Below are 142,658 nucleotides of genomic sequence, written 5' to 3' on the forward strand. Positions count from 1 at the left end.
GGATGATATGAGCGTCAATTAGTATGAGGATACTTTGGTGTATCCTTGGATTTCTCTGTTTATTCAGGTAGTGTTTGGTTGAAGGTTTATTTTGGGATTGATGGGAAAGTATAAGTGAATATTGAAAAATATCACGTTTAGTTCAGGTTTTTTCAAAAAATACTAGGCAAATAGAATAGATGAGAAAATGACTTTTGTGTTGATTTTTAGATGAAATTCACTGTTACAGAATACCACTTGAGATGTGGTATTTTGAGATAACTGAGGAAGTGAAAAAACAGATGCAAAGTTTCTCCCGAACATAAATTTTGCATATTTAAATAAATTTCTCTGGTAATATTTCGGTCAACCAAACAATTTTTTTTACATTTTCCTACCAAACTCACTTTCCAACCATTTCCCTAGTAAAAAACAATTTCTTCCGAACCAAGCACTACATCATAGTATTCTGTCTCTTGTATAGTACAAAAGAACAAAAATTTGAAAGAAAAGGCATAAAAAACATCCAATCCCAAAATGATCATATATTTCATTATCAATAAACTCCCTCTGCGAATCATTATGATCCCGATCAATAAAAAAGGGTGGAAAAGCTGCCTAATATAGGTAGCACAAGGACCACAACGTCAGCGTAAAACTCAGTATAGAAAGCTATAAACCTATAAATTGTTCGAGCCTATCTTCATCGTGTAGTCGTTCTCCATCGCCATCAATTGTCAAAAACAGAACTAGAATTCAACATACATTAACTTATATGACGTTTCAAATAGTTATTATGAAGATGAATAATTCTTCTACTTTTTCCTTTCAAATAACCATAACCCAATCTTGCAACGCCCCTAATTAATATTCACTAATCAACACCAACTATTAAAATTTTATATAATTTAATTATGTGAAATTTTTGTGTCTATCTATTTCTTCCTTAATAATAATTGACCCCACTTATTTAATCCACTCCCGGACTATAGACAGCTCAAACAAACTACAGTAATTAATCACATTGAAAAATCTTTAAAATATATATATAAATTTTTTTAAAAGAAGAAAATTACATTTTTAAACCTAACCTACGTGTACCTGTCTTTACGCATGCCACATTGTAGCTAGTGAAGCACGCCAAAATTCTTTGCTTAACCCAAACGAAAAGAGCATAAAAACCAAAAGAACGTGTGTGACAGTGGCGGTAAGAGTAAAAAAACTTCTCCACCGCCATGGATTCGCAGCATCGAACTCCTCCGTCTCCACAAGCCGGTGATTCAACCGCCATCAATCTCACGGCCTTCCTCTTATTCGTTGTCATTGCCGCTGCGGTAACTATGTCTCTCTCTCTCTCTCTGATTATTGCGATTCGAAGTTCCTGCATTGATGCATTTGTCTCTTTCCGAACCTGGCAAAATATTTTCAATCTTGATTTCGTTTCTCGTTTGTCTATAATCGACAATGCGTGAGTTTAACTTTCAGCATTATCGTTTCATTTCATGCCTTATATGAAAAAGCCATGGTTAGTTGCTCTTGATCTCGTAGAACAACGATGTTACGCTGAATCTCATTCGTAGAATCCATTATCAATTCATTATCTTGAGTTACCTGATTTGGTTATTTGGTTTTCCTTTCTTTTATAAGATTATTTTCCAGTTGATTTTGATGTTTTTCTTAACTTGTATCAATATGTTTCGTATATTTGTACAAAAAAATTTCCAGTCATTTTCATTTTATGTGCTATTGCAAAAAAATGTAGCAATCTTTCCTTTCATGGTTTGAATTTAATGGAACAAGCAAGTTGATGACGGTGGAGTTTTATCAGCTGTTACGCGAAATGTGATATGCTAAATGTTTTGTTTGATCACACCTTAGGATATATTTATTCTATGCCTCACATTTTCGTAATGACGTAGTAATCATGTCGAAGTGAATGTAATCACTCCATAGGGTAAAAGCTTTACTCAGGTATAACATCTGCATTGGTGAGATAACCTTGTTTCGTATTAAATATGATCCGATATAAACAGAGGACACTCAGGACAGGACTTACATGGGATGAATGCACGAGACATTAACACTTACTTATCTGCTTAATCTTTTGCCCACCTTTACACTTGTTAGATTGAGGAATGGCAAGAAGTTCTAAATTACTGATGCTAAATGATAATGAATAGGCTATTTGTCTTAATTTGTTGTTGTTTTGGCATTAGTTTATTTTATTTTTTAGTAGGCTTTGGCATTAATTCTTGCTTACAATGTTTTTGGGAAGGAGATCAGTTCAAAGAATGAAGATGTTCTGCTTATAATTTTCAATTGCGACTTGTTAATCAATGTCAGCTAGGTTGGAAATTTTGCTGAATTGAATAAGCTATCTGAAATTTTAGTTTTTATAGAGCATATTGTATCATTTGATCCATGTAGCCGATCCCACCTAATGGGATAAGGTTTAGTTATTGTTGTTATTGTACTATTAGTATTTATTAGAATTGCAAAAATAATTAAATTGACCCTGCTCAATATCTGAAGCTTAAAACATGTGAAATACACAATATATCAAGTTTAAAACATGTGATATTATCTACAGGTTTTGGTCCCTTCAGTGTCCTTAACCATTCTGCACCAAGTCCCTGAAGGCCATGTGGGGGTATATTGGAGAGGAGGTGCCCTTCTGAAAACAATCACAGAGCCAGGTGCTATATACTCCTTTATTCTTCTTCTTCTTTTTTCAATGTTTTTTTCTTCAATATGTGCTTGCACAAAAGTTTGCTACATGTTCATGCTATTAATTTTTTCAGGTTTCCATTTAAAGATGCCTTTCTTAACTCTGTATGAGCCAGTTCAAGTGACACTTCAGACAGACCAGGTAAATTGATTAGAACAGATTCGGGAATTGGGGTTTCTTTTGGGTCTATAATTTGGATTTTGGAATTATGGTGACTATTGCAGGTGACAGATATACCATGCGGTACTAAAGGAGGTGTTATGATCAATTTTGGGAAGATCGAGGTAATCTTATGTAATATTTGATTGACTAGTTGTCTACTTTTTTACATCTTTAATCTTATATGCAGTGATGTATATTCTTCTTTTAGGTTGTTAACCGACTCCGTAAGGAATTTGTCTTTGAGACATTGCTCAACTATGGTGTCCAGTATGATAAGACGTGGATATATGACAAGATTCATCATGAGATTAATCAGTTCTGCAGCTCTCATAGTCTTCAACAAGTCTATATTGATGTGTTTGATCAGGCGAGATTTAATGTTTTAGAAGTGTAATTTTACAGTCATAGTTTATTTTATCCTGGTAAGTTCCATTTTATACTTTAATTGTTAAGCAAAATATGAAGGGCTGACTTAATATGAAACATTTTGATGTGTGTGTATAATTTGTAGCTTCTATTGTCATCCACTGAAAAGGAGTTTATGCAAGTCTTAAGTTTTATTGTTCCAGACCTTGTTATTCTTTTGCTTAATTGCGTCAAATGAGTTCCCCCAATATATATTGTTTGCCTTCTGGTTTTTCCCATTTCTTGTTATCTTATTAAATATGTTAACAAGGAAAACATTGGGGCCCTTTCAGATTGATGAAAAGATGAAAGATGCTCTTCAAGTTGACTGCACCCGCTATGCTCCAGGCATTGAGATCATCAGTGTCCGTGTCACAAAGCCAACTATTCCAGAGAGCATAAGACGCAACTTCGAACAAATGGAAGAGGAGCGTACTAAGGTATATTTTCACTAAAATGAGCTGTGTCATTTTACTGTGAATATGTCTGGAGCTGGATGCATCTGCATGCAAGTGCTTTTTTTATTCCCCTTATGGTTGATTTGTGCTGTCATTTTTCCAAGATGTGTGTCTTGTTTAGTCTTGTAAATGCTTCTACCTGGTTTTTTGTATGCTAGATATTCCATCATTCTATTTAGTTTTTAGTTTTTCTCTCTTCTAAATAATATCACGGGTTCAAATATGGAAAACAGCCTCTTTGCAATTATGCAAGGGTAAGGCTACGTACAAGGATTGTCCTCGTCCGACCCTTGCTAGTCGGGGTTTAATGAGAAGTGGTTTAATGTACTTTGGATGTTATTGGATAGGTCTTAATTGCTATTGAGAAACAGAAAGTATCTGAGAAGGAGGCAGAGACAACGAAGAAGATGGCTATTAGTGAGGCTGAGAAGAATGCCAATGTTAGCAAGATCCTTATGGAACAAAAATTGTTGGAGAAGGATAGTGCTAGGAGACAGGAAGAGATTGAGAATCAAATGTACCTGGCACGAGAAAAGAGCCTGGCAGATGCAGATTTCTACCGGTGAGATTTTCCTATTTCTAATGCATTTGATTTTTATTTTTTTTGGATATGATATTGTAATTCATGGTCTTGGATAAAAGAAATGTTTTTTTGTTTTTGCAATGTCAAGTGTAATAAAGGAAGCTGAAGCAAACAGGTTGAAGCTTACCCCTGAATTTCTTCAGCTTAAATTTATTCAGGCCATTGCTAATAATACAAAGATTTTCTTTGGGGACAAGGTATTCCTCTCCTCTCCCAGCTATTTCCATCTCTGTCTGTTCTTTGCATAGGCTTGACCTTTTGGGTTTACTCTCCAGGTTCCAAATATGATTTTGGATCAGAGGCTGCTTGGAAACTTCCTTCAAGAAGTTTCTAGAGGGTCAGCTACAAAGGCAAAAGCAGATATCTGAATTCTTAGCCATCGGTGCACAGGTGACTCATAAGGATTACCAACATTTTGGAAGGGATTGTTATATCCTCACAGTTATCTTTTACACAAGAAGGAAACTATTATATTACAAGGTTTTTTCGGGGGGGTTTTGTGTGTGTGAATTCTTAGCCGTCAGTGCACAGGTGACTCATAAGGAGTACCAACATTTTGAAAGGGAGTGTTATATCTTCACAGTTGTCTTTTACAAAAGAAGGAAACTATTACTTTACAAGGTTTTTTCGGGGTTTTGTGTGTGTGTGTGTGATGTAGATTGTGTGTTAGATGTAGATACTGTGGAACTGGAAAATTCATATACTAGCAGAGATCTTATCAATTGTTACAAATCGGGCATAGAGGACAATTATATCACGTTGTTCAGTTGTCATTACATTTTCTCATTTGAATGAGCTGGTGGTATGAAGTGTTTAGATTGAGGCCATGCATTCAGACAAAACGCTATGCATTGAAAACATAATTACCATCAGATCAAAATTATGACTTATTAAAGAAAATGGGATCGTTTAAGGTGAGCTAATGTAACACCCGTTTTAGAACCGGTTTGTTAACATCGCATTATGATATTAAGCGCAGTTACAATCACATTGGCTCAATTAAAAATCCGGATAAATTTTTCTTTTTAAAACGATGCCGAATTTAAAATATCCAATTGCGTGATCATAACCATATTACCTTGCGGAATCAAATAAATCAAGCTTAACATCATGTTCTTATTCTATTTTTAAACCATTAATTTACTTCTTATTTATTTCACAACTTCTACTATACTGTAGATCTCTTCGTTAGTTACGCGTGGGTTCAAATCGCGCTCAAATCAGAGCACTGTAGCCCAAGTTATGAGTTTTCTACGAAACGCGTGCGCGAAACCTGTTGATCCCGGCGCGACTGGCGCTAGCTGTGGTGCGGAGGGCGCCAACGAAACATAAGCTCCCTATCGCAATGGCGCTGTATGCGCCAAGGTTGGCGCCAGGTGCGCCAGCTGGTGATCCCGGCGCGATTTGCGCCAACACCGGCGCGATGTGCGCCACGAAACAGAAGCTTTCGAGCACAATGGCGCGATGTGCGCCATGGTTGGCGCCAAGTGCGCCAGAGTTCTGAAGGTTTCACCAAGTCTTAGTATTTTACCTCTAACTAGAGTTGTACTTGTCCAATTTACACAATATTGGTCTCTATGGAAAGCTAAGAAAAATATCTACAACTTCCATACATACACCACGGTCCAAATCTATCATATAAATTCATCTCCATAAATGGTTCTTAGTTCTTGCATAATACAAATACATCTAAAGGGACATGCATGCCCTTTTCCTCATGGCTTGTACCAAAATTTGGGCAGCATAACCTTTGTTTCCTCAACCATTCCCAATTTAGAACTAGGTACCTAATATGATTTCTCAGCCCAACCAATTCAATAACTCAATACATAAAAGCATGCATATATTGAATGTCAAGTACGCATCATTTACAGTGCATATTCATTACAAATCATGGAACTTAGCTTACAAACACTATGATCATTCCATTGGCTCCCATCAACAAAAGAGATGACCAAAGGCATGAGCATAGGCTAAGTCCATTCCAATATACCAATCATAAATCTATCATTGCCTATAATTACAATTCTATACATGTGAGCTACAAAACAACATGTATAATCTCAAAAAAATGCAACACTTCATGCATATGCTAATCCAGATATGGCCACTTGCCACCAGAGGCTCCTGCAGCATCCTTACCTGAAAGGGGGTCCCCACAACACGGGGTGAGATATATGAATATATCCAGTAAACCAGGGGTCCGTGGAGCATCTCTCCACCCCACAGTTTCATATCAGTGTAATAGCAATAACAATAATAATGCAGTAAATACATATCTATGCAAAATGCAATAACATCTCCAGGAGAAATCCCTCGAGCTCTCAAGCTGTCATAAGGAAACTTAGATGCAAATAGTCCTACTGGCCAGCTAACTACCAAGTATTATTTACGCATCGTCATGCAACATACCAACATAGGGAAACATCATCCTATGCCACACCAAATGCATACACATACGTATAACAAAGCATTACACTATTTTATTGCATTTATATACACTATAATCACCACTGCCCTTTCAGGGCTTGGTGGAACAATCAAGGGAATTACACCCAAGGTCCGAAGGCTTACCTCAAGCTTCAATTCGACCTTTGTTCACCACCCACGGATTCTACAGTTAGTCAATTACAATCCTCCACTTCTCAAACAAAACCTACACAAGGTTTAATGCAATTAACACATATTGCATCCAATAACATCTCATAGCTATCAACGAAGCTATACAATCCATACCAAACATAAGCATGAACTTACCTATCCAATGGAGCTAATCAAGCTCCATAGCTTACTCCAATGGTTGGTCACTCAATGTTGGTCCAATTGCCTCAATCCTAGACAACTCCAAGGCATAATCAACAACCAACCAAACCAAACCATTTATTAACAATGCAAGAAATCCAATATCTAAGTGTCATATTCTTGCCATTTTCCAAATATATTCATTTAGCTATCTAAGCTCATTTTCACCGATTAAATGTCGTTCCTAGCATTTTTCACAACATACACTAAGCTCCATACTTTCTAGAACATAGTTAATTTAACAACATTTCATCACAAACCCCAATTTACTATTCATTGAACCCCTAACTCATGCAATTTTCCATGAAAATAAGGTTCAAGGGGTAGAATCTTACCACCAATGGTTGCACAACCAAGGATTGATGGCTCCTCAAGCTTTAATGGAGGTTGAAGCTCTCAAACACCTCAATTTTTCCAAAGGGCCGAATTTTTTAGGGGCAATATATCTCTCCACGATGCTCCCCACTCAAAACTAAGCATAGATTATGAAAGAGGAGAAGATTTAAAGTGGTTTAGGCTTTTGAATCACCTAAAACGGTTGGGATTTGCTCTCCCTCTATCTTCCTCCCTCCTTTCCCTTCTTCTTCTTTCTCCTTCTTTGCTTCTGTTTCTGTCGACGGAAAAATGGGGAAAAGGGGCTCTTTTTGGTGTCTCATGCCACTTAACCTTATGTTAAGTGGTTTAAAGTGGATATCGGTTCGTCTATCTATTCAACTCCATTAATTACCAAATTTTACCCAAAAGTCTGAAATATTATTCTAGGAATATTACTATTTTTATTTTTATATTTTGGGTACTTTTGCCTACACTCATTTATACCCCTTAATTTTCACTGAGTACACTTTTTAACTCCAAAGTGACTCAGATTCATTTAATTAAGCCTTATACTTAATTTTACTCACTAAAACATGTTTAATTATTTAATTACATATAATTTGCTAATTAATTAAGTTAGGGCTATTATAGTTAATGTTTTCAATTGTTGAGATCATAATATTTTTCAATCTCAATCTCATTAATGTGTTAGAGCCTGCAGCTATAATAGACGTTCACTCTTTTCTACATTTTAACACAAACCGCCGATCGCCAGTCTCTTCGGCACTAATGGTTTTCTTTGCTTCATTACCTTGCTACAGTTTCGACACTGAAACTCCATACATCCGTGCATAACTCCAACACAAACCACTAAAAAATAAAACATGACATTATAACAAAATAGTTGATAAACAGAATAAATAAAAAAAGACCACCCATCACCTGTCGTAGCGCAAATGGATTGCCAATTAGCCCCAAACGCTTGTGCTGGTAGGAAATGGGCTCATAAAGGCACTGGCAGCATGCGACTACCCTACATCTATAGCCTTCTTTTATCACTAGATTCCAAATGCCAAAAATAATATCAAAACAAATAATTTAAAAACCTGTCATCCGCAGGGATCAAGGTCAGAGACCCATATTCTTTGATACCGGTGTCAAATTTTAATTTTGACACCTCATCTAAGAGCAGTTAGATCAAAAAATATCAATGGTGTGACATGCTTGCAAATCAAAGTCGTTAATCTTTTTTGATCTAACGGCACTCAGATGAGGTGTCAAAATTGAAATGTTACACCAGTGTCAAATTTGAATTTTGACACCTCATCTGAGAGTCATTAGATCAAAAAAGATTAATGACTCTGATTTGTAAGCATGTGACACCATTGATCTTTTTTATTTAATGGCTCCTAGATGAGGTGTCAAAATTCAAATTTGACACTGGTGTCAAAGGATCCTACCTCATATATATATATATATATATATATATATATATATATATATATATATATATATATATAGGGACAAGATATTCTTACACCGGTGTAAGAGTTAGAAGTCTTATCCATTGATCCACTTGTATCCAATGACTCACATTACTAAAAAATTAGAGCCTTTAAATATAAGTGAGATCAATGGACAAGTTTGAGAGTGTAACTTACACTGGTGTAAAATGATCTTGACCCATATATATAGAAAAAATGTTTATCCTTTTAAATGATACAACTTATATCTTTTCACTCTCACAAAGAGGTGGGACCCACACCTTTTTTTTGTCAACTCTCTCTCCTCCTTTATCTATCTCTTTCTATCTCTTAAAATGACACGACTTTACACTTTAAAATGACACATTTTTCCCTATATATATAAATAAGAGGTTTATTGTTTATCCTGTGACAAGATATAGTATTTTGTTTTGTCGCCCCCTTATAAATATGTGCTCATTGAGGACATAGTTATAATATTTAAATTTTTCTTTCTTTCCCTTCATAAACGACTGATGTGTAGAGAAAAAAAAAATATCTTTAAAATTATAACTATGGGAAAAGTATTTCTCCGGTCGCCGAAAATAAAGTTATCTCCAGTGAGCTCAAAACGACATCGTTCAGAGATTATAAGATTAAAAAATTATAATGATAAAGATTAATATAACCCTGTAATATATTATAATTACAAAAATATCTTGACTTTCATCCCAAAATAACATCATTTTGTGCTCACTGGAATTATCTTCATTGACCAGATAAATCCTTTACCCTATAACTATATATTTCCTAAAATACATAATTAAAAGGGATGATAAAAAAATTATTATATCATATACGGGTCATAAAGGGATTCTGTATATGCAACATATCACCTCTAAGTGCTAAGATTGAAACATGCAACACCCACCACCTATTACTAATTTTTAGACGCTAGGCTTACATTGTTATAATTATTAGACTCTTGTTAGCTGTTCAACTATGATTAAACCGTTAAATTGTAAATTGATTTTTTCACTGGTTTAATGATCAATTTATTTTTTTAAATATTAATTTGCGTAATCGTTTTTGGACCTTCCAGAATGATCACAAATATCCAATATTCCTCTACAATGATCATAAAGGACAATATGAACAAGGATATAAAACTTGACAACTGAAAAAACAGAAAGAAACCTCTCTTTCAAAAAGACAAATTAAGAACTTGTTGAAATTGTCCTTGCACCAAATGTACAAGTCGCTTCATTTCTCTATAAATACCAGATTCTTGAAGGAGAAAACAACGAGAAAGAAAGAATATTGAAGATTGTTATTGACCCAAATTCAATTTAACATTGTTATTAATAGTTTCCTATTATACTAGTGATTTGAATAAATATTATACAAATACAAGGCCTAAAATTAAAGCCTTCACAATGAAGCAAAGCTCTTAGTCCACAAAGGCTGCAAAGCCCATCTCTCCAAGCTGCACAATATTTATGACTGACAGCAAAGACACCTCTATAGCAGCAAGCTCATGACAGCCATCAAGTTGCACAATATTAATGGCCTTATCTCATTAAGCTCCTCAACATTAAACATGGCAGCACTATTACTTTGCCTCCAAGACAAAGCAAACATGATCACTAATTAACATCTCCCAAGCTGCTCATCACTTTACTATAAATACATATGTATTAACCACAAGGTACATTATCTTCTTCTACATAATTAAACCTACTTGAATCAAATATGACTTGAGCGTCGGAGTGTCTTGAAGGTACACCTCCCATCGCGTTCCATTGAAGACCCATGGGATAAAGTGGCCCAACAACAAGATGCTCTGATCCAAGACGATTCCAGGCTGTGTAGAGGAAGATCACATGATCGGCTCAGTTGTAAAAACTTGTTCTGATCAACTAGTATATATGAAACATATGTATGAGATATGTTAGATACGTAAAAGATTTATGAAAGATATAAAAGCAATGGCGGATTCAGGAAATTAATGAAGGGTGGGCACTCAATAAGTTTAAGTATATATAGATTTAGGCCTGGTCTGGAACCGACTTGCAAGCAGGTACCGGCTGACTAGGTCTGGTTTAGATCTAGATCTGGACGGATTGCGACGCAACTGGAGGGTCTAAAGTAGAGCTCTCTACTGTTAGGCTTGGATAATGAATGCGGAGGAAAAAAAACTCACGGAAAAATAAAATAGAAAGAGGAAAATTAAATGGGCAGGATATCCTAACAACCAATTAGGGTTACTACTAATGTTACTACCAATCAATTTTATCGTTAGATCGATTATGTTTATCCAACAGTTATATTTATTTCCATCTTTGTATGGTTATGATCCCCAAAAAGCATTAAGTATGAAAAATCATAACTATACAAAGGTGAAAATAAATTAAAATATTAAATATGAGGAATTATAACCATACAAAAATGAAAATAAATATAACCGTTAGATCAACATAGTCGATCTAATGGTGAAATTAATTGGTAGTAATATTGATAGTAACCCTAATTGGTTGTTACAATATCCTACCCAGAATTAAATTGGAAAATTTTGAATTTTAAGAGAAGAATATTTTCAAATTTTTGCATCATATTTTAAGGGGGGGTGGGCACTTACCCCACTTCTCACTAACCTGATCCGCCTCTGTATAAAAGGTATGTGAAAGACTTCAAAGATATATAAGAGATTTGTTTTTAGTTGGAAACTAGGAAAATTGTGTAAGAGTGGTTGCTTATAGTGATAGAAATATTATACCCTGGATTATGTATATGATTATAAAATACCTAAATAATATGAAATCAAAGTTGAGATTGTGTGTACCTTATTGGATCGTCACAAAGTCGAAAGAGAAAAGGGACTACATGCCAGATCTTCCTCTCTATCACCTATTTCGATAAAGGCAGCCTCAGCGATGGGAGCATGATGGCTTATGGAGCTTAACTCTAATATATATAGGCCAGAGAGGGGACCTAGCTAATAACCCAGACAAGAGTCTGTGTCCACTGGGTCCACCCATCATGGAAAACCAGGGTCACACTAAAGCCTACACTGCTGCCCAACTAGGCCCAAGAACAATAGATGCCTTAAGCCCATTTCAATGTGATCACAATGGGCTAGTTACAATAATAATATTAGAATATTCATTAACCCGATTAATTTTAAATACAAAACTAATTAACTAATATTGCCCATAAAATAATATTTCTAACATTCTCCCACTTGGGCTATATTAATTAATTTAATATTATTTTGAAAATCATTTTATTTCGAAAACGACTCTATCGGGTTAATAACTAAAAATAATTTTATGTGGCCACAATTTTGAAAAACAATATTCCAATTCTAGCATCTCAACACAATTCAATCCAACATGACCTCATCATAGGAATATGGCGATCCATATACCGAAAATATCATAGCATATGACCTTCCATACTCACATACAATGAGTATTATATCTTCATGAATCAAGGCCTAGTAGTGAAGTAAGAATTAGTGCCAAAATGTGATCAACAATGTGACACACTAATTCTTATCGGTCCTCAATGTAATTTCTCAACAACATGAAATTACATTAGTGCAATTTCCAAGCAACATGAAATTACACTCTGTAATGCAACTTTTCAACAACATGAAATTGCATTACCACAATTTCTAAACAACATGAAATTGCACTTCTTGATACGATTTCTCAACAATATGAAATCGCATCACCACAATTTCTAAACAACATGAAATTGCTTTGCTTAAATAAGCCAGTATGTCACAGTACAACATGAGATCTCAAAATTTGTGACATCCAATCACCTTTAAGCTCACAACATGCTTAAAGATATTATTCCATACATATATTTCTCAGTTCGACAGGAGAAATAATAATAACGATGATCATCAAAATTATGAAAATTCAAACAAATATCGCAAAATAATTATCAGTTTGCATCGAAAAGTGATCAAAAAACAAACAAACTGAATATGACTCCCACTAACCAAAGGAATCAAAAGAATATAAAATATTCAAAAGCAAGCCTTGAGTATTACTCCCACTAATTAATAAAATAAAAGAATTTAAACTCATATTCTACACACGAAGGAAGCTATTCTAAGGTCTTTCTTATCGAGGCTTTTAGATAAGAGACTCTTGTTTTATTCAATAAATCAACATCTTACTAGCAAATAAAATGTCATCTACATAAAGTACTAAGAAAATATATTTACTCCCACTTACTTTCATGTAGATGAATGAATTAATGAGCATACAGTGGCTTCAGAGATCTGTCCCCTTTGGGCAGATAGATCACCTAGACCAATGCACCTCCAATAATTTTATTACAGTTAAGCTTCTAATTAAAACACACAATAACCCCATTTGGGCAGGAAATTGCATGAGATAACTAGAAGCATTCCTTATAATATATATTTTTTATTTAAACAGTTTAGCGGAAGCGTACAATTCAATAAAAAAACATTACAGCATGCAACACAGGCTGAAAGTACAAAATCATACAACAATATCAATTGAGAGCTAATTTTTCAATACATTGTGCACCAAAATATACCCAAAAATAAAATAAAATTCATAACTGATAGAATTTAACACAAGTTAATTTTTATCACCAAAAGTTATACACATAATGTAATAAATTAATCATGAGCAATAACAAAAATAATTAAATATCATAGACTCCCCTTTGGGCAGAGTATATAATATATAATTATTTTTCATCACATGAAGATTTAACAACGGAGAGAATTATATATAATTGTCTAAAATTTATCCCCTTTGGACAGATAAATTTTATAAATTATATATCTCCTTAATTCTAACATAAAAGCATCATATGTAATTTTCAAAAAAATTATCTCCTTTGGGCAGATAAATAATTTTCAATTACATATTCCCATCAATAATATTTATCTTCATGTAATTTATTATTATATATTAAAAACCTCTTTTGGGCAGGTAATTAACATATAATAATTACTAAACAACAATAACAACTCATGAACCAAACATGCTCAAACAACATGAAACACTTTTCCAACATGTGTTTCTAAAAATTATTACATTTTTCAATTAAGAAGAATTCCACTCATTGTCAACATATTAAAAATGTGGATATTCTTTCCACGAAAAATCATTCTCCAGTATTTAATTTATTTTTGTTTGCATGATAGTTTCAAATGAAGTAAAAATTAGACCGCATTAATTACAAGAATTTTCTCAAAACATGGCACCCTTCCACATAGTACATTCTAGCAGCAATAACACTAAGTACTAATCAAGAGCAACAAAACTTTGCAAGCAATGTGACATGGTATTATCCAATAACTCTCAGTGAACATGACATATAATCCTCACTTTCCCATTCAGAGAAAAGACGAATCAAAACTAGGCACAAATATGGCTCTTGATGCAGTAATACAAGAAAATCAAGGCTACTTCAAGTAATCAAAAATTAAGGGCAAATTGCTCAGCCAAATTCAACAAGTGACCAAACTAATTTATGCATCATATCTTGACATAAAAATATGACAAAATTCACACCACATAAAAGGATATCAGTAAATCAGATAATCCAAAACCATAAGCATTAATATAAGAAGTATAGTAAAAGAAATAAGCACAATTATTAAAACTGTGCATAAAAAATAATACCTTTTCTTAAGCGGGAAAGTCTTTGTTGCACCAATGACCAAAAAAAAAAAAAAAAACTTAATATCACACTAAATAATATATCAAAAGCAAATTTCGTAATATTACATTAAGAATAAATAATCTCCCAGAGATCATAAAAAAAACGTTCTTTTAGAAATTAAATTTCTTGCAAGTTCACATACATAGAATGCTTTAGGTGAACATAAAAGCAAGAAAAAATCTTATAATCCAACAAATATATAAACGCAACAATAATATATCTAATAGAATTCAGCCAAAAAATAAAAAATAAAATGAAATCAGATGCAAGATGCAGACAAGACGTGATTTAAAAAAAAATCAACAATAATGCATTTTTTTTTTTAACTATATAATGCATATCTTTTAGTTTAAAAACTAAAAGCATAACAGTCAAAGATATTTAATTATATATTTCTCATATAAACCGAAACAGTAATGGACTCCAGCACATGTTGAATTTAAAAAATAAAATTAAGTCCAAAAGATGTTTTATTAGAAACTAGAACCGTATATTGATTAAATAAATAATAAATAAAACTAAAATTGAAAATGCCAACAAACGATTCATATGTGTACAAAGCAATGATGAAACGATACACATAACATTAGCGGCCACTTTTTGGGACCAATAACATAAATCAGAATTTATCATCATGAATATAATTTTAATTAAAAATTAATAAGAATATATTCTTTTAAAAATTCATAACAATACTTCAAGGCCTATATAACCTTTGTGGTATATTTGAATATTACAACACAAAACCAAAGTTACATATTCACGAGTTTCATGTCCACACAAATCAAAAGGGAATGGACGATATGTATACAAGCTAAGTATTATATCAATACATCTTGGTGGTAAAATAAAATTTTCCAAGCACAATGCCGAAGTGATGCATCTATATAAAACAAGAAGACCACAATTTGCACACTAAATTCCTTGTTGGGCCCTCAAGTGTAGTAAATACATCCAACAAAAAACAACAACTATGATGTAACAAACCATATTATGAAATAGAATATATCTACATATATCTATTAAACAACCATATAATAAAGGAAGGTTAAAAAAAAAAACGGAACTGATAACAAGTAGACAGAACAAGTAAACAACTAAAAACACAGAACTGATATATGTGTTACTTGAATAATAAATATGTAACTGATATCTTACAAAAAAATGGGAACTGATAGATATATAACTGAATAATAAATATGTTACTTGAATAATAATAAATCGTGCCTTATTGGATCAGTTATAAATTAATTTGGTATCCATAACTAAACCGTTTTAAAATGTGGTAAAAGGGCCCCGTTACAATCTCTCAACACCGTGATCTCATGATCTCCATTAAAGTTCTAGACCCTTCCACATATCAAAATTTCTCGATTATCCAGCCTTAAAAAAAAACGACAAAAAAGGAACAAACAATCAAAATGCATGCTTCTAGATTTCAAGGACTTAACCGACCCAAACAAACAATAAAAATAATAACAAACAAACGGTGACAGCAAAACTTCCGTGGACTTATTTAATCATTTTAAAAAAAAAAAAAACATTGCTAGCAGTTGCACTATAATAGTGCACGATTCATGAAACAGACTATTCACAAAACAGTAAAGCAATAGCATATCTATTAGTTGGCACATTTTACGGAAACAACATTTAGATGAAAGAAATTCAAATAACTTATATCAAAACAATAGAAATTTCCTAAACACAAAGTCAATCCGGATTAAAAAGAATAAAAAAAAGTTGAGGGCTCTCACAAGCGTACTGTTAACCGTATCATGTATGTCTTGAAATCGATGTCAAACAAAGAAACACCTCTAAAGAGAAAATGTGCAGAATACCAAGACAAGATAATAGAACAACCCTGTCCCACATAAAGATGGAGTTCCCTTCAAAATCCTGGCAATCCTTTCCAGCCAAAGGCACCAAAGAACAGCAAAGACAGAGTCACTGCCACATTATCTTAGCTTCTTTACGAAAGCCAAAATCTCCAAATTTATAAGGAGAAATTGACGGAGATCATTACATTCACCAGAGAAAATTTAAATTGCACATATAAAAAAAAATCATGAATATGATTGCCAAATAAAAAATTCAAAAATTTGTAAATATACATAACTCCTTCCAACGTCAATAGATAGAAGCCATATTAATTCAATTATCTTACACAACCAAATAAGAAAAGTATGCAATGAATAAAGTCAAATCAAAGCATCAGACGACAGTACATCTAAGAATAGTTTATTATGTACGGAAATAGCCACATAAAAGAAAACGAGAAAGCACTCCTAATTTGTCCATAATATAAAAAACTAGAAGCACTACTAATCTAAAATCCCAGAAAGAAATCGCAAGAAATACATAGCACATTAAAAATTTCGAGTAAATGCACCGATGGAGCAACCAACTCCATACAAAATCCAAATAATACACGTATAATTCTTGCATAAAAACTTCACGTTTGACCTTCATGGCATTCATAACAAAAATAAAATTCAGATATACAGATAAGATAAAAACTGTGGAATGTTACAAAAAAAAATATTATTATTATTATTATTTGTAAATGATGAACCCTAAAATTTGAGAATACAAATTCTCCCTCAATGTATCATGAAACCAACATATCATATATCAATAGAAATATTTTGACGTGTAGAACAGAATAGATATCTTTCTATTGAAATAATATAATAATGATTCTGTTGATAAAAAATCGTGCCTTGAATATCAGAATTGACAAAAAACGGAATTGTATATTGTAACAAACAAATTTTCAAAGCATAACTTCCCTGGATTTATTCAATTTTTTTTTTAATTTCAAATATAGTTGATAATTGCAATATAATAGACAAAATCAACTTTCATTTAACAACGCGCTAACAGTATCAACCTTTATTTGACAGATGCAAAAAAAATGCTAACAGTCTCAAAATAAATAAACGAAGTGACACCAGCGCAAATCAGTAACAATCTAAAATATCGGAACAGTAAAGCCACTACAAACAAAACGCTGATGGTTATGTTCCACGGAATATTAAGTCAAGTAACTGATATCGTGCAACAAATATCAACAGTTATAGCCACACGTTTTACGAAAACAATACTTTCAATTATTGTGAAACATTAACTAGAATAGTACAATAAAAAAAATGCGCAACAGTAACTTGAAATTCTAGTCTTGGAAAATACTAATCACAATAAGGGATGTAGATCAAAAGAAATCCTAATAAAAATGCTGGAAAGAAGTGCACGAGAAACAATGATTATGAAGATATATAAGATTGTCCATAGAAATCGAATACCAAAAAATACCCTTTTAATTAAGGTAGAACTTAATTCCTGTTCACCGAATTCTATAATTGAAGACAAAATATCCTTTTAATCCTAAAATTCAACAGTTAAATATATTTGCAAACATCGATTGAAGTATACTTGGGAAAAATCAAAACTTTCTTATCATAAACCTTAAAACTTCAAGTTTAAAATTTTTCCAAAAATTTCAACGAAAACACATATATAATACATGTTTGGAAAGCTCTTGACATCTAGAACAAAAGCACTACGGTTTCTCATTCAATAAAAAATAAAGGTAAACCAAAATTTCTTTGATTCAAGAACATGGATTTTATAATCATATACATATGGCTCTGATACCAAATGATAGAAATATTATACCCTGGATCATGTATATGATTATAAAATACCTAAATAATATGAAATCAAAGTTTGTGTGTACCTTATTGGATCGTCACAAAGTCGAAAGAGAAAAGGGACTACATGCCAGATCTTCCTCTCTATCACCTATTTCGATAAAGGCAGCCTCAGCGATGGGAGCATGATGGCTTATGGAGCTTAACTCCAATATATATAGGCTAGAGAGGGGACCTAGCTAATAACCCAGACAAGAGTCTGTGTCCACTGGGTCCACCCATCATGGAAAACCAGGGTCACACTAAAGCCTACACTGCTGCCCAACTAGGCCCAAGAACAATAGATGCCTTAAGCCCATTTCAATGTGATCACAATGGGCTAGTTACAATAATAATATTAGAATATTCATTAACCCGATTAATTTTAAATACAAAACTAATTAACTACATATAGATGTTTGTATTGCGAAATGTAAGGGTTGTGACTTGAAAGAAAGCTTGCAGGCTATACTTGTTTTCATAGTATTTTTTTTTTTTAAGAAAGTTTTCATAGTATATTTGACTCTTTTCATATGTGAATGTAGGCATATTAAAACGAATCAAGCTAAATTGCGTGTGATTTCTTTAAAAATTACGAACCAAGAAAAGTGTAACATCCCTTTATATTAACGTTTATAAGGAATATTACATGTTTTCTTATATATATGTTTTCGCTTTATGCATCGTCAGTGAGAAATAAGATGGAAAGGAGTTAATGTTATTAATTAATACATATTGATGATAATAACAGCAAAGAAAATTATATAAATATCTGCCAACATTACTTTATAGATAATGTTACGTTAGATACAAAATGAAGTTATTTTACATAGGTCCTACAGTCTACTAAATATTACATCATTTCAGACTAAATATTACATCATTTCAGTTTATATTTTACATACCGTCATCACATAATAATACAAAAGTCTTATCCTAATCTAATCTATATGTGTAGGTCTCCACACTCTCAGCATAGAATATTGAAGTTGCTCCTTGATTTTCTACTACAATATAAAACTCCATGCGGTCCTCGTAAGAGTAAATATTGATACTCCATCCTTCTCCTGTTAAGCGTAGACTAGGCATTATGATTTTCTGGAAAGGTTAGCACAAAACAAACACACGTGAAAAAATTCTCAGAAATATTAAGGTTTTCTAACTATAACCATTTCCAACCGTAATAACGGAAAATACCATTCTCTCAAATAATTTAATATAATAAATAATACATTGCGTAATATTTAACTGAAGTTAAATAATTTCCCAACTTTGTGGTCTTCTGCATATGAAAGGTTTATTGTGGAGGAGCTCAAACGACGATAAGGCGTCCCTTACCCTATAATCGTCTGAACCTAAACTTTGTGGTTCAGTTCATAGTAGTCTTCCTCAGTTAAATTTACACATTCTCTTTGTAATTATTTGGTACCAATTAATTACTCCAATATGTAATCAGTAGGTGAAAATAAATAAAATTTAAAAGGAAACTAATATACTGCAAAAGAATAAAATCAAAGAATAAACTTAAACAGAAAAATATAAAGAACAGAGTTTGGTAAGAAACAGAAGAATATATAAAGAAAAGAGTTCGGTAAGATGACAAAGGTATTAAACTTAAACATCGTTTTCCCAAAATGATTGCAAAGAATACGAGGGAATGTTTTTAAACCTCTCAATATTACCTTCTGCTTTGTTACTGACTCGTCGCTTTCCTTCTTTCTTTCTCTGTTGATTTCTCTCTCTCTTTCTTTTCGCTGATCTCTCTCTTTTCTTTTTTTTCTTTCTTCTCATTGTTCTCTCTTTCTTCTTATGCACAACGATGTATATATATATACATATACAAAGAAAATTGCTTACGGTTACATTTCGTTAGATTCGAACGTAACTAGTAACTAAGTAATCATTACTATTCAGATAACTAACCACGTATTACGTTTCTAGAAAGATTCTCTTAAACGTTTATCAGATGGCTCCACGTTACCTGTTTACGTTTTATTTACCTTATGCAATATATTTATACATATTCTTATTTTTATCAATTATTATATTATTATTAGTATTATTTATTTTATTATTAATATATTATATATTACATACATTTATCTAAATTTTTAATTCCTTATTTTTTTATTATTATTATTATTTTACATATACGTAAACATATATTTATTCGTTCACGCTCTTCGCGTAAACATTGACGCAAACGGCGTCTGATACATATCCTCGTCTGATACATATCGACTCCCTTCGCGTAAGAATTGGCACGACTGGCGCCAATTTTGGCACTCTTGGACGCTAAAGCGCCATTTTGGCGCTACTGGCGTCGCTCTTTTTTTTTTTTTCTTTGGTCACTTGGCGCCAAAGGCGCCAATTTGGGCGCTGATAGCGTCAAATTTTTATTTTTTTTATTTTTTTTTATTTTTTTGAATATTACAAAAAGGATGTGGTGTTCCGAGATAAGATTGAAGGGATATGATATTCTTCAAAAAAAAATTAAAAAATTTAGGGTTGAGGATTTAATTGAGAAGTTTTATTATGTTATTGTGAAACCCTGAGAGGATGAGATATTCTAGTTGGAAAAGACTAGTGTTGAAGAAAAATTCTAATTAAGAGATGCTATGGTTAAAGAAATTACTCAATTTTTAGCTTGGAGAGGCTAGAGACAGAGAAAATTTTCCAGCTTCCATTGTTAATTATGATTTTTAGAGTTTACATTGTCAACCAAGCACTATATCTTCACTTCCAACACCTTATGTAAACTACTAAGATTAGCAAAAAAAAATGGTGGGAATTACAATATAGGGATACTTACATTGAATTATGGAATTAAACTTCTTGAATGAATCTGCAAAATAAGCTTGTAATTCTTTTAAACTGGACACAGTTGAGCCACTCTTTAAACATACATTTGATGGGTCTACTCAAATTCCAAGTATGCTGTCTTGCTAAAAGTGTAAGCAACAATGATGATTCACTACATTCTTACCATCTTTTGATGGAATAAATTTTTACTGCAATCAATGCAATGGGGGTATTTTAACTATGTGCTCCGGGAGAATATAATTATAGTATTAAAAAAAAAAATTCTCCAAGTTAGCCGAGCTCTAGAGGTGATCTAAAACTAGTACTTTTTCTAGACTGGTCTATAATAGTCCTACTGCTAGCAAAAAGGATATATTATTCATTTTTATATACTAAAAAACCATAAGATTGTTTTTGTTTTTTAGGTTTTGGTTGCTACGTACTCCCCAAAGTATATAGTTATAATACCACCGTTGCACTGAGTACTCAATGCAAATGTTACATTAAAAATTTGTTCTGTTTGACGGAATCAAAACATATCATTTTTTCAATTAACTATATTCTGCTATGTTTTTAAAATACATTAACGAAAAAATAGAATTCGTGTGTTATGTTCTGTTCCGCTCTAATATGTTTAACAAATCCTACCTTATTATTATGCACATACGGGATGTTTAAAGAGAGGGACGAGGACTAAATTATGACGAGTTCAGAAATTTTGTAACATTTCATAGTGGCAAAATGGAATTGCAATTATTCCAAACGAGGTAATAGTTCAAATTTCAAATTGTGAAAATAACTATTTACTCGTGCAAAGCAACAATGAACCAATGCTATTACAATTGGATAGGTTGGGTAGATAAAAAGCAACCACCACAAACCCACATCTAGGATGTTCAAAATATCCAAAAGAACTAAATCAATTCATAACCAAATTGCTCCACATTTAAAAAATTGATTTTTTTAAAAAAATTGATTTCATATAAAACTGTATTTTATTTTATAAATTGATTATTTACCAAATCATAAAAATAATTGGTTATTCATGATTATCCATAACCAAACTGCTCTACTTCATTTATAAATAATTAATTATTTAGCACCATTATTTAACTTTCTTTGTGCCTCAATGATATTTAGTAAAGAAGATTGTTTTTTAGTTTGAGAAGTACGCATCTTGCTCCTCTGATTTATAAAAGTTACATACTTTTTTTTTTTTTTTCGAAAGAAACTCATAAAGTAGACAAAAATAAACATTTCCAACTTGCAGTTTCTCATGGAAAGCTTGGCTCTTAATATTAAAGTGGAATACCCGAATGGAACTGTTTTAAATTAGTCCAGTAATTATAATCCATGTGTTTTTTTTACTTGTTAAGCATATTCGAGTTTTACATAGGCAATACTCATGGCCTGGAATTGTTTTAGTAATTGATTATATCCAAAAAAAAAAATACTTTTGGCAATCTGACTAACTTGCTCTTGTTTCATAACGGTTTTATAACAGTAATTATGGCATCTTTAACCAAAATACGATTTTGAACTTGATAATCAGTTTATGATTCATAACCGATTTTGAATTAAAGCTGGTTTTGAATTAAAACCCGCTTAATACCGATTTTAACGATTTTAAATCAAAACTGGTTATGAAAATAATAGGCAACCAATTCTAGCTACATTCTGAAATAACATGTATCAATATCATGGAACAACTTTTCATCAAACCGGATTTGTCCATAACTCATCAAAAATCAGTTTTGAATTTTTACAGGAAAAAATATATTATAAAATCGATTTTAAACTTGATAACCGGTTTATAGTTCATAACCGGTTTTGATTTAAAACCGGTTTTAAATCAAAATCGGTTATGAATCACAAACCGGTTTTGCAACTGGTTTCAAACCGATTTTTTTAAAAAAGTAATTCGGTTTAAAAATCAAACTGTTTAAAACTGGTTCGGTTCGATTTTTGTCACCAAACAGCTCCATGCACACCCCTACTCACATCACATCTATAGAAAAAGTCACAAGAGAATTCGCCATTCTTAAGTTTTCACTAAAAGCAGATACTTTATAAAAATATTTATCTAACCAGTCACCACTTAATCGACTCCATTAAAGAAGAAGAAAACTATATGGAAAAAGCACAATAAGTCTGTCTACAATACCTTAACCCCTGATGACAAAAACAGTCTTGGAAAGTTGGAATATCCTCTAAATATACAAGTCATTATTAATTGATGATATTTTCACACATTGCACTCAATTACAAATTAATGAGCCAAACCACTAAGCATTGAATGATAAGTCTAATCATTTTTTTGGCATAGTAATGCTGAATCTCATGGTTTTAAAAAGAATGCGGAACATCAAGTAAATTTCTTCAACCTCGAGGATGTGGTTATCACTTATCATCACAATTGAGTATTCGCCAGTAACTAGTGAAAATTGGGACAAGAAGGTGATGGATATTTTTCGAGATGATTTAGCATAGATATAGAATATTGAACTAGTGCAAGGAGCTGAGCATGATTGTGGCAAAGTCAGAAATAGCAAAACCCATTGTTTAGGCATAATGAAAAAGAAAGCACTTCACTTGTAATGGAGGAGCACGTGTCTCAAGTTAAAATCCATTGTGGCAAAGTCAGAAATAGCAAAACCCATTGTTTAGCCCGTGGGAAGTATTTTATCGCCCCTAATCATGCCCGATTCGAATCGGATTAGCCCAATAATCAAATCCGGTAAAGAAATCAAAAATAATAATAATAATAATAATAAGAGAAAAGTTATACTTACAACTTATTTTTGTTTACAATCTTTTACAACTATAATCTTAACTGCTGATTTCCGTCAATCAACAGTTATTATTTTCGTAAATTAAATTTCTCCGGTAATAATAGTAATAAGAAGCAGCACACAGCAATTTAGTTAAATTGGAATGCTTGTTTTCCCATGTGTGAGGATGTGAATTGAGTGGAAGAACGTTTGCGTTTTTTATCAGGGTATCTATTTTCCTCCTAACCTATCACGATCAAGAATTTTGGAAAAGATAAAAGAGTAGTAGTTCACAATACAGTGATTTGAAATGAAGTGAATAGGTAAAATAATATATATTTTGGATGTTTTGGATAGTCTTACATTTATTGTTAAGACGTCGACATAAATAGTAGTAGAGGAAATTACAAATTTACATTCTAATACCATTCTTTTCTTCTTCTTTTTGTACATATAATACTATCCTTTTAATCTAACAACTATATGAAAAAAAATGTCTTCAAATTTCTGAATTAATCATGATATATTGATTACAAGTCAGGATGGGTTAAAGTTGAACAAATAATGCTAGCCTAAAAATTCAATAAACGGCTGCAATGACAAATCCCATGATGAATATGACCGAGTTAGCTCTATCCTATTCCTAAGAAGGAATTGGCTCAATTCCTTTAGCTCAGCAACAATGCCCATTTCTTCTTATGTAGGGTAAGAAAAATTTGTGAGAAATTACAAATCTATTATCTTGCATTCTGAGGGCAATCATCGAGGCCATTAACAATGTAAAATTGACATTAATACAACATCCGCCTGATAAATATAAATCAAGGGTAGTTTTTGAATAAGTAAAAGGGGTAAGAACGTTTCAACCTGGAAAAAAAAGGGGTAAGAACTACACATCTAGTAGACTAGTATTCTCTCTATATAAATTGACTTTAACTTGTAATAAACAAACGACAAGGAACATAGGAAAAAGATTTTAATAAATGATATAATTGTGTCCAATTCCAAAACAATTATTCCAGAAAATTAGATACAAAACGTAACAAAATTGGAAGATATCAAAAAAGACAGAAAAGGAGGGAGAGGGGTATGGGGAATCACTTTGTTTAAACAAAGAACTAGGAAGTAAAAGGATCATAACAGCTAAAAAGGAAAAATTATCTAATCCAAATGCAAACCAATTTCCCTAGATGCCGCTCTACCTATAAGAAAATTCCGCTGTAGCTCAATTACCAACAAAAGGAAGAAGTTTATTAAACTTTAACTGGTTGACGAGTGACTTTTCCTCCATTCTGATAACTCCTTGGCATAGTTTCTCCATTGCTGGTACGCCCAGTATTATTGCCACCTCGAGGTCGGCCAGAGAAATCACTTCGCTTCTCAAAATCATTCCTACTAGCATAGCCACCACGACTGCCACCAAAGTTGCCACGGCCCCTGAAGTTATCATTTCTGTCATTTCGGTATCCACTTCGTCCAGATGAATATTTGACACGATCATTATTGGCTGCAACAAACAAGAATACACGTGATATTGAGTGACATTATTCAAAAAATTTACATAACACAATGTTAAGAGCACCATGAGCAGGCATTATGTCCCTGCAATATCACAAAGGAACCTGAAAGCACACAAATCAATGGCCAGGCAATTTTACCTTATATTTCAATATATTTTAGTGAAGTTGTATAGGAAGCCAGTAACGATTACACAGCATATTTAGAGCATAATTTAGTCAAAGACATAGACATCATGGAAAATAATCAACAAAATCTGCCAACTAAATTCAAAAATGTGGATGAGAGGAACAAAGCTCACTTACCTCGCCTTTCTTCGATAGAAAGTCTACGGTTGTCCAATGTAACAGGAGGAGAAGCCTGAAATAGTTCATACAAATTTTAGCTGTAATCGCTTACAAAAGGTACCATACTCTTCCACACTTATAGAATGCTCTCACCCAAGACAACAATAAAGTTATGAGAGTTGAGAAGATCAAGCACACGGCATATTTTCCAACACAACATGCAAGAAACCAATATAGTTAACCATCACAAATTTACATATAACTACGCATTTCAAAAAATAATCACAATCTTTAGTAGGTTTCCCTCTTCCCATTATTCACAAATTATTCCTTAGGAAACAATGCTGTCCAACATATGCCACAAAACCCTAATAACCCACCAACAGGCACTTGTTCAATAGATATATTATCTATTTCTCTATAATTAATTGAGCAGAGTTCATCAAAACCTAGAACCACAACAATATAACATCTATGCAAAAACACAACTGAAGAATACCAAAAGTGGAAAAAGTTTACAAAACACCAAATAGTTTGGCATCATATGCAATTATCATCCACATCACCTTAGCGTGGATAAACAGAGCATGTAAAAAAAAAAAACTATCATCAAGAAACTCAAGCAAATCAACAGAAAGGATACACAATCTAATTAGAAACACTAGCTACTAAAGAGGGACATATCGGGCATATCAATACCTCAAGTGCGCTTTGCATTGAAGTAACAGATTCAAATTCCACAAAACCAAAACAAGATCCCTGTTGCTGGAAAGGAGGACAAAATATTACATCAATATTTACAGTTGCTGAAGTGCATTCAGTAAATTACATCACAGAAAGTCTTTTAACAGACTAACCTTATTACTTCTAACTTGAATACCATCACGTTTAATGGGCCCAAATTTCTTGAACACCCGGTCCAGTTGTTCTACTGTTGCATTCATAGGCAAATTCGCAACAAATATTGCATAAGCCTTACCTGTGGAATGTAAATTACGTAAGTTACAAAAGAAAATCCTGCTCCAATGAGACAATTTTGAATAAACTACATTCATAATTAACCACACTAGTCAAAGAATGGGAAAACCACCTCCATTCTCATTATTCTTTTCTGATGGACTGTCAGTGCTAGGAGCTGGTGCTTCAGATGCAGGCACACTAGTTACACGTGGTTGTTCTACAGGTTTCACCGGGGAAGTCCTCACATGGAAGGGAGCAGCATTATCTTTCAATGCATTAACCTGAATCAAATAATTCCAGAAAAGTCACATATGGTCGGATACTACACAAGAATAGAAAGGAAGAGATAAATATATAAATAAATAAAGAAAACTTACAATGGATGCAAAAGACTTCTTTGGAGCATCCTCCTGTGTATTAGAAGCAGCTTTCTCAGTGCTAGAGTTATGTTCCTGATGACTTGACTCTTTAACATGATTAACAGGAACCACATTTTCAGTAACTGATACGTTTCCATTCTCCAGTGGTTGACTCACTTCTTTGCTGACGTTAGTGTCAGTATCAACAATAGCAGGTTGACTAGGGGGAATGTCTTCAGGAACTTGATTGGGCTCTATATTCACAATTACAAGCAAAATTTCAAACCCAAACTTTTAACAAGATAAGTAAAAAAGATAGATGAAAAAAGTGACAATCAACAGGAATAGAACATATATTTATTAACCAGAAGATATAAATAGAAGAATTACCGGGCTCTGAGGTAAAAGCATCTGTTGGAACACTCTCCTCAGCATCATTTGCTGGCACAGAATCAATATCAACTGACTTATACTCATCAACATATCTAAAAACATCATTAAAGACAAAGAAGCCTTTGTCCTGTGGAGCTAGGAAAAATGACTGAGTAAACTTCCTTTTCAAATTGTCTCTTCCAGTTAAGCAGCCAGTCACTACAACCATTACCCCATCCTTATATGATGGCTGAGCATCAGCACTCAGAATCTCTACCCTAAAGCTTGTGTAATCCAGAGAGAGTATCTTCCTATTAATTTCCTGTCCCAAAACAAAGTAAGATCGTTTATATCAGCAGATGTTAAATTATTTGTTCCAATACAGCATAGTCAAAGTAATAAAAAACAAAATTAAAAAACAAAAAAACACTTAGATTTGTCCACCCATAAAAGAGAATCAGTTAAACATGAGCTCGGGAAGTAAAAAAAGATTGCCAGTAGCATGAAATCCATAAATGTCAATTATGATTATCTTCTCATAGACCAATTGTTCAACAGGACGGTAACAATGAATTCATTCGGAACATAAGATATATAATACAAATATTTGATTTCACACAGGAAAGAGTGAACATATGTGATCACTGAGAAGTAGCAAAAAATAAATGATTTAGTATATACAAAAGCATTACACAACATTTTAATAAAGTAATTCTACAGATAAGATAATGATCAATAATGTTTACACTTCTTAGATGGTCCACCCCCCCAAATCTGACCACTGATCCTCATCAATTTCTTATCTTATTGATATGGCAATAGTCTAATTACCACCAAAAACAAAGAATAAAGCACAAAATTGGAAGAATATGAATGATAATTATTCATCGTAGACGCAACTAATTTCAAATGCTTCAAAAAATGTTACCAACTGACTGATTGTGTATGCAATTAACATAAAAGATACCTACTAAGGATTTTCAAATGATATGCCATCTCCTCACTTCTCTTGAAAAGCACATAATCCTCATTAAGCTGCTTTCCATAGAATTTTTTAATGAGTCATGTTTGAACAACTGACCACTAATTTTTAATTAAAAAATGCGACGCTAATACAGCATTAGCAGCCCAGGACAAGAAAAATTATACAAATAGTTTAGAATATATACAACTTTAACATAAGCAAAATCTTCAATTATATAGTTCAGCGAGTGAATGTATTTCTTATAATTTTAAAAAACATTAAAGATTACTGATTTAGTCCCATTGCTTGCACTTACAGCAGTAGTAGTAACGGTAGTCATGGTACCATCTTCTTCCGGTCGACTTAGGACACTATCTTCTTGGTAAAATCTGTGAACTTGGTCTGGCCCTTGATGCAGTATAGAGTAATACTGCTCCACAAAAGCATTGCCAACCATCTGAGGGGTTGGGGCTGCATCAGATGCTGCCATCTCTACAACACCACACACACACATATTCAAGTAACGGTAAATACTAAGTCATTCTCAAAACCCGAATAAAGACAATAACAATAAACAACAGTTCAAGAAAATACGACCAAAATGCAACTAGCCGTAGCCCTCCACTAATAAAACAAACAGCTTGATTTCAGAAAAAGTAACATAAAGACAATACATATGAATACGCCATGTGTCATGAATGCATTAGAACATGAAATCTTCGCCTTTGAGATAAACCAGGGAATATTAATATATATTCAAAAATTGATAAAAAAAACTACGAATTAAACCTTTTAATTTCAAAACCCTAAATACCGGAATAGCGAATTAACAACCAAACCCTAATCAATCATCAAAAAGCAATATCACCTAACAATAAAGCACTGAACTGTTTTCACTTAAAACAATAGAGAGAGAGAAAACCGATCAAATCAGAATAAATATCACGACATCGAACATTACTTTAAAAAAAGGGGAGAAAAAGAGAAGAGTCAACCTCCGATCGGAGAGATCGAAATCACGTAGACGGAGAGGGAGATTTCGAGGGAGAGGGAGAGGGAGAGAATAATAGGTGGCGGCGAGGAGAGTGAGATCTCTCTCGAAGTGAAAGGGCAAAAATATTAAATATATATATATAGGCGATTTTTCTTTATTCCTTTCTTGGAGAAGGGTTTGGTTTTGTTTGGTTTGGTAGCTGACACAACAACCCTATTTATTGACACTTGTGGACCTGGCCCAACATTTTTGGTCCTTTTGACGCTATGGAGGGAAAGTGTTTTTTTTTTTTAATTTTCGTGTCGTGTCGTTGCGCCTTTTGTTTGAAGATGAGGGAGGTGGAACCAGCTTGAAGAAATTGCTGTGCCCATCAATTTTAAAATGCACGTTTATTCAGTGACGTGACATGATTCGAACCCAATCCTTTCCACATTTAACTGGTCCTTGATGATTTGTTGAGTTTGTAACTGGTCCTTGACATTCGTCTAATCAAATGAATTACAATAGAAATTCTTGCTTGCACAAAATATATAAATTATATATGGAAGCCTATAAAAAGTATAGTAGTGTAATTATATATATATATACAGGGATAATATCTCATGTTGTAAAAATTTAAAATTCTCCTATAAATTATATATTCTAGGAATACATAATAATATTGAAAGAAAAATTATATTTCTTATAATTATATACTCCAAAAATGTAATATCTCAGAAAAATAATAGTAATTTATAACAATAATAAATTATAAATTAGTAGTAATAATATATATATATATATATATATTTGATGGTGATAGATAACAAATTATAATATAAACTTTACCTTTGATAAAATTATTTTGTGCGATATGAGTACTATTGAAAATTGATTTTGATACTCTGTAATACTCCAGATTATTAATAATATATATATATGTATTAGATGATGAATTGTAATTAATTGAATTATTAATTGATTGATTACTTATGCTTTAATGTTTGATTATTTGATTAGTAATGTTTGATTGGATTAGGATGGGTCAACAAACATAATTTGATTAGATATGATGAGTCAACATTGACTCAATAATGAGTCAGTAATGAGTTACTGATATTCTGAGCCATAAGAAATCAAGAATAAAAAAAATAGTATATGAAGCCAATATCTGAGTCAGATACATCAATGAAGAATAAGAAAATAAAGTGCACGAAACTCATATCTGAACCCAAAATTTCAACTATAAATAGAAGTATATATATTGCTCTTTAAATTGTTTATATGCTATCTTTAGTAACATATTTTATATTAATAAGAGTAATTAGATTTCTTTAAGATTTTTAGTTGTCCTTGAATTGGTTAAAATTTTCTAGCAAATGAAAGATTATATAAAAATATATATATAAAAGTTGTATTGTCTAAAATTCATAAATGTTATGTTATTTTGTTTGCTTGGTTATGCATTACTCTTGGTTGTTTGCTAACTTTTGTTTTAAGGGGCTTAAACTTTTCAATTTCGAGGACGAAACTTCTTTTAAGGAGGGTAGAATGTAATATCCCAGAAAAATAATAGTAATTTATAATAATAATAAATTAATAATAATAATAATAATAATAAACTATAAATTAGTAGTAATAATATATATATAATTATATATATTTGATGGTGATAGATAACAAATTATAATATAAATTTTACCTTTGATAAAATTATTTTGTGCGATATATGTGCGATATGAGTGCTATTAGAAATTGATTTTGATACTTTGTAATACTCTAGATTATTAATAATAAAATAATATATATATATACATATATATATATATATATATATATATATATATATATTAGATGATGAATTGTAATTAATTGAATTATTAATTGATTGATCATTTATGTAATATTATGATTAATGTTGTGCTGAATATGTTAGTTGATAATTATCCTTACTAAATACACTAAACGAACTTAATAAAGATAAATATTATATGATGGAATTGATATTAATTTGATTATTATTGATATTTGATTTGATTAACGTGGAATTGATATTGATTTGATTATATATATTGATATTTGATTTAATCATTATTAATTACATTAATTGTATTTTGATTGGGATTACCAGCTTTGTTGACTTTTGTGTTTATTTGACTGCAATGATCCTACGGGAGCAGAGTTTCATTGAATCAGGTTACAAAGGATGGGCAAGCAATGGGCAGTAAGAATAACGACTAAGGATTTTTAATTAGTCATAAATATTATGTATAAGAATGTAGTTTAGATTTTATTTGAATGTAATAGAGTTAGCCTTGCACTTGTCCCTGTACAGGTGCAGCGGTAGCATTACCCCAAAAAAAAGTTTTAGATTAACTTCCACAATATTTCTATTACCATAAATGTATAAAACATGAATTTTGACAATTTATTTATTATAAGAATGTTTTTTAAATTGTTAAGAAATTTGGGGGTGTTACCAAAAAATACATAATTATAATATTAAAAATTATTATTTTTATATTATAACTATGTGTTATCTGAAATATATAGTTTGCAGAACAATTCCAAATTCTTGGAACATAAGAAAAAAAGGACTCATATATATATATATATATATATATATATATATATATATATATATATATATATATATATATATATATATTTATATATATATGGGAAATAATACTCTCATACCACATGAGATACTCCCATTTTCCTACACAAATTCGTTTTCCGTGCCAAATAATTTTTCTTTTCTTTTTTAATATAAAATATGAGACCCACATTTAACTTCTCTCTACTTTTTTTCTCTCCTACAATCCTACAACATAAGAAAAGTTAAACCCTATATATATATATATATATATATGGTTAAGTGTCTCTTTTGATAGACGAGATAATTTTGTGATTCTAAAAGGATGTAATTTTGAGATTGGAGAAAAAAAGTTATATAAGATTAATATTATCCAAAAATAAAGTATAATTACCAAAAATAATTCAATCCTAAAATGATATTATTGTAGGACCATAGGAGATCATTTTATCTCATATAAGAGAATAAATACTTAATCTATATATAAATTAGCAATGCTTGTGTAATATATTAAGTTAATTAAAATTAAAAACACATGAGGAATAATGTAAGTAATAAAAAAATTTAAATTTAGTTGTCAATAAAAATTTAAACTCAAGACAAAATGGTGAAATAATCTTAGGAAGGAAAACTATGCAATAAAAAAACAAATAAAGCCAAAATTGAAAATTAAAAAAGTTACTACTTACTAATAATAAAACTAAATCAAATCATTTTCATAGGAAGCAGTTAATAATATTTTCAAGTATGTAATGGTGATAAAAGAATGGCATAAATTTTTTCATAGTGGGTTTGTTTTAATTTTGAAAAAAAAATGGTTTAAATATTTTGAGTCCGTATAAATATATTATGTTTTAGTTTTGGTTCCTCTTTAATCTTCATTTAGCTTCTAGTTCCTCTTTGTTTTAAAATTGGCACACTTAATTCCTTTTGTTAAGTTGATTATGTTAATTAATTGATGGTGAGGCTAACAAAAAAGTACCATAATAAGCATCATATGTCCTAATTACATGACGCAATGAGTCCAGGTGCCAAGTGGGATCAAGTTAGTTAGAATGTTTGTCTCAAATTTACTTATCCAAACTTATGGCATATACAAATCATGAAGAAGATAGAGTTGACATGGATTGTCATTGAGGAAGAGCGAGCACAAAAAAACCATCTTGTGGTGCATGTGGAGTTGGAGACTGAGACAATGGAGGTATGTGGATTTCTATACTTTTGTTTTCATTTATATATGAATGTGTGGTAGGAATGAGTTTGAATTGTGGTGCTTTTATATTCACTAGTATAGGAAAGAGTTTTTCACTAATAATCTATCGTAAGGGAGCATTTGTGAAAGAACATAATCTTATATAGGGTTGGCAAAATGGGCCAACCCGGCTCGACCCGACCCAACCCGTATTCAACCCGTAAAAAACGGGTCGGGTTAGGGTTAGCCCGAAAAAATAAATGAGCCAGAAAATCCAACCCAGCCCGACCGAGCCGGGTTAGGGTTGGCTCGATAATCAGCTCGCGAGTTGGCTCGGAATAAAGCTTGTGGGTTGGCTCAAAAAAAGCTCGCGGGTTAGCTGGAAATGATGCCAGTGGGTTGGCTCGCGGGTTGGTTAGCTCAAAATATTGGCTCGCGGGTTGGCTCTAAACAATTGATTTTTGTGGAACTAGTCTTATTTGTTCTCCAACATTGTTAAAATTATCAATACTGCCAAAAGGTTCCAACTTTGATCTCTTCAAAGGTACCCAGATTGGTAAAAGAAAAAAGATTGAAGTAACAAATCTTATAATGTCAACAACATAGAAGAAGAACAATGAATCCATTTTCATATATATATATATATATATATATATATATTGGGGAAAAATAAAAAAGAAAGATGAGAAATATAGAGAAAAAGGTATTGCACCTTGGGAGTAGTGGATTGCGTTTGTCGAGAGAATAGGCCAATAGACCCGAAGATGCAAGGTTAATGGTAACAGGGTGAACAAACTATCCAAGGGGGCAGATGAATCTTAGGGTTAAGGAAAGTGACGAGTGACCACGATGTGAGTGTACGACAGTTTTGGAGTTTTCATATTATTTTTTATTTTTATTTTTAAATACAATCATATTATTATTTTTTTGAATTAAAAAAAAATACCCAACCCGCGAGCTGGCCCATTTGACCTGCGGGCTGACTCATTTGGGTCTGGGTTGTATCGGGTCGGGTTGAGTCAGGTTGGCAGCTCATTTAGGCCAACCCAACCCGACTCATTTAGGACGGGTTTTTGCCAACCCTAATCTTATCTACGAAGAGAGAGATGTCCATATGCATATCTGAACATAACTTCTCTACTACAAGACTTCCTAACCGAATAAAAATACAAATTTATTGAATAATACTTTTACCTTCAACCCACAACATTTATTTTACGATTTGTCCTCTAAATATGGAAATACACACTTATAAGATATTTATCCCACAAAAGATAACAATTAAAAAGGATTTTCGCTGAAGTGTGATATTTCCATTGATAACTTAGTATGAAAAATTCTTCACGGTTTTAATAAAAAAATGTTAAAATCATAATACACTAAAATAAGCTAGCATCACAAATATATAACCCTTTTCTACCAAAACATTTCATAAACTTGCACTTTTATATGAATTAGAGTTTTGTATTTTATAAGGGCATTCCCCTCCCTCGTCTTGTCTATTTGACCCAAGAAATCAGTTTTCTCACCATGTATTTGCATTACCTTCTATAAGTAATTAATTCCATAAACTTTTTAAGCAAACAAACATATACGGAAATACCTCCAAAAGGATTTTGTAAACTTTTTCAAAAAATTATAATTCATAGCATATCATTGATTAAATTTGACATTGCCATAAAGTAAAAAAAGAAATTACATCACTACAGTAAATCTTGAAAGATATAAGTTATATAAAATTTTAACCGTATGAAATTTATCATGTAAAATTTATTGTGTTAATTTTTATAAAATAAAAAATTAAATGCATAACACATCAATAAAAAAACAAAAATATAAATCAATGATTAAATATATACATTTACGATATTTATCACATATCTAACACTATTTACGTATATGTTACTATACACAAATAGAGTAATTATAAATTGAAGAATTTTAATCTTGCTTAAATATAAATGAGAATATATATATATATATATATATATATATATATATATATATATATATATATATGCAAAAATATAAATTTCAAAAAAGAAAATTACTGAAATATAAATTGTTGAGTTATAAATCAGTAAATATATATTTACGTATATACTTATAAAGTGTGGTTTTTTTATCCTTTTATCCCTCGTTAATTATTTAATAATCATTTTGTTCCTTACTCAGAACTATCTACCAATCTGTCCCTCTTTAATCAATTAAGCCAAAAATTTAATCGATTAAATGGTCAAAATAGACAAAAATCATTGACTTGAAGATTTAATCGATTAAATTTCCCTATTTAATCGATTAAACCTCCCATACATAATGTTGTTCTTCTGATAAAAAGGAAGATTTAATCGATTAAGTTGAAGATTTAATCGATTAAATCTTCATTTGACAATTTAATCGATTAAATCTTCAATTCAATCGATTAAAGAGGGGCTGATTGGTAGATAGTTTTCAATAAGGGATAAAATAATTATTAAATAATTAATGAGGGGCAAAAGGGTGAAAAAGCCTATAAAGTGTGGTAATATAAACAACTGAAATGTAAATTCAACATTTACGATTTTCTCCTGCATCTTGCATGTATATTTTGCAATAGCTGTTGGACTAGAAACTCTGAAAGGATTTTTCATTATTGTATCTTGGGAAAAATTGAACTTCCACAAAAAACCATTAGAATTATTGAATATTGATGGTTTCTATGATGGTTTGATATTTTTTCTGAATCATGCTATGGAACAAATATTCATATCTCATGCGAAATGTCATCTTATAGCCAGGGGCGGATCCAGTAGAGGGATAGGGTGGGCCCCCGCCCCCTCTAAAATTTGGGAATATTTTTTTTATAATATATGTAGAAAAATGTGATAGTGAAATTATCGTGTTGTACACGTTTTTTTCTTCAGTTCCCCATGTTTCTGCCCACACTCTTATCCATATTTTTCCTTGAGAACATCATATCATCTTCTCTCTCCTTTCCGTGTTTTGTCCATTACCAACCTCTTCTTTAGCCTTTCGATTTTGGCTGTGTATTAAGAAAAAATAAAAAATGCTAGAGCTAGGTAAAATCAACTTCCACCTTCCTAAGATCATTGCATCTATATATAGTCATAGACTATCTTTGATTACATACATTAAAAAAAAATTATTTTGAATTTTAGCACGGATTCAATTATATATGAGTTTAATAATATGAAAATACGTAGAGCAAGAGTAAATGAAGTGATATTAATTTCTGTAATAGATTTTTTTCAATTTTTTGTATATTAAATTTGTATTGTATTTCAAGTACTTTTATTTATAATATAATATTTTTCATTTTTGCCCATCTTATTAAAATTTCTGCGTCCGCTACTCTTATTGTTGAACCTATTGCAATATCATGTACCAACCTATTCCATTAACGAGTCAAGTGGTCAAACACACCAAAGACAAAAGCAAGAGGAAATAGTAAAATAGTGATCTCCGACTATAACTTTCTTTATTTTTATACGAGAGATTCAAATATCTGATTTTGATTATGATCGGTCATAATTTCAAACTCAATATTGTGCAGATGAATGAGCAGAGGGTTATTATTCTGGCCCTTGATACACATCCAAATTAGATGTATATTTTATATTTTGAGTTTCTTATGTGTCTATAGAATTTGACCCTTTCTTTTTTTACTTTTGGAATTCTTGACTAAATTGGTTCATTCTATCGAGTCATGATCAATTAGAATTTTTTTTAACAATAATTCATTTTAGCTAAATCAAAATTTGAGGATCATTTTTTCAGGAGGAGAAAATGTGAATTCCCAAAACAATAATAATAATAATAAAAAGTTAAAAGAAAAACAAAAATATATAGTAATGAATATTGCATGTAAAGTCTATTATTTTGTGTTTATGTTAATTGTCTTTTAATGATCATGCTTAGGTCCCTCTTGGAACACATAATGCATAAACATGTGAACTTATTGGTTTCAAATATAAAATTCCAATATATCCACATGAAAATGTTTGTTAATAATTATTGTGTAAATAATATTTTACTATTATATTTACCATTTTCATTTTCCCTATAAATAAAGGTCAGGGGAAACATTATTCATTACTTTAAAATTTAGAGAAAATCAAAGAGTAAAAGGGAGAGAGTTTTGGAGGAAACTCTACTTGAGGAGAGGAAGAGAAAATTCTTTTTGGGGAGAGGGAGAGAAAGAAAAAAAAATTGAGAGAAATTCAATTTGTCAACAAAACAATAAAAGATAAAAGTGAATAATAAGGTGAGGGTAATTCTCTTCTTCTTTTAAAGTATAAATCTCAACAATAAATATTTTAGAATATAATAAGATTAAAGGTTCATATAGAAAAATACAAAATATTCAAGTATACAATATTTTCCATGTATATTATAAATAAAAAATTGTTTGATAAAGTCTTTTTTTAAAAAAATTTAAAAAAATTGTAACTTTTTTTTTGTTATTAGAATCAAATTTAGAGAATATACCCAAGTTGTTTTTATTTCATGTTTTGACTTTTAATTTTTAAAACCAAAAAAATACAGAAAACATTTATTTCCATAACTATTCTACAAAATAATTTTAAAAATAAAAAAAATTAGAACAGGATCAAACAATTCTCACATTATAAAATTTTTACAAAAAAAAATAAAAATATCCGCTTATGGGAATGTCAGCGTTTAGGTATAATGCTTTATTGACATTTATTAGTGTTTTTGTTAGTAACAAAAAAGCTCCAAAAATTTAAAATGTAATTGTAGTTTTTAAAGATTAAAACGTAGCTTATAATTTTGTAATATGCCAAAATGCTTCTACCGTTTAATATACAATAATATAAGGGAAAAAATATATTTTTTCAGTTAGTGAAAATAAAATTATCTCTAGTAAGCTCCAAATGACATTATTTGTAAAATTATAAGATAAAAAAATTATAATAACAAAAATTAATATAATCCGCAATGTATTCGAATTATAAATATACTTTAATTTTCGCATCAAATATAGATATTTCCCCAAGAATGCTCTGTTTTTATAGGGATAATAATTTATCCGATTGGCTTCAGAATGTACTTTTCATAAAATATTTTGATATTGACATTAAATACGTGCTAGGTCTAGCTAGAAATTAAATTTTTTCAATGTGTGTGTAAGCAAGCTCCCGGCGAGAATCGAACTCGCGACCTTTCGCTTACGAAACGAACGCACTACCACTATGCTACGGAAGCCTTAGCTGACGGTTAAAATCATAAATAATTAGAATAAATAAAGATATGACCACCAAGCAAACCCAGCAATCAAAACCCTAATAAAACCTCGGTGTTGCTGGCAATGGCATAATCTTAGTTGCAGAGAGGGAGATGTGTGGAATTGCGTTGATTGTCTCAGGCATTCGAATTGACATCTCATCTTTGCTATTCGATTCAACACGCTCACCTCGTCAAACTGAGAGAGTAAGCGCAAACTCTCACTCTTAACACTTCACAATGGCCGAAACTCCTATTATTTAATTCAATTGATCTTTTTTCTTCTTTCTTCTTTACTGTTCCATTTGCTACAGTTGTTGTTCTCTTTAGATGATCTGAAAGCAGCTCTGCGAAGAAGGGGTCCTGATAGCTTAGGTGCCAAGAAAGTTTTCCTGAAATTCAATGTCTCAGGGAAAAACCAAATCTCATCCTTCATTGAAGATGATGATGATGTGTTATGTTCTGGAAACAAAGTCAATACTGGAGAATGCGACAACATAGATGGCGATGCGAAACTTCATTTCATTGGTTCAACTTTGCAGCTCAGAGGAATTACTTCACTTGTTCAGCCCCTGGTGGATCCATCTGGAAATATTCTCGTGTATAACGGTATTCCGTTGGGTTAAATTTAATATACTATTTTTCAACATTTGTAGTATTGGTTCATCATGAGCGGTTAATATTACTTTATGATATTTAAATTCAATATTTTTAGATTTTAATTTCTGTTGTGCTCTTTTTTAGGTGAGATTTTTGGAGGACTTCACCTTGCTAGTGATTGCAACGATGCTGAATTTCTCATGCAGACTCTAGGGAAGTGTTGCTCCTGTGGTTCTTGTTTAACTGATCGATGTGTTAAAAGCGGGGAAAGTTCTATTCCAGATGTTCTTTCTACAATTAAAGGACCATGGGCTATCATCTATTGGCAGGTAACTCCAAGTGGTAAGTTTCTACGTGTACCGAGTTTTTTGCGGTATCTTTTTGATTCTACATGGTGTTAGAGGTGGTGTTTTGTCTTTGTCTTTTGTAGGATAGTTCAAGGACCCTTTGGTTTGGCCGAGATGCGTTTGGTAGGAGGAGCCTACTTGTTCACTGGCCTACAGAAGATGACTCAACCTTTCTGCTTTCTTCTGTATCGCCCGTTTCTCCGATTCAGCAGGCTTCTGGTATATATTACATGGAACAGCTGTAATTATCTTGCTGTAATGGTTCATTTATGTGAAGTAGAGTGATTTGAATAGAATCTATTGCCATGTGGTAAAGTTCCTACAATTATTGTAATTTAGTGCTGGGGGGAATGCACTGTATGGTCATGACATAACTGGATATTGCGTTATGAAAAACACAAAAAAATATTATGGCTGTTTTAGCCTAAAACACGAAGTCTCCTAAAACTTTTAGGATATTTCGTGTTTCCTTATTTACTGCTGCTTGAATGACTCCTGCATCTTGTTCTTTCTATATGAATAAATACTGGTATTAAACAGATAGGAAATGAAGGTAAAATACTTACAGAAAGAGATTAACTATGATCTGATAGTAGGAAAAAAAGAAGAAGAAATGCAGCAGAAGTGCACACTCTACGGAAGAGCTCAGAGATGACTCCTTTTTCCACACTATTTCTGCCTCTGCTTCTCCTCCCTTACCCTCCTCCTTTACCCCACGTACCTTTACATATCTCCAGAATCTTTTCCTCCTCTTCTAGGACCTGCTGTCCAATTTGTTACATTCCAATTCTTTCTTATTGATGACCTCCTCTTTTGGCATTTTTGGCGTTCACTCTTAGACGAAATTCCCTCGCTTCCCTCTCTGGTGTTTTTACCATCCATTCGCATATTGGGCCTTTCTCTCCTTTATAGACTTGTGATATTTGAGGCCTATCAGAATATAAGCAAATCATTTGTGTTCAAGCTGTCAATCTTTGCAGCTTGAAATTTAATTAAGCTACCCTTTTTTTTTTGGGTTAAACCCAGCATTCCTATTTGATAACTTTTGGAAATCTAATGAATTTTTTATTGAAAATTGGGAAACATAAGATAAAAGGCTTGGTAATGGCAGAATTTTTCTATGGGACAAAAATGCTGTTATTTCAAGATTAGAGATATTTACATGTAGCCTAAACCCTTTTTCTCTGATTTTCCCTGTTTCCTTTTCCATCTACTTTCATGTCACATTGATTTTATTGCTTTGATATGTAAACTAGAAATACTATAAATTAACATACTTCGCACTAGTTATGCTGAGCTATCTGTTTTGCTTATGTTCATGGACACTGTTGATTAATTGATGTATGTGTCCTTCAAGAAATGTCAAATACCACTTCTTTTATATGTTTCCCCCCCACTTTCTAACCTATGTTCTTAGTTGTCAAGGAGGAACTCTCCTAAAACCTTAAGCTATTAATTGAAAGCTCATAGTTGATTTTATATCTTGAACACACCCCCTTAAGCAAGTCCTTTGGGTTAGAAGTGTGGACAATGCATAGACCCACTTCACCTGATACTGAAATCAGACTTTATTTACAAGCATGGGGTGGCAAGGATCCAACTCATGACCACTTGGTTGCAAACACTCCGATACTATATTATGGACTAACTCTTCTAAAAGTTTAAGCTGTTAGGTGAAAGTGCAAGATTGATTTTGTATCTCTAATATTAGTTAATAGAGTTGCCTTATGTTCCCCGGACATTACATAGTTGTAAACCTGGAATAGTGGGAAAATTGATTAGGGGGCTAGGTCACTGGTTTGATTGCTGGTGTGGCTAAAAACAGCCAGCTTGACAAAAAAATAATTGAAAAAGAAGAAAACCATGAAAACCAAGCTGATTGTCCTGGTTTGATAGAAAAACCGGTTGGTTTTCCTGGTTTTTACCCATTCAAATCAGCTGATCTGGTCTGGGTTTTAAAACTATGGTTAGTTATATGATTATGTTAGTTCTTGAATTTTGTAAATTAAAGTTTGTAACGATTGTACTTATTGATGTTAATCTGCTGCAGAGTGTGAAGCACATAATGGAATAGGATGTCTTAGTTACTGGGAAGAGCTACCATGTGGAATATATAGTGTGCATGTAGATGCTTCAAATACGAATGGATATCTGGTTGGTGAAGTCAAGATACATGAATATACAAACTCAATGTTAAATGAACTTATCAAGTGGGAGAGAATTTCCATTGAACCCAACCCTGAAGACCTGCAGGCATCCTGTCATAAGTTTTCTGGGAGGCAACATGATCTGCATTCAACTTCTTTAGAGGAAGTTTCATGCGAAACAGGTGATTAACATTTAACAGTGCCAAAATGCTCCATTTAGTTATTCAATACTTCAGTTGCTATTCCCATACATTCTAGTGCCGTTAGCAGTATTTGGCAATTCTGTTGTAGCTTTTATGTCTTACTAGGCTCTGACAGATCTTTGTCTTGATTAAGCAGGCTCAACTCAATCTGCAATGCCAATGCCAGCTCATATTTTGCTAAATGCTTTAAAGGAATCTGTGTTACGGCGTACTTCATTGTATACTATCTATCAGGTTTGTAATTGAATTGAAGCTTGATTACAAGTTTTTTATTTGTATGCCGCTGATAAGATGTATGCCTTTGTATAGTTTTTGGCTAAGTTCAAGGGTAATAAGTATGTGTTCTTATTAGTTTGTATGTTGCTGATATGATATTTTCAGCTGTGGGGATGTCTGATAGCTTTTTGATGAATGAATTGGAGTCTTACGTTATATATTTTTTTGTCAAATTCACTCCCGGGTTATGACTACACCAGATGATTGACTTATCTGATAAGAGCTTTTAGGCTTTGTCTTACTGTAATTGACACGAGGGACTTTATACCTTGTTTCCTGAATGGTTTCTTCATATTGAAGTGCTACCAGCTTGATTACACCCCGTGCTGCAGTAAGAATCAAAGCGCTTTACTGAGCCGGACTGATAGCCATTAACATTTAGCAGTAAATCAAAATCAATCTTACCCCATTGCATAACTTTTTATTATATGATTGTCTCAAAATCTACTTTGGTGTAAATTCCTATCATAATATCATGTAGATCATACCCATGAAATTTCGAAATCCAAAATTATTTTGTACTTTTATCCAAATACGAGGATGAATCAATTGACACCGTAAAATCAAAAAGATCTTACACCATTAAATGACATTTTATTATATGCTTTTCTAACAAAATCTATTGTTGGATAGAATGTTCTTATCATGTAGATCATACCTACAAAATGTTGTATCAATCCAAAATTGTTTAATACTCCATTGATATATTATTATTTATATCAATATTCAATGTATTATATACATTTCAAATATATGAAAATATGAACTATTCAATTTTTATTTCATATTTCTTTCTTTCTCTTTTTTTGGGATAAAATAAACTTTTCAATATTTTACATGAAAATTTGAAACGGTTGATAGTTATTCAAAACACTTGGATCTATAAAAATTACAAGTCTGCCACAATATTAGGTTCTGAAACAAACTATCCTAACTTTCATGTGTTCCCTAATGCAAATTGCAACTACTCCATGTCTCCACCAACTTCTGATTGACATCTTTTGAAATTCTCATGACTGGAAAATACTCCAAAGATTGAATCTGGATTTCTAGTATGTGTTTTGAATATTTTGGCATATCCATTTGCTTCTTGATGTCTTTTGTAAATTTTTGATTTCCAAATAATTCGTACTCTTGGATGCCATCACCTTGGACAAACTTTGAGTTTATTCTTGAGCTATCCTTGTTTTAATTCTGTTAATATTATTTATATTTGTCATGTTTCATGATGGAACTATTTGGATTTGATTGCATAGGCGGTGGTATCTGGTATCAGGCAAGAGAAATTTGTTCCTGTGGCAGTCCTTTTCTCTGGTGGCCTGGATTCTATGATACTTGCAGCATTATTGGATCAGTGCCTGGATCCAATTTGTGAGTGCTTCTAAATAAGATTAATTTACCTTCTTCTATGCTAATTATATGATAAAATCTCAATTATTTCCTTGGTTGGTGTTGAAACACACAGAGTTGGACAACTAATTAAGTTCATTGAGTTGACATCTTTTATTTTAGGAATCTTCTGCTTAAGCTGATTGTCTAACCTTTTTCGAATTGGCAGATGAAATCGATCTACTTAATATAAGCTTTGATGGTCAGTTAGCTCCTGATAGAAAATCTGCAAAGGCAGGGTTGAAAGAACTAAAAAGAGTTGCACCTTCCAGAAGGTATGCAATCGATGGGCCTGTTTTACTTTCTACTTTTCTGATTGCTTGGTTAAAAAAACTTCAAAGTTGACTGTTTTTACTTTTTTCAATAATAAATTGTGCTCGATTCATAAATTTAAGTCTGTTCTGCAAGTATATATTGAGTAATTTTTAAATTTATGCTGTATGATATTGAATTTTACCCTTTTTATTTTGGATGAAAATTTTGACTAAGTATCTTTTATAATATCTGTCATGTTTAGGTAAAATTGCATTGTAACTGCAGGTGGAAACTTGTGGAGATTGATGCTGACTTGTCAGACTTGGTGTTCGAAACTAGTCATGTTATGTCACTCATAAATCCTGCCAACACCTATATGGTACTAATTAATCATATGGATCAGTAATTTATAATTTTTATTCTGTCAAATGCATGAACATTTCTAATTAATTTAAGTTGATTCGAATAACCAACAGAAAATGTCAGCCTGTCAGAAAGGCATATCATACAGTATGCTTATGCCTGTCTTCTTTTCTCAGTATCATCTTTAAATGTTAAATTGTTAATTTTACATTAGCTTTTAGAAAAATAAAAAGATAAAATTAGAGAGAAAGCATGTCCTCTTTAAGATTCTGAACACGTTTTTCCTTTATTCAGATGTTGAGTTAGGGTGTGTTTAATGACATGACACTGTATATTATAGCACTGAACTTTTAGTGTTTGAAAATCAGTGTTTAAATATCCGGTTCAACAGAAGAACCATACTGGAGAGTAGTTCAAGGTTGAACCAGTTTTAGTAGTTTAACCAGTGACTGGATAACGTGATAAATATATTTAAAGATTAAATAAAATATATTATCCTAAAATTTATAATAATAATCAAATAGTTTTAATGTTTTAACAATAGATAATTAGATTATATTATAAAATATTTTACTAACAATGAAATAAATTAAATCTTAATTATTGTATATATTTATTTTTAGATTATATGTTATCACTTGAAAAGCATTAAAAACATAAATTTGAACGCAATGAACTTAACTGAATGCATAAAAAAATAGAAAAGAAAAAAGGTTTAATTGCACTTTTGGATCCTTTAGTATGACTAATGTGCAACTGTATTAAAAAAAAAATGTGCAACTTTGGTCCTGCAATAATTTGCAGCAATGAAATCCATTAATTTTTCAAATTAAAAAAACCATTGACTTGGCTAACAATTTATATATATGGCACGGAATGCTTTACTGAGTAAATCATTTTAATGGACCCAGTGGTGACTTTAATCTATTTAAAAATCATTTTTTAATATTTAATATATCATTTCATATTTAATCTATTTATATTAGGGATTAAATTAGATTTAAGTCACCTATAGTTCCATAAGATGCCTACTCGGTAAATTATCCCACCGTGTATGTAAATTGTTAGTCATGCCACTAGCTTAAGTAATTAGAGACGATAGACTAGAAGAGGGACTTGATTTTTTCAATTTGATTAGGGGATATGATTGTTGTAAAAAATTATTGGGGAACCAAAATCGTACATTGGTTATAGTAGTGGGATTAAAAGTGCAATTAAGCCATAAGAAATATAAAATCGTACACTCATTTATGTCTTAAAAAAGATTAACTGTTATTTGGTAAATTTCTCATGGAAAGAAGAGACAAACAAACGATGCATACAAGGTGGAAAAGGAAAGTAAAAGACAATTATATACAGTTTGAGTAGGGGGCAATGTTTTCAGCACAATTGTCATCTAGAAAGTTATTAAAGTTGGGGCCACTGACTACAACCTGCATTCTGCTTCTGAATCAGTAGCCCGCTTTTTGCTGAATGGGTTCAGCATTTTTTTAACTAAACTTTATTTTCAGTTTAAATCTCCCAACAGATGGAATGGAAATTTCAGACTGAAAACCTTGTAGCTATGTTTTCAAAATACCTTTTGCACATATCTTTTCAGGATCTTAATATCGGAATTGCTTTATGGCTCGCATCTGGTGGTGATGGATGGGTGTCTGATGCAAATACAGATGATAATGATGACAATCATGCACGGATTAAGTACAAGTCCAATGCAAGGATTCTCCTTGTTGGTTCTGGTGCTGATGAACAGTGTGCTGGGTACGGGAGACATAAAACAAGTTATAGACGAGGAAGGTACTACTATGGTAATGGTAAATCATGTTTTAGTATTATACATATCTTTTCAACTCAAATGAGAATATTCCGTTGATTCTTTGTTGTAGTTAGTAAAACTCTTTTTCCCTCTCTTTTTATTAGCTTGGATTTTAAATTGGTATGCATCTGTCATTAATATTGACCCTAATTTCCTCCGTATATAAAAGCATCATTACTTTTGTCTCAATTTTTTTTTATCATCAGTTTAGTCTCAATTATTCAAAGTGTCATCAATTTGGTCTTTCTTTGTTGGATTGAGAGAAATGAGTGTAATGGAACCCAAATTCAGGAACTGATTTGATGACATTATGCATGAATTTTAGGGACTAAAGTGATGTCAAAAGTCTTTGGAGGACCATAGTGATGAGTTTGATGACGCTTTGCATCATTGGGGGTTAAATTGATGGAAAAAATATATTTGAAGGACCAAAGTGATGACACTTGTATCTTTGGATGATGAAAATAGGGTTCACTCTAAAATATTTATCTAAGAGCACTTGATTGATTATTTGTTTGGGAGATTCATCTTGAATTTTTATGTGGTAGTTTAATATACTTCTACTTAGAGGAACAATATTATTTAAATTCGTGGGTTATCTGAGTGTTACGTTTTGTGAATTGTAGAATGTTCATGCAGACTTACATTCTGACGGTGTAATATTTATTAATCAGTTGGCTGGGGCTACATGAGGAAATGAGACTCGATATGCAAAGAATTTGGAAAAGAAATTTAGGAAGAGATGATAGATGTATTGCTGATAATGGAAAGGAGGTAATGTTCAGATCATGTCAAAAGTCAATATTGATCTTGAATTTGCTAATTTACCAGTTACTTATCTATGTCTTTTTCTATTTTTTTTTTGTTTCTATTATTTTAGGCTAGGTTTCCATTCTTGGATGAGGATGTTATAAGTGTTTTGCTCAAAATTCCATTGTGGGAGATTGCCAACCTTGATCAACCTAGTGGCGTTGGTGATAAAAAGATTTTAAGAGAGGTATTGCTGTTGCTTTCCTTATTTTCGACTGTTATGCAGATAGTGATGTATGAATTTACAGCTAGTCAGACCATTTAATGGCCGACTGAGAGCCAACATTCTCTAAAGACCATTTTCAATCACTTTGACTCAGCTGAATCAAACTAGTGATTGACTGAACTGAATCCACACCGAGAGTGGAAAAACTAAAAGATAGGATTAAAAGCTTCTGGTCTGAACTGAATAGATCTGGAAGGAAATTTATTTTCCCTTGAATATGTTGGACACCAATTTCCATAAACTCTAGATTCTTAACCTCATGCTGGTCATAAGTAGTCGGGTCCACATTTACTCATAAGTATCTATTTGGCATATAATATACTGATTTTGGCTCATTACAGATAACCATGTGAGTTTGAAGTTCCACCTGAAAAGGCTATTTTTTAAGACATGCATTTCTTTTGTTTTTCCAGATTAAATTTTTTTCTGTTTGACATCCCCAAAAAAGAAAAGGGATTCCTAAACTCGAATCTCGTGGTTACTTTATTTCTTGAAGGTTGCAGAATTGCTTGGTTTATATGAAGCAGCAGTTCTGCCAAAACGAGCAATCCAGGTGTGCATATCTGAAACTTTACACTTCTAAATTTTACTTTATGTAAAATGAACTGTGTGGTTCTAAAGCTACGCAAAACCATTTAGGGAAATAATTTATGCTTATTGAGTGTTTGCAATTTTTTTAATATGGATTGAAGTTTCTTGGTTTATGTAAATGATAGATTTGATGATATATTAGTTTTACTCCGTTCTTTTTTGGCATACAATCGGTCCATCCGTTTCTACCATATTTTTAGTTTTTACTGTTTTTTCGTTAGTCTCATGTTAGATGTCAACAGTGCTTTGTTTGTGTTTGGCTACGTTGAAGTACTAAAGTGCTTATTTGATTTGCTGAAAAAGGGATAAGACAGCACAAAAAAATAGTACTTTGTTTGATTGTTAAAAGAGGAAGGCTATTTACGACTTGGATCAAAATTAAATTAACGGTTTGTTAAAATAGTATAAATACTCAGCAATAAGCAATTCAAGGGACAACATAAATCTTTAAACTTTTATTACCAAATGAGAAAAATACCAATACCCGGTACCCCTTCATTATCCCAATTTTATTGTGCGCAAATCAATGCTCAACACAATAGGCATTATAATAAATTTTACATTATTCTATTCATGAATATTAAAAAAAATTTAGTAATCGCATTGACTTAGCCATTTTGTCCTATGCTGTTCTGCTTGTACTGTTCCTTAGAATGCATCAAACACAACCAAAATGTCAATAGAGCTTTATGAGTATAGTGAAAACTGATTATGTTTTTCTTACAAGCTTGTGTATAAGGAAATAAAATAAAGTGGATGCAGAGCCCCTGGAAGGCAATGACTATAATTTGTTTAAAAGAGGCACATGTTTATTTAGCTTGCCTAATTACCACTCTTTTGCATAGTGATTTATTTGTCTTTCTATTATCTATATATTGGTGTAGTTTGGTTCTAGAATCGCAAGGGAATCAAATCGGAAGAATTTTGGAAGTAATCGAGCAGCAAATCAGGCTTCTGCAGGCAGTGCAAGGATTTATAGGAAATCCAATTTTAGTTGATTGTTATTTATTTATTGGCATGTTGGACGCAGTTTGTTTCTAATCCAGATCATTGAATAGACCTAGTTGTGGTAATTTGACATTTTTTTGGCCTTTATACATGGTTGACTATTTGTTCGAAAGCGACTGTGCCTATATTCAATATATAAACTGGTTGCATCTTGAAACTACTCGACATATTATGCATGGTGTATGTTAATTATGTTCACTGCTTGATTAACTTATGATATGCATGGTGGTTGTTGACATATTACATATGGAAATAAGTTTCGCATCATGACATTTAACCAAATTTTCAGTGATTGTCATGTCTTTTTTAGCATGTAGACACGCCTATATATTTAGAGAGAGAAAAAACACTGCTCTTGCTCTTCCAAACCCTATATGGAAATATTTTCAGTTTTGTCACTAACTTTTGAGATGAAGTATGTTACATAGAACCGTTTTTTTTTATTGTTATTATTTTAAATTTTTTTAAGGGTATACAAGCAAACCTCATCAAATTAAGGATTTCAAGCTTCGGCTACCAGGCTTGTCAAATCAAATAAAAAATCTTGAAGCAGGTCCACCAAACTTATCAAATCAAGAATCTCAGCACAAAGTTGCATGTATTATTAAATGAATTGAAGAATCGCGACTCAAGTTGCCAAAAATTTCAAATCAAATCAAGGACCTCAACACAGGGTCACCGGCTCTTAAATTTTCTTCTTAGTTTTAGATTTTATAGGTTATGCATTTCACTATTAAGTAAATAGATCAATTGGCATATGATTATTCGAAGTTGCAACTTAGTTATCTTAATAAAATTAATTAATTAATTGATGAATCAGTAAAGAGATTAAAAAAAAATTATCGGAATAAAATAGGCATTTCATCTTTATTTGTCTCTTATTTGAGCAAACAAGTTTTTACGGTTATATATTTATAATATTGGACTTAACTCGGATAATGTGAGAAAGAGCTTTGTGAGTATTACAAAATTTATTGGTATTACAAAATTTTGAATATTTTAGAATAAAATTTCGAAAGATATAACTTTTGATTTAGGTGTCCAAATCAGTTTTTTTTTTTATTTCACATGATTTTTCGAGAGCTACATGTTGAAAAATTCTAGTGAAAAATTTGGTCTTATTTACTTAAGTACATGACTCATATACTCGTATATTGCATGGAACAACAAATACTCATGACACTTGATTTACTTGAGTATGAAAGCCACATACTCAAGTATGAAGGCCAGCCAATGGTCAAACATAGGCAGATTAGTGTTATGTTTAGGAAAAATGTCATATTTTTGAAATAGTTTAAAAATAATATTTTTTTATGTAATTAAGAACACTATGGTCAAAAAGTCACGTTGACAGCCTCCCTAACGAGCCCATTTAATATGCTCCGAGAGCAGAAGCTCCCATTCCAAAAATAGTAAAAAAAATGGATTGAGATGAAATTTTGAAAATAGAAAAGAGTATAAATGGAATTTTTTTTCTTTTTTTAGTAAAGGACCATGGAATAATATTGTAGCCCTGCATCACATTAGAAAAATCACTCCCTAACTACCTAACAACTCAACTATCGTAGCTGTAGTCCTCCAGTGGCGCTGGCTTACCCCTTGCCCTTGTAGCCTTCTCCTGATAACTATTGCTGCGTCTTATGCATCAACTTATCTGATTAGCAAAACTAATTCATTGATAATTTGCAAGGAACAATTGCATTAATTTAAATGATATTGGACCCTAGGCTGATTCGTTGTTTCTCAATCTTTTACCTAGTATTTTTTTTTTATTTGTTTCTTAGTCTTGTTTCCTTTTCGAATTTGCACCTATATTATTATTTTATTAGTTTGATAAAGATAAAGGAGTGATTGGTTAGTATTTAGTTCATAATTAGAACAATATCCGTATTTGAATATCTCAACTACGCATAAAGAATAAATTGTAAATATATATTATTATTCATTTAAAGATTATAAGATAAATGTGATATTGATAATTAACTAAATACTTATCATTTTTTAATTATAATAATTTTCAAACACTTATTATTGATTTTTTTCTAAACAAAAAATTAAAATACAATCATTGACAACCACATTATAGTTCAATTCGTTAGTATTTTAATTTATTGCTTGATTTCGCTCATCGACACATGTTACTTTTTTTTTGAACACTTCTTCATTCTTGGTTGATTATATTTTATTTACTTAATTTTGGGTCTCCAATTCCAATAGAATAATCTTGATTAATTTTACTAACATTATCATTCACGAATTATATTTTATTTACTTGTTTTTGACTTGTGTATTTTTTGTTTTGTTTCTCCTTGATAGATTATCTTAATAGGGACTAAAGAATCAGTATTTATTTTATAACAATCCAAATTAATTGAATGTCAAAATTAGTTTGGTTTAGCCCAAATATTAATAAATTTTATCATTGGGCATATTAAACACTTCTTACATGTGGGTTTTGGTGTTAGACCTTGTGTATGAGTTTATCATAATTAATAAATGGATTTAAGTATTTAACCCATTTGAAATCTCAAGGTGTTAACAATATATATGGTACTCTCTGAATTAACTTCTGAAATAATTTGGGTGTGATTTTGACATTATTGAGATTATTTTAATTTGTATAATTTTATACTTGCTTTGTTTATTTATATTTTGGTTAGCAAATTGTTAGAAAGCTGAAACGATTTTGGTGTTATTTTTTGCATGCAACATTGTAAAATAAACTATGCCCCAGTTACAACTTTATAATAAAAAGAAACCAAATATGTTCACACTTAGGTATATTTCAAGTTATAATATAAAAACACATGTGCGTACATGTGTGTAAAAACAAAGTGAATATTTATGACAAATCCATAATAGTTATAGAAAAGGAGAGAGTACATTTTATTGCGGTAAAATTGTAGTAAATCTGCTAAGAAAGAATAGTGAAAAGTACAAAAATGTAATGAAATTTCTAAAGGGATTGATCAAAACATAAGATCAATCCTCCAAGACCCCTATGTTATTCTTCACTTTTCCCCTGTATAATAATAAAATCACATACTCAGAATTCGAAAGTTTTGCTGGATCCCATCTTCACGAAGTGGTCACAGGGAGAAAGGTAGTAATATAGAAAACGTAACAAAAGCTTCACTTAATGGTATGGTTCTGGCTTTGGCAATTCCTTGACATGGCCACAAAGCAAAGCAGTTTCTGGAATATTGTACTCATCCCTAAGAGAACGTTCAGGGGTTGGAACGCTAATGTAAAGTTGTTGTCCCAAGTAACGATTCTCAGCAATCTCCGACCTCAAATTCCACACTCCAACATTGTCGAATGTTAGCATTATTGCTGCCCATGATTTCGGGAACACTTGAATGGTGTATCTGCTCACTGCATCAAGAAGGTTATAGCTCTTCCTCTTCTCTGGGGTCCACGTGCCAGGCTCTATGCTGTAATTCATTCAATCAAACAAAAAATTATGAAAAATTAATTAATATCCATTCATTGAAATTCTTACCAAACTCACCTGGTTGGTTGGTATAGAACATAACAAATTAACATCATGTACAAATATTTATATGAGTTTAGACATGATTTATTATTATATAAGTTAAGAAGTACTGAATGAACAAATATATATATATATATATATATACTCACGCGACAAAGAAGAATGAGTAACCATTCAAATGGTAGGATTGGATGCTTTTCTCATGGTTCTCAAAGATGATCTCAATGTAGGTTCGGTAGGTGAATTTAAGAACATTGGGTGCTAAGGTGACAGGGCTTGAAACAACACTCTGGGGTGGGTTATCAACAATGGTGTCGTATTTGAAAATCTTTTCAGGGACACCAAAGTACTCAGCGAGCTTAAAAGGGGTTTCAGACTCAACATGAGAAACACCATTAAGAGCATAACGAAGCTTTCCATTGTCCCTGCTCACAGAGTTAATAAGCTTCACAGTTCTTGTAATATTAATCTGACCATAATGGTAAGAGCCTTGAGGGTTAGGCCTTGCAGCACTAGCAGTTAGGTTCCAACGGAATGACCTGAATTGGTTCAAAGACCAAGCCCAACCAACTGGTGCCTCAGAAATTTCAGGTGATGCAGGACCCTTACCATTGGTGTAACGAATGATACCTTTACCATGAAGAACAGTTTTTGTGAACCTTGTTGTTGCCACCATGTAGTAATCTTTTGGTTCCTTATCAGCAGTTACAAGTACACCAAAGCATTGTCCCAAATGAACATCAAGCGAGTCATAACTGTTTTGCACTGTGTGTGACCCTTCCAACTCAACAAGCTTCATTGGATGGTCTTGGATCCTGAAGTTGAGTGAGTTTTTGAGACCAACATTGCAGATTCTGTATTTGTATGTCTTCCCTGGCTTCATTGTGAAGAGTGGTTGATCATTTCCATCACCTTTTGCTGTTTTTCCATTGATGAGAACACCTTGTGGCCTACCAAGAGAACGACCACTGTCTAATAAGCTTCTTAGAGTAGAGTGGCTCTTGGTGTACCAATCACCAATGAGAACGGTGTAATCATCCTCTGGATCAGCATAAGGAACAGGAATGAGCAACCTGCTATTCACTCTGAGCCCACCAAATCCACCACCTGCTTTCTGCATTCCAATGCTTGGGTAGTAAAAGTAGCTTCCAATCTGATCCTTTACCTGAAATTTGTAAGTATAGTTTGTTCCTGGAAGAATGGGACAGTTTGTTCCAGGTAAACCATCTTGCCATGAATTCTTCCTTTGTTGTATTCCAGACCTGCATTGTATGGTATTTTGTATATACAATTATATATGTAAAAAGAGGAAATTAAGACTAATAATTACAACAATGAGAGAGATTTGATTATTCATATATATATATATATATATATATATATACCAATGGAAAAGAAGAGGTTCATCAAGGTTGTTGAAGACATTAACAACAAGGTTATTGTTGCTAGTGGAGTTGATATTGGGACCAGGGAATTCGTCATTGATGAGAATAACTTGTTGAGGGACACCCAATGGAGAGAGGGTGCCATAGGTAACATTCCATGTGAAATAGAAGTAAGGATCTTCACAATGAACAGATGAGATTATTGTCCCAGCCAAGAGGCATAGGAAGAGGGAAAGCATTTTCGCGTTCATTTCTTCACTCTCTTGAAAGTTGTTTTTGTAGCTAATTTCTATATTAGTGTGAAAGGAATTAGAGCACTATGTTTAACATCTCGTGTTTGTGTTTATTATATACATAACAGAAGGTGTTTCTTAACCATTCATATCATCCGAAAACATCTCTCACTAACCCTTTGCTTGTGGTCCTTGGAATGCGTACTTCCTCTTACATATAACCATTCCTTGTCAAAGCCGTTCACTGTGCCTATATTTAGAATGTTGAAATTTTGAACCAAACTAGCCAAGTAGTTATCCACTTGCCTCTAGATCCCCCTCACAACCACTCGCTATGCATGCATTTATCACAAGTTTTAATTAACTCCATCAATATTTTGAAAAACAAAAATATAAAATAAAGAGAAATGCAATTTGTAATTTGAAAGTATTTCCACATGTACTTAAATTTACGTGTATCAATTTTAAATGAAAAAAGGGTTAAGTCCATATATATCTTAACAAAACTAATATGCTTCAATTATTGATGGATACCACATTAGTCATGTTTCCACTTAAGAAATGTTAGATTCATCTAAAATTAGCGAGGTGTGGTTTATTGATTTTTTTTTTTTTTTAGTTCAAGGTAGACTGATTTAAAATACATAATTAAGTTAGTTATCTTCGCTCACGATCGAGGTATTTAATATTATATATATGGTTATAAGTTTGTTATTTATCAGTCGAATATTGGTAACACATTTAAATTAGTTCATTTTGATTTTAAAAAACAATCAAAATATGTCAAAGAATTCTTTAAATTGATTATTTCTAAATTTTAAAAAAAATTAATTCAAACATACTTTCAAACCTATATAAAGTGTAATAGAAAGGCTCATATTTTAAAATTTAATAATTATATGACTCATTGTAATAATATTTCAATAAAATTTTCATATATATAAAAGAAGAAATTGATTATATCGGTGTAAGACTTAATATTCTTATATCATTTAATAATTTTATATAAAATATAATTTTTGTCGATCCAATCCTTAAATTTTAATTATCTATTACCGTCATTATTTATTTCATATTTTATAAAAATTAAACATAAACAAGAACAAAATAAAATGATTCTGAACTTTATATATTTTAAAATTATATATCACGTTAGTTGTGATCTAAATAAATAAAGTATATAATTATTTTATTTTATTTTGAAATTTTTTATGGCATAATTTTAATTACTTATTTATTTTATTAATAATATTATACTCAATTTTAATTGTAAAATTGATACTTACTAATATATATTTTATGTTTAATTGTGTCTTTACATTCAATAAATAAATTTTAATAATTACTTATTTATTTTAATATTAATAATATGTGGATAGATATTTTATTATTTTAATACTTGAAATCGGATAACAAGTGCCTTTAGATATTACTTAAGGAATAAAAAAATATTGAAAATAATACCTTTAATATATTGAAATGCATATATCATTTTATTCTTTAAGTTGTTGGAAGCATTTAATAGATGTATTATATAATATCTGTAACGTGTTATTTATGAAATTGCATGTATGAATAATTGGGTTTAATTAAAATAATTAAAGCTACTTTTGGACAAAAAAGTGCAGTCAGTGAGAGTTTTGAAATAAAAATGTGTGTAAGCAAAATTTATCCGAAACTTGAAACTAAATTGGTAAATATTATTGCAAAAATATTTTGAGCCAATAGGACAAGTTTAGAAGAGAATTAAGATAACTGGATAGATAAATTTATACCCAGTTGAAAGTTACCTACCTAAAAGTTAAAACTTAACTTAAGGCATTTTGAAACCATTTTCTTCATCTCCTTTGTGGTTCCTCCCAGCAAGATCAAAACCCCATTGGAGAAAAGCTCCATTTTGTAACTTCTTCATCTCTCAACCAAATCTCTTGGTTCTTGAACCAATATTGCTTAGAATTGTAAAGAAAACACAACTCCTAATCCATAATCTGTCAAGAAGGCTTGCATTGAGAGAAAAAGAGAGAGCAAAGTGGCACCCTAGCTTGAAGAATGAGACTTAGAGTGGCTCATTAGTTGATTTAAAGCTTGGAATCAACTCCTTGGGTGATTATAAGAACATCTATAGTAAGAAGTTTCACTTTCATTGAGTTTTATGATGGTGGATATGTTAGAGTTTCATTTCATGAATATGCATGTATGGTGGGGTAGTTTAGAGGCTAATTGAGGCTTAAGCCCTTCGAAAAATTTGTTTAGATGATGATTTAATCGGTGGAAATGAGTTTAGATCGTCATTTGGGTATAATATGATATTTTTGAAAATTTATGCTTGGATTTGTGAGTTCTCTTGCATTCCAAGAAATTGATTGATTGGATGATTGATTGTGTCCATGTGATTGCAATGATTGAGGTAAGTGGACCTACATTGAGTGATCAAGCATTGGAGGAAGCATTTGAGACTTGATTAATCCATTTGAATTGGTAAGTTCCTCACCTTGAATGTGGTGTTGGATTGCTTTGATTGTTTATGAATATTGATAGAGTAAATATCCTTTTTGGTCCCTAATAAAAAACACGGTCCCCACTTTAGTCCCTTACAAAAATAAATTAGTCAGTTAGTCCCTAACAAATTCAAAGTGGACCCATTTAGTTGAAATCGTGGTCCCTCACAAATTCAAAAAAGACTCATATTAGTCCCTCAAAAGGACTAAAATGGGTCCACTTTGAATTTGTTAGGGACTAACTGACTAATTTATTTTTGTAAGGGACTAAAGTGGAGACCATGTTTTTTGTTAGGGACCCAAAAGGATATTTACTTATATTGATATATTCATGGATGCAAGTGATTGATTTATGGAACCTTTGTGTAGGTGTTTAGGTGGTAAGATTGTAGTGTGAATATAAAGTTTGGTTGTTTATAAACTTGTTGGTGAACAAAGGTTGGATTGAAAGCAATTGAGGTAAGCCTTCAGACCTTGAGATTTATCTCATTATTGTTCCACCAAGCCCTGATGGGGTAATGGTTATTATTGGCTTAGGTAATTGCAACAGAGTAGTTTAATGTATTGACATATGTATGTGCATGCACTGGGTGTGGCATAGGATGTTGTTTCCCTATGTTTTGTATGTTGCATGACGATACGTAATTCATACTTGGTAGTTTAGCTAGCCAGTAGGACTATTTACATATAAGAATCCTTAGGATGACGAGAGAGCCCGAGAGATGTCTTATGGATATGTTTTACACACTGCATATATATATATATATATATATATATATATATATATATATTGCATTATTTACGGTTATTGCTTTTACACTGTAGTGAACTCTGGGGTGGAGAGATCCTCCAAGGACCCCTAGTTTACTAAGATATTTATCTCACCCTAGTGTTGTGGGGATCCCTTTTCAGGTACTGATAGTGCAGGAGTTTTTGCTGGCAGGAAGCCACATTAGATATAGATTGATGCATACTGCTGCTGTTGTCATTTTGGAGTGCATGTCATTTAGTATCGTCGTATGTATATGTAAATTTTGAGGCCATATGATGTATGTTTTGGGACTTAGCTCATGATCATTGTGATGTTAATGGTTACATGTTGTATATAGTCAATGACTTTGATCATGTGCGCAGTAGCTAATTTCTTTTGGAATGTATTGATGTATTTTAGATATTGAGACAATTGATGTTATCTGATAATCATGTTATTGCTCATTATAAACTTGTACACGGATTTATGTAAGAGATAAATTGATGAATATGATGGGATGTGAGTACCACAGTGTTTGTTGGGCATGTGGTAGTCATTTAAGTCTATTAGGTATCAAGGAAATTGGAGAAATGAGATTTGACATCCCTAGTTCATTAATGTTGCAGTTTAAACCCGTTTCTGTCTGTTGGAGCACGCTAAAGCGTCCATTGCTAAAGCGCGCTAAGTGGCTTAAAAATGCCATTTGTCCCGGCCAGGGTGCGCTAAAGCGTGCTGTCCGGAATCAGCACGGATATGGGTTTAATAAAATTGGCATAACTCGAGCTATAGAGCTTCAAATTGAGTGAAGTTTGGACCTATGTGAAGCTAACACGTAAAGCTAAAACTTATTCAAATTTTAGAACCATTGGTTGAGTATATAAATACCAGTTTAGGATTGAAGTTGATGTTATAATTCTGAAAGTTCAATTTCGTCAGCTATCTTGTGAGTTTATAAATCCTGCTATACTTAACCAAATGATTAATATTTTACCTTTCCAGAAAGCCCTAGATGTCTAGTTTCACATACTAAAAGATTAGAGTTAATAGTTAAGGAGATTAGTCGTAGTATTAGAAAACGTGAAGCATATTCAGTGGTAAGCATGAAGAAAGATAAGTTTTGTGCCATGTTAGTTTATGGGAACATCATGGTTATAAGTTACAAGGAATGTATGGCGTATTTAAGTAAAGTATAAGTCTTCTGCATCATGTATTAGTTACAATTATTGTTTTGGGTATTTTAAATATGGTATTGTTTCAAGGAATTGAACTGTTTTAAAAGAAAAAGTTTATTTGTATTTTTAATTGAACCAACATGATTATAACTGTGCTTAATATCATATGTAATGTTAATGAACTTGTTCTAGAATGAGGCGTTACATATTAATTACTCCTTAAATAATACTTTAGGATGAAAAATATTTACATACTTTGAGAAACATCTAATTTTAATTGATAAATAAAAATCTCTTTAACACTCTTTAATTTTTAAATGTAATTTATATTTAAATAAATTAGTGTGTTTTGACCATGAAATTTTTACTTAATTATTGAATATTAAAAATTTGCATCGAAATCCCAAGTTTTAGGATAATAAAACTTAACCTTATTTTAACAAATATAGTTTATCTCAAAAATAAAGAAACAAACAATATATGTAGGGATAATAACTTGTTCTGTTGTAGAAAAAGTTATTATCCTTCCAGAAAAGACATCAAATGATGGGCCCCAGCTCATTTTTATTTCTCTCACCTCTTCCATTTTTGTCTCCCTTGATTATTGTGTCCGGAGAAGATAATAACTTCTCGAGAAGTTATTATCCTACATATATATATATATATATATATATATATATATATATGTATGTATGTATGTATGTATATGTGTGTGTCCAAAAATTTAATACTAATTAATTATTTTATCATTTTATTAAAAAATTAAAATATTCAATAACAATTTAGGAATTGTTAGGATTAAAATTAGCTAGGAAGAATCTCAAAAAACAAAAAGGCTTTTCAGGGAATTGAAAACCTTTACCATAATATATTAAGTAGATTTTTTTTATTTTTAAATTTTGAAAATATTTTTAAAATGTTAGCTCTTTCTGTAATCTTTAACCTAGAGTTTTAACTTGGAGAACAACGATCAAATTTTAAAAAAGTTAATTTAGTGAAAAATTCAATCCAATTAAAACAATTCGCCACTTCATTGCCTTCTCTGAAGATGTGGGAAAACATGACACTTCACGGTCTGTTCACCATCTCTTGGATCCTTTTGATCAACATAAATAGTGGATGATCAACATTGCAGTCATCTTGGATCAGGCATAAAGCCTCAGCCGAATCCCCTTCCAAGTGACCAATATTTTGAATACCATGCTCACATTCCACCTCCAGACCAAGAAGAGCCCCACTAGCTCCGCTCTCAAAACATTTCCATGGCCCAGCTTCTTATGAAATTAACCTAGCATCCATCTACTTTCACAGCCACTTTTAGTGCCATCCTTAGAACAAGTACCTTTAGAATTTGATTTTCACCCATCCATTAAGGGGAGGAGTCCAATGGATTCTGAGGTCTTCTCTCTAAATCATAAGGACATACAGTGGCAGAGCCAACCTCTGATTTTAGCCCGGGCCAAAAAAATTTACATATTAAATATCAAAGATTATATATCAAAACAAACATAAAGGCACTAACCTTTCCGGTAAGAATTTCAAACATAAGAATTGCATTTTCCTCCCACATCATAATAAGTAATGAATCAAGCCTTGCCCTAAGGATATGAAAACACACAAATATAATAATTATAGGTATAATAACATTTAATAAATAATTTAAAATATAATAAAAAATTGCATACCTAAAATTGTAAGCGACGCTCTTTTAAATTAACGAAATCTTCAAGGATCGAATCTGTAGTAAAAGTTTCAGCAATATCTCTTTCAACATACACAACCAAATTATTTGCAAGAAATTCATCATCCATTTTGTTTCGAAGCCTTGTTTTCACAATTTTCATTGCTGAGAATGCACGTTCACCATTTGCTGTTGAAACTGGTAGCGTTAAGATAAGACGAATTAGCCTATCAACCAAATGATAAGAATTTGACTTTCCTGTCTTAGCTAATCCTTGACACAACTCAGAAATTGAAGATAAATTTTGAAGTTCTGGATGTTTTGGGATGTCCTTGTGAAAATGCTTCAATTGACAATTCAAATTAATTCTCTCTTGCTCAGAAAAATCAAGAGGATAATATTTCTCTGCAAGGCTACAAATATCATCAACATTAAGTGCTTTGTAACCATTCTTCGGATCTAATGAAGAGCTAAGTGATAAAAGTTCCGTTGTTTGCTCAGTAAACCTTATATTTAATTCTTGTAATTGAAAGTCAATGGTTGAATTAAAGATATCAAAATGATAATGATGCTCAATAGTTATTTGATCATGCTGTCGACGGCCACGACCTTCAATATATTGAGCATTAAGATCTGGAACATCTATTTCATGAAGCTTAGAGAAATTAACAACACTTTCAAGTATTCTTTTCCAACCATCATCTCGCAATTCTTGAATAAGTTCCTTTGTACTTGAAACTAATTGCATAGCATTCAAAATATCTTGAGATTTTTGTTGCAATGCTTGACAAAGAATTTCAGTGATGCCCATGATCTCCTTCATCAAAAGTAAAGTAAAGATAAACTCAAACGAAGTGATCATCTTATACGCTGCAGTAGCATCTTCTCTTTGAGAGTAATTTGAGCCTTCGCGGCGAATTTTTTCAAGTACTGAACATGATTCATTATACCCTCGTTGAAGACTGCATATAGAATAAAAATGAGAACCCCATCTAGTATCACTAGCCCGCTTTAGTGTACCTACTTGGTTAGAACCTGTACCAGTTTCAAGCTCACCAATAGTCTGCAAACGTTCAAATTCTGAAATCTGGGCAGCTTGGAATTGATCATGACGTTTAGAAGATGCAGTGATAATATTAATGATGAAATTCAAATTCTGAAAGAATTGATAAATAGAAGAAAATTCCTTAGAGGCAGCAATCCAGGCTAATTGTAATCGATGAGCAAAACAATGCACATAATACGCACAAGGACATTCATTAACAAATAATGCTTGCAATCCATTCCATTCACCACACATGTTACTAGCACCATCATATCCTTGGCCACAGATATTCTGGATATCAAGGCAATCATGTGAGAGTATTTTACTAATAGCATTTTTAGTGTCATAGATGAAGTGTCTTGAACATGATAAAGATAAAAAAATATCTCTTTTATGAAACCATCTTTGTCAACAAATCTCAAGACAAGAGCCATTTGTTCCCTTTTAGATTCATCACGTGCTTCATCCACAATAATACAAAACTTAGAATCCCCAATATCTTTGCGAATCTGCTTTCGCACTTTGTTTTCTAGAACATATAAAATCTCCTTTTGTATTTGAGGTGAGGTATACTTGGCCGTCAATGGAGCATTCTTTAGAACGACATCTGCAACTTTTTCATTGTAAGATGCCAAAAGTTTGATCATTTCAATAAAATTACCCCTATTTCTTGAATCAATAGTCTCATCATGCCCTCTAAAAGAACATCCTTGAAAAGAAAGCCAACGAGTAACATCAATTGAAGTCGTAACACGCAGCCTGTTTTTTTCAATTTGTTGGGAGCTTTGAGCATGCATAACTTTATCAATATGGCAAGACTGATTCATTAATCTACACATGAGATGAGTGCATTAGTATGTTGTGAACAAGGATCATCTGCCATGTGACTTATAAAACACAATCTTTTCCACTATGAACTCTTTTCCAACTATTAAAACCTTTGATTGTGAATGTATCCCAACCGTGTCGCCCATCGACCTTTGTATTGAAAAGATAGCATGGTAAACAAAATACAGCATCTATAGAAGGTGAATACTCAAGCCACGAAGAAATTTTTTTGAACCAAGAAGCATGAAAACGTCGAGGATGCTTTTCCTTTGAAAATGGATAAGAGCATTGAGGTTGATATGACCCAACTATTAAATAAGCTCTTCGTATCTCATCGACTTCATTAGCTGAATATTCCCAAATTGGCTTACGTTTGCCTGTATCACGTTCAAAATTTTTATTTTTGACTGTAATAATGTCATCAGTATGTTCAATTCTACGACACTTGGAAGGAGGTTGCTCATGAGAAGGTGCATCACTTTCAGAAATTATGTTCGTAAGAGCATCACTTGATTCACTTTCAGAGACTAGTTTCTTTTTAAAGAACACATCTATACTTTTCTGCTTATCCTTACCCATACTTTTCAACAGCTACCTGAGTCAGAAAACACACTGAATACAAAAATACAAATTACATTTAACTAACATGACTCAGATTAAATACTATAAAGAAAAACTCATTCTTACACATTTTTAATAAAATCCTAGAATAGTGGCCTAAATATATAATTCTTCAAACTTAGAATTGTAAAATAATATGCTTCTTGAAGATAGTAAGAATGTAAAATCCAAAAACAATAGATAAGCATATGCTATTTTAAGGACATGACAAACCTGAAGACAATTATAAGATGCTATCCGAAATTTCTTCTCAGCATTAAGTACCCTAAACACTTCACTAACATCAATAAGATGCTTCCTTTTCACATACCTGAATCATTAAAATTATACAATAATTAACTCACAAGAAAACATAACAAGTTCATATTAAAAAGTACAAATAAGCTAAACCAAGAGTTTATATAATTTCATCTCCATGTAACTTGGCTGATGAATTACACATAAAAATATCTGCCATGTGCCCATTGTCCACTAATAGATGATTTAGTTCTCCCAAAACAAAAAAATTAGAGTACTTGATAGTTATATGCTAGCATTAAAGTACAATGAGAACGACAGCATTAAAGTACAAATGTTGAAATCTTGTTTCCTTTTGTAACTTGATAGTTATATGCTAGCATAGTTTTTGGTAGGTTGTATGATGTATAAAGGACAATAAATGTTCCTTGGTTATTATATTCAGACCCCATTTGCAAAAGAGATCAGGAATAAATTGATTCAGTTCTAAATTTTCTCCTGTCTGAACTACAACAAGAAAAGGTCTATATTGGGCCACTTCTGAATTATATCCTAGTTAATTAAATTAATGTTTGTCAACTATAAAAAAAAGTTAATGTTTGTTTTCACTGATGAATAATATAGGCATATACAGACAACAACTTCGTACAAAATGAATTAACTTGTCATCACAAACCAGATATATAAACCAATATTGGGTATCTGATAAGTGACCAGTGTGACCAAAATGCAGATAAAAGGGCGCCATACCTTGAGGTCAGAGCCAATTTTGAAGCTGCCCATTATCTGCTCCTTTGACATCAGACAGAGCAAAGGAATAAGTGCAAAGGGGATTTGGACTGACTGAAGAACATTAAGCCACTCATTCAGAACATCTAAAATATAAAAAACAAATAGAGTTAGCATCATCCAATCCAATCCATTTATATATACTTTGTTGACCAATTTGTTGTTCAAAATGTCCACAAGTCTTCAGGCAAAAAGAACAAACAGAAACAGAGCAAAGATGATAATAAGGTCGGTGCCATAAATTAACCAATAAAAGTGATGATAAATTAAACATATAAATGAAATGCATCTAAACAGGCTTCAAGTTTCATATAATATGTTCTTCCTTCCTCCATCGCTTTATGCCCAAAACAAAGTAGATATAGGTTTTTTGGGGAAAAAAATTGAAATAACAAAAATTCTTACAAACTTGTTGGGTTAAAGGTAGGAGCCTTAGCTTAGCTCAGAGAAAAAAAGCTGAAAACGGGAAGAAGAAAAAAAGCCATGATACCTGGAGAGAGAGAGAGAGAGAGCTTGACCAGTTGACCTTAGAAGTTAGAATAGGGCAAGAGAGAGAGATCAACGTGAAGAAGAAATATAAATTAAGAGAGTCAATGAGTGATAATCTTATTATAGATTTTTTAATCTTATTAAATATTTTTAATTTTTTTTTGGATGCAAGCTGGAATTGAACACATAACTTAATATAACCTACTCAAATCCTTCATCAAATATATTTTAATATTAGACCGGGCTAAATTAAAATTTTAATCCAGATCAAATTATAATTAATTATATAATTATATATAATAAATAAAATTTGTTAAAATTCAACTCGGAGGCAAGTACCCCCAACCTATACATAGGCTTCTTTTAAGACATGTTCAACATGAGTAACATTGTTCACGTACATTCTGATCTTATGACTAAAGACTTTCAGGTGTGCAGATCTTCCTTTTTTAAGATAAATTTTTTTAATGCAATCTACTGAAACTAAACTACACAAATATCAATGCAAGATTTTCAGGTTTAGAGGTCAGATTTCTTCATAAAGTAAACAAATATCCATACAAAAATAGAATATATATGATAACTAACCACTAGTTTTAATTTTATGATTGATATGTTTAGTTATGGAATAATCCATCATAATTGAGTGATAGGCAATGCTATGTTGTTAATAATATATGAATATTAGCAATCAACATTAGGAAATCGCTGAATCGCTGAATCCATGGCTAATTAGTGACAAAATATGCTTTCGTTGAAAGCATCTAAAACATATCAGCAACGAAATTTTTATATTAGTGACAAAAAAGATTTTGTCTCTAGTTAAAACGGAATGAATATTCCATTATAAAATATTTTGCAATAACGTATTTAACGATAGATTTGTGTCTGTCGCTAGTATTTTTAGCGAAAGAATTATTTAATTTATAAACCATGACTGGATCTCCTAATTAAATTTGGTATATAGGAGCATTTCTGATAGCAAAATTAACATTTTTTTGAGGTAGCAAAATGGTAAATAAAAATATGAATATAAAAAATGTATAAAATATAAATACTTCTTCTTGTCTAATTATAGTTATAACTCATTTCAAAACCTCTTTATTATTAATTATTTTATCCTAATAAAAAAGTGTGAATTGAGCATGTAGTGCTGGTTAACATGCTATATATTACTATCATGAAGGAATTTTTGTAGTTGGTGTAAAATTTGTTTTTCTGAAAGTACTATTATTAATATACTCATTTAAAGATCTCGAGTTACATATATATAAGCAATATATTTACAAATTTACAAATAAATATTTCTTATTTTCTAATTATAATTATTCTTAAAAATACTCTTTATCATTATTTATTTTTTCTTAACAAAAATAAAAAATGCAATCATTCATGACAACTATATAAGTAGGGTTGTCAGTTAATACCCAGTATTTTTTATTTTATTTTTTTAAATTTGTTTTTAAAAAAATCTCCTATAATTTTGCTTTGAATAAGTTATAGGAGATAAGTTACTGAGTTACTGTAGATAAGTTATTTGTATTTATTTTTAAAACGACGTCATTTTGGTATTAAAATCTTAAAAAATTATAAATATAAAGACTATTATAACCCAGAAATAAATTAAAATTACAAAAATATCATGATTTCGGCCCCAAAACGACGTCGTATTGGACTTACTGCAGATAATTTATCTGCAATAACTGCAGAAAAAGTGAACCTTTTTTTAATAATTTATCTTTCTATAATTTTTTCATCCAAACTCATCCTTAACACCGTTAGAAACTAAACTAATATACCTACTTTACCATTCTTACTTCTTAAAAAAAGAAAATAGGCTTACGACAACAACAAAAATAAAAAAATAAAAGGAGAAATAAGACCGAATATATTGAAAACTTACAACACTTATAGAAAAGAATATAAATAAAAAAATATAATAAACAAAAAATTTATTCTTGATTGATTATGTTATATTTACTTAATTTTGGAATCCAATTCCAATGGAATAGTCTTGATTATTTTTCTAGCGTTATCATTGACGAATTATATTTTATTCCATTGTTTTGGCTTGTATGCTTTTTGTTATTTTTCTTCTTCTTATGTCTTCGTGGTAGATATATTATTTTCATGTGGATTAATCTGTATTTATCTTATTAAAATTCAAATTAAATGAAAACTGGATTATGATAATTTGGGTTTAACCCACGTACTAATCAATTTTTTCATTCGACCTATTATTGTTAAGCACACTATGTGGGTTTTGGTGTTAGGCCTAGGCCTTGTGTATAAGTTTATCAAAATAGGAAGGTTTAACCCATCTTAAAATCTCAAAGTGTGAAAAATATATGGTATTCTCTGAATTAACTTCTGAAATATTTTGGGTGTGATTTTGACAATATTGGTATATTTTTAGACTTGATTTTCTTTCAACACTGTATCAATTTTGGTGTTATTTTTTGAATTTAATATCGTACAAAACTTTGAAAATAGTTATCGATCTCATTTTTATTTTTATTTTTAAAGTAATTGGAGAAGTGTAAGGATGTAAATTTAGGAGCCACATATCCCTTCCATGCGGCTAGCTAGTATATGTCTAGAAATTGAAAAATCATGCTCTGTAATAAATTTTGACAATGAACAGCTCTAGCATTTGAATAACCTTCGAGCTTGCCGTAGAAATATCTTTTTATCATTGTGTGAATTAGTATAATTTTACATGTTACAAAGTTCCAAAAACGAAAATGAAGTTTAGGCCATTATCCTTAAGGTTTGTTTTTTTCTGTAGTTAATACATATAAGTTATCTGCATTGAACTCAAAATAACGTCATTTTAGAGCAAAAATTAAGATATTTTTGTAATTATAATTTATTCTAAAGTTATAATAGCTTTTATCATTATAATTTTTTAATTTTTAATCTAAAACGATGTCGTTTTGAAAATGAAGGTAGATAACTTATATGCTATAGAAATATTAAAGTGTTATCCTTAATTTCAAATAGTTTAGCAACCATGCATTTAATTTAGCGCTTAATAAATGAATATTAAAATTAAATAATTAATTTCTTTCACTTGAAGTGAAAGAAATGATTATATTCAACGTATAATTCAAATATAATAATTTTTGCAAGTCAAAAGCACAATCAAGAGTCAAGACCAAGATATTAGGAAGGAGATTATAGATATATAAATTGATAGGGGAAAATGAATAGTAGCAACGAGGAAAGGGTTGATACATCAGCTACCAGTGAAGGTACAAATTAAATTAAAGCTAACATATTGTATTAATGAATCTCATCTGATCATATAACAATGAATGCTTAATTGGAGCGCGCGCGCGTCATGACATTGATCACAGAAGGAAACTCTCTTTAAGAGTATGGTGCTGGCATTGGCAAATCCTTAACGATTCCGCAAAGAAGCTGGGTTTCTGGAAGGTTGTACTCATCCCTCAGAGAACGTTCAGGAGACGTCACACTAATGTACATTTGCTGTCCAAGGTAGCGGTTCTCCGCGTTCGCCGACCTCAAGTTCCACATCCCGGCGTTGTCGAACGTTAGCATTATTGCTGCCCATGATTTCGGGTACACCTGAATGGTGTGTCTGCTCACAGCATCAAGAAGGTTGTAGTTCTTTCTCTTCTCTGGTGTCCATTTCCCTGGCTCAATGCTGCACATCCAATTAATAACCACAACAAAAACAAACATATTAAGTCACTAATAATTTTTTTTTAGAAAATTAATGGTTGAGAAGTAAAACAAAACTTCTTAATCTTATACTAGACTCAAAAATTTTATATATATGAGGTAGGATATTTTAACATCAGTATCAAAGGATCCTACCTCTCTATATATATATATGTATATTTTTTTTTAGAAATAAATTATTCTACTTATCATTTTTTCTGCCTACCACTCTCCAATACTCAGAATCTCAAGAAGAGAGAGAAAGGCAAATGTTTTTCTGTCTACCACTCTCCAATACCGTTAGATCAGAATTTTAAAAAGAGAGAAAAAAATAAATGTTAATTAAGATTCTGATCTAACGATGTTGGAGAGTGATGATAGACGTAGAGTAACCTATATTTTTTTTTATGTCTATTGTACCTATCTTTTTAAGAGATTATTATATCAGAATCTTAATTAATCTATGTTAAATCTATTTATTTATTTTTTATTATGATTTAACTGTGTTAAAAATAAATAAAAATAAGTAAGCATGAAGTTTTTTTTTTTTTTGGCAAAAATAAAGAATAAAAGGAAAGAATGAATACTCACGCGACGGCGAAGAAAGAGTAACCATCCAAGTTATATGACTGAATGACCTTGGTAGGGTTCTCAAAGATGACCTCAATGAAGTTGCGGAAAGTGGCGTTGACAACATTGGGTGCCAAGGTGGCTTCACCGACAGTGGCTGGTGGTTCATCAGATATGATGTTGTACTTGAAAACCTTCTCGGAAACTCCGAAGTACTCAGCGAGCTTAAGAGGTGTTTCGGGGTCAACATGAGAAACACCGTTAAGGGCATAACGGAGCTTTCCCTGAACCTTGCTAACAGTGTTAACAAGCTTAATGGTCCGGGTGATGTTAATCTGACCGTAATGGTAAGAGCCCTGAGGGTTAGGCCTTGCAGCACTAGCGGTTAGGTTCCAACGGAATGACCTGAATTGGTTCAAAGACCAAGCCCAACCAACAGGTGCGGGAGGGAGCACATTGGAAGCAGAACCAACGCCGTTAGTGTAACGGATTAAACCGGTGGCGGTGAGAACCTTCTTGGTGAAGCGCGTGGAGGCGACCATGTGATAATCCTTTGGCTCCTTGTCGGCGGTTACGAGGACAGAGAAGCATTGTCCCACGTGGACATCAAGAGAGTCATAGTCATTCTGAACGGTGTGGGACCCTTCCATCTCAACAAGCTTCATGGGGTGTCCTTGAATCCTGAAGTTAAGTGAGTCCTTAAGACCAACGTTGCAGATTCTGTATTTATAAGTCTTACCAGGCTCCATTGTGTAAAGCGGTTCCGACGCACCGTTTTTACCGTTAATGTGAACACCTTCAGGTCTTCCAAGAGAACGACCACTGTCCAAAAACTTCTTCAAAATGGTGTGGCTTTTAGCGTACCAATCACCGGCGAGAACCCAATATTCATCAGCGGGATCAGCATAAGGGACAGGAATCAACAACCTGCTATTGATTTTAAGACCACCGAAGCCACCAGCGGATCTATGTAACCCTGTGGTTGGGTAATAGAAGTAGCTTCCAATCTGGTCCTTCACTTGGAAGTGGTAAGTGTAGTTAGTGCCAGGGGCAATGGGACATTGTGTTCCCAATGTACCATCTTGCCATGAGTTTTTCCTTTGTTGGACCCCACTCCATGTGAAAAGAAGTGGCTCGTCTAGGTTGTTGAAAACGTTAACAACAACGTTGTTGTTGCTAGTGGAGTTGATTTCTGGTCCCGGGAATTGACCGTTGATGAGAATTCCTTGTTGCGGGATACCAAGAGGAGCAATGGTCCCATATGTAACGTTCCATGTGAAGAAAAGATAAGGGTCTTCACCCCTTACCGCTCCAGCTAGGAGGCAAAGCATCAATAAATACATCGCCCCACGATTCATTTTTTTTATTTTTTTATTTTGGTTTTTTGGTTTTGTTTTGTTTGTATATATATATTTTCTATATATATTCAACCCTTTCCTATCTCCTTCCCTTTTTCTTCTTTTGGAAGAAGATAGATTGCTTGTTTAACCCTTCCCTTTTATATTCCAATATGTGCTAACCTTTTTTAAACCGTAAAAGGTTTGTTTTGCCGAACTTGTCTCTCAGCCGGTCGATCTCCACCTTTGTTGCACCTTGTTTATCGCTCCACCACTCGTGCGTGTGTTTCACTCTTTGACTTTCTATCTATTCTTCGTTTTCGAATTTTTCTCTTGCTGTTTTGTCATTTGAGGTTAGAAACCAAACGTAGAAAAACTAAACTTCTTTTATTTTTATACGTTATTCCCTTTCTCACGGCAATTTAATTGCTGTCTTGTAACCACGGTATACATTAGGATTTAGGACGCATAACTTCCTTAAAAAAAACAAACGCCACTTGCAAGGAATAATTTGAAAAGAATTTTTCTTGAAATGAAATTTCCATTTCATAATTGTTTTATTGTGGTCATGATTTCCAAATTAGACAAATTCTCATTGTGTCAATATTATTTTAAAAATTAACTTAATAAATTTTATATAACTTGTATTGACTTACACCATTTTGCATACCAATAGAAGAATAATTAATTACATGTCATTATTAAGTATTTACTAAAAACTTACTCTGGGGAAGGATTTTGGATACAGAGGCCTAAACAATATTAGGGAATTTATATAATTGACTTTTCAATCTTACAAGAACTAATATAACTTAGTTGTCAAACTTATCGTGCCATATAGGAAAGGGCATGTGGCATTTAGACACTTAACATACCATATAAGCGAAGCAACTCTGATAACTTAAACCGAACACATAACAATCTCACTAATTGGAATTACAGAGTAATCTCACAAGAACCACATATAAGATTAATATTACTTGTCAATAATTTGAAGTTGATCACATCTTTCAGGGACCAATTAATCACCATAATTAATTTTTAAGATAAAAAATTACAACCCTCCGGTTTGGCCTAGTATACTAAAATTTGCTTGGGTAACATATAATTATTGGGATATTCAAGTGTGAATCAAATTAATTAATTGATAATAAGTTAAGTAAAAAGATAGTATTTGACCAATTCGATGTGGTTGATCTTACTCACTCATTGGTGATGATCCCCTCACATATAATCCCCTTGAAGTTTATTCAGTTTTCGTTTGTAGTACATAGAGTTTAATTTATTTTTTATTACCCACTCATATGACACGCACATGGCATGGGTAGTTTTCTGCTGAACATTAAACAAACTTCATGACTGTAATCTATGTTTCACCTCAATTTTTATTTAAATTAAGTTTGAAGAATGACGATGGGATGATTTACATACAATATTATAATCTTATATATTATATTTTTTTTACTTTCTAATTTTGAAAAATAACTTATTTAATAAACTTAAAGTTAAATATTAAATACTTACTTTTCATGTTTACCAAAAAAAAATACTTACTTTTCATTCTTTATATCATTAATACCCCAAACAGATAATGTAAAATGTATTCATAATTTTTTTTCCTTTCAAAATATCTTTAAACATATTTCAATAAAAGCCTTTGTATAAAAAAATGATTTAATGTTTCTCGATGTCACTAGCTATAAGTTATCTAATAATTCAGAAACAATATCATTTTGTGGTTGAAAGAAATGTATTTTTGTAATTGTAATTTATTCTAAAGCCATATTAAATTTTATCATTATAAATGAGATAATTTTATTTCTAGTGTCTAGAAAGATATTAAACCCATAAAGAAATATAACCCAGAAAAAGAAAGAAAGTAAAAACTAGTTTCCTTCCCTCTTCTTTACATTAAGGATGGTAATTTCTCTCAGAATTTGAAGGTCCCATCCGGTGCCCGAAGTTCGGAGTTATTTTTCCACAAAAACAAGAACAACGATAAAAAAAATATGTTATGAAGTAGATTGCAAGTTTATTTTGTCTTTTTCAGTTATTAATGAAATAAATTTAAAATTAAATGCAAAAAATTAATTTCTTTTACAATTTTGAATTTTTTAAAATACACTTAAATTTGTTGATGTTTTAAGCTTACATTTATTATATTTTCTATTTTATTGAAATTTTATTGTATTTTTTTTATGTAATTTTACAATTATAAAGCAAATGGAAAATAATACGCCATGGCAAAAATCGAGAGCTCGGTGCCAGAAGAATTGGGAGATATTGGAGATAGAGCGTTGAAAGTTAATTCCCACCCTAAGTAAATCTCCAGTAATTTCATAATAGGAATTCCCACACTCATGTTTCGCCGACAAGATAATGGATGTAACTTCGCTACCTTCCATTTCATTCCATCTAAGGTAAGTGTTTAATCCGCACAAATCAGATAAATGACTACAGAACAGATTTCATTATCAATGCTAAGTTCATCAAGATGGAAACCAAAACCTATAAAATAGCTAAATCACCAAACCTAAAATCTGGTAAGTATAACGATTGATTGCTCAGCATGTCTGGGAACTTTTTTTTTTTAATTTCCTCATGTCTGGGAACTTAAATGCATGTGAAAACCGTGAATGAAAGCATAATAAACAATCAAACAAGCATTATTACAAAATATAGCACGGGTGCCAAACTATCCAAATAAGTACAAGTCTTTGTTCACTTTTCTTCCGTTATTTCCTATTCCTATAAACCTTGCCCAGCAATTCCAATTATTCTACTGATCAACCAGAGTTTGGATTATTTCAAAAGCATTAATGGAAGAACAATATGAGAAGGAGAAAGAGACTGAGGAGAAAAAAATAAAAAAGCACGAATAAGACATAAAAAAGTACAAATAAGACTCAGATGACACCCATTGGTATCCCTAACGAAACCCTGGCAGAGAGGGACTACTTATTGTAACAGAAAACCCCAAGTTGGCATTCATCTTTGAGGGGGATCAACTGTGCGTACATTAGCAACTGTCATTCCCTCAATTCGGTCCTTGGTGATTTCCACAAAGTGACCAACAATCTCATGAAACTGCTTGAGCCCTGACAGAGGAAGAATGATGGAGGATCGATCAGAACCTGCAACCTGCAATGAAATAACAAAAATTAACAGAACAAAATCCTCTTCCCACACTAAAACATAATAAAGGAAAAGGATAAAACGATAATGGCAGAACACCTCTGATATTCTTAAGAAATGACCCCTGTTATTGCTCCCAAGATCAAAGAAGAATCTTTTTTGATCAGCCCTGATCACTTTTGAGACCCCCAAGTTCCCAATTTCATCCTGAGCTGGCAAATCAACAGACCTGTCCACATTCAACTCAGAAGAGGTGGCAGGTTGACTACTATGACCAGATATGAAGCCAGCACCAACATCATCCGAAAGTCCAACAAGACGTTCTGAGGATTCGGAATTTTGCTGTTGAGGAATGCAATCAATCAGATGAGATACAATAGATCACATAAGACAACTAGAAAAATTCTAGTGGCTAAGCAGGAAAAAAAATGTCTACTTGCAAAAGAAGGAAACCTGATTGGGGAGAATGAAAAGCCTCGAGGCTTCATTGATCTCTGCCAAAATGTTCCTGAATGCTGCCCACCCTTCATCCCTGGAGCTTCCTGCAGGAACAATGATAGTGCTACGATTTCTGCTGACAGAAGCTTCAGACACCTTTACACAATAAATTATAATCATTATCTTGAAACAAAATAAACATACAGGTAATATTCTTCACAAGACAGAAACTTCAAAATTAAATGTAAAAATCAGTAAACCCAAAAAGATGCAAAACAAGATAACAAATTTCATGAGGGACTTCATGTAGCCTCATTGAAACAATTTTAGTTATTAGGAAACACCAATTACCAGTGTTATTTGCAAAAGTTTCTGTATATGTTACTTAGGGATTGAATTTGTCAAATTAAAATGCAAATATATTAACAGGGACCTATATAGAAGATGGAGGAATTACAGAATATTCTAGTTGACTGCATAGCTACTGTTTTGTAGTGCAGACTGGTTTTACTGTTCTTCCTATGTTCCACAATGATGCATGCTTCAAAGCTTGATTTTGTACATTCGTTTGGTGAGAATAATAAATATGGTTGCACCAAAAATAGAAACAGTTCTTTTGTTGTGTACTATCACATGCAAAAAACAGACAGCACCCAACAACACCAACATCCCAAAACTTCCAAAACAAAATAATCACCTGGTCTTCAAAGCCTTTCACACCCTTCCTACCCTCAGACCCACATTGTAAGCACTTCAGTTATACTAGGGCAGGCACTAGATATGAAATACAATCTGGCAATAAGAATAAAAGGGGACATAGAAGATACCACTTAAATACTGAATACAGAAGATTTTACACAGACAAGATAAAAGGTCAATATCAATATTTAGTGTACTGGGCAATAAAGGAGAGGATTCCTTGATTGTCAAACTCTGTCTTGAAGTTAGAAAGGAATTAAGGGAGGAACAAGATTTTGAGGAGGAAGAGGAGGAGAAGGAATGTCTGCTGCTTAGGGAATAGGAGAAGTTAGTATGCAAACAATCTATTCAGAAGGGTCATGCCAAGAATGATAATCTTTCCGGGGGTGCACAGCTGAGTTAAACATGCAACTAAGATACTATTATAATGACACAAATGATCACCCAATTTGTCAACAATTGAGGCGTTAAACCCTTGGCTAACACAAAAATACAAATAACGGAGTGACTTTCACAGGGAGTGACTTTACAGAGGATTCCTTGATTGTCAAACTCTATCTTGGAGTTAGAAGTTGAATTAAGGGAGGAACAGGATTTGGAAGAGGAGAAGGAATGTCTGCTACTTACAGAATAGAAGTTAGTACGCATGCAGTGTATTCAGAAGGGTCATGACAAGAACGACCTTTTTTCCAGGAGTGCACAACTGAGTTAAACATGCAACTAAGATACTATAATGACATAAATGATCACCCAATTTGCCAACAATGGAGACAGTAATCCCTTTGCTAACACAAGCACAAATAATGGAATGACTTTTACAGGGAGTGTCTCTGTTTTCCCCCTTTTCTCTTACTTATTGCATCTTTGTCCATAGCCCTATTATACTGCTTCTTACATAAAATTTGTCCTCTGACAATCACGGGATCAATTTGAGGGTAAGGATCATGGAGATGGCAATCTATCTATCCAGAACTTAATCATCTCTTAACAGTGGAATGCCTAATGTCCAGAACGAAAATATTCTAAAGGAAAATGTCACATCCCTTGATCACCTGTGAAATAGAGGGACAATCAAGAACTGCAACGATGCAATCTCTAATTCAATCAATTAATGCCAAATTATTGAATGCTAATGGACAAGAAAAAGAAAGTGCAAACCTCTTCAAGGATTTACGTTAACAAGAAAAACAAAGAAAAAAGAGATTCAGACACGTTTCACAGTGAAAGACAGAGACGCAATGGGTAGAGAAGATTTTACAGCTTACATATGAAATTTGCAAGTAAATTTAGTGTATTCAGAGTTTCAATGCTTGTCAGAGCTTGTTCAAGCAAGTGACATTCAACAAATGCTTGAGATTGCTTCAGGTTATTTGTAAATTCAGAAAGCCAGCCAAACAATGAAGTGTCCCAAACTTTCAACCTAAGAAGCCCTCAAACATAATATTTAGATAACTACTGTAGGCAGAGAGGCTAAGGTTGTAGCAAAAGACCATAATATATGTTGCTCACATTTGTAGATCTAAAGTCCACTGCAAAGATACTCAGAAAAGCCCTTCATCTTGCCAACTGACTTCAGATAGGAGTGGATTGCTAACTCTGTCGATGTATTGAATATAGAAGTTGCAGATTGAACAATTATGTAGGTATATTATAAGTGGCGTGATGTGATTTATACAGGTTGAAGGTTGAGAGGGTGCCAGAAGGCAAAGTTCATCATGATTTTTGGCGTTTTAGCATACAACAAATCCCTAAGAAGCAACCCTAACAAAAATTATCAATCAAACATCTAAACTAAGCTTCACAAGTCAAAGCCTAAGAGCCTGTTTGGATGGGCTTTTTTTTCTCCAAAAGCTACTTTTTTCTTGAAAAAAAGCACTTCTCATTTTTAGTTAATTTAAATGTCTGCTTTTAAAAAAAGAAGAAGTCACAAAAAAAGCCAAAAATCTACTTTGTTCAGAAGCTAAACATTTTAACTTGTAAAAAAAGCAGAAGTCAAAAGTTAAATATTTTTTTTAAAAACTAAATATTTTTATAAAAATATAAATAGCTTTATCTTTTATAAAAAACACTTTTAAAATAAGGAAGAGATAAAAGCAGTGTTTTAAAACCCGGCTCGGACTGGCCGGGTCAACCCGGGACTCGGTGGGTTCCCCGGTCCGAGCGGGTAGTTAGACCGGTTATGCAGTCAGCCCGGATTGGACCGGTTGACCCGTCCGAAACCCGGTGACCCGGCGACCCGGTTGACTCGGGTTAAACCGGTTTTTCCTTTTTTTTTGGTAAATTTTTTTTTTTTGTTGATAAGAACTCTTGAATTAAATCATATTCATATTTTTTGATGAATATGATTAAAAGTAAGGTGAAAATAATAAGGTATTTTAGATTAGTGTAGTTCGTTTATGTAATTTAGTTGCATCTTATAATGATCTCATGAAGTTAAGTGGTGATAAACACTAATGGTCTCATGATCTCATCTCAACGGTCTAGAGCTAGAAGCTTAGAAGTATATAATATTTGCTATCATTGAAAACCAATTTATTTTTTGAAGCTCATAGATAGTTTTCTTATGTGAATTTTTATTAATATAAGTAATATTTTTATATTTTTAACATGTGAACAGTAAAACCGGTTGAACCCGGTTGAACCAGTGACCCAGTACCTCGACCGGTTCAATGACCGGTCCGAGTTTTAAAACACTGGATAAAAGTTACTTTTTTAAAAAGCAGAAACAAACGGGCTCTAAGGGCTAAGACAAATAAGAAATTCTGCCATCACATGACTTCTACATGAACTTAATTGTATTACCTTCTCCTTTTCTTAATCATAAACAGGGCTTTACTTGCAGAGTTCAAGCCACACAAATCCAAAATGTTGACATGCAAACTTTTTTTTTTTTTTTTTCACTGCTATCAAAATAATTTAATAAAAATCCACAAAGCACAATTTATTCCCTCTATCCACCACTATGACCGGGGAAAGTGGTGAAATCCCTAGAGCTTACAGTAGTATTATGCATTTCAAGCAAACACATTCCAAATGTCAAACAAGACGCCCAACGTTTACCACACAAACCCAAATTATAATCTCCGTTTCCTTTTACTAGCTTTAATAACAAATCTGGATCATCTCATTTCTTTTTTCAGCATGACCTCGTCATGTGGAAAATCTCAACCATATATCGATAGATTAATTAAAATGATCATTACGAGCTTTGTTATTAAAATAGTGACTGTTGATATACCAATGAATGATTGAGATTTTCCATATTACATGGTCATGTTGAAAAGAGACACGAGATGATCCATTCCCAAGGTTATTAATATCCCCACCCATTATGCATTGAGCTCTTTCTGATGAACAAATAAGTTGTAAATGCCAAATACTTTAAAGATTTCCTCTTTTACACATGAGTTGGGTTGACCAACCCCTTAATTACCATAATTAAATTTCCTTATTGCTCACGGAATAAAAAAACGCTAAAATTGGCAATTGCAAAATTTGACCTTCATTAGGTGACAATATAGAAAAGCTTTTTTTTTTTTTTTTGAAGAGTGAGTACAGCATTAGAGAAGGTTGTTACAGAAAGAGAAGACAGTGGTTAGTAAGCAAGTAAGTAAGTACCTTCAAAAAACGGCCCCTCCTATTCTCCCCAATGTCGAAGTAGAAAACCTGAAAAGGAAGAAATTAGAAAAATACCAAGAGAGAGAGAGAAAGAGAGAATTGAAGAGGGTTGGGTTAGTGTTACCTTGGTATCGAGCTGCAATTCCTTGCTAAAGAGGTCTTGATCGTCGGAGTTAACATAGTAATTGAAGAGATCGAGGAACCAGGAAATGCCAGTGGAAGGGACGATGATGGTGGACCGAGTAGCAGAAGTCTTCTCCGATATCTTAAGGTATCGACCACGAGGGTTCTCCTTCAGATCGAAGTAGAACAGCTTGTGCTCCACCTGCAGCGTTTTACAAAGCAGCTCCACGTCATTCCCACCTCCTCCTCCTCCTCCTCCTCCGCCGCCGCCGCCACCACCACTTCCCCCTCCCGAGTTCCCCTCCATCAATAACTCTGATTAATTTCGAACTCGCAAACAGATCTGACTAATACTTCACACCGCGCGCGTGTGATGACATCATCTTGGGTGGGTGGTTGGTTGGGGGTGTGTGTAACAGAAAATCGTAGTAGGGCTTTGTTGCAACTTGCGACTTCAACAACACAACACAACACAAGACGGTATCGTCGTCGGTTACAATACAAAACCCTCCCTCCACTAACCTAAATCCTAATCGCGGTGAGTGAGATCGAGACTCGAGTGGCTTTCTTGCTGTTAGTTCGAGTCACAAGGACGTATCCCCCGATGTCTATATCATTAAACAACCCTCTTCGCAGATCCATCTGATATTGTCAGCTTTTCACCCCTCGAGTCAATTAGTAATTATTCTTAATCTTAGGCTTATATAACAAAGGGATAAAACTCATAAAAGGGGTGTGCGTATAATATTTTATATATTCTTATTGAGAGTAAATACTGCTAATTAACATGATCACGTGTCTCTAATCATATAAAATGAAACAATGATAATAAAGGAAGAGAGAAAAAAAAATATCGGAACATGTAATTATAAAATTATCACCGTTCATTCACATGATTTGATAAACTCATAATTTATTATGATTTTTAAAGACTAAAATCACTCTTATATATATAGTCAAAAGCATGAGTTATTTGATTAAAAAAATATGAAGTTTGAATTATTAACTCATGTGAATAACTTTTTCTTATTTTGTAGGACAATTGACTTGAATTGGAGCAATAGTTAAGTTAGAAGAAATTAAAGTGATAAAAGAAAAATAGTCATTTAGTGAAAATCTTCCTAAAGCTATTTTCCAGCCAATTTTTAGCATCCAAGATAAAAGTATTGGTTAGAATACTCTCACATAACATTATCATGTTAATTAACACATGAGATTATTCATTTCAATTTTTATTACTTAATTTTCATATTTAAATGTCTTTTATTCTGTTTTATACTTACTTTACCTTCTGATATAAATATATATACATATATCAAATTAATAAACTTAAAATATCTCAAGATATTTAACAAAAAATAAATAAATTATAAACAAATTCAAGGAGTCAAACTTGATTGTCGTTTTTTTTTTTGGCAATCCAAACCTAAACTCAAGTACTTGGCCTGGTTTAAGTCTGTTTACATCCTTATAGATATGACATAAGATGTGACCATGAAATTGACATAATTAAGATTTGAACATAGAGACATACATCGAGTCACGCATCTCCTGCCATTGCTAAACTATTCTCTTGAGATAATCTCAATTTAGTGTTGACTCAGGTTTTTAGATTCAATTTTTACTCATGAACAATGATAGGATTGGTTATATGTAATTATGACTGTAAGTGATGATCTATAAAGCTATATGCGAAGGTTTCTTTTTGTTTTCATGGCTCAAATAATATAAAATCGACTTAAAAATCAATAAAGAAACATCATCAAATAAATATAAACAATAAATTAAGATCCACTCATATATATCATGGAAATAAAAACTGAACAAACTTCATGTAGTTTCATAAAACTGAACCAAACACACGCTAAATTAATCACATTTTTTTTAAAACGTGGCTGGGTTTTGTGAGTCCTAGAAGATGCATAATTATATGGGGTATTCACTCGCCGATTCTTAACAGTTGCGAACAATGAGAATATGTCTCTTTATACTTGAATTGCTGTAAAGTTGTAATATTCAAAAAAAACATTTTCAAGTTACAACTTTATTAAGGATAGCTACCTATTCACTTAATTGACTAAATAAAAGAGATGGCCCAAGAAATGGGTCTGCATTATACGTACAGCTATGTACGTCCTCAACAGAACTTATTCAAGAAAATTGCGATGACTGAGATGGATGTGCATTAAGAGAAGGTCCAAAACCTGTCCACCAATTCACACAGGAACCCCTAACTCGGAAATCTTCATTATCCGTTTGTCCACTGCAGATCTCTGTCGCTTCAAAATTGAAGCCATAGAGGCAACCTAATCACGTGTTTGTGGCAGAGAGAAAACAATGAGTAATTTAAGATGACTGAACTTTTGGGAAACAACAGAAAGACAAACAAAAGTCATAGCCTTGCCTCAGCTCGGAGTGCCAGAGATTCACGACTAGGTATATCCCGCAGCCTGTCTATTAAATCTGCAGCATGATAAAAAAAGTGTAAGTTCCAGTGCGATAATTGATATGACACATACCCAAAGAAAATATGAAAGGGAGAATTACAAAAGAAAAAATAATAATAAAAAAAGACAGGGAATGAACAAAATGTATTAATTTTCTGTATAAAAAGTGTGATTAAAATATGACTATTTTATGCATAAAAAAATATGAATATTTTTCTTAATGGTAAATATTCTATCAGAAGTTACATTTTGGTTATTTTCTCAAAAAAAATATAAAAGATAGCATACCAGCAGCTCGGGCTTCAACCTTGTACGATGATTTTGCCAGCTTTTGAAATTGGGTTCCAGCACTCCTATACATTATTGAAATTAAATATTCAGGCAATCAGGCATAATTCAGCTGTAATCAAATAACTCAGATATCCTTTCCTTAACTGATAATACATACATGAGTTCGTTACGCCCATACTTCATTTCCTTCTCAGCTAGAGCTGTCCTTTGAAGCAATTTTATGCTCTCCTTCTTCAATAGATCTACTGAAAGGCTCAAGTCCTTCACATTCTTCTCAGCACTAGCATACCGTGCCTTTACAAGTATTCACGTAAGAAGGTGAAAGAAACAACAGAATATGCACTAGAGAAATATTACAACTCTTAATACAAAACAAAAGCTTAAGATAGAATGTCCTCGATATCAAGTTACAAGATAAGGAAAGAGCAGGTTATGCATCACAAATTGAGAGGAGCAGTATGTAAGAACATAAGTTAGGGATGCATCTTGGTTGTTCAACTAAAAAATACCTCCTCACTCTGAAATCGGCCCAATGTATTACGAAACAGAAACCTTCTTGGAGCTGCAAAACAAAAAGTACTTAAAAACTAAACTAGAAAATAACATTCAAGAGAAAATTTACAAAATCAGTTGAGACTTGAGACACAGAAAACAGAATTAGATAAAACTGGTTTGAATCATAAGCAATATAGTACAAAAGAGTCATATTGATTACATTTTCCAAGAAAGATATGCAACAACAACAGCCGAGTTATACCCCACTATGTGGGGTCCGCTACATGGATTAATCAATGCATTTGAGCATGGTTAGAGATGTAATATAAAACCATTCATGTGCAATTAAATGAGAACACATGAATGATTTTATATAAATCTCTACCATGCCTCCTCAAACAAGAGTCTTTTACGCTTGTAGCGTAGACAATGTACAAACCCACCTATCTTGTGCTTAAATTCAACTCCTTATTAGAAGAATGAGGGCAACAAGAATCGAATTCTAGACCACTTGGTCATAGAGGTTCTAATACAATTTTATGTACCAACCACCCCAAAAGCTTAAACTGTTGAGTTAAAGCACATGAATGGTTTTATATCTAATACGCCCTCTCAAGCAAGTGCCCCTTGGACTTGAAGTATGAACAGCACATAAGCCCACCTAACTTGTATTGAAAACTCTGGGATATCCAGTGCCTTTTGCTGATCTACGATTTATCAGAATAAATATAATAGATTGGTGGAGGACTACAACAGTGTCTTACTCTAACTTCCACATTGCCTACAAGGTTGAGATTGCCTTCTTGATTTTCCATCCAGGTTCCCACATGATGCTTGTCATTTCAAAGCATGTATTACACACGAAAAATCTTCAAGCATATGCCACAACAAACCAAACTATACTGTAAACCTCAACATGGCTTTGATAACATTTGAAGCAAGAAACATGGAAAACAGCAGCTTCTTAACAGAATTATGATTTGAAATAAGGGAAAATATATCGTATGAAAGCTGAATACTCCTAAGAGCTATTTATACCAGCCACCAGGTTAACTGTATATTACCGAATCCAATCCAAATTATTAAAATCTGATCTAAACTCAGCTTGCTAGTCATCAAAAGGTCAAATGCTAGTCGCGTGACTACTTAGTATAATAAAAACTACATTAAAGACAAAATAGAAAGGAAAGTCAAGGAAATAACTAAAAAAAAAAAAAAAAAAGCATTGATCCTGCATTATTTTCCCAAGTTTGGCCACAGTATAATAAATTGGATCATGATAATATATTTAAATCTCAATTGTCTATCACAAGAGAATTTGGCAAAGTTAAAGATGCGAAAATCATGAATAGAACCTTTAAAAAAAATCTGAGTGGTATCACAAAAAAAATTTTGCTACTTGTAAGTGGAAATAATGGGGAAAAAAAACCTCGCATAACAAGAAGGGCGGCAGAAATAGCAAAACCAACTCCTAAAGCTGGATGCTCCGTTGCAACCATCAATCCATCTACAAAAGGGTTAAGATCATAAATCAATAATATACACATAAAAGATTACTGCAAAGCAGGAACAATTATGTTGTTTCTATGGTTGATATCATTCAGTGTTAATTCATCTAAGAAAAAAAAATTTAGAAATAAGATCGATAGTATTCAGTTTTTTTATGGAAAGTATAAAATTTATCATAGAAATCCTCCAAACGCTATAGTCTTTCACAACTAGGCTCAGAATTTGTGCAACAAAACATAGTACAACAAAACCATGTGCATTGTGAAGACTCAAAATGTAGCAAAGCTGCCTGATCTTTCTGCATATCAGTAAGGGTAAACCCCTCCCTGAAGAAACAATTATGAATTGAACACCAAATAGAGGCCTATGCCATAACAAGATTAGGGACAAAGAGAAATCCTTAGAAATGCAAGCATTTTGCTCCAACCAAATGAATAAAATGACTGCATAAATTACAAACTACAGCAATTTTGCCAAAACCTTTATACCGAACCATCAAAAGTGCTTCAAAGTTGAAGGACACACCCATCACTCACAGATCAATAATATCCATTTTTAATCACCTTTAACTTTATTGAAGAAAGCATCTTCGTAAGTTCTATACTGTGACACTGCTTCTGGTAAAAAATTCTGCAAAAGAATCATACATAACCTGGATGAGTTTGGGAGCCATTCAAATTTTATTGAGGGATAAAAAGTGATCACACATGGTCAGGAATTTCCCAAATTAATACAATATAGAACATGAAAAAAAAATAAAAAAATAAGAGGGCATGAAAAGAAGCTATAGCATTAGACAAAAAGAGATTCTGTATAAACAAGAGTAGAAAGCATATACTAGGACCCCAACAACCCCTTACAAAAAATTAAAAAGTAAATGAAAGATAGTACCTTCCATTTATTCACTATTTAAAAAATATAATGAAATAATTTTGTTTTGATCTTTAAAATGATTTGACTTTGTTTATCATTTTCTTATTGGGTTTAATATATCTCCGGTCACTGGAGATATATCTCCAGTGAGCCCAAAACGACGTCGTTTTAGGGTTGGAAGATTACAAAATTATAATGATAAAGACTAATATAACTCTAGAATAAATTAGAATTACAAAAATACCTTTTTTTCAACCCCAAAACGACGTCGTTTTGAACTCACTGAAGATAACTTTATCTCCAATCACTGGAGAAACGTTAAACCTTTTCTTATATATCAATGATTGTTAGTGCAGGCCTTATATGATCTGAAAGCAAATAAATCATGCTTCATAACTTCAGACAGGTTTAGCAGGTTAAACCATATGACAGTATGTTATTAGGTGTTTCTGGATTGAACCTGATCCAATATGTCTTGGGCTCCTGGATTGAATCTGATCAAATATGTACTAGGCTCTTTTGGATAAAATAAGCAAAATTCATGTTTGGAATTATAATTTCAATTACAATTTCTAACAATTATAACTAGTTCAGACTTTAAAATTTTATGTATGAATATACACAGAATCAGGAGATAAAATTATAATTATAATTTTATTGTTTGGGTGTAGTCCCTTTGTTTATGAGAAAAGTTTTACTAGTAAGACACCATGTAGGTCTTCTATGTTAATAGGGATTAGGGAAGATGTATACTGTTGATTTCTTGGCTGGTCATGCAGTTAGATATAATGGCAGTTTTGGAATGGAGAAGCATGCGTTTATGAGTTTTTGTGATACTTTGAAGGATGTTGGAAATTTGAGAGACGGCAAAAAAAGTAAAATAAAATAAAATAAGAGCAATAAGGACAGGAAGGAGTTGCAATATTCTTAATCATAGTACGTCATAATTTGCATCATCAAGTCGTTGCTTAACACTTACAACATTCCCTACATACTGTAAGCAAATGGTTTAAAATAGTTTTAAGGACAGTCTGCAAGCTGGTAGAAACATTATTCGACAAAGAAATCGGACAACTACTCATCCACAAGTCATGGATAACCAAAAATAATTTCCTTGCTTTAAGGTACATATCTATACATAACTTCTAATATTTAATAAATGTATAAATGTTTGTATACTAAATTATTATTCGTGTTTCAAATGTAGAATGGCATTGGTGCAATTGATAGCATGCATGTACCAGCTTGGGCTCCTGCATCAAAACGAACCACCTTTCATGGAAGAAAGTTTTGATAACATAGAATGTATTGAGAATATGCGATTTTGACATGCTGTTTGCTGTGAAACAGGAAATATTTTCAGTATTTTCATTCTCTAAAAACAGGAAACAGTGGCTGTGTTTGATTTCTGTTTTTGAAAACGGTTTTCAGTTTTCAAAAACTAAAACAACAAAAGAAAAAAAAACCTGTTTGGATACTTGTTTTTATCTTATTAATTTGAAAACTTGTTTTCCATAAAAAAAATTTAGAATTGGAAAACAAATACACATTTTAGTTGTTTTTGTTTTCTTTAACTTGTTTTCATAGATTCTCAACTCTCACTTCAAACCACCACCATCCACAATCTCCTCTACCATTTCTTCCAAAGCATCCTCAAGCTTTCAAAACTTACTCTCAAAACAAAATTCATCAAACAAGTGTTTTGATATTTTTATTCTACAAGATGATTCTAAGAAATAATTAAATGAAATAATTTTCAAAAACAAGAACAAAATGAAACTTGCCCAGTATTTTCATTTTTTTGTTTTGTGCACGATTTAGTGCAAAAGACAGCTTCCGCAAACCCTCAAAACTGATTTATATACGTGATGGGTCATGGGAGACCAAAACTCCCTCAATCAATGGAAGCAAGTGAGTTTAAGTGAGGAAAAAACAGATAGTTGTGTAGATTAAGTGAGAATGAAACAGAAATCTGTTAGTTTAAATAAGAGCAAAACAAACTTCTCTTCAAAAAGTCAGAAAAAAATATATTTCAGATTTCAATACACTGCACTATAGCAGCCACAATGGCTGCGACGCAAAAACACCTTGTGACTAGGGTTTGGGAGTGACAAAGGTTTGCTCTGCCACTATTCTGGTAACTCCAGCCCCTACTGACAAGCCTGATTCAACCAGGAAGACTCTGAATAATCATGATGTTATGAAATAATATAACACATAACTTACTACTTTTATTTGTTTATATTGATGTTCAAGGTTCAGTATAAGTATAATACAACAGGTTAAAACCTAGCTCAATAACACTTCTAGTATAATATTAGTCCTAGAACAATAATTCCTAATATTCTAACAGGTTCATTACAACTTAAGAGGTTCAGCAAATGAATATAAGATGTGGTCACAAGTATATTGTAAAACCACCATCAACTAGCTATTCTGAAATTGGTCCCTCATTACTTCAGCATGAGCTGCTATTTGATCTTGCACCCAAAATTAAAGAAAATGGAAAGTACCTCTCGTCAGAATATGCCTGTGCAAGAGGGGTGTGATGTGAGCCTTCTTTGTAAGCCAAGAGTCTGGTAACTGTTGCAACTGAAGCAACAGAAAGCCAGCTCAGCAAAACTAACTCTAACAGATTCTCAACAGACCTTTAACCACTCAACCAAACCTGTAACTACTCAACAGCTTAACAGCTGGAGTAGACAAAGCTAGTCTAAGCACTAGCACATCAGATACAGACCCCAAAAAAATAAAAATAAAAACAGAGAATGGATTCCTTTTTGTTTCTCTTCGTCCTCTTCTTTCCCTTTGATTTCAGATAATAAAGAAGAGGGGAATAGAAACCCTATATTCATCATTCACCCTCTAACCAATTAATAATGAAATTCAGCAAATAGGGTAAATGTAGCTTATGTTATCTATATCGCGTATTGCGCAACGAATCCAGACAAACAAGGAGATGGAAGGAGCCACGAAACGGTGACGTACAGAGAACGAAAAGAGTGAGGAGAGGCTATGGGAACCTGAAAAGCACGGAAACGATTGGAAGAGTTGTGTTGCACAGTACGAGCAGATTGAATAGCAGAACGCTGAAGATTCTCTGCAATCGACGCCAACGATGCTGCGGATTCTGATGTCGGAGAATCTGAAGAGGACGACGGATCTGTCGTTGCCATTTTCTGATGCGGCGTTTGTTGCTCTACACTGCTTTCGGTTCCTCTATGAATCCTCTAATGTGATTAACCATTAACATGACCATATATTTGAGAGTCTTGGCGAATATAAATGATGATCCGGCAAATTTTAGTATTTTTTTATCTCAAAAAATTCAGCCGACATTAAACTAATCTATGCAAATCTTGATGTTTTAAATTAAAGCCAATCCTACATGAATAATGTTTCCAATTAAAGCCAATCCACCATGGAAAATTTTTTATTTTAATATATAGATGGAATAAGGATTTTTTAGAAATTTAATATAAATATATTCCTTAGTCCTTACATAGTTACATTACATCTCTTTGAGTATCCGCTGTTAATGTTTAATAAATAATATAAATATATATATATATATATATATATATATATATATATATATTATGTCATTAATAAATATTACATCGTCATTTATTAGAATTTAAGTATTATATTAATTAACTTACAGTACATTTTTTCACTAAACTTATAAGCCGTGATGGATAATTTTTTAATTTTTTGTGATGGAGAATTTTACTTCCACTATTTTGCTTTAAATTTATTGTGAAATTCTCTCATCCTTTCTCAAATTTCATATTATTTGTAGCTTGTTTTCTTCTTCAAAGTTATATATTATTTATGAAACCATCCTTCCTAAACTTAAAGAAAAAATCAATAATATGGTACAAGTTGCTTTGCAAAGATATGGGTTTGAAATGAGAAAATTAATTGCATAGTCTATTTCTCTCTTTTTCTTCTTCTTTTCTCTCTTCTCTCTTTTTTCTTTATCCGGGGTACACGTGAGCCGGGTTCACTGAATATTTGCTCTTGAGATGGAATAGTGCAAATAATATTGATATGCCCTAGACAGGTGGTGGGAGAAAAAATAACTAGTGTGTAGTAAATTAATGTGAAGTAATAAATTTTAGATTTATTTCATGTAATGTGTTGTGTTGAAAACTTGCATATATGTAGGAAAATTCTTAATATGAAACACTCAAGCGCAAAGGCTTCATTTGCCCATGAATTAACCACTTTGTTGAATGGCATGTGGCTATTGAAAAATTTGTTTTGTAGATGTAAAGAAAGGTCCCAACCACAAAGTACTTGCATTAATTGATATAGGATGTTTCAACTTAACTTCTGATCTAGAGTTCAAGTCTTAAATATGCAGTTATATTAAAATTTGATAGGAAAAATTTTATGATCCATGTAATTCTGTGACTTGATCGAATTAATCAATTAAATAATGAATCAATGGAGAAATAAAAAAAAAATAGAGAATTAGTGAAGAATTTCCTGTTGCTATTGATCGAGCTAGTGTTGGAGTTATTGCTAAATTATGACATGAATTTAAGCACTTACCTACAAGGAAAAAACAGTGAAATGAGCAAATGGAAGATGAAGAGGTTTGGGCCTTGTTGCAGGAGTGAAAGGGGGAAAGAAGGGGCCGAAGTTCTTGCCTAACAAAAGATTGATGGGGTAAGGAACAATTGCATTTGCATTTGGGATATGCTCAACTATTGTAAATACCCTCATAGCACCTAGTGCATCATTGAGTGAAATCATAGTTAAGCTTCAAAACATGGAAACAATTATAAGACATCTTCATTCACATTCTCAATGTTGTCAACTCATGATGTTCAAAACTGTTAAGGAAATGTTTGTATTTGTTGCAAATGTGTGGGAGCATAGATTGTTGGATTGACTTGAGTACGCAACTAATCCATTGTCATATATTAAAAAAATTAATTGGATCTCAGTATTTAAATAGACTTTATATACTATACTTTTAAGACGAACCTTTTACAATATAGAACGAGTAAATTAACGACATATTTTTTTATGACTAAGGTGATGAGTTTACTTTTTATTAAATTATTTTCATAAGTTGGTATAATATATATTGGATGGACGGGACTAATTCCCGTTCCAGGAGAGAGGCATGATCTCTGGACTCGAATTTTTTTTCAAGAATTTGCTTGAGACATGGTTTGAATTCCTGATCCAAACAAACACTTGCTTAGTTGCCAATTGAGCTACCCTTATTTAAATTTAAATTTTACATCTTAGTATTTTTTATTTAAATTTTAAATTTTAAAAAAAATCAGCCACTCTCTCTTTCACGATTTCTATTGCTCGTGTCTTTCTCACATATAATTTTATGTTGTTTAAAAAAATAAACATTATTTCCAAAAAAAAAAAAAACATTAAACTCAATATATATATATATATATATATATATATATATATATATTAAGAATTTTGTATTTGTCCTTTTTAAAAACAGAATTAATCAGAGAAAGAGACACACAATAAAAATTACAGTAAGAAAATGTATCATTTTTTTAATTTAAATTTTAAATAAAAAAACACTAATTTTAATTTTTAACTATTTTTTTAAAGGGTAGGATATTGTAAGTTGTAACAATCAATTAGTGTTACATCAATATTACTACCCATCAATTTTACCGTTAGATCAATTATGTTGATCCAACAATTATATTTATTTTTATCTTTACATGGTTATGATTTTTCGTATTTAATGTGAACACATTAAATACGGAGAATCATAACCATACAAAGGTGAAAATAAATATAAAATATTAAATATGGAGAATCATAATCATACAAAGATAAAAATAAATATAACTGTTGAATCAACATAATCAGTCTAACAATAAAATTAATTGATAATAACATTAATAATAATAATAATTGATAGTTACAATATCCTTTACTTTCTTAAAAAATATAAATAATTTTGGCATATAATAAACACAACCTGCTTCGAGAGAAGAGCACGAGAGAAAAGTTGGTTACAGACTTACAGGTAGAGAGAAAAGGGGATACAATACAAGTCGCAATCGCTGTGGCTGCAATTACAGCCTGAGTATAGCTGTACTGTCTTCAACCGAGAAAGAGGGGGGAAAAAAGAATGAGAGGGAGAAAGAAGACGAAGAAAAACGGACTGTGAACGACGAAGCTCAACGTACTCGATAGATAGAAAGAAAACCTTAGGGGATGATAATGCATTCGTTTTTCATTTCATGTTTTTCCTCCGATTGATTTCGATTGTAAACTAAATCGGTCACAATCTTTATGATGCTTTGTGGTTCATTCTGTTTGAATTTGAGACACCGTATACAGCCATGGATGCGCGATTACGATAGGCTTCAGAAACTCGCTATCATCCTCCTTTACATTCAGGTAGGTACACTAGCTACGCCTTTTTATTTTGTTTGTTAATGCGTAGAGAACATTGTTATCTGTAATTTGTACGTTAATGTGAGTTTTGAAAATCTAAAATAATTGAAGATTGGGTGCGCGTTAATTGGATCGCTGGGAGCGTCGTACAATGGTGTATCGCTGATAAATCTTGCAATCGCGTTGTTCGCTTTGGTGGCAATTGAGAGTAGCAGTCAGAGCCTTGGCCGTACCTATGCATTCCTTCTCTTCTGCGCGATTTTGCTGGATATTTCTTGGTTCATTCTCTTCACTCGTGAAATTTGGTGCGTTTTGCAATTTTTTTTCTTTTCTTTTTGGTTCGATATGATGCAATTTAATTTGTCATGTACCATTGTGGACTATAGTTGAGACCAGGTGATTGAATCTTAGCCTGCTTGTGCAATGATTTTCCTCACCTCTAAGAAAGGGGAGGAAACGACTAGAAAGAAAAACATGGAGAGGAGAAGTGTGAATTGTCAGATTTTTTTCATTTCATTTGATAGCCATATAATATATATCTCATTAGTAAAATTGTTCAGCAATGACTATGGCGTTTCCCTTTATTGTAACCTGTGGCATCATCGCAGCAGGTTATAAAGAGCAAATATGGATTATTACCCATTCACCCCAGAATGGGTGGGACGTGATGTGAATCACTGAAATGCACTCGAGCCTCTGGAGAATAATTCCTTAGGAATATGTCTATTTCATGCCGCTGACCTTCATGGCTTGTTGAAGTAGAGTAATGGCTCTTGTATCAGATTTTTGGAAAACCTTTAGGTAGGGGATATGCCCTTCTTTGAGGCTCTTCTTCACATCCGTTGACTTTCTTCTTTCGTTGAAGTGAAAGAACAATTTCTGGAGGACAAGGTGAAACTCAATGGGGACGGTATTGATATAACTCTAATTTAGAAGGTGTATATTAGGAAGAATAGAGTCGAGAATAGTGGAGTGGCAATAGGAAGTGAGTCTCTTAGATAGTATATTCTGGAATGTCAGCTGGCAGCATCTGAGTGGAGCGAAGATCCCAATTCTGCTATTAGGTTGTTTTAAAAACTAGGGAAAGCAGAAGGGGAAGGTAAGCATGTATTGGGTGAAATTTGGTAGGAGAGCAGGGTTCTCTCCAATAACCCTTATCTTTCTATATTTTCTATTTCTCGCTGTTTCTGATTCAATATAATTACTATTTAGTTGTCTTCTCTATTATTTTCACTTCCTGAAATACCAGGCTCTATCAGAATCATACAAATGATCGTGACTCTGTTTTTCATTCATATCTCACGAAAAGCATTTTGTGTGTTTGCAGGAATATTTCTTCCAAGGATTACGCAGCATTTTTCATATTTTCAGTGCAACTTACTCTAGCTATGCAAATTGCTGGTTTTGTAGTGAGGCTATCATCCTCATTGTTATGGATTCAAATATATAGGTTAGGCGCTTCCTATGTGGACTCAGCTTCTCGAGCAGCAGATTCTGACTTAAGGAGTAGTTTCTTGAGTCCTGTGGCACCTGCAGTAGTTAGGCAACGCTCTGATTCCAATGAGATACTTGGAGGCGCTATATATGATCCGACATACTACTCATCTCTGTTTGAAGATGGTCAAGAAAACAAATATTCATGTGGGGTAGGCTAGATTACAAAGAACCATATACCTGTTTATGTTCGCTTCAATGATGAATTTAGGTTTCAATTAGTATGGGTTAGACACTTTGTTGCGCAATTTTATCGTCACCAGTACTTATTCTATTTAGAGACAATTTTTATCTATGCTAGTATCTCAAAAACACCAGTACCCTAACTTGTTTACAGCTTTATTTACTATTGGATTTAATCTTGGAGCACAATCCAGTGATCAATAAACTGCCACTAGAGCAGAGAACTGTTGAACGAGGCACAGTAGATTTTTCTACAAAGAATATCATTCTTGCTATATTTTTTCCGATGATAGTAAATTAATCATCTATGTTGCAATGTTATTCTTGGTCCTGAAGTAAGTGTTCAGATAACTAACCCAATACAGAACTCTTGTTAAGAGTGATTTATTTGGTTCTTTAGAATGTGTTTGATTATGGATATTTCCCACTACTAAAGTGATAGGAAACAGTTCCCATATATAAAAAGGATATTGTATTGATAATGAAATTAGGATTGAATTACAGAGAAATGCAAGAGAAGTACTTGCTCCTGGCCAATGATATTCTCCGATGGCCCAAAGCTAAAAGCTGAAACTGAATATAATGTACCACTCCTCTGTTACATTTTACATTTGTATCAGATCTATATTCCCTCTATATAACTAACTTTCCCTACCCACTCACATGTTTCCCTCCTAATTACAGTTAATCTCTAGGCCTACAGGTCCGGGAAATAGCCTCTTTGCAATTATGTAAAGGTAAGGCTGCGTACAAGAATAGCCTTCATCCCACCCTCGCTAGTCGGGATTTAATGGGGAGTGGTTTTAGTGTTAGGCCTACAGGTATAAACTCGTAAGGTCTTCTTCTTGGGGCCATCCTGAACCATGTTTGGATCCATGGTTCTATCAGAAAGTGAATAACTTGTTAGGAGGTAGATGAGGTTGGTTATAGAGTTCGCTACAGTTAGCAGTTAGCAGTTATCACTGTACATCTTTTAGATCCCCTTTAAATAAATATCCATTTTGTAAGCATTCTTAGATATACATTGATGCTAATGAAAGGATATGGAGGAAAAGAAAGCTTTTTTTTAGGACATTATTTTTTACTGGTGAACTTCAAGTTTCTATTTCTTAGTATTGAGATTTGAATTACACCTTTTCCTGCGTACACATGACCTGCCTATTTTGTCTAACCAATTAATTTTTATCTATTTCTCAGCTTTTAGTCAAATAATATGCATCCAGTAGATGAAATTTCATTCTTTAATTCTATTCTTCTTCCTTCCCTATTGTAAAATTTGTGGCATGGGGAGGCGCCATTTATTGTTTTTGATCTAGTCTGTATCATGTTTCAGAGATGCATAGCACTCCTACTGACATTTTAAGTTTTCTCACTGTGGAAGAGAGTTTGATATCTCTTATATTTTCATTCATTTTTTCCAGGAATCTTAATTATAGTGGTGGTTTTGATTTAATATTTTATTATCATATTCTGTTATCTATTCAATTCTTAATTGGATAAACCTCATTAGACTTTATCTACTTCATTTCATTTGGTTGGTTATTTGTAGATGCACTCTCATGGCATCACTCAGAATGAGTCAACATCGGGCGCTGAAGTTTCTCCGAAGTCATCCATGGATAGATCTTTCCAGGCTGTGGATGTATGTATCTGATTATTATATGCCCTTCTTGTAGTCTATTAACTTTTTGCAACATCATCAATCTGCATTACTTTGTCTAGAACTACTTGTGTAAGGAACTAGATTCACCACAATTTAGTGAATATTTTGGATCAAGTAAGCATTATACTCAATGATGCAGATAGGTGTCTGTCATATTATTTTACTGACTTCAAAATAACTTTAATAATTATCATTTTAGAGATTTTATTTATTTATTATGGATAATTTATGATAATTATAGTAAGATTAGGGTCCTATTAGGATACTTTCAAAAGAATAGTTTAGCTGTGAGTCTAGTTTTATTATGCCTATAAAAGTGCCTGCTATGTATAAAATGTGAAACAACTTATATTTTCAGTTATAATTTTATTCCAAGGATTTTCGTTGTGTCCTGGATTATTTTGGAGTTTCTACCTAGTGTATTCTAGGTCTTTTATTCATGGTGAGACATAGAACAGAATTGATGGTCAGATGACTTTTTATGCATATATTGCTCCTTTTGATGATGCTTTATGCAAGAGTGTATATTGAATATGAGAGGGGAGAGAGAGAGAACTCAGATTATCTTTTACTTTTGTTTTGTGTTTATCCTATGTTTTCATTACTAAGACCACAGACAAAGCTCTTTCCTCTCCAGGCTGGCATCAAGCTATGATCGATTAGATGTAAGCCTTCAGCTCTTGTTGGTAATTCAAGTGTGAATGAAGAAGTATCAAATTGGAAAGGAATGAACTTAGTGAAGATCATATAAGTGGAATGACCCGAGAAATTATTAGGTGTCTTAGAACTAGAGAATTCTCTTGTTCTATTCTATACCATTCAATGTGTTTTATCTCAGCTATAGCATTGAAAGTGTATTTGAAGTGGGACACAATAATGGCTCACATAGGTGAAGTAGTACACTTTGAATGGTAGAAAGCAAGAGATTTCTCTTGCTCTATGAGCACCAAAGAATCTCTTAGATTGAGCTATAGACCCAATTTCTTAAGGTTTTGTTTGGGTCATAATATGGTGTAAAACCCGTAAGTGTGGTTCCTTGCTAAGTTGATGAAAGAAGATCTCCCTGTGTTTTTGGGTTCCCTTGACCCAGCAACTCTAATGGTATGTCAGATTTGGTTTCCAAACTGGTTGGCAAATCTACCATTGGCTGCTGGTGGGTGTTTACATGGTGCCATTGCTACATGTTAACTTTTGGCCTTGGCTATAGTGGCACTTATTCTCTAGTTGCTAAGATTGCGTTTGTTGGTCATTTTTCTCACCATAGCTTCTATCCAACATTGGCATTGTAAAATTTCTTCTTGCATGGTAATTTATAGCAGGAAGTTTACAGCGAGAACATGATTTTGTTACTGGGGAGTTTGGATTGGTGAACAATGTAAATCTTTACCTGACAATGTAAAAACAGCTCCCTTGAGCTTGGTTTGGCTGCTTTGGCGCTATTGTTCAAGCCTCCTACTAAAGCCGATCATTATGTCTTTTATCGGCATCCATCAACCAATCGTTGCATCTATCTTGTTGTTTTATGTGAATGCCATTACCATAACAGGAAATGATCAAGTCAGCACTTAACAAATAAAGCAACATTTACTCAAGCCATGCTAGTATTGTTTGCAATACTGCATATGTATTTTCTTTACACAAATACAGTTTCAATTGAATTAGGTCCCCATATCATTTCCCACGTTTGTTTCTTACTGCAAACAAAGGAGTTGAAGCTTAAATCTGCCTTTGTTTGCTTGAGTTTGATTTTATGCTTCACATTGTGATATATGGCACCAAATTGGAAAAAAGAACAAGAAAAGAAACAGAAACACAGTTGTCTTTATTCAAGATAGCAAGAAATATCCTTGCACAAAAGGGAATATAAGGAAGATGACCTTGTAACTCTCCCTCTCCAGAGAATTTTTCTGGCCTAATCTTCCTCTAATTACAAAACTCTCAATGCCCATTCCTCTCTCCCTCTGTTTATTTAAACGATAGCCCTCTCTCTAATTCTATTACAAGACAGTTAGGATTATCCTAACTGATTCCTACCTACTAACTACTTTTATCAACTATTATTTGGGTCCACATGCCTTGCCCCCACTTTTATTCCTCCTAACAAAAGTATGACTTATCAGGGGTATTCGTACAGTATACTGCCATCTTGACCAACCCAAATCAAAGCTGTCTAGTTGATATTTAAATTCCCTATTATTAATATGATATGGTTATCTTTCAAATCCTAATCATTTTGTATTTGTATGTCGGACCTTTTATTTGTTTTCCTGTTGCATGGCATGTCTTGATCATTTTATTTATGCGCGGATCCTTGCAGGAAGAGAATGCATCAATCAAGACGGACCTTGTTTGAAATACAGCCTGAATAGCATTGTTCTCACTCCTATACCGGTTTTTTCCATTATTCAGCAACCTGTATGGGAGTGCGTCTTTGTACCATATGCATTTGTTGGCTGCTATCTCATTGTAAATGTTGCTGGAAAGAAGAGGCTCATGACTGGTACATTCTATGACAAGAATGATATCCAGACCATTTCCTTGAAGCTCCACCTAAATAAGTCTGAAATTGAGCTAAGGAAGTCATTCTGGTTACATGTGTCAAATGATTTGGGTTTTGCATTACTGACAGATCTGCATATGGGCAAGCATTTTGGCGCGCTGATCTCTAGCGTTGCATGCTGCATCTGCATGAATAGATGCCTGGAATGTAATATTTTGTTCCGGTTTTATATTTTTTTTCTTTTAGGCAGCTGAATAGTGAGTCAATAGTTAGGAAGTGAATACACATGCAAAATAATTTCATTTTTTGTTTAATTCTTTGTTGAAACTCGACCATGAGGACATATACGGTATTATAGATGCTTCGAAACCAATTAGCGTTCATATTAAATTGAATAGCAAGAATGCCACTATGGATTCTCCAACACTTGCCGGTCAAGTCCAACATATCGATGTAGGGGGAATTAAAAAGAAATAAAGATATAAAATTTAGATCAACGAACCCAAACTTGATATTTCATGGTGGATTTCGTTATCAGGGATATTTGATATTTGATATTTGATGGTGTTCTGTAGCTACTAAAGATTTGAATCTTTATTTTATTGCTTCAAGTTTTGTGTAATAATAGTTATAACTTAGGCGACATGCTTCCTTGCTTTGAGCTCTGATTACTAAATTGTTGTGTTATTACTCAGTTCACATTTTTTTTGTTACCATTGCTGCTTAACAAGACTAACAATGAAGATTAGGTTAAACATCCAGGTATTACAGCTACAAAAGTAATGAGGAGGTCCCTTGCAATGTCGTTCTTTTTGAGCCTCTTATGGGCGACATTTTTTGTTGCTTAAAACAAGATCAAAATGTTTACTTTCTCAGGCAGAGCCTGGAAGTAGAGAAAAAAGAGTTGACATTTTTGGCTTTTACAATTGGGAAGCTAGTGAACCAGGTTCCTGAACTAGCTTGGTTCATGTAGTTCAAATTGATGAACTGAACTGAATCGCTTGTAAGTTGTGAACTTAATCTAGAACTGCAAAAAATGTTTCACATGGAACTGAGTCAAGTTCTGAACTGAATCGTATAATATCAAGTTGAGTCACATTGAACTTTAACTCGGTTCATTTCCAGCCTGCCCGCTTGCAATTGCTTCTCATGGTAACTTTTGTATAAACTTTTCTATTGCTCGTGTTTACTTTTTTCAGCACTTTTTACGGAATTTGGATTCTTTGATAACAAGGTGCATTTTAAAAAACTGATAAAACGCTATTAGCACCAAGTCATAAGAATTAATCAATGGCGTATATTTTAACAAATCCATGATTGTCTAATTATATGCTTTTATTTTATTAAAAAAATGTAAAGATCGGATCATCAAATTTCAAATTTATACCATACACTTCTCAATCAAAACAGATATAAGAGTACACCAAAAACTTTAGAGAGTAAAAAATTCAAAATCCAGAAGTCGGCGAGTTTTTCGGTTTACCAAAAGCCACATACATAATCTTAACAAAGGAAAAGAGGTCGTCACTCGCCACAGTGATAACCAATCAGGAAAATATATAAAAGAAACAGTGATAGATAAGTAAAAAAACCCACCCTTATAAATGCTTCGAATTGAAGTTTTGCATGCAATATAGATTGAAAGAGGTATTATGAGACCTCATTGGCACCATCTTAAAAATTTGCCAAAAGAAGCTGAAGAACTCCTTTAAATGGGTGATCATTTCACTGTTACGATTTTGATGATAGATGCAGTGCCCACACGATGCAGAGCCACAACAGAATCCCCATTATTGCAGAGACCCTTTGCCTTGGCATGTTGAATGGCGAATTCTAATGCTTCTTCAGTTGTTTCTGCATGAGAAGCTCTAGCAGAAGCTGCACTCAATACTGGAACCAACCCACGGAATATCAGGCTATGTCTCGCAGGGGCCTCATCACTGCATGACCAATCAAATGTATCAGTCTTAATCTCAGGAACAACAACAGAAAGAATTGGCATGCCTGGCCTGTATTTAGCCACTAATTTTGCAGTGCTCCCTCCTCTAGTTAAAACCAATATAAGAGCTGCTCTAGCTGAGTTGGCTGTTCTAACAGCAGAAGAAGCTAAACTCTCCAATGGACTCATTGGTACTGGCGAGTGCTCCATCACCCTTTTAAATACATCTCCATAGTCAAGGGTGCTCTCGGCTTCAATGCATATTTTAGCCATCGTTCGAACAGCAAGTTCTGGATAAGCTCCGGCAGCCGTCTCACCACTAAGCATCACACAATCTGTGCCATCCAGAACTGCATTGGCAACATCAGTAGCTTCAGCTCTGGTTGGCCTGGGAGATTTGATCATTGACTCCAACATCTGGGTCGCAGTAACAACTGGTTTTCCTTGGATGTTGCACTTGTATATCATCACTTTCTGTGCAAGAAATATCTTCTCTATTGGAATTTCCATTCCAAGGTCACCACGTGCCACCATAAATGCATCTGAATTTGCAAGGATTTCATCAAAATTTGCAACCCCTTCTTGGTTTTCAACCTGCCATGAACATTTGAAGTAGCGGACAGAATAAATGACCAGCAACAAGTAATTAAATATACCATGTATTAGAGATAGCAAATGTCAGTAGAAATACGTCTCTTTAAAGAAAATCACAAATTTGTTAGATGATATTCAATAAACACACATTAATCATAACTGATTCAGAACACTTAACACATTTTTTAAGCAGCTCCAAAACCACTCATCTTTTTTCCATAAAGAGAACACCACCACATAACATACCTTTGACATGAGAAGAATGTTCTTAGCGTGGTTTCCCAGCAGTTTGCGAACTTCCACCAGGTCAGAACCTTTCCGGACAAAAGAAAGAGCAATCATGTCAATTTTATTGGGAACGCCCCAGACCAAGATATCTTCCTTGTCTTTGTCAGTCAAAGTTGGGAGATCCACTACTACTCCAGGCAGATTAACATTCTTTCTCTCACCAAGAACGGCAGAGTTCTCACAGCGGCATCGAACCATACCCAATTTTTTGTCACATGACAAAACCGAAAATGAGATGGTGCCATCCGCGCACAGTATGACACTCCCAGGCTTCACATCCTCAGCCAACTTTTTGTAGCTCATACAGATCATATTCTCATCTCCCTTTATGCTATAGTCAGTGGAAATTGTTATCTCCTTACCTTGTTTAAGTTGGATAGGCTTGCCATCCTTGAGAAATCCAGTTCTAATCTCAGGCCCCTGCAGCAATGTAGATACATGCATACGTAAAATGAAAGATAGATACATAAGGTAGGAATTTGACAATGTTGGGTTCATTTCTGTTAAAATGCAAGATAGCAATCACAATATGTTTGGCTTGTAGTTTTCGTCATGATTGACGATATATATCAACATCACTTTTATCTAAAACTAGTTGGGTCAGCCGTTGACGATTTCAAATAAAAGAAAGATTATATATATATATATATATATATATATATATATATATATATATATATAAAATATGATATGATAAATAAAAACATAGAAAGAATATACTCCTCCACCGTACTAATAGCTTTCTTCCCACCCCATCTTAAAACAAACTGATCGTCAATCTATTTCCCACTATATTAAATCTTGTTTTACTATTTTATGTTATGCTCTTGATAACAAAAATCGGAGGGATCTTATTGGAATATGCCTAAACTATCTCAACCTATATTTTTTCATCTTTACTTCCACCAGTACTAATCCAACTTTTCCTCGAATTTCTTCATTTCTTACCTTATTCATCCTTGTATGGCCATACATTCACCTTAATATCCTCATTCTTGCTACTCCAATCTAATGCTCACATTGCTTTTGTGTCGGTCAATATTCAACTCTGTATAGTATTCCAAACCTTATTGTGGTTCTATAAAAGTTTTCTTTTAGCCTAGGAGAAATTTTGTGATCACACATAAATCCCAATGCACTGTGCCATTCCAACCAACCTGTTCTGATTCTAGAGTTTACATATCATCAATATCTCCCCAATTCCCCCACCTCCCTTTGCAAGACTGATCTCAGATATCTAAATGCATCTTCCTTGAATACATCATGTCCTAGTATACTCACGAATTCTTCATTTGCTCCTCTTTTCATGGCGAACTCACCCTCCATGTATTCGGTCTTACTTCAACTTAACATAAATCCTTTAGACTCCAACATTCTTCTCCATAATTCCAGTTTAGCGTTAACACCAAAACACCAGATCTAATCTCATCAACAAACACAATATCATCTGCAAATAACATATACCATGACACCTCATTTGGATATCTTTTGTTAGCTCATCCATAACCAGGACAAAAAGATAAGGACTCTATGCAGAACCTTAGCGGAAATCTGTTGTAATTAGAAAATAACTTGATTTGTCATTACACGCCTTCACACATATAGTAACAACACACAAAATCCTTAGAACACACCATGTATTAAGGACTCAAAGTAAAACTTAGATGCAAACCTAATTGGAAAATAACTTGACGAACTATTACAAGCCATCACATCTGTAGTAAAACAAAGGAATTTGACAATGTTTGGTTCACTTTATGAAGTCCATCATCAGCAATGCCTTGGATTCACACCAGCATTAAACGCGAGATAGGAATCACAGTAATTAATCTTCATAATTTAAGATTAGTTTTATTTATATTTATTTTTAATCATCTATGATAAAACTGAATGCTCAAGCTATCATTTCTTATACACTCACTTGATATGTAGTAAGATATATGAAATAAATAAATAAAATGGGGATAAGAATAAAAATGAAATAAGAAAATGAAAGAAACTTTGTTCATACCTTAGTGTCGAGCATGACGGCGCAGAGAATACCAGTGTTTTCCATGGCGGCCCTAAGGTTGTCGAGGGTTTCCTGATGGTATTCATGGGAACCATGAGAGAAGTTAAAGCGAGCAACGTTCATGCCTGCTTCTAGAAGCTTCTCGATCATCGGCACAGACCTCGATGCCGGTCCAAGTGTGCATACGATTTTTGTTTTAGGCTTCTTCTCTGCCACTGTCATCGCCATCGCCATCGCCATCGCAATCGCAAATCTTTGGTCAACAACTTCTGTCACTGACACTGGTTCACGATTCAACGAAGCAACTTCCTCTTAAAACAAATGCACAAAGGAACGAGGTTGTGACCTATATATGCTGTCTGTGATTGGTCGCTGCCTTATACTTGGTCTCCTATTTTTTTGGAATTTCTTTTTTAGGTTAAAAATAATCTTTCTATAAAGATAGCACAATATACTCGTCAAACAATAAAAATAAAAAAATTTGCTTAATATACTTGAGGAAGAATTCTTTCTACACATATCATAAAAACGTATGATGCTCTTTTTTGTTTTTTGTTTTTTTTTTTAATAGATGAACATCATACTTGTTGTATCTATAACTTGATATTAGAAATTTTCTACTACATTAAACTTCTTTTTCCCTAATATCATATTACAAATTTCATCAAATTGATATCAATTATGTTAAATAAAAAAACAAACAAACAAACCTTCTAGCTCTTAAGCAATTGCAATTGGCTAATTTAAACGTTCTTATATAGGGAGTATGTTTTATATAGAATATAAGATAAGAAATAAAGATACTCGAGCTCAGATGAATATTGTACCCGTGGCAAATAAGACAAACTGTTCAAAGACCCTTTATATTCTTGTGAGAACAAAAGTTGCATGACACAAAAGAAGAAAAATCAACATAAATTTAATTGGGAGAAAGTAATAAAACAAGTGAAAACTAGATTGGAGGATGGTGTCTTTTAGGAGAGAAAAATAATTAGTAGTACGGAGAGATAAAACCTTGTCCTTTTTTTTTTTTGGTAGAGAAAAGGAGGACTAAGCCCCAAAGCAACAAAGGAAATAAACAAAAGAAAACTACGAATTACAAACTACGACACGTGATCTTCCCATATCAGCATAAAGAAGCGAAATTATACCAGGAGGAGGATCCCCCCACACCAACTGATCTTCTTGATTACCATGATCAATAATAAAATTTGCTAACCAACCTGCACAAGAATTTGCTTCCCTTAAAGTGTGTTGAATAATAATAGACCAACTCTTTCCCAACTATGTCCATATGCGAGAAATCAACTGATTTTCACGGACTGCTACACCACGCCCGGTGAGCACAATAACCGCACTAGATGAATCACTTGCAATCATAACATTACGGAACCCAACATTCCATGCCATCTCTAGATCCCGCAAAACTCCCCACAGTTCAACCTTAAAAGAAGAACATGTTCTTAATTTAAAAGCAAAACCACCCAGCCATCTACCTTGATTATCACGAATAATTTCCCCACAAGTAGCAAGACCAGGATTTCCACACAGAGCTCTATTCGTATTCACCTTTATGCAATCAGAAATAGGGAATTGCCAAGAACCTTGTCCTTTTAAATTCTTGTTCCCCATATTTATTTATTTAACTATTTATTTATCTATCTTTCTTTCTAATTTATTTTTTAGTTTTATTTAATTTTTCTCTTATTTAATTTTCTTTCATATTTTTTAATTTTTTTTCTTTTTTAAAATTCATCAATTATATTGGTTTGGAATAAAGGTATTGTTGTTGAGATTGATGTTTTCTTTAAATATTAAGACAATTTTATCATTTTGTTTATTTTTTCAAATTATAGACCAATTTATCCCTCTTCTTAAACTATATAACAATTTATCCCTATTTAACCAAATCATAATCCTTGATGAGTCATTTACTCGAGTAAGTAACTCATTTACTCAACTAAGTGCGGGTCAAACTTTGATCAAACAGTTATAAATTGATATATAGTGTGAGACACGAGACAAATTGAGAAATAAAGTTATATTTTTGGATTTAAAGTTTCTAAAATTACTTTAGATAACTTTATCTAATGTTCATCAAAATACACACAAAAAAATGTGTGGTATCCACATGGATCTATTGAAGAGAAGAGAGAAAAAAAAAAAAAGATAAGCCCACACATCTTTTTTACTTTTTGTATGTATTATAGGAACATTAAATAAAGTTATTTAAAATAATTTTTGAAACTTTAAACTCTGATAACAATTTAAACTTTTGGGAAAATTAATTTATTACGTGGCATCAGGAGTTCTAAATAAATGGGGTAAATTTTATACACTCCCACCCCATTCTTCTAAAAAGAAGTTAAATTTTTAATACACAAGGTAAATAGGGCCCCAAAGGATACCTTCATGCAGGTTGTATATACACAGAATGAAAGTTAAAAAGGTTGATGATTATAATAATGCCTGGTACAATTTAAGGGAAGGCGAAATGCTCTAGAATATTTGCTTGTGAATTAGTTACAACACAGACCGAATCATTACAAAAATATATGTCACTGTTTATGCAATTGGCTCTGGGCCCTGGCATTTCATTTTATACATCCACCAGTAGCACAAATTTTTGTGAATAAACCAGCCACACGAGAGAGAGAGAGAGAGAGAGAATATAAACAGTTAATTAGAAGTAGCATCATTATTATAACTGGGGAATGGGGATCTTGTATTAAGTGTTCACAATGAGTTATTATCCAATATATCAAACTTGTCCAACAACTCCTCCAATTCTTTTAAAGCAATCATATAATGCTCCTGTGACTGTGCCCCTACTTCTAATACTGGAAGAGCATTGTTAAACAGATGAGAATACAAGGATGCAGGGTTGTCCGTATCAATATTACCAGAGACATGGTATTGATTAAACCTTAGCTTGAAATCTCTCATCCAACGTTGCAGGATGTACCGAGATGGGATTTCCTCAACACCATTATAATTGAGAACATTCAGTGCATGTCTACATAGATATCCTTTGTAGTTGAACAAACTGCAAATGCAACGAATATCCAATTCATTAGTCTCATATAAAACTTCAAAACTTTTAACTCCCTTCTGATTTCCCTCAACTTCAACTCTTTCTTTCACAATGTATGTTATTATAGATCCATTAACATTTACCTGTCTTGTGTTGAAGCAAGAGTACATGCCTTCAACCTCAGACTGAAACTTTTTAAAGATTTCTTTTGTATACACCTTTGAAAGCTGCACCTCAAAATTACATCTAGTATTCAATTCAAAGCTTAATTTTCTAGACTCCAAATCTGCCATGGCTTCTTTCAAGTGTTTTCTGTGCAGAGCTAGGTCATACTTGTCAAGAAATTCCTTAAAGGATGTATGTTTATGCACATATCCATCAAAAAATGCAGTCAACCCCTCGTTTTCTTTAGTTGGGATCAGTCCTATAAAAAAAGTATCTTTTAGGTAAACCGGAACCCATAGATGCCTATCTTTATACAGTGTCTGAAGCCACTTGTTATCTCCCAGTCCATAACATTTAATCACATCAGTCCAAGAAGTTTCAAACTCAACTATCTTTAATGACTCATAGACAGCATTATACAGCTTTCTTCTGATAGCTTCATATCCTTGCAACCCACCCAACTTTTCTGGAACTCTTAGCATAATATACTGCAAAGAATAACAATGGCGAGCATGAGGGAAGACCTGAGCAACTGCAATTTGCAAGGGCTTGCACTGGTCAGTAATAACAACATGTGGAGGACGACCAAGCATACATTTAAGCCATGCCTTGAATATCCAGACAAAATAATCCACTGATTCATGTCCAAGGAAGCCACAGCCCAATAATACAGAATGTCCATGATGGTTAACACCAACAAATGATATCAAAGGGATCTCATATTTGTTTGCTAAACAAGTTGTGTCTATAGTAACAGTATCATTAAAGTAATTATGAGCAACCCTTGACCTGGAATCCGCCCAGAACACATTTTTTAGATGCCCGTCATCATCAATATCAAACAAGTAAAAGAAATTTGGACAGGTCAACTTCATTCTGCAAAAATAATTATATATAGCATTGGCATCCCCTTCTCCAAGTTCCAAATATTTAAAGTTATCAAAATTGGTGTCATGACTTTCTTCAAAATTTGAGTAATCATTATTATAACCAACATCCATGACAGTTGTTCGATACAACTTGATGGTGTGTACTTCTGCTATAGGCTCTGGCAGCGGTTGTGATTCTCTGGCAGCAAGGATCATTTTCTTATGTGATTTGTAGAACCGTTTGCTCTGTGGACTCACTTGATGGTTGTGTTGAAGCTCAACTTCCACTATCCTCCATCTCTTGGAGTCAACCATTCTAATCACTATCATTGCAGGACAACCAGTTCTTGTTTCTGCTCTTGGATTATTGGCCCTGCTCTTTTTCTTGAAACCAGCACTACTGCAGCTTAGTTTTGCTCTATAGCGCTCTTTTCTCTTTGATCTAAACCATGAATTGCTCACTCTGATGCCAAAGCCTTCTTCCTTAGCATAGATATTGTAAAAGTTGTAAACTTCATCAAAGGAATCAAATTCCAAACCCACAGTTGGAAGTGGTGAGTTCCTTGATTGTGAGTTTAAAGATTCAGGATCCTGTTCTGCTACAGAAGAGTTCCTCTCAACATCAAACTCATCGTTTTCATCAAAAAGCGGCTCACTATTCAGACAAACTTCTTCCATCTAAAAGAAAAACCAAAAGAATACAGCACAACAAAAAAAGAGGCTACCATTATACCATGTACAGCATTTTGCAATAAATGCATAACAAACATTTTGTATTGATAAGGAAAATTTGTTAAGAGAGAAAAGTGGGAAAGTACAAATAGGGAGCAGCTAAGATATCCTCCTAAAAAGAAAAAAAACTGGAATAAGGAATAAGAATAACAATAAACTAGAGTGAAACAAGGCTGCTCAATCTGTCTGCATATCAGCAATATCTGTTGAGATATTCAAGCAAGTGTGATGAGTCCCACATTGGTTGGTAATGAGCTAAGTGAAGAGCATATAAGTGAAAGGACCCATGAACCCAATGCCTTAAGGTTTTGGGTTGAGACATGGTGTCGGATCCACTTGCTACGGTTGGTGTAGCCTTAGCTCATTGGTGGTGGCCCCCCGCTACGGGCTTCCCTTGGACCCGCTTGACATTGGAGTTTGAGGGAACGAATTTCCCAACAGTGGTATCAGAGCCGGTTTGGGCTCGAGCTAGCCTAGTGATTGGCTAGGAGGCGGGTCGAGTACTTTGCGCTTCGGGTACTCGGTTGAGGGGGAGCATATGTGATGAGTCCCACATTGGTTGGTAATGAGCTAAGTGAAGAGTATATAAGTGAAAGGACCCATGAACCCAATGCCTTAAGGTTTTGGGTTGAGACATGGTGTCGGATCCACTTGCTACGGTTGGTGTAGCCTTAGCTCATTGGTGGTGGCCCCCCGCCACGGGCTTCCCTTGGACCCGCTTGACATTGGAGTTTGAGGGAACGAATTTCCCAACAATATCAACTCCTTTGAAACAGCTGAGCAAAACTCCAGATGCCCAAAAACATAATCATATCCCCAAACAAGTCAATTGGAAAAAAGACACCTTAAAGATGCAACCATTCAGCTCCAAGCGAATTCACAAAAGGACTGTATCAACCACATACTGCCACAAAACTTTAGCCTAATATCTTTTATCAAAACCTTTAAATGAGCCATCAGAAACTGTTCCGCAGAAGGACATACACACACAACCAAAGCTCACCAAAACCTCAAAAGGTTGTCCCAAGGGAAAATGAGCACCTTACAATGCAAGAACAAAGAGAAGTACTGCTTCTGAACTAGACCCACACACAACACACATATCTGTAGACAGAGTAGTGTGAGAACTACGAATATGCAACAAGTCATTTGCATCAATCCTGTTAAGAACCAGTCTATACAAATTGACAAAGAAATGAATAGATTCAAGTTAAAGAAAAAGTTACTGTAATTCACTGGCTTGTCCATCTTTCAAGTTTGCACAAAAGTGAAAATCCTAAGTCAAAAAGTAACCTAAAAAGAAAATTTATTGTGGGTGAATTGTGCAAAATGGAGACAGTGTGTGCGTTTTTTTTTTCCAAATTTAAATGACAGTGTCCAGTCGTTTCTTAGTCATGTAGGAGGCAAATTTTAAAAAATGGACATGTACGAAGGTGTACGACATGCAGACATTCACAGCACTACAAAATGGTGAGTCTGTACTTTATAGGATTGAATGACAATTGAAAAGCCAATAATATTGCATGAAAGGACAGTAACAGAAGATGGAGCCAATATCAATATTGCAAGTCTTAACAATAGACAAACAACATATAGGAGGAAAAGAAGGGTTTTTATTTTTTGACAAAAAGATAATAAAAAAAAGAATACTGCCTCCAGCAAATAAAATAGAGGCTCATTAACTAAAAAAATGCATGAGTGCTTAATGGAAAATAAAGGGAAGGTTTGGAAGGCTCATATATACATCTAAGTCTCTCCAGACCCCACAATGGTGGGAGCCTCACGCACTGGGATACCTTTAAAGAAAACCCAAACAAATTTTATTTACAGTTCTACACTAAAGGGCAAAATGGACAAATGGTTACTTAATCCCTAAACAGTTGGATTGGGCGCTTACACTAAAAGGTGCAACTCTTTTTACTTACCCTTACCAACCCAAGCATCAAGGTTCGATCTGATTCCAACTTACACCGAGTCTTACCAAAGGAGGATGTTGGCCTCACCAACATAACTTGCTATGAACACTTATTGCTTAGTCTGTTTTAAGAAAAAAACTACTTTATGGACAACATTGCCTGTAATTCTTAAACGCAAAGTGTGCATTAAATAATTGTCATTTAAGATCTTTCACAGGGATTAAGAAAGCAACTAAATACCCTAATTTTCATAAAAATATAACTACATTTGACAAAATTAGGCTTTCATTCCCTTAATGCTTTCTCTCTCATTTCAACTACAAGAGACTAGGATAAAATTGAAAAGAAAATATTAATGTTTTCTTGATTTCTAGAGTGACAAACAATTTGAAACAAACTAAAACTTTTGAAGTGAGAATTATTTTGAATCGGATGGAGTATTATTAACCTTGTATTTTACTCTCTGAAGTTCACATTAATCCTAATTTTCCCTGATTCTGGTACAGCCATCAAGAATATATATATATATGCTGGTGAATAAGAGAAACAATCTTCCCCTTTCCAAGTCATTATATAATATCTATACATAACATAACAAACCAAACAGCTGAGAATTATAGAAGCAAGGGCAGCTACAACATAACAACACACACCATATTTTTGCAGTATTGAAGATTATTCAATTCTATATGAACAATTTTGCAAAGCTGAAACTGAAATTACGCGCATTAAAATTGAAAACAAGAAGGGAATCAGCACAACACATAGTAAGCAAGCACAGTGAAATTGGGGTTTTTTTTTTTTTTTTTTGAAATCTTACCTATTTTCATCAATCAATATTGGTAGCAACTGGGTTTTGCGCGTATCACAGTCGTGTGGGTGAGTTAGTGCAGTTCCTCACTGTCCTTTAACTCCCATCCACCGGTATTTTATTGTTGGGAAAATTAACCATACGGCCTATCACTTCCCAACATGTTTTTCATTTCACGTATTAGATTAAGAGAGAAGTATCTCTCATTTTTAAAATGAAATAAAATTATGTCATTCAAGAGAGATATAGACATAAGAAATTATATTTTTATTTAGAATTTAATTAAAAAAAATCACCCACTTTTTTTTTATGATTTTTATTTTTTGTGTCTATCTTTCTCTTAAAATGACATAACTTATGTCATTTAAAATGATAAACATCAGAACCTTAAATTAATTTAATTAATCATTTTTTGTTTGCGGTTAATTAGTTGAGTTAAATCGTTTTGTTGGGTTTAAAAACAGGGTTTATTAAGTTATCCCTTATGACCTCCGGGAGGAAATTTATCATCACAGAGATTAATATAGCCTAAAATAAATTAATATTACAAAAATATTTTTTTCTCAATCTCAAAATGATATTCTTTTAAGGTTACAAAAATAATTTTATAATATAATATAAATGTAAAAATCATTTATTTAATAACTTAAGCTTTTTGAATTAAATTGATTGTTTTACATGAAACAAAGAGTTTAATAAATACTTAAATAAAATTTCTTAGCACTAGATGAGATTGTACATTGCCCATCTTTTATTGAATTTAAAAGTGAACCAAAAGGCAAAGGTAAAGTTCTACCCAAGACATTTTTAACCATTAGGACCAGCACCGATTGGAATGGGCTTGTTGGGTTAAAAATATAAGTGAAAGATTCATGAATCATTTTTATTTTGTAAAACTATATTAAAAATTCATCTGTGTAATTTTCACCCCATTATTGTTATTTATGGCAGTAATCCAATAATTAAGGCAACATTTTAAAAAAAAAATTATTGAAATCCTGGCTATATGAGCCAAGGCTTATGCTAAGTTTTTTTTAATATATATATATATATATATAAAGTCTTACTCTTCATCTTAATCGTTGATGGACGAAAATCAACGGTTGTCATTTATAACATAATTAATAATTAATTAATATGACTTCCTAAACTATAATTATTGGTTGAATGAAAATCAAGGGCTGAGACTCCAGACTAAGATTTATAAATTTTACGAGTCAAATGATCTCTTTCCATATATATATATATATATATATATATATATATATATATATATATATATATATATATTTCATGAAACTTCGGTAAGATTTTTTAAGTGCGAGCAAAGACAATGTATTACATTATGTCATTGATATCTATTACACCAATACCAGTGGCTTGGCTTAGATTCTCTTATTTTCTGCACGTGTGTATATTTAGTTAGTTTGTTATTTCTGTTATACCAGTAGCCTGTAGTTTCAGTCAGTTGTCTTTGTCTACACACGTGGGTGTGAGTGAACTAGTATGTGTATTTGTATCAGCACTGCTTCTTCTGCATAATTCAATGATATCAGATTCTTCATACCATAACAATATCAACTAGGTTTGGTATGAGACTCAAATAGCTCACACATGGTTGATCAAATCCATTTCATAATTATTGAGCTAGAACTTCAAGCCAACCTCTCCAACGAGAGAAATTTTAATAGTCCTGAATCATCATTAATTCAATAGTACGAACCAATCAAAATCAAACAACTACTAAGAAGAGAGGAGAGAGAAAAAATGATAAAATTTTGTTCAAATATCATCCCCTAAATCGAAAGACTGCATATGCCTCGAGCACCAAAATTTTTTCCCTCTCAACTCATTGAGAAGCTTATAATCGTGCATTCCGGTGGGATGTCAATGCAGCACAACTTACGTACTGAACTCGTTCTCCAAATGACGATCTTGATTTGATTTACTTAGCAACGAAGATATAGATGGACGGGCGGCACTTGAGAATGATCCAGAATTACAAAATAAAACAATTAATTTCTCAACATTACCTTCTATTTAGAAAAAAAAAACTATGGAGTTCCTCTTCATTGCTTTGTAATACTCGAATAATTGCTATTTTACATACTTATATTAAATATCAAGAGATATTGATATGCTTTGATCCACGCTGTCTCTTTTTTTTAAACAGAATATTTTATCCTTTAGTTTCTCTTCTCTAGCGAATTTCTTGTTGCATAAACATTAAACCTCAAAGTCTCCTCGTTAAACCATGCAAACAAAACAGAAAAACTCCACCAACACAAATGGTTGACACTCTTTTCAACACTCTTATTATTAAGTGAAATTCCATGTTAGTCTTATTAATACAGAGAGTACTCTAAGTTATTTAGTGAGACTAACACAATATTTCACCTAATAATAGTGATGAAAAAAGAGTGCCAAATAAGTTACTACTATTCCTCAACAAAATATGTAAATTCCAAATCACAAGATTATACTATATGAGTAATTATGGTTGTCGGAACTCGGAACCACTTATCCATCTAAAAATCCAATGTCAACTCATTCTAACAAAAATTTTGACTTCAGAATTTCCCGCTGTCTAGTATTTTGCTTAGTATAAAGATCCATCCTTTGTAATGAAATGTTCAATTTCAAGGGGAGTCACAGAGACCAGGTAGTAAATGTTAGTTCAATAAAAGAAAAATGTGGGATGGGATTAGTCATAATAGAATGTTACCAACTCGGACCAGCCATAAATGAGGATTACCAAACCCAAGTCAAACCCGTTCCTTACCTAGCCCCTCCCTAACCCCAACCAATATCACACTTGGGTAAGATCTAGCATACAAAACTTAAGGGCACCAATACTTCAGTTGCTCGATGACCTTCGTACTACCTGTTCAAAATAAAACTTGATCATCTCAGGACTCAAGTCTCGAAAGAAAAGGAATCACACTGCCCAGTAAACTTACCTGTTAAAATCCATCCCAGTTGTTCATAACTCATCATGGTTTTCTGGTTGTTCCGAATTTAACAAGTCTAGCTTGTGTTGTAACTCCTGTTATGTTCCAGAATTATCATTAATACCATATCGAGGTAAGGACAACATTTGTTATCACGTAATTAGAGACGTACCTTCAGCTTTTCCTCATGACAAAGGGCTGGGGTAGATAGTAAAGCTACATATCTGCCATGAAACCGATAAGACAACAATGAGAAAAAGAGAAAACATCCCATAGAAAAATGTGGAGAAAAAGGAAGGGGAGTGGTGATAGAAGCAGAAATTAAAACAAAATAGCAATAATCCCTACTCGCAACGGCTTGGTTCATCTACATCTGCAATCTCATTTTTCAACCCACATTTTAGCTTGACCTGTTAAAAACACAAAGCCATTAATCACAGAGGGTCCACAAATCTGAAAGTGAAACTTTAAAGTTCTTATTTCCATGGGCAACTGCAGTAACTAGTTATTATTATTATTATTATTATTATTATTATTATTATTATTATATGGGAATGTATGGAAACTAAAATTGGACTTGCCCACCTTTGCAAAAGGTTCACCAACCAGAACTCCTTGACAGTACATCCCAAACCCAGGAGGCACTACTTTATCTATAAAAAAAAACTCCTCGTTAAACCCAACTAGCGAGTGTGGGGTGGAGGTAATCCTTGTACGCAGCCTTACCCTTGCATAATTGTAAAGAGGCTGTTTCTTGGATTCGAACCCATAACCTTTCATTCATGAAAGAACAGCTTTACCACTGCTCCGGTTCGCCCCATTAGGCACTACTTTATCTATTAACATATTTTTACGGGGAAAAAAAAATTAATTATACTTTACCAAACACTTATACATCTAATCTAACTCATCGAAGTTAATCATTTTAGACTGAACAGAGACAAAATAGTCTTGTCAAAACAGTAAGAAACGACTGCATATCATCTCAAAAGTTCAAAAACATATACCTTCAAACTCCTATCAGGACCATTCCAGCATTTATCACCATTAGAAAACACCATTACTCTGTATGAATCCTCAAATTTGTCCCAGCGCCTGTACACAGAAGGAAACTGAATTATTTTTGTCTTCTTAAAAGGGGAAAAAACTATTTGCTTCCACCAATCAATGCTTTAATTCTTTAGAAATGGAGAACAGCAGTTTAACAAAAATTATCAACTAGTTACCAAAACCATACCCCAAACGGGTGGTGGAATAGCCCTCCTCCTGAGAAGCCTGTTTATAGGGGCAGACTTTGTAAGTGTACCTGAACCAAAATTTCCATCACCAGAAAGTGAGAAGAACAGGATCATCTAACTTGCAAATTCACAAAAATGCCAAATACAACAGAAAGTAAACTAGTAGAGAGAAAAGGTACTTGTTCTGCTTGCCCTCAAAGCAACGATCATAGAATGAATAAAACTCCTTCGCTGGACCTGTAGTATCCAAGATTCACTTCAGTTTATTCAAGCCGATTCCATAACTTAAACCTCCATAATCCAAATGCTACGATAGTGACAAATGTTACCAGCATCATACTCACCGAAATCCTGTTTTAGCTTTTGCGTCAGACTCGATATTCTAGACTGCATTTTAGACAACTTGGTACTTGATTCATCATATTCCTTGCGTATACGAGCAGCATCTAAAGAAGCCAAAGAGAAAGGCATATGTTATATCTATCTGGATATAAAATACAGGTAATAAAATGTTAAATATGTACCTGACTGATTCACTGGAGTCTGGAATACATTAACAGCCTTAAAAATGCTCCGTACAGTTTTCTGTATTCTCTCTAACATAGAAGGATTATCCGTTGTGGTACCATCTGAGCTCATTTAAATTATCTCATCAAAAGTCCAACTATATACCAACTATATACCAAACTTAGATAGCAAATTTGCATTAATAAATGTAACAAACCTGAGAAGTCTGGTTCATTATCAGTGTCAGATTTGTAGGAGGAACTAAAGTCCTCATGCTCGTCCTCTCGATATTCGTCATCAATTTCATCTTCATCATATTTGTGGCTTTCATCATCAGTTTCAGAAGCATAGCCTTCATCTTCCTCATTATTTTCCCCCTTTGGAAGATCTTCCTGATTTTCGTTGTCTAATGTGGTATCAGCTTCAGCACTTTGCTTACCAATATTTTCTCCTGTCCAGCGAGAAGCAACAAGCCGGCCCAACTCCTCCTTCGATAACCCCTCAGTATTTTCAGATACATCATTCACCTACAGATGCCCACAAAGAGAAAAGAACAAGCAGATAAGACAAAATGAAGAATATTGCAAAGTTTAAGATATTTCTGAACTAAAATGTCACCCATAACTTCAAGCAATCTATCGGTTCACATAAGAAAGAAAAGAATCTTCTAAAAGCAGGAGATATAGTAAGAACTGAAGATATGAGTTCAGAAGGGCATGAAACATGCAGTACATTGTTAGAAATAACCAAGTTCAAGACTAATAGCTTGATTACATTCAATGCCAATGACAATGTGAAGGGACCTAACAGACTCAGCAAAATGACACAGACTTTAGGAGACGTTTGGTAGAAGAAATTTTTTTTTGTTCTCCGATGTCATAATTACCACGAATATGCTGAAAAAATGAATTTCCCAAAAATGTTACCAAAAAGATGTTTGGTAGGCCAAAATATTACCATAAATGTTGGCTCAAAATTCCTGATCCCATGTGTGGTTGATTGTCAAATATAGTTGGGAATGTGGGGTAATTTTACAAAACTAACCTCTATAACCCACCTTCCAGGCTTTTCAAGCACCATAAAAAATAGAAATACTCATCTGGGTTTTCTACAAAATCAATTTTCAGACTTCTTCAAGCACGAATTAGATCACCTTTCAGACTTTTCAAGTACGATAAAAAACAACATAACAGAACTGAGGCTCTCAGCAAGTCCTCCAGTTCAAACCTCTTCTCTCCTTCAAAGAACACCATTCGACCCCTCTCAAACCCTCCTTGACCAGGGTACAGACTCGATGAATTTACAATCTTTTCACTCTCAAAAAGCTTTGACCATTTTCCCTCCTTCAACTTCACTGAGTAGTTTCTCCAGAAGTAGCAATATAGAAGCAATGACATTGTGACAAGGACCAAAACATCACCCACTATAACGGCTATCAAAGCTACTGGGCTTATTTTCGAACCTCCATTTTCATTTTTTTTGCTACTTGATGCTCTTGGCATAAAACTCGGTGAAGATGACTCAGTGGCACTGTCGGATTTGGAAGATAACAACAGAGGGTAATTTTATCCGAAAAACTTTCACAAATATTCCCACCTGGTGGGAATCCGAAAATACCACGCACTAGGTGGTATTTTTACATGAGATTTTGCTTCACAAATTGGAATCCTGGAAATCTAATTTTCTCAGGAAAATTTTCATAATCCTTCTACCAAAGGTGAGTAAATAGGATTATCAATGTCAGTTTCCCGGGATTCTAAAATTTATCCCTCTACCAAACACCCCCTTAGGATGTACACTAGAGGAAGAAGCCAGAAAACAAGAAAAGAAAGATAAAATAATTGGAGTACTAAGATCGTTGAGGGATACTTAGAGTTAGTTACAAGGTGCTAGTTTAAATAAAGGAAGAGGGTAGTAGAGAGTCAGTTCCAGATTTGTTCATTCTTAGAACTGAGCAGTGGCTCCATTGTGAAAGGAAGACCCTTGAGAGGATACCTTCTCCTCTCCTATCTGTGTTTTGTTCTTTCAATACAATTCTTTCACTCTTCTCTACAATTTCTTGTGTCTATTAACTCTTAATCTGTTGAGTACTAACAAGATTGGTCTAACCTGCTTGGTCTCATTTTTCAAGGACGACGTGGAACCGAGAACTGAAGCTCTGAGGAATTCGGTGGAGTACTTGAAGAAGACGACCAGCAAGTGTGGAATGCAATTACGTTCTCTGGATGAACATGTAGCAAAGATTAGGAGAAATATGGACAAGATCAAGGGCATTCAACATTGCTGGACAGGTGGATGAAAAAACAGGGTATTAGCCTCGAGGAGGAAGAAGACGATGCTCAAATTTCCCACAATCTGTCCAGTTCATGATGAAGGAGAAAATTGAGAGCCAACAAGATGGTAAGGCAGAGTCCATCAGCGATGAGTCTCCAACTAGGGCAAGAAAAGTTAAGTTACCAAATTCTGATGGCAACGACCCGATGAGGTGGATTGCTTGGATGGAGATTGGAGAAGTCCTTTGAAGTGCACCATACATTACATGTAACAAAGGTACAACTTGCATTTGTCAGCATAGAAGCCACGGCGGTGCATCGATTCTGATTCTTGAGGGGGAAGATGTTGAACTTAACCTAGGATGGGTTGGAAGCGACAATGATGCGAAGATTTTGGGAAAGTGTGCGAAAGGTTAACAACTCTACAGTAAATAGGTTCCGTCAACATGTATCTCCAATATTTCGAGATCTTGGTGGCGCAAGCAACAGAGACTTCCAAAGAACAGCTTTTCCAAAGAACAACTTTTAGGGTATTTCCTGGGAGACTTGAAAATGGAGGTGAAGTGTAAGGTGCAAACACACGATCCTAATGACGTCAAGAAGACCATCAACCTACTAAAGCAGTCGAGGAGGAGCTATATGGAACCAGGGGTATCAGCAGGTCAAGTTCCCGGTTTAGAGCTTTGGTGTCAAGTTTAAGGCATCAATCTAGAGGGGGATTCGTGACCCGAATAGGGTACATTGGGACAGGCCGGTAGGTCCAACCAATTTAGGTCAGGAACAGTCATCCACAAGCCCAAACAAGAGTGCAACTAGCCCAAACACCCCATCAGACAGGAGTTCACAAGCAGGTAATAGAGATCCGGTGCATCCAGCATCCAACTTCAGTGCCAGGAGCTCGTTCCTACCATACAAAGAGGAGCCAAACAACTCCCATATCAATTGTACGTAAAACGGAGAGAATAGTGGCAATGTTTCAATGTGGTCAACTGTATGCGCTGATGCATAGGTGCCCAGAAAAAACCATACATATCATGATCTTGGTAGAAGATTGGCAACTAAATGAAGATGGGGAGGTTAAGGGTGGATATGCAGGAGGACGAAGATGGGGAGGTGGCAGAATATGTATGTTAGTCTATTTTCAGTGAGGGGAATTATACAACCGAGGATGATGAACTCTGAGGCCGAGTGGATAAATTCCTTCTACTCATCATGATAGATAATGGAGTGAGTCATAATTTCTCTCACAAGTGTAATGTGGCATCTATTGTAGCAAAACACATTAGAACACATATATTGACAAAGTAAGGAAGAATTAAATGCAGCTTAATAGACTAAAATAAGTACACGCTAAAGTAATGTCATGCCCCTGAAAAATACTGTATTGCCATAAAAATTGCAGAATACAAATATTTAAAGTAGTCAGAGCCAAGGCCCAAGAAAAAAAGAGTTCAGAGCCTGTAACCAAAATGTTACATAAACAAAATATTTAAAATAAGCTAACCAAAAATGACATTAATTTTTAACAAGACAAAGCTTGATAATGTCCAACGTGTGAAATCAGGACTAGAATCACCACAAGAGGACGGAGGTTTCAAATCACAACTATTCAGTTTCATCTTTAAATCTGCAATATGTTTAGATCTGAAACAACTTCCCTAGTGTTCCATTACATCCAAATCTGTGAAAAAAAGGCAGTGAAACTGTTTGCCACCAGAAATATTCTGCAACCCTTCATGTAGTATCCAAGATATCCTAACTATCCAAATATGACTATAAATATTCAAGTGCAACTCTTTTGTCCATAAAATGGCTTTGTTATCAAAAGATTCACAGCGTCTCACTTCAACTCTTTTTCATGATATGTACTGGTGCGATTTATTATCATAAAACTATTTTTTTTTTCTGGATAAGTTATGACTATATGAGACAAGAACCAACAAGAATGGAAGAGCCTACCAACACCAGTTTATGAAGTAATATATCAAGAAAGTGAATCAAGTAGTATAAATCAATTGATATATGTAACTATAAGAGGAATACAAAACATGAGTAAAACTCCAATCATACTATGAGAATATGGACTATGGATATACCATATTGGTGATTTCATCAGAAGACTCTTTCTTTCCAACTTTAAAATCAGTTTCAGATTTAACAGCAGGTTCTCCCTCAGCATCTTTTGCATTCTACATTGAGCGAAAACCAATTAAAATGTTCAGCAAGTTTTATATCTAATGTGCATGGTAGGAAAGGCCACTTCAATTAATAAAAATTCAGAAGAAAAGAAAAAACTGCAACTCACAAAATTTTTATTCAACTCTTCCACTTTGTTAAGCAACGATCCTTCACTTCCAGGACTATCAGTGGCTCCATCATAATTATCAAGTACATCATCTGACTTGTCCACTGCTTCATCCTATAAGAAAACTTCAAATGTTAAAATAGAATAACTAAACCACTTACCACATAATGGGATAGTGCTACATGATCACACACATACAAGTGAAGGAACAATGTGTAGAGAGAAGCAATCTGCTTCAGAGTAGGATGGGTGAAAAATGGTCATTATTAGTTAATTTTCTATCATTGTTTGCAAGTACAGGTAAACAGATTAATAGCAACAAAATTACACTTTCTTCAGTTTCTTGTAAAAACAAAATATTTGCATGTTATTTAGAGTAGGGTTGTTCATTGCATAAAGATACATGACAAGGTATTATTATTTATTAGAGCATAGCTCACCTATGATGTTAAAGGGTTAAAAAAAGACCAGGAAAATCATATATATATATATATAGTGCCACCTCACATTGACAATTATATACTAGATTAACATGTTTAAAAGTTATAGAATAAAATTCTTCATTATGGCACATTCTGAGTTTACAATCAAGTTCTGCAACCTAAATGGCAAATACAATCAAACCTGATCTGCAGGAGAATCTTCCAGAATTCCAATTTTATCATGATTACTTGCCACAGTATTGTCTTCAACATCTGAATGCTTTCCAGCTTCATTTTTATGCCCCATATCTTCCTCATCAGCTTTAATCTTTCCTTCATTAGCCTTCTCCTCAGACTCTTTTTTCTGCTTGTCTTCTTTTTCCTTCTGTAAACGCTCCTTCTCCTCTTCCTTCTCTATTTGTTCTTTATGCTCTGAAATGGAGACAAAAGGAATTTGTCAAGGAGAGAATTCCATTGATAGGATATAAAATTGCTATGCAGATGACAAATCTTCAAAAAAATTATATTTTCCTTTTTTTCCCTGATCAAATTCCATATCCTTCATGACTTAGCATGAAATCTGTAAACTTAATAGTCAAACATGTTTTATCACATTTACTTTTCAAAACATGGAAAATAGTGTCCCCTCCTCAACTATAGAGGTTGAAAAATGCTAAAAGCAAAATCCTCAACTTCCTACATATTAAAAGGAGTTGGGTGGAGTCATATGTGTAATTAAGCAGTTGGTTCAGAATATCTCACACACTTGCTCATTTATACTCAATTTACACATTTAAAAGGTTTTTTTTGGCTAAACCAATAAAGGTATCTAACACTTCAAACTGAACATAACAATAACAGCAGTCATGCATTCCTAACTAGATCTCTCCATACATTCACTTGATCCTACCAATGCAAAATAAAACTATTACAGCATATATCATTTTTGAATTAGTTGCAAGTACATTTGACACATTGTCTTTCCTTTTTTGTCTTTCCATTTTGTCTTTGTATGGATGATCATTATTTTTATGATCAAAATCATTTAACCAAAAATGGACGTAGTGTATATATCTAAAGTATAGCATTCACAAGAACAGGGTAGAACAAAAGCGTGATACCCTTCAGCTGTTCCACAATTCCTTTAAGTATACTTTCTTCCCTTTTCAATTTTGAAAGTTCTGCCTCATCCTTCGCCAGATCTAATTTAGCTTGTTCAACTTCTTGCTTTCGCAATTTGACACCCTCTTGATATGTAGCAATCTTTTTCATCAGCTTATTTCGAGCAGCTTTCCCAGCCTCCCAGCAGGTATTTGGGCACTTTACTTTACCATCATATTCATCAGTTCCATCACAGCAATCTACACATTATGGCAGGAAAGTAAAACAAATCACTTCAGAGCTACAGAACACAAGACACTCTAGAAATAATCCAAGCTAAAGACTAGTAATTTATTAGATAACAATTATTTTTAACTTTTAGAGGTGTTGTACAAATCCACAATGTCAGTAGGGGATCAAATCATAAGGTGCGCTCACCATACTCATCAAACTTGTTACACAGTGACGGGACTTTAAAAGCTGTGGAAATTCTAGACACAACTAAAATGATCTTGGTATGTCCCCAAAAGTTTGCACCTAGATCAAGTGCCAGCTTTTCTCCATCAGCATATCTAATCTCTATGCCATATATCTATGTTATAAAAGACTGGAACATTCCCAATGAGAATAACAAGATAAAATGAAAGCACTCCCATAAGTCCAAAACATGTACAACAGATCCAAAAATGTTTAGTTTATACTAAATGTTTAGACATCCTTCTAAATCTGCACAGATAAGATCTTTAACATGCATATTTAACCAGTTTGGACATTTTTCTTCTTTCAAATTTTTTCCTCTCTATCGTTGTTTTTGATTTTTCAGCTTAAGCAGTAACCACACACAATAGGAATCATACAAACAGTTAAAAATTATATAAACATCCTGCTCACCGCAAATTCCATCATTCACTCTAGATGAAAACAGATAAACAGAAACATGTCCTAAATTCCTGCAAAAGAATTTTCCACCCGGACATGCTGATGTACCTGCAAAAATAAAATAAAAAATAAAGAAATTTTAGGAATAACCTATGATCCAATATGAAAAAAAAAAAATATATTTGAATCAGAGAATGTAAAAAATAAAAAATAAAAAAACCAGGTTCATCGGTGCCATCATGGCAGTCACAGAAATCATCATTGAGCTGAGCTTTGGTGAATTTTCCAGATCCATCTTTACATCTTATTACATCTGATGACTTGTAATACTTGTCATCTGTAACAAAGAGTAACTAACACCGATTACTTTAACTTAAGATATAAAATAAATATTATAAAATGTCAAAAAATAAAAATAATATAAATTCTGTGAAGCAAGGTGAACCTTCGGGAGCGATTCCGAGGAATGGGTCATTGGGTTTTGAAGAAGAAAATGGGGCGCACAACACCAACAGCAGCACGAGCGAAATGAGGACAATGATTCCCATTCCGAGCTTCATCTTCTGGCAAAATAAACGTAAATTGAGAATTGATGAAAATAACAATTAGTAAGTTAGATCAAAGCTTAGTTCGGTTACAGTGTTAAATGTTCATACATACATACTACTTTACTTAGACCTTGGCGTCCCGTTCCTCCTGACTATAGCGACTGCTACTGACTCCTCCTCACGGGTGAAATCGGATTCGACAATTCTCATTTCAAAACGGGCCATCCTCAACCCGAACTACTTTTTATGCGCAAATTTCATGTTAACAAAATCCAACTTTTTATCATAAAATCTAGTAAATAAATTTTGGGTTTAATGTTTATCATGTCATAGCACATAAATTTTATCTCATATATATATATATATATATATATATATATATATATATATATATATAGAGGCAGTATTCTTTGATATTAGTGTCAAATTTTAATTTTGACACCTCATCTTATAACCGTTAGATCAAAAAAAATTAATGGTGTCGGATGCTTGCAAATCAGAGTCATTGATTTTTTTTTATCTAACGGTTCTGAGATGAGGTGTCAAAATTGAAATTTGACACCGGTGACAAAGGATCCTACCTTATATATATATATATATATATATAAAGTGTATGAAACTCGTTTTTTCTATTCTTCTCACTTGTGCCTCGTATATAAGAGATAAATTTATCTCTTACAATATTAGAAATATTAATTTCATAAATTTAAAAAAAAAATTCTGATTTACTCTTTTGTTACTTAACCCAAGTTTTTTTTCTTATCACTTCCCACCAATATGATTTTTTTCATAGTTAGTAATTGAACTAATTTATTCATTTTATTCCTATTTTAACATATCCCACCAATAATAATAATAATTAATGCACCAAATAGTGGTAGCTCAGTTGGCGCATGGGAGCTAAGCAGATGGGGTGAGAGCATGTGTTCGAATCTCTCCAGTACCACATTTGGAAGGAGTTTAAAGTTTTAATCATGGACCTGCCCCGAATCGGATTAGTTGCGAAGCAATAAATCGATTGAAATATTTCCAAAAAAAAAAGTGACTAATTAATCTTATATAAAGATCTTGGTCCCCAAGCAACAAACTCCCTTTGATGATTTCATGGTTTTGACCAAAATCTCAATGATAGATTAGTGTTTTTGATGCAGGTAAAACATGAATAAAATGAATAAATTTGTTCAATTACTAATGGTGTTAAAGGTGGATTTGGATAGAAAAAAATCATAGGAGAAGTAAATGACAAGAAAAAAACATAGAGGGTAAGAAATAAAAGAATAAATCACGAGAAAGTTTTTAAACTTTTCCCTAATTTTACTAATATTAAATTTCCTACAACGTATGGTTAACTTTAAAAACGTTAAATGCATCACTTTCGCCGCAGTCACTACAGTCATCACCATCACCTACACTACTTCCACCACCACTACCATTACCACCGCCACCAGTATCATGTTGTAACCACCACCACCACACCATATGAAAAGAAAAGTGATGATCTGAAAAAAAATTATGCTTAATAGAAATAATTTTTTATTCTATTATTTGTTGTGTTATCAAACACAATTTTCATTCTCTGAATAAAAATAGAATATAATATCAAATCCATTTTTTTCTTAGAAAATGTTTCAAGATACTGAAATAGAAAATAATTGTTTATTTTAAGAAAAGTGCCAAATAACAAAATAGTTGTCGTGCACATTCTAATTGTAACGTTTGTTAGCGCACATGTGGATCATGTAAAGCATCACAAGCAAAATTGAGGCACTTATTATTCTTTTGTTCTCACAAATTTTGTTCCCATAGTCGTATTCAAGCATGAATTTTTTGTCATTAGAGATCTCAAGTGTTGTTGGAGGGTTTTGAGTGTTGTGATCATGAAAGGAAATGGGCAAAATATATGATGCTTAATTCATTGATGTAATATTTTGTCTCGGTTTAGAAGGTCTTTTTTTTATCTTTATTTCTCTTTATAAGTAGAAATTAGGCCAAACAGATTTTTACAAAAACTCTTAAAATAAAAAAAGCTTTTTTTATAATGAAGAAAAAGACCAAAAATCGAAAGCTCTTGGGATGAACTTTTTTTAAGTTGTATCAGATTTTTTTTGAAATGTGTTTTTTTGTTTTAAATGAACAACTTTTAAGCTAAATTTTTTATATAATTATCAAACAACTCATCACTTTATTTCAAAGTTACTTTTTTTAACTTTAGCTTAAAAATAACTTTTAGCTTAAAAAACAAGTGCCAAAGGCTTTTATCAATTATTGGTTAGGGTTTAGTTTGTGTGGGTTCATGTGTCATTGTATAGGTTTTGTTCTACATGAGTGTATTTGATTGTATTGTATGATCTTGTGTATTTAATATCTAACCAAACTTCGTTTGTCGATGGCTTTCTATTGTTTTTAATTATGTTTTTATGCATATTGAATAGAGTTGTCAATAAGGGCTCCAGCCCGCAGCCAGCCGTACAATCCAAATTTCCAACCCTTATTTTCAGCTCACATATGGTAAGGTTATTTTCGACCTTAGATCAATGACCTTCATTTCATTTGGGTTAGGTGGGGTTAACTGCGGGTCAACCCATTTTTTTTTATCTAAACCCTAAATTCTTAATTTTTATTTCTTTTTGTGATTTGTTGTTATTGGATTCGCTCCACGCCTCTCTTTCATTTGAGCCCACTTGATTATTTAATGGGGAAATCATTTTAGCAAGCAATAGGAGATAACTTTATCATGTTGTGAGAAATCAAAATCTGAGCATTTTTTTTTTAACAAATGGTAGGCCCCATCACTTGTTGTGTACTACCTCAAGTCATATGAGATAAGAGAAGCCTTTATTTAATATTCTCGATATTAATTTGTTCATGTCAAAATTTAAAGGAATAGTTAAAGCATATAAATGACAAAGATACATTTAAAAATTGGATGGTGTTAGGTCCTGGACAGACCGTATTGCTATACCGTGAGGTATGCGCTCAGAGATAGTGTATAATCAGATGTATATTAGGTTTATCGCCGATATCCTAATCACTGCGTACAAGCAATAGGCTTATAGCCAAGGGGTAGGTGTGTGCACAGTGTGGGCAGTATTCGTAAATAGGTTCAAAGTGTGTACCTGTGGTCCTTAGACTCTTATTTATAAGGATTACCTTTCTAGGCTTGGGTCTTTTGAGCTCCTCAGATTGCATTAGGGTTCAGCTCCCTTTCTGTTGGGATGTGACCCGTATCTTGTGCCCTTTGACTGTTTAATGTTGTTGAGATATTCATGAATCTATCTCTTAGTAGATTCTTAGGTGAGTAGTTGGGATATGATATTCATATCCATAACAGTTGCCCCCTAACTTTGTATTCTGAGGCTAGGAATGCCGAGGTGTTTGCTATATCATCTCGGATTTGATTCATCCGAGTTCACTTGTTTCGGTATTGAGCCTTTGAAAGTTCGGGTCCACGACATTACTCGGAATCACTTTTGCCAAGATCGTTCGCGTGATGCTTTTTGACCTTCCTTGGTATTGTACGTTGAGATCGATTTTTAACATGTCGGATTCGCCACGAGTCCGACCTATGCCTTCAGGCATTGTTTGTTCCGAGTTTCGACTTTGTTGTGTCGGGCCGAGTTGAGTTCTTGGTCATGTTACGACTTTCGGCTGCGACCTCATGGTCGAGTTCATTGTTTGACCTGCGACATTAAGGCGAGTTTGGAGCTCGGGGCTTGAAGTTTGATCTTATCGTATCAGCTTGACCTTTCGTTTCAGGCCCTGCTGTGACGGTTACCACGATCTACGTGTTCTGCATCTGTTGGCAGTTTGTGCATCGTGCAGGGCGCGCCGTCCTGAGTGTGTGCAGGTCATGATTGTGCTTATTAAATGCATGTAGGAGTGATTTTATCATTTGGCCCCTAACTGCTCAACCGTTTGGGGTCATTTTATCTTCGCGCATGTGGTTCGTCTCCCTTTAAATACCATTTTCCAAAATGGTATAGGGTTTTTCTCCTGGCATTGTCTTCATCGAGTGTTTTCTCTTTTTGCTGTTCTTGGAGGTTCTCATTGAGTTCGCTTCTTCTCTAGCTATTTCCCAGTTGCTTCATTCACCTTTTATTCAGGTACTCCTTCCTTCCTTCTTTGTTTTTGCTCAAACGCTTTGGTTCGGTTACCACCTGTGTTTCTTTTCGATTTGAGTTTGGATTTAGTGGTTTATTTCCGGTTGTGGTGCTGGGAGAAGTTTGTGTCTCTTTTGAGTCTTTGTTCAAGAGTTTTGAGGGAGTTTGCCTGTGATTTTGGGACTTGAATATGAATATTCCCATCACTTCTTCGGGTCCGGCTTCTAGCCGAGGTGGTAAGGATGACGAAGAAATAATGAAACAACTGTCTCGATCTGTGCAATATTGGTTTTATGGGAGATAGTACACCGAGGAGGAGAAGATTCAACAGCTTCTCCGCGGTCCTCGAGGAGGTCGCCGGAGTTCCCGAGGTGGACGTGGCAGAAGAGGTCGGAGAGGAGGGGGTTATCAGCCTCAGCTTTACTTCGGCATTAGTGGTCATTCTCTAGCCTCGAGTCCTTCAACGAGTGGGTTGAACGTTTCTCCTGACCTGATTCCTTTATCCTACATTCTACCGTCATCCCAGGTCGCCCGTGGTCCGAGGTCCATTTTAGATCGGATTCCTCCCCTTCAGTTGGATGATAGTTCTTCCAGCCTTTCTTCATCCAAGTTGGGTTTATTTCCAGAGTCGTATATCCCTTTTGTTTTTGGCGATTCGACTTCAAGTCGGATGCCATTTGTCAATCTAGTCAGTAGTTCTGATAGCTCCATTCCGTTTTCATGGAGTCCGCGCTCGTTGCCATCCAATCTCGAAAGTCCGAGATCGGATTTGGCTGATTTTTGTACTGATCCTCATTTTTCGTGTTCCAGGACCATAGCTATAGAAGATTCTGACGTCCAAAATTGGGTTCTTCTTGAGATCCTTCACATGCGATCTACGATGTCTCCTGCCGACGTAGCCCAACTTCCAGTTGGAAACCCCAGTGGGGGTGGATATGCTCCCAGCAGGTGATCATCCGGTGTGTGCGGGTCCTATCTTGGACGAGCCCCATTTCTTTTTCTTTTACCGGGATCTGATTACCAAGTTAGGGATTCGGTTTCCCTTCACCGAGTTCCAGATGACCGTGATTCGTAGACTTCGGATTGCGCCTTCGCAACTTCATCCCAACTCATGGGCTTTCATCCGGAGTTTCGAGCAAGTGTGCGCATACCTCTGTCTTCCTTGTACAATTTTCCTTTTTCCCTATTTCTTTGATGTATATACAGCCCGGACCAGGGCCGAGGCGAAGGAAAGGAGAGGTTGGGTTACTCTTCGAGGTGCTCCGAACCGGGGTATTTTTATCCCCTACTCCCAATCTTTCAAAGGTTTTAAGGACGCCTACTTCAAGGTAGCGGCTTGGTCTGACTGCCTCCCCTGGTTTGCCTCGTCTTGGTTAGACGGAGGGGATTTGGCAGGTCAGTTTGAGCTTTATTGGACGCAAAATCAATATCAACGGCGTCCTAAAGACTATGCTACTGCAGGAGTAGCTTTTTCCGACTCGGAGAGGCTGGCAGCGTCCGTCTTGATTGGTTATTCCTATGAGTATGGCATTATCGATTTGAGTCGGATTGTAAATAAATTTGGAGAGGATCTCCTTTGTGAACTTCGTATGTGATTCTCCTTTATGATCTATTTCTGACATATCTCATGATTTGGATTCTAATCTTAGACTCTCTTTTGCAGTTAGCATGACGAGTGCTGAGTATCAAAAAATTTTGCCCAAGAAGTCAGGAAGAGGAAAGGCCAAAGAAGTCTCCTCTTCTAATACCGAGGTCCCGAAGAAGCGGCGGGTTGATGCCATGCTAGGCAGCAGCTCGGTTGGCGGTGAGGTGATTATAACCGACGTTTCTTCTCCTTCCTCCTTGTCGCTTCCTCCTCGCTCCACCGCTTCTCAAGGGACCCTGATTACTCTAGAGCCTGGGGAGTTGTGGAGGGTCGGGGTTTCTGACCGGCTTAGGGCCGCCCTGAAGCCTCCTCCGGAGCTCATTGGTGGCTCGGGCTTGACTTCTGCTGTGAGGGCCTAGCTGGTGCGGTTGGAGGAGGACTCTTTGAAGACCACCTTTTTACTTCAAACCTTCCAAGATCTCAATTAGAGGCTCAACTTGTCTGTGGCTTCCAACTCGTCCCTCACTATTAAGGTGAGGGAGCTGAGCAAGTCTAAGTTCGATCTGGAGATCAGGGTTCAAGAGTTGTCCTCCGAGCTAGACAAGGCTAAGAAGGATTTGGAGTCGGCTATTGCCAAAACGGATGGCTTAAGTGCTGAGAAGGAGGTCCTCTCAAAGTCTATGGCCGACAAGGATGCCCAGATTCAGAGGCTTCAAGCCGACTTTGAGGAGGCTAAAGCTGGGTCTATTCCCGGGATCTCCGAAGCCTTCCATGCGAACACGTCGGAGTTTTCACTTAGGAAAATGGCCAGCTCCCTTTTGAAATTGTCCTCAAGGCCCTTTCCCACCTTAGTGTGCCCTTTTATTTCCTTCCCAATGCTGACGTCTTCCAGCTCTCCTTGGGAATCTGGACGAGGGGCTTGGAGCTCCTCCCTCATGTCCAGTTCCACCAAGTTTACTTCGTTTCCGTATGGGTGTAGGGATTGGTCCCTACCTCCTCCATCTTTGTGTCGAGGGGGGGAGGACGAACCTTCTGATTGACTCGTAGGGTCTCATAGTAGCACTCCCTGGATTCTTTCTGATCCCCTTTTATGGTGATAACTTCGTTCTTTGCCCCCGACATCTTCAGGGCTTGATGCTTGGTGGAGATCAACATGTCCAAGTCGTGTATGATAGGTCGGCCAATGATCACGTTATAAGACGACGCGGTATCTACTACGACGAAACGAACCCTTCCAGCATGGAATGAGTCCTTCGTCCGTAAGGTCTGCTTCAAATCAATGTAGCCTTTTGGGGGGGATGACGCTCCATTGAACCCGACCAGCTCGGTAATGCATGGTTTCAGGTCCTTCTCGTCCAGGTTCATCCTCTGAAAAGCGTCCCGGATAAGTATGTTTGCCGAGCTCCCGTGATCAATAAAGATTCTCTTAACCCGGCAGTTGACTAGCACTCCAGTGATCACCAAGTCGTCAGTGTGTCCGGGAACAACCATTTCTAGTTCCTCCTGAGTGACGAACAGTCTTGGGGGGTAGGATTGCTGGCTTTCCCTTTGAAGGTCGACCTGTCTCTTACTGTCATGACCTCCTTCAGGTGCTTTCTTCTTGTGTTGGTTGTGTCTCCTCCTCCACCCAGAGCTCCGCTTATCACGTTGCACTCAAATTTGGCTTCCTGGAAAGCCTCATCTTTATCTTCGACCTCTTTGCCCTTCGTAGGGCGATCTTGTCTTTGGTCTTTTCTATCCTCTCTCTTCGGGCTTCGACTTCGGCTCCGGCTTCTCTGCCTTCCTATTTTTCGAGATAAAGAGGGGCGTGAACTTTTTGTACGTCGTATGCCTACCTTTTTGAGTTCGGATGATGTATTGTTTCAATTTCCCCTCTCTGATGTGTTTTTCGATGGCATCTCGGAGGTCCTAGCAGTCATCGGTGATGTGACCTTTCTGGTCATGGAAAGTGCAGTATTTGTTTCTATCCAATCCACTCTTGGCTTTGAGGGGTCGAGGTCTCTCGACGTTGCGCATCTCAGTCTGAGCAACCTCTTTCCATATCCTAGATATGAACATGTTCAAGGGTGTGTAATCATCATATTTCCTCCTTGGGGACTGATCATTCGACTTCTTGTCATGTGAGTCCTTCCCTTTCTTCGCTCCCCGCTGATCCCGGTCTTTGCTTTTCTTACTCAGGCTCCGACGAGTCGGACTTCATCCTCTGGACTCTCCATATGCTTTCTGCATGTTTTCCACATCAATGTACTTGTCCGACCTTCATCGGAATTCTTCCAGGTCATTGATCGGGCTCTTATAAATTGACTTCACAAGCGGAGAGTCGCCATCTAATCCCGAGATGATCAGATGGAGGTGTACTGACTCAGTTAAATTCTGAACTTTGAGGGCGGCATCTTTAAACCTATCGAGGTATTTCCTCAATGATTCATTCTCCTTCTGCCGGATTCTTCCCAAGGCGTAGGCCGGCATTGGATGCACCTTACTTGTTGCAAAGTTCAGTCGAAAAGTTCGGGCTAGGTCCTCGAACGAGTCGATCGAGTTCCTAGGAAGCCTGGTTATCCAGGCCATTGCTTGACCTGTAAAAGTCGTCGCGAAGATTCTGGCCTTAATAGGTCCAGTGATCCCATTGAACAGCATCTCGGTCTTGAAAGCCTCTAAATGGGCTTCTGGGTCCTGACTTCCGTCGTACGGAGGTATCCTGACACTCTTGAATCTCGGCGGTATTGCCAAGTTCATGAGCCTTTCAGTGAATGGGCTATCGTTAGCCTCCTCATCAAGGAGATAATTATCCCCTTGGTTGTTGCCTGGCCCTCCACCCTCTTGATGATTGCCGAGGTGGGGGTTCTGCATATTCTGCACGTTTCCTTCTGCCGCAGCCGCGTTTTGACGTTGCGGCCTGCCATCTCCAGCATGGCCTTCAGCGTTTTGATGTTGGGTTCCGCCATTCCCGACCTGGCCTGCTCCTCCAGCTCGGCCTTCAGCGTTTCAGTTTTGTAGCTCGGCTTCAAATGCCTGCATCCTCTAGGCATCCAACCTTTGTTGAGTCAGGAATCTGTTCTCCATTTCCTGTAACCTTTGAAGGATTGCGTTCATGGCCAGCGTGGTCACGTCTCGCAGTGGCTCATTGTGTGGAGGTGGGCGAACTGAGGCCGCTGTCGTGTTGGGCTGGGTTCTGGAGGGCAGTCCTTGAGTGCCGACCTCGCTGACCAGGACCTCTACTAGCACAGGGGTCGTAGCCGATTGGAGCTGTTCCAATACGGGTTGGTGTGACAGTATACCATAAGGCTGAGGCTGAGATTGGTGTTGCGGCATACTATAAGGCTGAGGCGGAGATTGGTGTGGCGACATTTGGGCAGTGCTGGACGTCCAACGAGTGTTCGTCATCGTGGAATGGGAATCGAAATTTATCGTCCCCATAGACAATGCCAATGTTAGGTCCTGGACAGACCGTATTGCTAAACTGTGAGGTATGCGCTCAGAGATAGTGTATAATCAGATGTATACTACGCTTATCGCCGAGATCCCAATCACTGCGCACAAGCAATAGACTTATAGCCAAGGGGTGGGTGTGTGCACAGTGTGGGCAGTATTCGTAAATAGGTTCAAAGTGTGTACCTGGGGTCCTTAGGCTCTTATTTATAAGGATTACCTTCCTAGGCTTGGGCCTTTTGAGCTCCCCAGATTGCATTAGGGTTCAGCTCCCTTTCTGTTGGGATGTGACCCTTATCTTGTGCCTTTTGACTGTTTAATGTTGTTGAGATATTCATGAATCTATCTCTTAGTAGATTCTTAGGTGAGTAGTTGGGATATGATATTCATATCCATAACAGATGGTAAAAGAATTAATATGTGTCTATGAATGATAAGTCCAAAGTAATTTTATTTTTTTAAAGAATTAGCTGAGTTGTTTACTTCTTCTAAAGGGTTAAGTTATGACAATTTATCGACAACATGTATTTTTATATTCCTTATTTTTACAAATTACTAATATAAAAACATTTATTTTTTTCCATTTTATTATAAATACTTTTTTAGTTTAAGAATTAGTTAAGTTAGTTAACTCCTTGGCTTTATTGGAGGTTAACTGAATTTGAACTCCGAATAATAAATTATTTCTATCTCTTTGTTTTGATAAACTCCCAATAATAAATTTGAACTTCTAATTTTGAATACTTGTTTTAAATTATTTCAATAAATAAAAAAAGTAATACGATATATATTTTATTTTAGAGTAAATACCCTTTTTGGTCCTCAACAAATTTCACAATGTCCGCTTTAGTGTCAGTTTGGATGAGCTTTTATTCATAAAAAAGTTGTTTTTTTAAATAAAAGTCCTTTTGAGAATTTTTAGATGTTTGGATAACAACTTTTTTAAAAAGAAAAATTTAAAATAAAAGTTAAAATGCTATTTTTTTATAGCCAATAGTTGTTGCTTTTAAAAAAGAAGAAATTAAAAGATAATATAATTTTTTTTTTTGAAAAAAAGATAATATATATTTTTAAAATATCATTTTAACCTTATCCTATCATACTTATTTTATCTCTCCTTTATTGTAATTTTATATATAAAAAGTGCTTTTTTTTATTTTAACATCCAAACAACTTTTTTATGTAAAAGTGATTTTTCCATTATACATCCAAACGTAAAATAACTTCACCTTTTAAAAAAAGTTATTATAAAAAAAAATAATGCATAAAAAATCATTTTTTTAAAAGCTCATCCAAACAGGCCCTTAGTCCCTTGCAAAAAAAAAAAAAAAAAAAAGGCTATTCGTGGTCGTAGTTTTTTCAAATTAGGCACACGTTAGTCCTTCTGTTAATGGGGCTCGAACGTTGTTAACGTTTCTGACGTGTACCGTTAAGTTGATGAGTCACAATTCACTCTGATTAAAAAATAATGACGTCGTTAAATACCTTTTGACCTTTTTTTTTCTTTTCTCTTATTCTCTCCAAAGCAAGTTATCTCCAATATAGCTCCCTACCACCACAACCCCTGTCTATTACAGTTAACCACCACCTCCTGTTCATTACAATTCGCAGCCAAGGAAGCACGGACACTTGTAAAAACAGGGAGAGTCGTGTCCGACACGGCGACACGCTCCGACACGGTATCGGACACGCGGTCAACTTTTTTCGACACGTTGACCATTCCGAAACGCGAATTTGACCGTGTCGGACACGGTCAAATGGCATTTTTGTATTTTTTTTTTAATTTTTTTTTTAAAAAAAAAAAATTAAAATATATTAATAAAGCTTCCAAGTGATCATATCAATTTTATTTTTTTTGTCTTTTTTCTCCTTAAGTAGATAAGAGATCATCTCAGCATTATTGTTGTCAATTCCTATCACGCTCTTGTTGTATCTCCTTGTCTCTGATCTCTCTCACTAATATGATTTGATCTCTCTATCTGATATTATATCTCTGTCTCATCCCAGTTCTTATTTTCTTGTTAAAGCTTCCATCTTTATAACGTTTTAATGAGTATTATTAATTTAGTTTCATTTTTTATTAAATTATTAAATATTAAATGAAATATACATTATATAAATTAAAAATAATTTAATATTAAAACGTGTCCCAACGTGTCGAAATTCATAATTTTTTAGGATTAACGTGTCGGAGTGTCGTGTCGTATCGGTGCTACATAGTTCGCCGCCACCGGTTTACCATTTTTCATTTATGAAAAAGGTGGTATTGGAAGGAAAAAAGAAGGGGTCGAGAGAAAAAAAAACGATAGAAATAGAAGGAAATTTTTTAGTTATAAAAACAGGACCACTGAATAAATAGTAGGTCGAAGCATATTAAATTTTTTGCTCGGACACACTTGCACTAATCCGTTGGGGATTAAATTTTAAACCCTTTTATTGGAAACGATGATATACTCTCACCCCTAATTGTTCAATTAGGCGAGTGAACTATTTTTATTTGTTTTTTATTTTTATATATATAGAGTTACTAATCTCATGTTGCTTGAAATTGTTCTCTTATGTGTATGAGATAAATATATTGAATCTAAACTTTAAAACAAAAAGGAAAAAGAAATAGAAAAGCTCGCACAAAATTCAATAATTGTATGACATAAGAGAGTTATTTCCGACGAAATGACAAAAATATTTCCACTGTATATATATTTAGCAAAGAAGACCAATGTACAGATATTTCATATTTGCGACTGTTATCTACTGCGGCAATGGAGGGAGCTTCCCTGCATCTGTGTTCCCGTTCACCTTGTGCATCTCTTACTAAACCTAACTTAGTTATCATCCAACGCTTTTCTTTTCCATCTTCAATAATAAACCATACTTACTTCCCTAAATTTCTACCCAAATTCGTAAACAAGAGTTCATCACTGTTTTCCCCTCGAAACTCTAGTAGCAGTTCCACAGTGGTACCCGACAAAGCCTCGGTTTTAGAAAAAACCGACAAATCATTAGCGTTTTTCCCCAAAATCGATAAGACCGGGAAGTTTTGCAGTCCTAGAGCCGCCAGAGAACTTGCTCTGTAAATTCTTCATTCGAATAGTTCCATTCTCGCGTGCTTTATTTGGGAAGTTAAATTTACTGTATAAGAACCGTTTATGCAGGTCAATACTTTATGCAGCGTGCTTAGAGGGGTTGGACCCGGTTCGGTTATTTGAGAAACGGATGAATGCACGGCTAGGTAACGGTTTCCATTTGCTTTAAATGTTGAATTCTGTGGTTAAGGCTTTTGTATTGTGTTGCATTGTGTTGAATGCGTTTTATTTGTTGTTTCAGGAGCAGGTTATGGATTTGACAAGAAAAAATTGATGGAATATAATCCTATGAGTTTTGGGGGGCCACCTATGAAGGTTGAATCGGATGAAGAAGCAAATGAACTTCTGCGCAACATTGAAAAGGAATCTGCCATTGGTAACAATACATCGAAAATTCCTTAGTTTTTTTTTTTTCTTCAATTTAAAATAAATTGTTGAAGATGCTTGAAGGAAGTTTGCTAGAAAGTTGAACCTTTGCCCTATTGAATAAAAGGGAAACAAGAAATCACAATAGCTGAACTGGATTTCTTACTGCTTCATTGAAATTGTATGTGTACATTACATCCCTATTATGATTGGGAGTGGATCCTCTCATGTGGAAAAAGACATGACATGGTGATGTAGACAATTATAACCATACAAAGATGATGGGTCAATAATGGTGATAAAAGAAGAGAGAGAAAAAAATATTAAAATAAGTAGTTACTAAATTATAACCGTTGATTCATCTTTCCCACATGACCATTGTAAACCAAGTGGTCTTTTTAGAATTGTACATGTGATATCTCCGCAGCGCACTTTCGTGACCCTTACATATGATCGATCAATTGGTCACATTGCAATTTACTCAGTCTTTGAAAATGATAGTCAATCGTTCTTATATGTGGTTTCTCTTGCTACTAGGATCGAAAGTAAGCATCAGTAGTAAACTGCGTTGGCTTTTCACTTTAGAAGTTGTAGCCTGTTAACTTCAGTAAGCCATAGGAACATCAAACCTTTCACTTTAGTAGTCATGAGAATGGAAATGAATAAAGTTTTACATAGGAGGTTTATCAATCTGATGTTGTATATTGGCCTTGGAATGGTACTTCTTTATGTCAAGTGTCAACGATATGTTAGACAATAGTTTATATGTTGCGACTATATTATAAAACCCCTTTGCAAGTCACAATATGGATACTTAAGCACTGAATTTTTTTGTTTTAGCCTGCATATTTAAGAAAGATTTATTTAAACAGCTTTTAATTCATGCACCATCTTTGTTGGTGAAAGTTTTTACAATTATGGTATTATATGTTAGGAATCATAAATTTGGCACAGTCGTCCTTATTGTATCACATTCTTTCATATGACAGAAGTCTGTGTGTTGTCATTTATATGCTCAGGGTAAACTTAAACTTGGTTGTAAAGCATTTATTATCTGCTCAGTTTTCAACTTTCCTTTGTTCCTTCCGTCTCTAGACTGTTATAATGTGTTATGTTCTGCATTGCAGAAGCAGAAGTCCTTACAGCTCCTCCAAAGCTGGTATATAACAAATTGATGTTGAGGTAAATGCATACATCAAACTTATACTGGTAACTAAACCTGTCATTTCGTGCCCCTTTCCTCCTTTTTTACTTTCCCACAACACTGGAAGATTGAGTGCACTTATGTGTTTGAAAAAGTTTGTGAGGGAAGATAATAATATACCGCCATGCTTTATCTGCAGGTTCAGTAGGAAGTTATTGGTTGCAGTCAGGGATAGATGGGACAGTCATGTTGTTGTTATTAACGAAATTGTCCCAGCAAATTGGAAGGTACGAAAAATGTCGTAGCTTTTGTGCTCAATTTAACATCTCCCCCTTTCAAATTCATGCAAGTTGTGGACATAATTTCTTATAGTTGGAATTAAAAAAAAGAAAAAAAGAAACCACTACCCATCAAACCCTGACTAGCGAAGGTGGGGTGAAGAAAATCCTTGTATGCAGCCTTATCCTTGCATATTTGCAAATATGTTGTTTCTTCTATCTAATTAATTTTGCTTATCCTGATTAATTTATTCATTAATATACCATGTTGAACCTCCCTGGGAAAATGGCCAAATAGATAAGGTCTATGCTTAATCTAATTTATCCTTTGCTATCTTTCTCATCCTTGGGAACAATGCAATAGTTTAACATTTCAAAGTGTATATAAAGGCAGAAAATGCCTATATGAGCAGGGCAATGGGTAGAAGAAAATATCTCATGCAAAAATAGTTCAACCTAAATTTACAAATTCAGAGAGGCATGGCTGCTTGTTATGCTTCTTTCTTTCATTAAATAGTCAACATAACAAACATTAGGAGTTGATGGAGCATTGGAAATTTATGATCATTGGAAATATTTTCTTTTCTATTTATTGTTCTTGTAAATATAGGATGTATTCTCTACCAATATATATATAAAAGATGTATTTATTCTTTGATGTATATTAATTCAGCCTGTTGAGTGCAAATCACTCCAGCAAGTCTCTCATATCTTCTCTATTATTTTCGTGGCCCTTAATTATACCCATTTGGAGAATTCCTACTTAGCTTTTTCTTTTAATTTCTATCGGTTTCTGTGGTTTCAGTTCAGCAGCAGATTTGGTGATTTTAAGTCTGGCTTTTAACTATCTATTTCTGTTTCACCCCTTGCATAAATATTATACTAATTTTTAAATATCATTTTGTTTGCTCATGCTCATAGTAGTTTGCTTCTTGTCTACTGGTACATTTCAGAACGAACCATCAGGGAAGATTTTAGAGCTTTCTATTCTTCACTTGGCAATGTCTGAAATGACGGGGCTAGAAACAAGACATGAAATCGTCATTAATGAGGTACGTCTTAATTTTATGTAATTTTTTATTTTTTAAAAAGGGCAACCCTGGAGTAGTAGTAGTAAAGTTCATTTGTGATTAAAAAGTCATGGTTTCAAATCCGAGAAATAGTCTCTTTGTAAATATGTAAGGATAAGGTTATGTATAAGGATGGGTCTCACTCCACTCTCGCTAGTCAGGTTTAGTGAGAAGTGTTTTTTTCTTGGTTGCTTTTTTTACCTTTGTTCCTTTTTTTTTTGGCGGGCCGGGGGGTGGGGGAGGACTACCATTTTACTTTAAAATATGACAAATTCATTACTTGTCTCCTATATGCGTTGTACGTTTCACTACCGAGATGTATTGTGTTATAAAACACGGAAATTAGGGGAAATGTTTAAATCCTGGTTTTTATGAAAATAAACAGAGTATAAACCATAAAGCACGCTTCTTATATTTGTTTTAGACTTTCCACCGCAAACCCACTTTCAATCATTTCCCAAGAGCGTTCGTTGAAAGCAAATATAGACTTCATTCTTTTAAATGCACTGTGTGGTTGATGAGAATTTAAACAAACAGGCTAGTATTTGTTGAGGGATGGGATTTTTGCACGCCAATAAAACATGACATGATTATGTGGGGAAATCACAACTATACAAAGATAAATCAATGATGATGATTTTGTAACTATTTATTTTAATATTTTTTTTCTCTCTTCCCCTATTATCATTTATCCACCTTTGTATGTTTATGATTTTCCCACGTGATCATGTCATATTTTATTTAACATGAGTATTATACTTGCACATCATGTTCTTTTCACATATTCTCCTGTCAGCCATTGGATGATATCCTAATCACACTTCAACTTTTTTGAATGATTAAGATTGTGCACATATTTAACCTCATATAATTTATGCAAATATCTTTGCCCTCAAAGACTGTTGTACCTTTTGAGAAAGTTGAAATGATTATGTAGGGACCAAATTGTCACCCAATTTAAACAGAAGTTTAGGATGCATTTAGTTTGTTTTTATTTTCAGCTAATATGCTTTTACTTTGTATCACCCAATTTTCAGTTAATTGTATTTTTCACACAAAAACCAACAAAAAAAAACTTATAATGTATATCTTTGTTTTGAAGGCAGTGGATCTGGCTAAACGGTTTTGTGATGGAGCAGCCCCTCGTATCATTAACGGCTGTCTCCGCACATTTGTCCAAGGTCTGGAGCTTGGGGCATCAGATAATGCGCTTAGTTGATTTCTATGTATATTCTCTGCTCTGTGCCTTCGGATTGTTGAAAATCTTAGACGTAGATTTCAGGAATACCATCGATGGTGGTTTGATAACTTAATGTAGTTTTGTTGAACCATTATAGGTTGGTATGGAAGGTAAGGTCCGAAGTAGGAATTATGTTTGAAATTGGTAGTAATATGACATTGAAATGTTGTATCTTGTATATGTTAGCTCGTGGAATTTGTAATAGATTTTGTTTTTTTAAGTCAAAATAACTTTTGAAATTCAAATGAGCAGAATTGGACTTATATTATAAATTATAAACTGAACTTACAAAATAAGAATTTGTGAAAGTTAAAAATTAGCGTATTGGGAAAAATTACTCTTATGTTACATGTTCTTATGCTATGTGTGATAAATTTATCTCCTACATACCCTTTGATAACTGTGCCATCTTTTTTATTTTTCTTTTTATTTTTCAAGTGGTGGAGCTCATAAGTTTATCTCTATGACATGAGATAATTTATCTTCTTTGACATGAGATTAATAAAAGCCATCTGTTTTTATATTCAAATGTTGTTCAGCTTGTGGTCTTTTATTATGTTCAAAGGTTATTTTGTCATTTGACTTTTTATTCAAATGTTTGATATGCTCACAATAAAACTGGGAAAATAAAAATACAGGTTATTGGTCTGTGATGGGTAAAAAATTTATCATTTGGATTAGTGAATAACAAAAATTTAGAGTCTTTGTGAATGTAATAATTTTTTTCCATGTCATATTATCTTTTTTTTTTTTTAGCGAATCAAATGATTTTAAAATCGCTTTATGTTGATCTCTTTAAAAGCATAAACTTACCTTGGAGATGCCTAAAGTAAAAACCAACCAATCTCTTTTTTAATGGATTTTGTTGAACACAAACATAATAAGCAGGCAACAAATAGGTTTATAATATTAATTTTAATTAAAAATGAGTTTGAGACAAAGTGAATTATGTTTGGAAACTTATATGTTAAAGTACTGTTGTAGTGAAATTTAGTATGAAATCATCAATTAAACACAAGTTGTATTTTTTTCACTTTTAAAATCAAATTTAATTACATACACAACCACACTTTTAGAAATCAATTTATATTGGTCTGAATTTAAAAATTCTTACCTCTGTTTTTTTTTTTGGTAGGCAAGTCTTACCTCTTTAATTAGTTGTTCATTCTACCGGATAAATTTTTGACACCATTGTTGTACTAAGTGAGTACAATATTTTTCCAATTTTTTTAAAAAAGTGCAATATGGTGAGAATTTTTTTTTTGAAAAGTATTGAAATTTTTTCCAAAATTGAAAAAATATTGTACCCACTTAGATACAACAGTAGTACAAAAGATTTATCCTTTACGTGAATTATTAAATATGAGTAAAATCAATATTACTAAATAGAATAAAAAAAAATTAAACGTAAATTATCCCTCATCTCCCTATATGTACATATTAGAAAAATCTTATTAATAAATCCTATACTCTAATGTGATTTACATAACATTATCTTGTCGTTAATCCATTCTTATATTTTAAATCTATTTTGTCGAGAATAGTTTTATTATATTATTACTTAAAGAATAATATATGTAATTTTTAACTTTAAATACAAGTATTTTAAAATTAATTATGCATTTTTTAAAAGAGAAAGATATACTTATCACAAATTTTTTTTACAACTTTTAAAACTAACATAATCACCGTCGATTTCCGTCAATCTAACGGTTATAATTTATTGAGAATTATTAATAATTTTCAATAAATTATAACAGTTAAATTGACGCAAATCGATAGTGATTAAGTTGGTTGTAAATGTGATAATTTTTTTTGATGGTAAGTATATCCTTTCTCTTTTTTATATTTAAAATTAAAGAGAAGTTATAGTTACTATCTTTTTTTCGTAGTACTTATTACTATCAAATCTTAACCGTTAATTTCTGTCAATCTGATGATTATAATTTATTAAAATTAATAATTAATTGTTATAAAAAAAAATTAATAATTAATTAATAAATGTGACCTAATAAATTATAATCGTTAGATTAGCTGAAATCAATGGTTAAGATTTGATAATAACGAGTAGTAAGAAAAAAAGGTACTAAAGTAATAATTTTTAGGGTTTTATAATGAGAATTTAACATGAGAATTATAATTTTTCTACACACTCTTCGATTTCCGTGCTGACATGGGTCCTACATATATTCCGTGCTGACATAGGTCCTACATAGAATTATAATTTTTTCTAACAAATAGGTCTCACGTGCTTTTTATCTTTACAACCTGAGATTTCAATTTTCTTTTTTTTGGATGAATTATAAAACCCTAATTGTTATAATTATAAGGTGATTCAGTTGTTTGTGTTCTCTGCTAAGTGCTCTAAGCCCTAATGGAATAGAAGAGATTACACACTGTGTAATCTTTTAACTTTGATATCTCTCTCGCTCTCTACGTTGTTCGTTGTTGTGATATACTCACAGTGTTCAAAGTGTTGGGGTTTGATTCCAAATGTTGGGTGGTTTATACGGAGACCTACCTCCGCCCTCTTCCGCCGAAGAAGACAAACCAACCACCAATGTCTGGTCAAGCAGCACCAAGATGGCCCCCGCCACCCTCCGCAAACCTGCCTCTCTTTTCGCGCCTCCTCATACCGTTTTGAGATCCCAGTCCAAACCTAAAATCTCCAATTCTTCTTCCGTCCAGAAAACAGTTGGATCCGGATCAGTAACGCCGGTGCCGGTGGCTTCGGTGGCGCCGGTACCGGATGAAGTTATGCAACCGGCTCTAGTCGGAGTCCAATCGACGGTGATGGAGGAATATGACCCGGCTAGGCCGAACGACTACGAGGAGTACCGGAGGGAGAGGAAGAGGAAGGCCAGGGAGGCGGAGATGATGAGGGAGCTCGAGAGGCGGCGGCAGGAGGAGGAGGAAGAGGAGAGGGAGAGGGAAAGAGAAAAGAGAGAGAAGGATTTGGGTGGTGGCGGCGGTGGCGATTCTTCTTCGAGGTTGAATATTTCCGGTGAGGAAGCGTGGAAGAGGCGGGCCGCAATGAGTGGCGGCGGGGGTGGGGGAGCGGGTGCAGGTGCGGTGCCACCGAGGTCGCCGTCTCCGCCGAGTAATGTGGATGGTTTTAGTATTGGGAAGTCGGATACGGGTGGGTTAGGGGTTGGTGCGGGTGGGCAGATGACTGCTGCTCAGAGGATGATGGCAAAGATGGGATGGAAGGAAGGGCAAGGACTTGGGAAACAGGAGCAAGGGATTACCACTCCTTTGATGGCCAAGAAAACTGATAGACGAGCTGGGGTTATTGTCAATGCTAGTGACAATAAACAGGATAAGAAAGTGGTGAAGAGTGTGAACTTCAATGGGATTCCTACAAGGGTCCTCTTGCTTAGGAATATGGTATGCTTTGTTTTTTGACATATTAAGTGCTTGTTGATTTATATTTCTGCTGATTTCATTTGAGTGCTTATGCTCCTTTATAATGTTATAATTTCTTGATGAATCATATGGTCATTTTTATATTGGATGTATGGATAATTTGTGAGCTCATTCTTTTATACCAAATTCAATATTTAATACTTGTATTTGTGTGCATTGTTTTGAAGGATGCCTTAAAGAGTTTGAGTTAACTGGTATTGTAATAACTAGTTAAAAATTTCATTAATTTTTGTTGCTTGTCATGTTATATATATATATATATATATATATATATATATATATACGTCATTGTTCTGCATACTGTGGAGCTTCAGTTCGAAAGTAGCACGAGTTAATTTGTTCTTTTGTTATTTTGCATCCGATGAGGCCTTCCAATGTTTTGATTGGTGACCAGTGGATGTGATTATAATAATCTGTAGTTTTATCTTTTAACACAATGAGCTATGATCAGCCCATAGTATTTTTACTTAGTAATAGTTAGTGACTACACCTTCATTTTGATTTTGAAGATTCATATTGAATATCGTATCTTTGTTATTTGGTGATGTCTATGAGGTTTAACATGTAAATGCAACATATGCTTTATATATATGTTAGTGTTAGGCACTAATTATAAATAATATAATGCTTAATCAGATAAGGGAAAAACTTTTCCTCAATTAAAGGACTAATTGACTCTACAATAATTCCTAATCGATTCTACAATATTTACATGATATGCTGAAGATATCTAAGATATCCTAACATTCACTCTCAACTGGGTGCTTATATATTGTATGCTCCAAGCTTGTTACATATTTTATTGACATAGGGACCTCTAAGAGGTTTAGTGCAAAAATGAGCCAGGTGGAATTAGAATTTACAAATATTAGTAAATTCTAAACTTGAGTTTTGGAGTAAAGCTCTGTAATCAAGGGTTTTTAGTTATGAATGTATAAGACAAATTATATGGAGCGAAAGTTTAGTAAGATGCAAGCTAACAACGCTCTGAAGTTGAAAATAGGGGATGACACTATAAACAAGTTGCACGGTTTATGTAGATTGGATCCATCCTGTGAAGTTATAGGAGATTGATGGGAATGTCACATGTAGGGTTCATATTGGGTGGATGAAATGGAGAAGGGTAGTGTACTTTGGGATCATAAAGTGACTATCAAACTCAAAGGAAAATTTAGCTTGATTGCTCTAAGATCAGCATTGCTCTATATGGTAGTGAACGTGGGGAAGTGAACAGCAAATCAGAGTATAAAATAATTGTAGCAGAGATGAGAATGTTGAGGTAGATGAATACACATACAAGAAAAAATAAGATGACGAATGAATGTATCCAAGAGAAAGTTGGAGTAGCAACTGTTGAGGATATAAGTAAATTTATATTTGAAGTTTGATTATTGAAAGAAGATTAGAAAGAACAAATTAAGAATTTTATGTCCTTATGCTTCTCTGTTGTGTATTGGGCTTCTATAGTGGCCAAAGCAATTACATGAATGAGAGTATGGTCTGCACTTCTTGAACATGAAATTATAATGTCTATCTTACCTCTTTGGAGTCTCGAGTCCTTTGATATCATGTTTTTAAGCCCTGTGGTCATGTTTTCTTTAAGCACTAAAAGAAGCTCATGTTAGTTGGTTCTCAAGAAATTGTGCATGTGAACTCTTAGTCTCATGCAACCAGTGGAAACTAATGTAAGTCCCTATTATTATTATCTAGTCTTTCCTTTCAATATTCAAATTTAATTTCCACTGAGAATAAGTCTTTTGCCTCTGCTGTCCATTTCTCTTGGTTTTGTCTTGTTTGGAGGAGGCTTGGAAGGTGCATATCATTCTGTTTTTTCTCCCTTATAAACTTCCTTATGTGATTGAGGATGGCATCTCAATATATAGAAAGACTAGGCCACTGATTGGAGAGAGTGAGAATACTGATACTATCACCAATGATAAAATTATCCCTGTTTATTATTAGAGTAGTACAAATACAAAAGTAACCCTACTACAACCAATACGTTACTTTTGAATTTGTACTACTCTAATATTTATATACACAAATACCTTCATAATTTTATGGCTGAGTTTATAAGGAAGAGCATGTCAGCAAGTATTTTTCATTTTTATAACAGACAAGCATGCTCCACAGTACATATTCTTTCTTTCTTTTGTCATTTAAGTTGATAATGATGTAGAGATCTGTTTCTTATTGCCTTTTCATCTGTGGGATCATCAGGAATATCACTGTGGTATATTTAGCTTGGTTAGTTTGCTGATTAATTAGCTTGATGCATCTTGGTTAATCCCTTTTTCCTACCACCAAGGATGAGTAACTTGTTTCTTAAGTATCATGCTCTTAGGGTATTATGATGTTAATGCAGGAGGTGATGATGTTTAAAATTATTAATATATGGTGTAATTGTAAATAGGGAATCAGGGTTTAGTAGATTGGGTTTGACATATCTTATCCCTGGATAGATTATGGCTTTATTTTTTATTTTGGATTAGGATTACTTCAGCGTTAAAGTTTGGTTAACTAGTCTTTGTAGATTACATTCCTTTGAATTGCCTATATAAGGGTTTGACATATCTTATCCCTGGATAGATTATGGCTTTATTTCTTATTTTGGATTAGGATTACTTCAGTTTTAAGTTTGGGTAACTGATCTTTGTTGATTTACAGTCCTTTGAATTGCCTATATAAGGTGTATTATCTGTCACATGGATGTTAGCTTCTTTCAAACTGATTTGTATTGCTTTGCTTCATAATGCTAATGTAGGATATATATTTTTAAAGCTAAATGAATGATTTTTATTTTTTTATTTTTTCTGAGATGTGATCTGGAGGTGAGGTTCCTGTCATAATATTTTGAAGTAATTGAAATTTTGTCAGTTGCCTTTTTGTAGTTCCAAAATTCCATTTCATTCTTTAGGAAAGTTAATGGTAATAACCTTGATAAATGCTGAAGTCACTCTTCACTTTGTGCATGCACTGAAATAGTTAATAAAATATTTACTGACTCCCTTCATATTTGTGTCTGTTGTAAACTGTTTGGGCACTGGGGTAAAACATATTGGTGTGCATCATCTGTTTCCTCTTTTGCACATTAAAACTTACAAGTGCTGAAATTTGATCACAAAGCGACAAATCAGATGAATTGTTTATTTGAACATATTTTTGTTTTGACATTTTGATCAACAGAAGAAATTTTCTTAGAAAAAAGGGAGGAGAATAAGCTTTTCTTCCTAAGAAGGAAATAAATAATACAGTCCCCCCACCCACCCCAGACCAAAACAAAAA

The 142,658-nt window shown here is 33.6% G+C and overlaps 14 protein-coding genes, 1 long non-coding RNA gene and 1 other non-coding gene across 22 annotated transcripts in view; 5 read left to right on the forward strand and 11 right to left on the reverse strand.

The window, feature by feature from the left end:
- Window positions 1-1,214: 1,214 nt before the first annotated feature.
- Window positions 1,215-4,950, forward strand: LOC133304338 (uncharacterized). Its single transcript, XM_061504354.1, has 9 exons — window positions 1,215-1,313; window positions 2,570-2,675; window positions 2,781-2,848; window positions 2,932-2,991; window positions 3,078-3,236; window positions 3,568-3,714; window positions 4,080-4,294; window positions 4,404-4,512; window positions 4,591-4,950. The coding sequence occupies exons 1-9, from the start codon at window positions 1,215-1,217 to the stop codon at window positions 4,681-4,683; spliced, it is 1,056 nt and encodes a 351-aa protein (XP_061360338.1). The 3' UTR covers window positions 4,684-4,950.
- Window positions 4,951-6,034: 1,084 nt separating this feature from the next.
- Window positions 6,035-7,729, reverse strand: LOC133304363 (uncharacterized). The gene is made up of 4 exons (XR_009750593.1): window positions 7,453-7,729; window positions 7,073-7,149; window positions 6,890-6,971; window positions 6,035-6,457 (listed from the first exon to the last, which is right to left on the reverse strand). It is a non-coding gene; the product is annotated as an uncharacterized LOC133304363 (long non-coding RNA).
- Window positions 7,730-24,877: 17,148 nt separating this feature from the next.
- LOC133304344 (nuclear transport factor 2-like) lies at window positions 24,878-29,493 on the reverse strand. Its single transcript, XM_061504359.1, has 9 exons — window positions 29,334-29,493; window positions 28,655-28,830; window positions 27,393-27,696; window positions 27,021-27,256; window positions 26,774-26,924; window positions 26,541-26,662; window positions 26,383-26,448; window positions 25,702-25,756; window positions 24,878-25,385 (listed from the first exon to the last, which is right to left on the reverse strand). The coding sequence occupies exons 2-9, from the start codon at window positions 28,826-28,828 to the stop codon at window positions 25,132-25,134; spliced, it is 1,362 nt and encodes a 453-aa protein (XP_061360343.1). The 5' UTR covers window positions 28,829-28,830; window positions 29,334-29,493; the 3' UTR covers window positions 24,878-25,131.
- An 8,763-nt stretch (window positions 29,494-38,256) lies between these two features.
- On the reverse strand, window positions 38,257-38,328 carry TRNAT-CGU (transfer RNA threonine (anticodon CGU)). The gene has a single exon. It is a non-coding gene; the product is annotated as a tRNA-Thr (tRNA).
- Window positions 38,329-38,457: 129 nt separating this feature from the next.
- LOC133304360 (uncharacterized) lies at window positions 38,458-48,484 on the forward strand. Of its 5 annotated transcripts, XM_061504390.1 has the most exons (16): window positions 38,458-38,553; window positions 38,661-38,955; window positions 39,091-39,163; window positions 39,209-39,275; window positions 39,377-39,512; window positions 41,344-41,584; window positions 41,699-41,724; window positions 41,810-41,878; window positions 43,195-43,290; window positions 43,478-43,583; window positions 43,849-43,942; window positions 45,527-45,723; window positions 46,417-46,516; window positions 46,623-46,739; window positions 47,275-47,331; window positions 48,254-48,484. In XM_061504390.1, the coding sequence occupies exons 1-16, from the start codon at window positions 38,461-38,463 to the stop codon at window positions 48,365-48,367; spliced, it is 1,881 nt and encodes a 626-aa protein (XP_061360374.1). In that variant the 5' UTR covers window positions 38,458-38,460; the 3' UTR covers window positions 48,368-48,484. The 5 variants fall into 5 exon arrangements, 4 of the variants coding, with proteins under 4 accessions (XP_061360374.1, XP_061360372.1, XP_061360373.1 ...); XM_061504388.1 differs by lacking the exon at window positions 41,699-41,724 and having other exon boundaries at window positions 39,091-39,275; window positions 41,344-41,622; window positions 41,780-41,877; window positions 43,176-43,290; XM_061504389.1 differs by lacking the exons at window positions 41,699-41,724; window positions 48,254-48,484 and having other exon boundaries at window positions 39,091-39,275; window positions 41,344-41,622; window positions 41,780-41,877; window positions 43,176-43,290; window positions 47,192-47,299.
- Window positions 48,485-51,513: 3,029 nt separating this feature from the next.
- LOC133304339 (L-ascorbate oxidase homolog) lies at window positions 51,514-53,509 on the reverse strand. Its single transcript, XM_061504355.1, has 3 exons — window positions 53,259-53,509; window positions 52,023-53,135; window positions 51,514-51,811 (listed from the first exon to the last, which is right to left on the reverse strand). The coding sequence occupies exons 1-3, from the start codon at window positions 53,507-53,509 to the stop codon at window positions 51,514-51,516; spliced, it is 1,662 nt and encodes a 553-aa protein (XP_061360339.1).
- Window positions 53,510-59,597: 6,088 nt separating this feature from the next.
- LOC133304340 (uncharacterized) lies at window positions 59,598-63,448 on the reverse strand. The gene is made up of 6 exons (XM_061504356.1): window positions 63,409-63,448; window positions 63,001-63,199; window positions 62,301-62,397; window positions 61,838-62,057; window positions 61,064-61,347; window positions 59,598-60,929 (listed from the first exon to the last, which is right to left on the reverse strand). Exons 1-6 carry the CDS (start codon window positions 63,446-63,448, stop codon window positions 59,598-59,600), a joined length of 2,172 nt encoding a protein of 723 aa, XP_061360340.1.
- A 3,526-nt stretch (window positions 63,449-66,974) lies between these two features.
- LOC133304357 (L-ascorbate oxidase homolog) lies at window positions 66,975-69,217 on the reverse strand. The gene is made up of 2 exons (XM_061504384.1): window positions 67,881-69,217; window positions 66,975-67,272 (listed from the first exon to the last, which is right to left on the reverse strand). The coding sequence occupies exons 1-2, from the start codon at window positions 69,215-69,217 to the stop codon at window positions 66,975-66,977; spliced, it is 1,635 nt and encodes a 544-aa protein (XP_061360368.1).
- A 2,603-nt stretch (window positions 69,218-71,820) lies between these two features.
- Window positions 71,821-77,864, reverse strand: LOC133304351 (transcription factor Pur-alpha 1). Of its 2 annotated transcripts, XM_061504376.1 has the most exons (6): window positions 77,486-77,864; window positions 77,211-77,455; window positions 77,087-77,134; window positions 72,785-72,925; window positions 72,431-72,673; window positions 71,821-72,337 (listed from the first exon to the last, which is right to left on the reverse strand). In XM_061504376.1, exons 1-6 carry the CDS (start codon window positions 77,514-77,516, stop codon window positions 72,185-72,187), a joined length of 861 nt encoding a protein of 286 aa, XP_061360360.1. In that variant the 5' UTR covers window positions 77,517-77,864; the 3' UTR covers window positions 71,821-72,184. The 2 variants fall into 2 exon arrangements, with proteins under 2 accessions (XP_061360360.1, XP_061360359.1); XM_061504375.1 differs by having other exon boundaries at window positions 77,211-77,864.
- Window positions 77,865-79,103: 1,239 nt separating this feature from the next.
- LOC133304352 (RGS1-HXK1-interacting protein 1) lies at window positions 79,104-86,115 on the reverse strand. Its single transcript, XM_061504377.1, has 8 exons — window positions 85,848-86,115; window positions 82,515-82,581; window positions 81,872-81,949; window positions 80,457-80,509; window positions 80,105-80,241; window positions 79,945-80,009; window positions 79,614-79,672; window positions 79,104-79,515 (listed from the first exon to the last, which is right to left on the reverse strand). Exons 1-8 carry the CDS (start codon window positions 85,998-86,000, stop codon window positions 79,426-79,428), a joined length of 702 nt encoding a protein of 233 aa, XP_061360361.1. The 5' UTR covers window positions 86,001-86,115; the 3' UTR covers window positions 79,104-79,425.
- A 2,724-nt stretch (window positions 86,116-88,839) lies between these two features.
- On the forward strand, window positions 88,840-95,413 carry LOC133304355 (uncharacterized). The gene is made up of 5 exons (XM_061504381.1): window positions 88,840-89,229; window positions 89,338-89,531; window positions 90,554-90,872; window positions 92,453-92,545; window positions 94,884-95,413. The coding sequence occupies exons 1-5, from the start codon at window positions 89,122-89,124 to the stop codon at window positions 94,917-94,919; spliced, it is 750 nt and encodes a 249-aa protein (XP_061360365.1). The 5' UTR covers window positions 88,840-89,121; the 3' UTR covers window positions 94,920-95,413.
- Window positions 95,414-96,490: 1,077 nt separating this feature from the next.
- LOC133304343 (pyruvate kinase, cytosolic isozyme) lies at window positions 96,491-100,204 on the reverse strand. Its single transcript, XM_061504358.1, has 3 exons — window positions 99,899-100,204; window positions 97,846-98,307; window positions 96,491-97,599 (listed from the first exon to the last, which is right to left on the reverse strand). The coding sequence occupies exons 1-3, from the start codon at window positions 100,136-100,138 to the stop codon at window positions 96,787-96,789; spliced, it is 1,515 nt and encodes a 504-aa protein (XP_061360342.1). The 5' UTR covers window positions 100,139-100,204; the 3' UTR covers window positions 96,491-96,786.
- Window positions 100,205-102,493: 2,289 nt separating this feature from the next.
- LOC133304358 (protein FAR1-RELATED SEQUENCE 6-like) lies at window positions 102,494-107,567 on the reverse strand. Of its 2 annotated transcripts, XM_061504386.1 has the most exons (3): window positions 107,435-107,567; window positions 103,076-104,644; window positions 102,783-102,944 (listed from the first exon to the last, which is right to left on the reverse strand). In XM_061504386.1, the coding sequence occupies exons 2-3, from the start codon at window positions 104,642-104,644 to the stop codon at window positions 102,915-102,917; spliced, it is 1,599 nt and encodes a 532-aa protein (XP_061360370.1). In that variant the 5' UTR covers window positions 107,435-107,567; the 3' UTR covers window positions 102,783-102,914. The 2 variants fall into 2 exon arrangements, with proteins under 2 accessions (XP_061360369.1, XP_061360370.1); XM_061504385.1 differs by having other exon boundaries at window positions 102,494-104,644.
- A 2,366-nt stretch (window positions 107,568-109,933) lies between these two features.
- LOC133304348 (glucosidase 2 subunit beta) lies at window positions 109,934-119,821 on the reverse strand. Its single transcript, XM_061504371.1, has 18 exons — window positions 119,758-119,821; window positions 119,547-119,664; window positions 119,322-119,438; window positions 119,114-119,209; window positions 118,243-118,482; window positions 117,324-117,553; window positions 116,700-116,813; window positions 116,491-116,583; window positions 112,339-112,648; window positions 112,139-112,243; window positions 111,959-112,060; window positions 111,794-111,851; window positions 111,614-111,682; window positions 111,384-111,471; window positions 110,725-110,786; window positions 110,549-110,600; window positions 110,386-110,471; window positions 109,934-110,309 (listed from the first exon to the last, which is right to left on the reverse strand). The coding sequence occupies exons 1-17, from the start codon at window positions 119,761-119,763 to the stop codon at window positions 110,409-110,411; spliced, it is 1,923 nt and encodes a 640-aa protein (XP_061360355.1). The 5' UTR covers window positions 119,764-119,821; the 3' UTR covers window positions 109,934-110,309; window positions 110,386-110,408.
- Window positions 119,822-131,511: 11,690 nt separating this feature from the next.
- On the forward strand, window positions 131,512-136,224 carry LOC133304359 (uncharacterized). The gene is given in 8 exon segments (XM_061504387.1): window positions 131,512-131,836; window positions 131,947-131,960; window positions 131,963-131,995; window positions 132,091-132,225; window positions 133,343-133,397; window positions 133,559-133,646; window positions 134,591-134,689; window positions 135,810-136,224. Coding segments are annotated over 8 exon segments (852 nt in total). The 5' UTR covers window positions 131,512-131,525; the 3' UTR covers window positions 135,927-136,224.
- A 2,097-nt stretch (window positions 136,225-138,321) lies between these two features.
- LOC133304356 (DNA-damage-repair/toleration protein DRT111, chloroplastic) overlaps window positions 138,322-142,658 on the forward strand; it is a 5,230-nt gene continuing 893 nt past the window's right edge. The window contains exon 1 of the mRNA XM_061504383.1: window positions 138,322-139,334. Within this exon, the coding sequence (XP_061360367.1) occupies window positions 138,441-139,334 (894 nt within the window). The 5' untranslated portion in view covers window positions 138,322-138,440. The remainder of the gene's footprint in view (window positions 139,335-142,658) is intronic.

The sequence above is a fragment of the Gastrolobium bilobum genome, unplaced genomic scaffold (genome assembly GCF_033153095.1).
Source record: "Gastrolobium bilobum isolate Gb01-03AN ecotype WA unplaced genomic scaffold, APGP_CSIRO_Gbil_v1 utg10043, whole genome shotgun sequence".
Lineage (NCBI taxonomy): Eukaryota > Viridiplantae > Streptophyta > Magnoliopsida > Fabales > Fabaceae > Gastrolobium > Gastrolobium bilobum.

Excerpts from the sequence above, each read along its gene's own strand:
- LOC133304338 (XM_061504354.1), top strand. The coding sequence starts at position 1,215 with ATGGATTCGCAGCATCGAACTCCTCCGTCTCCACAAGCCGGTGATTCA. Across the intron at positions 2,992-3,077 it reads TCAATTTTGGGAAGATCGAG|GTTGTTAACCGACTCCGTAA; the intron begins GTAATCTTATGT and ends TTCTTCTTTTAG. Across the intron at positions 3,237-3,567 it reads ATATTGATGTGTTTGATCAG|ATTGATGAAAAGATGAAAGA; the intron begins GCGAGATTTAAT and ends GGGCCCTTTCAG.
- LOC133304344 (XM_061504359.1), bottom strand. The coding sequence starts at position 28,828 with ATGGCAGCATCTGATGCAGCCCCAACCCCTCAGATGGTTGGCAATGCT. Across the intron at positions 26,449-26,540 it reads TTCAAGTTAGAAGTAATAAG|CAACAGGGATCTTGTTTTGG; the intron begins GTTAGTCTGTTA and ends CCTCCTTTCCAG. Across the intron at positions 25,386-25,701 it reads TTCTATCGAAGAAAGGCGAG|CCAATAATGATCGTGTCAAA; the intron begins GTAAGTGAGCTT and ends TGTTTGTTGCAG.
- LOC133304360 (XM_061504388.1), top strand. The coding sequence starts at position 38,461 with ATGTGTGGAATTGCGTTGATTGTCTCAGGCATTCGAATTGACATCTCA. Across the intron at positions 38,956-39,090 it reads AAATATTCTCGTGTATAACG|GTGAGATTTTTGGAGGACTT; the intron begins GTATTCCGTTGG and ends GCTCTTTTTTAG. Across the intron at positions 39,276-39,376 it reads GGGCTATCATCTATTGGCAG|GATAGTTCAAGGACCCTTTG; the intron begins GTAACTCCAAGT and ends TGTCTTTTGTAG.
- LOC133304339 (XM_061504355.1), bottom strand. The coding sequence starts at position 53,509 with ATGAACGCGAAAATGCTTTCCCTCTTCCTATGCCTCTTGGCTGGGACA. Across the intron at positions 53,136-53,258 it reads GAACCTCTTCTTTTCCATTG|GTCTGGAATACAACAAAGGA; the intron begins GTATATATATAT and ends CATACAATGCAG. Across the intron at positions 51,812-52,022 it reads TACTCATTCTTCTTTGTCGC|CATAGAGCCTGGCACGTGGA; the intron begins GTGAGTATATAT and ends AATGAATTACAG.
- LOC133304340 (XM_061504356.1), bottom strand. The coding sequence starts at position 63,448 with ATGGAGGAAGGAAGAACATATTATATGAAACTTGAAGCCT. Across the intron at positions 63,200-63,408 it reads TTATATGAAACTTGAAGCCT|ATGTTCTGAATGAGTGGCTT; the intron begins GTTTAGATGCAT and ends TTTATATTTTAG. Across the intron at positions 62,058-62,300 it reads CATCTTATAATTGTCTTCAG|CTGTTGAAAAGTATGGGTAA; the intron begins GTTTGTCATGTC and ends TGACTCAGGTAG.
- LOC133304357 (XM_061504384.1), bottom strand. The coding sequence starts at position 69,217 with ATGAATCGTGGGGCGATGTATTTATTGATGCTTTGCCTCCTAGCTGGA. Across the intron at positions 67,273-67,880 it reads TACTCTTTCTTCGCCGTCGC|CATTGAGCCAGGGAAATGGA; the intron begins GTGAGTATTCAT and ends TTGGATGTGCAG.
- LOC133304351 (XM_061504375.1), bottom strand. The coding sequence starts at position 77,516 with ATGGAGGGGAACTCGGGAGGGGGAAGTGGTGGTGGCGGCGGCGGCGGA. Across the intron at positions 77,135-77,210 it reads AATTGCAGCTCGATACCAAG|GTTTTCTACTTCGACATTGG; the intron begins GTAACACTAACC and ends CTTCCTTTTCAG. Across the intron at positions 72,926-77,086 it reads GGAGGGGCCGTTTTTTGAAG|GTGTCTGAAGCTTCTGTCAG; the intron begins GTACTTACTTAC and ends TATTGTGTAAAG.
- LOC133304352 (XM_061504377.1), bottom strand. The coding sequence starts at position 86,000 with ATGGCAACGACAGATCCGTCGTCCTCTTCAGATTCTCCGACATCAGAA. Across the intron at positions 81,950-82,514 it reads TTTCTTCAATAAAGTTAAAG|ATGGATTGATGGTTGCAACG; the intron begins GTGATTAAAAAT and ends ACCCTTTTGTAG. Across the intron at positions 80,242-80,456 it reads GCCGATTTCAGAGTGAGGAG|GCACGGTATGCTAGTGCTGA; the intron begins GTATTTTTTAGT and ends ATACTTGTAAAG.
- LOC133304355 (XM_061504381.1), top strand. The coding sequence starts at position 89,122 with ATGATGCTTTGTGGTTCATTCTGTTTGAATTTGAGACACCGTATACAG. Across the intron at positions 89,532-90,553 it reads CTCTTCACTCGTGAAATTTG|GAATATTTCTTCCAAGGATT; the intron begins GTGCGTTTTGCA and ends GTGTGTTTGCAG. Across the intron at positions 92,546-94,883 it reads GATCTTTCCAGGCTGTGGAT|GAAGAGAATGCATCAATCAA; the intron begins GTATGTATCTGA and ends GGATCCTTGCAG.
- LOC133304343 (XM_061504358.1), bottom strand. The coding sequence starts at position 100,138 with ATGGCGATGGCGATGGCGATGACAGTGGCAGAGAAGAAGCCTAAAACA. Across the intron at positions 98,308-99,898 it reads CCGTCATGCTCGACACTAAG|GGGCCTGAGATTAGAACTGG; the intron begins GTATGAACAAAG and ends ACATTGCTGCAG. Across the intron at positions 97,600-97,845 it reads ACATTCTTCTCATGTCAAAG|GTTGAAAACCAAGAAGGGGT; the intron begins GTATGTTATGTG and ends TGTTCATGGCAG.
- LOC133304358 (XM_061504385.1), bottom strand. The coding sequence starts at position 104,644 with ATGGAAGAAGTTTGTCTGAATAGTGAGCCGCTTTTTGATGAAAACGAT.
- LOC133304348 (XM_061504371.1), bottom strand. Across the intron at positions 111,683-111,793 it reads TTTGAGGGCAAGCAGAACAA|GTACACTTACAAAGTCTGCC; the intron begins GTACCTTTTCTC and ends ATTTTGGTTCAG. Across the intron at positions 110,601-110,724 it reads GATGAACCAAGCCGTTGCGA|ATATGTAGCTTTACTATCTA; the intron begins GTAGGGATTATT and ends GTTTCATGGCAG.